The 119,056-nt window shown below is 40.0% G+C and overlaps 4 protein-coding genes and 1 long non-coding RNA gene across 5 annotated transcripts; 3 read left to right on the top strand and 2 right to left on the bottom strand.

Moving 5' to 3' along the window:
* The first annotated feature begins 16 nt into the window (after positions 1-16).
* LOC139729850 (serine/arginine-rich splicing factor 1B-like) lies at positions 17-8,463 on the top strand. Its single transcript, XM_071640774.1, has 5 exons — positions 17-35; positions 4,551-4,775; positions 5,179-5,330; positions 5,711-5,883; positions 6,476-8,463. The coding sequence occupies exons 2-5, from the start codon at positions 4,564-4,566 to the stop codon at positions 6,713-6,715; spliced, it is 777 nt and encodes a 258-aa protein (XP_071496875.1). The 5' UTR covers positions 17-35; positions 4,551-4,563; the 3' UTR covers positions 6,716-8,463.
* A 17,884-nt stretch (positions 8,464-26,347) lies between these two features.
* Positions 26,348-63,209, bottom strand: LOC139729863 (uncharacterized). Its single transcript, XM_071640786.1, has 21 exons — positions 62,183-63,209; positions 51,761-51,886; positions 51,083-51,243; positions 45,224-45,821; positions 42,993-43,535; positions 42,294-42,495; positions 41,294-41,465; positions 39,041-39,331; positions 38,125-38,343; positions 37,234-37,424; positions 36,051-36,192; positions 34,767-35,717; positions 33,620-33,757; positions 32,704-32,797; positions 32,039-32,253; positions 31,113-31,256; positions 30,632-30,766; positions 29,636-29,752; positions 28,925-29,050; positions 27,936-28,129; positions 26,348-26,604 (listed from the first exon to the last, which is right to left on the bottom strand). Exons 1-21 carry the CDS (start codon positions 63,207-63,209, stop codon positions 26,487-26,489), a joined length of 5,904 nt encoding a protein of 1,967 aa, XP_071496887.1. The 3' UTR covers positions 26,348-26,486.
* A 6,275-nt stretch (positions 63,210-69,484) lies between these two features.
* Positions 69,485-71,216, bottom strand: LOC139729831 (uncharacterized). The gene is made up of 3 exons (XR_011710889.1): positions 71,003-71,216; positions 70,433-70,586; positions 69,485-69,842 (listed from the first exon to the last, which is right to left on the bottom strand). It is a non-coding gene; the product is annotated as an uncharacterized lncRNA (long non-coding RNA).
* Positions 71,217-74,221: 3,005 nt separating this feature from the next.
* LOC139729832 (synaptic plasticity regulator PANTS-like) lies at positions 74,222-81,327 on the top strand. Its single transcript, XM_071640757.1, has 4 exons — positions 74,222-74,305; positions 79,156-79,207; positions 79,850-79,968; positions 81,054-81,327. The coding sequence occupies exons 2-4, from the start codon at positions 79,159-79,161 to the stop codon at positions 81,225-81,227; spliced, it is 342 nt and encodes a 113-aa protein (XP_071496858.1). The 5' UTR covers positions 74,222-74,305; positions 79,156-79,158; the 3' UTR covers positions 81,228-81,327.
* An 8,200-nt stretch (positions 81,328-89,527) lies between these two features.
* Positions 89,528-112,518, top strand: LOC139729864 (uncharacterized). Its single transcript, XM_071640787.1, has 21 exons — positions 89,528-89,732; positions 93,018-93,143; positions 94,714-94,787; positions 95,618-95,736; positions 96,687-97,145; positions 97,651-97,785; positions 98,318-98,466; positions 99,938-100,112; positions 101,282-101,530; positions 102,002-102,321; positions 102,751-102,940; positions 102,992-103,115; positions 103,998-104,262; positions 105,977-106,199; positions 106,922-107,240; positions 107,902-108,199; positions 108,891-109,053; positions 109,290-109,990; positions 110,513-110,641; positions 110,948-111,182; positions 111,849-112,518. Exons 2-21 carry the CDS (start codon positions 93,027-93,029, stop codon positions 112,301-112,303), a joined length of 4,899 nt encoding a protein of 1,632 aa, XP_071496888.1. The 5' UTR covers positions 89,528-89,732; positions 93,018-93,026; the 3' UTR covers positions 112,304-112,518.
* Positions 112,519-119,056: the final 6,538 nt, after the last annotated feature.

The following is a 119,056-nucleotide window of genomic DNA, read 5'->3' on the forward strand; positions in this document are numbered from 1 at the left end:
CGTGTGCTCAGTTGACCCGATCCTGAGAGTGATAGGTAAGCTTTCTACATGAACAGTGGAATGTTTCATTGAAATATGTCCGTTAGGTGCTTATTTCACCACTGAGAATTATATTAGTGTGTATTTTGGTTAGAGGGTTATGGTGAGGTCGTAAAGTTGCTTCATAAACCATAATTTAATCCATAAATATTCAAGCAAAAATGCATGCAACAACTTGGATGTGTGTGTGTGTGCTGTGTGTGTGTATTCAGTGTCCAGTGCAGCATGCGGACGGACGCAGTGCTAGTGTTCCATATCCAGTGGTTATGATGTATATATCAGGGGGTGCTTCATAAAGCTGTTCGTAACTTGGTCTTTTAATACGAACAGCTTTATGAAACGGGGCCCAGTTCGAGTCATACATCATCATTTAAGCCTAGGCTACAGGGTCAGTGCAGTGTATGTTCCTTAATTCTATTGGTATTAACGTTAGTCTTATTGCATTGTTTTCTCGTCTAGCTAGGCCTACTTGAAGTTGAATAGTCTGTACGACTGTACTGTAGATCTATCTATATAGTATATTGTTACATCAGTCCGGGAAACCCGCTCATGAGGACCGCCCCCGCGTACGAGGATGGTCCCTCCTCATGAGGACCTTCCCCCTCCTCATGAGGCCCCCCGGGGAACGCCTCATGAGGCCCCCCCTTCACTTCTTATTCATCTCACATCTGACGTATAAATTGTCGCAACTTTGCACGGTGATTTTTTGTTACACACACATGTCCACTATCCATGATGAAAAGAAGAAAAAATCCTGTCTGTTTTTTTTTTTTTAAATCGAGTTTTCATCACCCGATGCAGAGCGCCCATCAAAACACAGGCGCCAACGCGTTCGCACAATGCAAGACTGCCGCACCTAGCGGCCTGATCCGACTAAATATTTTCGATGCTTTTTTCTGCGGCTCTCACCTCTCCGCGCACGAATCAGCCTCGTGAAGCTGAAGTCTGACATCTTTTTACACAAATTCGTAACGAGAAAAATTAAATCAGTACTAACCTGATCTTGTCCATATATTCCAAATTACTATTCCACACTGATAGAGTAGGTGGGTAGATGACATACTCCAGTTTGTTAGCAAAATAATCACTTTGTAGGTATGACGAGTTCACTTTCTTCGTCAATTCCGCCCACGATTCCGCCGTTTGGGCGCTTTTTCTGGAATCATCCCGCGACGCGACGTACGTCGCATACATCACGCATCCAGCACATACTAAGTACCAGACTGGTATGTGCTGGATGCGTGATGTGATGCGACGTACGTCGCGTCGCGGGATGATTCCAGAGAAAGCGCCCAAACGGTAAGCGGGCGGCGGAATCGTGGGCGGAATTGACGAAGAAAGTGAACTCGTCATACCTACAAAGTGATTATTTTGCTAACAAACTGGAGTATGTCATCTACCCACCTACTCTATCAGTGTGGAATAGTAATTTGGAATATATGGACAAGATCAGGTTAGTACTGATTTAATTTTTCTCGTTACGAATTTGTGTAAAAAGATGTCAGACTTCAGCTTCACGAGGCTGATTCGTGCGCGGAGAGGTGAGAGCCGCAGAAAAAAGCATCGAAAATATTTAGTCGGATCAGGCCGCTAGGTGCGGCAGTCTTGCATTGTGCGAACGCGTTGGCGCCCGTGTTTTGATGGGCGCTCTGCATCGGGTGATTAAAACTCGATTTAAAAAAAAAAAAACAGACAGGATTTTTTCTTCTTTTCATCATGGATAGTGGACATGTGTGTGTAACAAAAAATCACCGTGCAAAGTTGCGACAATTTATACGTCAGATGTGAGATGAATAAGAAGTGAAGGGGGGGCCTCATGAGGCGTTCCCCGGGGGGCCTCATGAGGAGGGGGGAGGTCCTCATGAGGAGGGACCATCCTCGTACGCGGGGGCGGTCCTCATGAGCGGGTTTCCCGGACTGACATTGACTCATTGGGGACATTGTATGGTAGGTGTCCAACCTACCGACCGGGTCCATAACGACCGGCCGCGCATTATAATGGCATTGCGCGTACAGAAAGAAAATGTACGCATGGGACTACGCGCAACGGTGTTCGATTCTTCACTGGGCTACGCTACCGAGTAAAATGTGGCGAAAACAACTAAGTATTCCCTCTAAATTACCGAAATTTAGCAAAATCGAGTAAGGTTTATCGTGTAACTACATTGTACATATAACTAGGCCTACCCTTTGCTGACTCGTTGTTGATGTAGAGTATCCTTCCGTAATAAATTTGACGATTTTGACCGCAAAATTGTCACCGCCGCTTGTACGATCGTGCACACACGTTACACATATAGACTACAGTCTACATGGCTAATGGCGTACATGACATAAACATTTTGTCGCCCGCTACGACCGTACGAGTTGATGCAGAAACGAGAAATGAATGTGAAACAACAAACCGACTCATCTAATTTATTTCAATTACGATGAAAAGTTTCCTAATGAAAATCAAGTCAAATTCATCAAACAGTCCTTCAAAAGTAATATCGAAGGATTCAAAATATATTCAAATATTATTGGGGAAAAAATGACGGCTAGAAAAAAAACAGCGGCCTGTCGAAAAAACGCATTTAAGTGCCCTTTATACGCATTGTCAGGGTGGTCGGTTGAAATGAGCAGGGCAACTGAGTGCGGAAAAAATGACACCCCACGCGTTTCGAAGCCGCCATCTAAGAGCGCGTACCTCAGATCGCATTTTCAGTGCGCGCTTGTGAATCCGGAGTATTTTCTCCACACGTGAGTAAAATTTCAGTCAAATTGTGAGATTTTTCACGTTTCTATTGATAGAAAAACGTTAGGTGTCCGGTATTATGAACACCCAACCATACTAGGCCTATTAAGTTACAGGTAGCATGTTAGTTCCTATGCTACGGATATGGTAATTACCAGACAGCATGGTAATTCCGGACACGCACATTTTTGCGTACTGATGACATTCAGTACGCGCAAGACCTCGTAGATTAGCCTCACCCTTACACTAAGTCATACAAAGCAGAACGTTGTGTGGACCGAAATCGCAAAAAACGTGACATAAAAATGTAAAAACATGAAGAAATTCACATTTTACCTCAAATTTGTAGTTGAGTGACCTGCACCTCGTCATAGTTAACATTTATTTATGCATGTTTAAATCACATGTCGTAACTGAAATTCTATGAAATCCCTCTCACATACAGGAAAAATGCTGAAGACTCTTATAGAACCACAAGTTCACTGATAGATACTGGAAATTTGCAGCTACAGCTGTATCGTCCTCAAACGCGAACGATGCGGAAAGTTGTGCGCTAAGGAAGGGGCCCGCAAGGCCCGCAACTCGTTACCTGCGCTTCCATAGACAAAGCACATAAAATTCGATTGTCAATTTTTCATACGGTTTTATTGCGTGAACTGTTCGAAATGTTCAAGATAGAAATTTTACTGTAAAATACAAAATTTGAGCTTCTTTTGCCGATTTTTCTTTGTCATCCGCTTGGTGAGAATGTGTACTGTGATTTGTGGGATGAATTGTGATTCTGGTACAAGGACTAGGTGCGAAAGACATCGATTATTTCATTGCGAAAATCGTGTTCGGAATTACAATGCGATTTTGCACTGCGCAAAAGGACAACTTTTTTTAGAGGGGTATGTTTGAAGCATATTTTCTAAGAACTGGAGCGAACAATTGACATGAGTTGGCTGAATTCGTAATTTCCAGGAGTCTGTGAATAAGTGGTGTTATTTTTAGCCAAAATTTCATCCTCTGAGTACGGAATTCAAAGCCACGGAAAAAAAAGCGTCCGATGATACGATCTACTCTCCTACTGTAGCTGGCAGTATTCAATGTCTGCATTCATCTTGAACTTGAACATTGATTGCTGTTTTTAAGATGTGACAAATTTTAAAAAGTGTTAAGTCTAATGTCAATTACCATTAATGTGTTAAGTCGCCACTACCTAAAATTGCCAGACATTCATATCACATGTAACGTGCGCCGCGATCGGAGATCAGCTGGTATATGGGGTGACGGATTTTCATCGCTCTCAAAATACATTCTTAATTCACCTTTTATCCTCCATAAAAACACAAGTAGATTCTAATTATAATCCAAATGTATTTTACCATATATGTAACAGGTGACAAAACCATTTTTGATGCGAGGATGTTTTTTATTTTGAATGGATTTCAGGTGGCAAATTAACAAAGGTTTTCAAACGCGATGATGCACAATGTATCCTACATTGAAGTGTGTGTATAAGAAATTCGCTAATTAATACATGGCGTGCTATGGGCGGCAAACTAATACAGTGCCTATTGATAGTTTGCCAACCCGGAAGCGCATAGGAAATACACGCAAGTGGCGACTAAGCGATAATTGACATTAAAGGTTCTATAGGTCTACTATTGACCTCTTAAATGTTGTTATGTTATCTTTGCCCAAAAATATGTTTTTCAAGAAATGCAAAGTGACAGTTTTGAAAAACCACAGTTTTCTACAATTTCATTGTTTTGTATGGTACTTTTCCTAGCGTTGTGATCATCATGGCATCGTCATCTATTGTTCGAGGCCCCGCTGGAAACAATGAGTGCAGGATTTACGTTGGCAACCTTCCACCCGACATCCGGGAGAGGGACATCGATGACATGTTCTACAAGTTTGGTCACATCGCAGACATCGACCTGAAGAACAAGAGGCAAGGAACTTCGGGCGGATTTGGAGCACCGTTTGCTTTCGTCGAATTCTATGATAAGAGGTGAACCAATGCCAACAGCTTAACTTTTTCCCTCTATCTCTCTTTATTTCAGAGCACCAAATTGAAATGTTTGAAAGCTTTTGTGAAAGCATGTTCATCACTGTTGGTGGTGCACGACATGTTTACCTGTTTCAAATTTGTGTCACCCAGTGATTGAGACATTATGGTAGTGTTTTAGAAACATAAGGTTGGATCTGGTAGAGTATTGTGGCTTGTCCTGTTGTGTAACAAGACTTTTAAGGTAGTGATTATTCTCACTCTATGTGGGGTCATTAAGGTAGCATTTTGTTGTTTTGTTGAAGAAACATTACCAACCAAGCAACATTCTGCTGTATGTTTATTTTACTGTAATTTCATTTTCACATTTTCGCATTAAATCTGTTGAATCCTTCCCTATGAACAGAGATGCTGATGACGCAGTGCTGGCCAGAGACGGCTACAACTATGATGGCTACCGGATACGGGTTGAATTCCCCCGGGGGACCAAGGGATTCAAGGGCACCCGTCCCAGGGGACCGCCACCCAGGAGATCCCACTACCGCTGCATCGTGTCAGGTTTGTTGGCCATGGTTTGCTGACTTGCTCATTTGTGTAGCACCAGATGTTGCCTATCACCTGGGACCAGAAGGAGGATATTAAATTCTACACGATGAGTTCTTTAAACATCCCCGAAAGAATTTTGTCATGGAGTTGTGCAAGCTGGTGACTGAAGATTCTGTAGTATGAGCATGCAAGAATATGGTATAATACCTTGATATCTTGGAAGTAATGATAAGAATTGCTAGCCTGCTGCCCAAAAAGCCCATTGGAAATGGCTGAAAGTGATGGGTAAACCAGGCAGAGTCTTTGAAAACCAGTGAAAATGAATGCTTTCGATAGTCTACTGGGCTGGGGGGATGTATAAGATGTTTCACAGAACCCTCTCTGCTCAACAGGTCTACCCTCGACTGGGAGTTGGCAGGACTTGAAGGATCACATGCGAGAGGCCGGCGATGTGTGCTACGCCGACGTTTACAGAGACGGAACTGGTGTGGTTGAATTCCTGCGTGCTGAAGACATGAAATACGCCTCCAAACAGCTTGACGACACCAAGTTCAGGTCACATGAGGTACCATTGTTTCTTTTTAAGATTTTCTGTACTTACGGGGTCGGAGCTAATTGAATGAAAACTAAAAAAAGAAATAAAGGGAGATACAGTTTTGTAGAGGAAATTATACCAAACTGCTGTTATGTGAGTTTGAAATTGTTGCTGTTTATTGCTGTTGTGTAGTTAAAGAGGATGCAAGGAAGAATGTTATATCTTTACTCATGTTCACAAAGAATATTAAAAGATTGTGACTGCATGGTTAAGCTTAAGATCAGTGACAGGACACACAACTATTAACAGGCAGCTCTTGAGTGAAACATCTCAAATTTTCTTTTTTTCCTGTTTGTTAGTGTGTTTTTTGTTTTATCCAGAATGGATGGAAGTTGAAGAAGGTACGCGATAAAAAGCAGTATTTTACAGTTTTCTTCCAGACCATACATTTAGATTAACAAAACATTATTTGGCTTTAAGTTTTAAACAAAGCATTACGGAAATGGCTATTGCTGGAAAAGAATCTTTTGAATGTTCCAGGATGGTTTTGCTGATGTTCAGTTTTCACTGAAGATTGAAATTAATGCCCTTCTGTTACTTATCAACATCCTATGACTTTCAGGGAGAGACCTCTTACATCCACGTGAAGATCGACCCCAGCAGCACTGGATATCGTTCCAGGAGTCGCTCGATGAGCCCACGTCGCGGTGGGGGCTACCGTTCCAGGAGTCGATCCCGCAGCCCCCGCTGGGGAGGCGGCGGCGGGGGCCGTCACCGCCGATCGCGGTCCAGGTCCTTCTCACGCTCCCGCTCGCGGAGCTCTCGATCGAGGTCCAGATCGAGGTCGAGGTCACGATCGTAGGCTCACCTGTGACAGGTTGCGTCCAGCAGAGTTGACACTTCCCACTTCTTGTAGCAGCGTCGCAGATGGTATTTTGAGGATGCTGGAAAATGTTGTGTATGTGATTCTCTATGTAAATAGTCCCTTTTTTTTTTCCTTACTCACTCTTTCTGTAGTTACTGCTGGCTCATCTCTGTAGGATGTTCCTCCTTTCAATATTTGCTCTGCACCAAGCACCAGAATCTGAGCTGTACATACATATAATACTTTCTCTGGGAGCATTTACCCAAACCACTGATTATACTTTAGGACGGTCAAATCATCTGCTTGTATTTCCCTTTCTTCATTGTATTACGATTGCCATGCTAACCATATGCTCCCTTCACTTTTGTTTAGCGAGAGAGAAGTAAGGGTGGAAATTTAACTTTATATCTTCTCATTTGCATGTATTTCTGGAGAATATATTAACCTGATCACAAGGCACCTATGGGTAATTAAAACATGAACCTTAATGCATGCCATCTCCCATGTGTTCTTCTTTTGTTCTTTTTCTTCTTCTTTTTATACATCACCTGACAATGGAAAATGTGACTGTCAGCAACCTTAGGTGGAATTTATCAACTTATGTCCTTCTTCAGGCCTGTCAGATATAATCAAAAGGCTGTTTATCATGGTGTCACAATATATAGGGATTTAAGTGCTTTCCCTCATGCAAAGTCTTTCCTGCGGTACGGGAGTCTGAAGTCTGGCTATTTTGTACATTACAATTATTGCAGCTGCCCATGGCTCAACGGTGGCACTGCTTTGCCGTTGTTCGGTCGTTGCAGTGATGCTGTTGTGGGAGGTGCAGTTGTTGGAAGTTGCTGTCGTTACAAAAGTGCTTTATGAAAGTGAGGGGCTCAGGAGAAATTTTTGGATTTGATATTCTAATGTTTAAAGGAGTGATACTCGGAAAACATCCCAATAAATTGGCCAGGGTTCAATAGTGTATCATATTTTGAGTTTGTACTTCAGGTCGTCTAATCATTAAGCAGTGTAGTTTCAGAATGAGTAGATGCAATTCATTTGTGACAAAATGTTTTGAAGTTAATGACAGATGGCAGAATATGTTTTAGAAATCATCATATCATATGTAGCATATTTTGTCAGTATTATGTTCAGAGTTTTGTTTTCTCTACTCAGATTGTCATGGTTTTATTTCATCTTACTTTTTTGCTACTTTCATAAGTTTTCATTTTGAGAAAGGTATTTCATTCACAATCACATTGGCATAAACAAATGTGTCATAAGTGCCCACATTGGTGATTTCTTTTGGGAAAGTGCAGGTTTAACCTGTCTGTTGGGTTTACTCACATGGGGCTGGTGAACAATTGATCAAGTTTGTACACAAATTCATATTTTTCCATCCTTATAGTCATACTGTATCACAGTTTGCACATCACCCTCATTGCATAAAATCCTCATTAAGTGACTGGAAAACTTCTTGTAATGAGTCTATGTGACAAATACGACATGTTATGTTGCCGATAGGAGTATTTAGTATTTGATGCTTTAATGTGTACAAATTGAACTGGGAAGCATGTTTTGGTCCATCCAGTGCAAATTAGATATCATGTGTAATGAAGCAGCACATCGCCCGTTATACTCTTTCGGTTCATGTTCCTGAAAAAAAAAAAGTGTGGAAAGGTTGCATGAAAGGATAATTGTGTCGGCACATGTAAATATAGAACACATTCAATGATTTAATTTTCGGTGTAAATATTGGAAATTGGTGTTGGTGTGGAAAACATATTGTGTCTAAATTGATTTTTTTTTTCTAGGAGAAAGGTCTGTGATATATTAATTTGGGACACTTTAAATAATGAGTTGTGGTACAGATTTATGTTGAACATGCATGTACTTAGCAGTTTGGGGTTCTCATAAAAGCAAGTAGCCTCGAACAATATGGGAATCACAATGCAGTTGACATAATGACAACTTTGTCTTTATGAATCTACACTGTGAATATGACTTTGTCATTTGAGGATGTCTAGTGTAATTGTAATTAGGAAGTGTACTTGCACGCCAAATTCAAATAGCTTGTTTGTACGAAAAAGAAGCTGTTTATTCTTGGATTACAGTTTTGTTAGTGAATGTGCATATTGGCTCTTACACAGAAAGTGGTAGATTGCCACCTTTCATTCAATCGTGAAAAAGTTTTTGAAAGTTAGTCAAAAGCCCCGTATAAGTTTTTGACTGTCACAACACTGCAGGTTGACAATCAACAAATTGGAAATGTGCATTCATATTGTATACTGATCTTCTCTCGGATTACTGAGCCATGTTGGTGGAAGAAACACTGATTCGCTGCGTGCGGAAAATAACAAACTCTTTGATTCCTCTATAGAGAGTCTTAAGCATGCAGGATGTGGATGCCTTAATGTACCCAAAACACATCCTGTTCACCACTTTAATATCAAATCGATCTTTAACACATCACATGGTCACGTTGTCATACTCGACATGCCGATTCTGTTCCACATCCGAGATTTGAGAGGACCCATTCACTATCAAATTTGTGGTGAAGCAGTCGTTAGCTGTGGTCAGAAATACATCCCTGGAAACAGATCCACATTATCTGATGCCTTGCCCTTTTTTACTCTGTTTTTCTTTGCTTGCTAGGCTGGTGTAGCTTGTGGTACCATTAACAAGTTTTGCAAGATTTTGCACACTTTTTGTGTTTCCTTGTTCATGTTACACCTCAGTTGCTGAGATACTGTGTGAGGATTTTCTAATCGATTTTCATGACTCTTTATATGTCTCAGATTGGCTCCTTCAGAGACAAAGAGGAGGGAGGATCATAAGATGAGGATGTAGAGAGGTGGAGGATATTCTGGATCAGGAAAGCATTGTCAGGATCCAGGAATATGGGATGCAAAAGATGCAAAAAGAAAGGGATCCAGGAATGTATTCAGGATTTGGACTCAGTATTCGGGAACCAAATCAGGATCCAGGGATCACAGATCTGGCATCCGTGGATCAAAGCGGGATCACACGCGGATCACACGGATCATGCTTTTTCCAGATGCTGGATCAGTTACATGGATCAGAAAAAGAGAAAAGAAAAAGGAGGATATGCAAATCAGTCAAATCAGAGAGCTTTCACAGATAATCGGGATCGCAGGATCACAAAGAAAAAAGTGGTAGGGTAACCAAAAGCATAGTCCAGATTCAGAATCAGTGGGATTTCATGGAGACAGATTAGGGAAAGGGGTTCAGCATGTTTTTAGCTTGGATCCCATGAACATCCACGATAAGAAAAATTACCCATTCAGACCTGGACCTTTTGTAGGGTTTCAGCAATTGATTCGGATGGTAGGTGGGGATTCAGTGACGACGTGTGGCATTTTGTACGCAATGGATTGCTGCAGAATAGTCAGACCAGAATTGCTGGATCTCTCAAAGGTCTCCGAATCAAAAGCCTTCGTCGGGATCCGTGAGGGCTAATTTGGATTTCAAAAGGATAACATGGAAAGAGACCATTTTGACGGTATGATTTTTATCTCAGTTCTCGTCATATCATCAGCAGCTTAAGGAACCAGTAAATCACATGCATTGACCAAAACCAAGAGATTCGTCTGTTCCTGTAAGCAGTTGATGATATGTACGAGTGTGTATGCATAGCATTGTCACAATGTTTTTTTCCCCCTTCTTTTTTTTTTTTGAAATTGCTATTGTGTCTTTGTGAATATTGATTGTTATTTTGCTTCCACATTGTTCAGTGTTTGACATTTTTAAGGTAATTGAAATAAACAAGATTTGGAACTACATGTAGCGGTCTCTGAAACCTCATTCTTCTATTTTGTAGCATTCTTCGTTCTTGTGTCTGAAATTATTCATTAATGTCCGGCTGAAAAAAAGAAAAAAATGTTGCTGCATCGAGTGATGCCACTAGCGACCTTCTTGGGATAGCCCCTTGAAGGTATGCATAAAAAAAATGAATTAAGCCTTGATTAATGTGTTTGTACATACTCGTACCTTGACGTGTTGTAATCACATCTTTTTGATTTGTTTTGAAGGAGTTGGATCAGCTCAGGAATTTAGATCAGATGAGGAAGTTCTGTTTTAAAGGATGCAGTCAGGCAGGATCAGTGTGCATCAGTCTGGAACAAATTGGAGGATCAAAAAAAAAAAAAGCTTCCACCCAAATTTTCATCTGGATTTACAAGGATAACACCTGCGGAGGCAGATGAAATGGTAAATGAAAATGGAACAAATTTTAAGAAAGATGTGATATCAAAAGGGGGGGGGGGCTTTTACCTTTAATAGTACAGTAAATGCAGAGCAAGTCCGGCATGTAAAATTTAGTTCGGGGATGTGAAATTAGCAAAGTGTTTTTTGCAGCCTTGTGCACTTCACAAGAAGTATAAAAGTCTGCACAGAGCTTTTGATGCTTCACACACACGCCCTTTGTGTGGGAATACACCAAACAGATAATTCCAAAGTTGAAAAAGCATATTCAGTTATTGATGGAGTCCTCAGAGGAAAATGGAATTATGGAAGGGTGATGCAATCCATACTATCCTTACCTTTTTTTTTTCTTTTGTGTGGGTGTGTGTGTGTGTGTGAGTATATGTGACCGTGCACCTCAAAACGAACATAAAGTCGCACATACTGATTTTGCGTGAGGACTGAAAATAAATGAAATGGGTCAACCTAGCCGAACTTGACTTTTTCATATTTTCTGAAAGAGCGGGTCTTCTTTTACATTATGCTAAAATTTGGTATCATAAAACGGGCAGGAAAGTGTGTTTTTTTAGGAGTTTATCTCGAACATTTTTGGTAGAATAGTGTGATTATGTGTGTCTTTAGAATCCCTTTTTCATTTCTGAAAAATCTTGTCCACACTCTTCACTTTCAACTCTAATAACTTTTGAAAAGATAGTGCTACTGCTTTGAAAGTTGGCATTGATTATGGACAGAATGTGTTAATGAGGTGTGTTTAATTTTAGTTTAATCTGATAATCCCTTCATTGTCGTTACTCTGGTGGTTTACTTCCTGTTTTTTGTCCCATTCATCGCACAGCCAGCACGGTTTGGTAAAGATTAAGCGCTTGAATAGACACTGTACTTCAGAGCCTCTTTTCTCAGTTCACACTTTTCTTGAGTTTGTGCTTTCTTTCCAATATTTAGATAGGTTAGGAGAGTCTATTTGATTTGAGTTATACACCATTTTAAAGCTTAAAGTCTGCTCTTTCAGAATATGGTCTTAACCAAAAATTCATGTCTGGCGACTTTGTGTTTGTTTTGAGGTGCACAGTCACATATGTGTGTGATTTTTGGTGTTGTTTTGTTTGTTCATTTGTATGCTTGTTTTTTCTTGTACCTTGTGTCTTTTCTTTTTAATGTCCATTGTATTGACTTTCCTTCTTGATTTCCATCTTCTTTCTCTACTTCGGTGTCCTTGTCATCTCGGTTGTAATTTTGTGGTCCTATGTGTTTTTCCCGCCTTGCCTCAAGACCACATCTGGGCTACTGAAATGGAGTCTGCAATATGCATGTGTACATGTATACAGTTCGACCTCGATTATCCGGCCATTTCGGGACCGGCGCTCATCCGGATAAGCGAATTGACCGGATATGGGAGACACAATGTTAATGTATATAGCTGCCATCCAAGCTGCCGTCCCAGTGCACTGGCAGCTAGGCAGGTAGCGTACCCCGCAACGGTAGTCTAATCTATGCTAGCCTGTGCAAAATTGTAGTCCCTTCTTCACAAAAATAAAGTATATCTTTATGTAAAAATCATACATGTTTTACCTCATTAGATATTGAGAAACCTATCATGCACATCTTATGAAATTAGTGAAATAGATCCATGAAAAGATGTTAAAGTCACTGTTTTTTCTCAATTTTTGGATGAAAAAAAAAGTCCTTCACTGCGTGAACGTGTCTGGATAATAGAGATTTCCGGATAAAAGGAGGCCGGATAATCGAGGTCGAACTGTATATGATTCACTTCTCTGCATTTATTTATCATTTTTGTTCTTGAGCAGCTCTATCAATGTCATCACCATTCAATCATATGGAGTGCAATATCACTGAAGCATCCTCCCCCCCTCCCATTATTCAAATTCAAAATTCAAAAATGATTTTATTTCCATATAAAGTAATACAAAGTAATATAACGCTTACATGAGTACATAATAGTTTAAGGAACTTTGAATCACATAAGTTTCAACAAAACATGAATACAATATTACAATGATATCAACTTTGCTTTGGATAAATAAATAAGTAAGCAATACAATCTTAATTTGTAACTCTACATGGAAAAGAGGAATTCACAAGAAAAGCATAGCTTATAAAATTTGTGAATTACTCTGGAAAGTGAGGGCATCTCAAGATCTGTCAAGGACTCCATGTATGAACATTTTGATAATGCATGGGCCAACCTTATTAACACTTTGTTTGTGGCCCACCTGGGCCCACTTGGGCCATGGTGGGGGTGGGGGGGGGGGGGGCGTAGTGGACAAGACTCTCGACTACCGATATGAGGACCCAAGTTTGAATCCTGCCCAGTGCTTGCGTCCTTGGACAAGATGTGTTTACCCACCATGTCCCTCTCAAACCAGGTGTATAAATGGGTACCTTGCAACGCTAGGGTAATAATAATGGCAGGACCCTCTAATAGAGCAGTGGCAACACCGAAGAGGCTACCCTGGGTAAGTAAGACAGTAGTAGTAGTAGCAGTAGTAGTAGTAGTAGTAGTAGTAGTACATGTAGTAGTCATGGCCGGCGGAACCGTGGGGGTCATGGGGGCTCGGGGCCCCCACACTTTTTTTAACCCGGAAGTACACAAGTGGCACTAAACAGAAATAGATAGAGATCTTGAAGTGTGAGTGCAGCAAGGTTATGTTTTTCCACTGAAGACCTTTTTTTTTTTTTTTTTTTGCTTGTTAGCTCATGAAACCCGGAAGTGGGCCCCCATGCTTTTGAAAACGTTGCGCTGGCCCTGGTAGTAGTAGTAATAGTAGTAACAGTAGTAGTAGTAGTAACAGTAGTAGTAGTAGTAACAGTAGTAGTAGTAGTAGTAGTAGTGGCAATAGTAGCAGCAGCATAACAATCCACTTTGAATCTAAGTTACCTGATCGGGCTACGTAAACTACACATTGCCATGAGAGAAATCTCAAGTGAATATTTCACCACTTATCCTCGGAAAGAAATGCAGTCCCAGATGTTTTTAAACTCTTACAGTACATGCCAGAAGAAGAAAAAAAAAAGCAGAGTATGGAGTGTATGAACTGAAAGAAACGCTAGGAAATTGAGTACAATTGTACTTGCAGTTTGCAAACATAGCATCAAGTGAACCACAGTACTCTGCTACATTATATTTACACAGTTTTCATCAGGAGAACCTTACTGGGACTGGTAAAATCACTTTAGTTCTATCGAATTACACCAAGAAGCTTTGTACTTTGACGCAAAGGGACCACAGGAATGAGCCTACGGTTAAAGAAAGTGTATTCTCTCTCTCTCTCTCTCTCTCTTTGTTTGCCTTTGCGAGAGATAAAAATAATTTTGCGTTCAGGTTGCTTGATTTTGAGTGGCTGTGTCTGTCATGCTTTTCTGCTGAGCCGTAAAGGAAACCAAAGGACAAATATTAGTGGATTGAGTGAAAGCAGAAATACATTGTATGTATGACTAAAAAACATTGTGAAAGTTTGAGAAAAATCAGAGTGTCTATTCAAAAGTCAGGAATTTGTTATGTTTCAGTGTAGCTATTGCTGGATGAAAACGCTACTCCAGTTTGTGATGTCACTTGCATAGAATGATAATAAGAAAATAGAAGAAAATTCAACATATCATACGTGTATTTTTCACTTTCTCGCAAAATCAAAGAGCGCTTGACTTGCCTCTTTCAGAAGGCAGGGGGAATAACTTATCACCCGGTTAACATATGCCAGCATTAAACAAGTTAATTGTTCTACACATGTGACATCACAGACAGTAGGGCCTACATATTGTAGTAGTCTTCTTGTTTACTAATGGTGGCACTGAAACTTCAAAAATTCATAACTTTGTAAGGGAGTGTCCAATTTTCCTCTGACTTTCACCGATGTGTTCTAGCTAGAATTGCTGCATTCATGCAATCCACACTTACATTAAGGTAACTTGTCCTTCAATTGCCCATAAAGGAGTGAGAGAAAGAGGAAGAGAGAGAGGGAGAGAGAGAAGAATCTTTCAGGTCATAGGTGGACTTCAGTTCAGCATTTCAATAAAACATAGGAAAACCCTGAAAGAATTTCATTTCGACTCATTCTTCATCTTGTGGGTACTGCATCATTCAGTGTGGCGTTAATGTGAGTCTGTTAGGGTGCATGTGTAAGTGAACTGACTGGGCATGTGCTTGTGTGTGCAAGTACATGTATGTGAACTGTTTTGACACCATTCAATCGTATTAAACTGTAATCATACACTCTGAAAAGAATGCACAAATGCACACACACACACACAAACCACACATACACACACAAACCACGCATGTAGGCATCTAGTTCTCTCAAAGTTAATTTTGCCAAAAGTAAAGAAGAGAAGGTGGGTGGATTTTATTCCAAATGGCTGACTACACCAAAGAAATCCACCCAAAAATAAATAAACTTTAAAAGAAAGAGAAAACTATTCCCTACAGAATGATACAAATATGATAAAGATTGGATGAGAAATAAGGAAGATATGACATTTTGAAATTTTTTTCCCCGAAAACATTTCTTGACCAGTCCTTATGAATATTCAAATGAGCAATTTGATGATGTCATACCCTCACAATTTTTCATGTATGTTATAAAATTCAGAAAAATTGGTTATTTTTAGCTATTAAATGCAAGTAAAAGCATGTTCCCATACCTAGATATATCAGAGTTGAACATTTGTTCTTTTTAATTTTTTTTACAGTATTTCTTTCTTATTTTGGGTGGTTTTAAGACAAGTTTTGTACATTGTATTTATACAGCTTAATTATGAGATTTTCATAATTTCTGTATATGAAATGTATAAGAAATTGTGAGAGCGTGACATCGTCAACTTGCTGGTTTGAATATTCATAAGGACTGGTCAAGAAATGTTTTCCAAAAAAATGTGAAATTTCAAAATGTCATGCATGTACCATCCTTATTTCTTATCCGATTTTAGTCATTTTTATATCGTTGAGTAGGAAGTATTTTTGTCTTTCTTTTGAAGTTTATTTTTTGGGCTGGATTTCCTCTTTAATACAGTGTTGATAAAGGTGATTGAGCAATATCAATGTAATATTGACTGAAACTCACTGGAGACCATGCATACCAAAGAGATGTTGCCGCGAGGGACTAAACTCGGAAACTTGAAATATTTTCAGAAGATTACAGACTCGCAGCACGAACTTATAGTTAAACTGAGAGACAAAATGCCCTACGTCGATGTAAATGGAAAATGAATGTTATCTTATTAAATAACTAGAAATGTCGCTAAGGCGACTGCTATGCCTCCGCCATAATGCATGATTCTCCTGATAGGTCTATAGTATATGTGGACAATGTATAATTACATTTTCACAATATTGGCAAAATATTGAAATTACATGTTTGTCACAAATGTGTTGAATGTTCACCTTCCTTTACCTAGGTTTAATTAGATGAATAGGAGAGCATGTATTTGGGGATTCAAGGACTTTAACTTGACTTTGACCCATTCATAAGTGTATGAATACTGTAATTTCAAGGTATGGAGAAAAAGTGTAATTTCTGTATTGAAAAGTACACTTTTACCATTTTCTTTTGGCCTTTGACCCTAAAATTCATAGGATAATCACTGTCAGGCAGAACATGCATAAATATGTAGTAAGTTTCAAGATAACTTGAGCAACTTCTGAGATATGGAGGAAAAAGTTAGTTCAGCACTTTCCCTTGATCTTTGACCTTTTGACCTTTGAGGCAAACCCCCACCCCCCCCAAAAAAAAAAAAAGGGAAAAAGAAAATTTCCAGATAATCTAGGTTATACATGCATACACCAATTGCTGGCATTACATAAATACATGTATGAGGGAAATAGTAAAAATTTGAAGTGTTACACTTGACCTTTGACCCCTGACCTTTGACCCTATGAACCCTAGATTCTCTAGATAATAACTGCCAGTCAGTACGTGTATATTATACTATGTTCCATGAAGATACCTTGAACAATTTCCAAGGTACGGAGAAAAAAGTGAAGTTTTAATATTTTAACTTAACCTTTTGACCTTTGACCTTTGACCTCATGACCCAAAACTTTCACCAGAGAATCTTAATTGGGTAATACATGTTTACACAAAGTTTCAAGAAAATATCTTCAGGCATTGCATAGATACGGAGGAAATAGTGAAATTTAACGTATGTGACCTTGACCTTTTGACCTTTGACCATGTGCACCCAAAAGTTGATAGGCACAACTTCACCCCCTAATACACATACATGCCAAGTTTCATTAGGATACCTTAAAAGGTTTTGATAGTTACCCTGTCCACAAAATTTATTACGGACGGACGGAAGGACGGACGGACGGACGGACGGACGGACAACCCAAAAACATAATGCCTCCGGCACCACTTCGTGGCGGAGGCATAAAAACTTATGAGATATCTTATCATCATTACTTTTTTTCCCTTTTTTTGGGGGGGGGGGGAGGTTACATATCTCACAGAATGTACTTCAAAAGATCTTGCTTTAAAAACAAGAAATTGCGACTAGCAAAATGTATTTGACAGTTCAAAAAAAAACAAAAAAAAACCTACACACATACAATCATAACCATTTCAGTTCATACCAGTACAGCCTCGGACCAAAGACAGGGCAGATACATTATACAAGTGGCTTTACATTTATCGTTTTTTATTAAAATACTCGTAATTCCAGTTTAACATTTCTACCAGACTGACATCAGCACGGAATAGCTGTTCATGCTCAGTGGCATCATTACACAAACTCTCACTCGATCCATTTCAGAATACAAGTATTCATACTTCTAATGAGGCACGTGCATTATTCAGGCCTTGTTGCATGGTGGTCATAGGAAATGGGTGTATTGAATGATATGGGTATACAAAAGTACAACTGCAGCTATTACACTGAAATCGGGGAGAGTGCTTGAATTGCATGTACTTGTATCAAGGCATTCAGCAGTCTCCGTGCAAGTTTAATTTTCATTTATTTATTTTGATTTTCTTTTAATGCTCGGGTAACAAATCTATTGAAAGACCACATATTCCCATTTGCAGGGACAGCAATATCTACTTATTTGTGTGTGTGTGTGTGTGTGTGTGTGTGTGTGTTTGTAGATTTATTCAAGTTCTCCGAATATACACATTAGACTGACATTTAATTTAGGGGAAGAATTTTTAAAAGGGGTGAAAGAGGTTGCTAGGTGGATCAATCAGCTTTCCCCTTGTAAAAAGGTGCCATATGGAATTTCTTTGATCGGGATTACTATGTTACCCAGGATGTGCTTTGTCATTCGCAGCATCAAAGTACAGGTGAAACAGTAATTCTGAACCATTCCCATGCTTACTAAATGTAGTTCAAACTGTCGCCTGTAAAATGAACAAAGTCAATCAAGAGACACACTGATACTTTGATTGACAGTGGTTGCTGTGAAAGAAAATATGGGGGGGGGGGGGGGGGGATGGGTATTTTCCTAAGAACCGGTATCCACGAAAATGTGGATATCTTTGTTTTAGCTCTCCTAATACAAAAGTGGCATTCAGCCTCACATATACATACACTTTCCTGAGGTGACTCTAACACGGTATTACATAAAGACAAAGAGCAGATGTGAAGTTCAAGTAAGAAAAAGTAGAAATAGAATATTTCAAAAGTAGTGCTAGCTTGCAGGAACATGTATTAATTTCAAAGTCTTCTCCAACTCCTGTTCAATCCTGTGGTATACAGACTCCCATTGTTAACCTCTGACGTTACTAACTTTTAGTCAGCAAAATAGACTTGCTGGTCCCAAACATACCTATTTTTTTCCACTGCAGCTATAACCAGTGGTTTCATCAAATTATTGACAGAAACAAAACGTTCTACTAAATGACTGGCCTGAAGATTCCATTGTAATGATGGCATGCAGAAGAGAATGCTGGAATCGACACAGATAATATGGCTGCCATAAATGACTCAAATGAACCAAAGCACTGTTGTGTGTCAAGAGTTTTAGTTGGTCCTTGGCTTTTGGCCTCTCTAGTTGCATGCTGCAAATACTCCCACTTCTGACAGGGGAAAAAACAAGTAAAAAAGAATTCTCAAAAACCTTTTACCCAAATCACAACCAATTTTCATAACAGCTTTTAGAAACCACATGGACATTGGTTTTAAACCTTCATTACGGGTACATGTATATGCATCTTAAAAGAGCCGGTTCTCCCAGGAAATTTGTTGCATTACTTGCGTAGTTTGTGTATCAACTAATCGGACTGCATACCACAGCTGACTGGTGCTGGAATAAGTTAACGGAGCAATATTTTCATATCCACTTGTTATTACTATTTGCATGGACTGATTTGAAAGATTGAGTGTTCTCCTGCATATTTCTGTAAACATATCTGATAAAAAATGTTATGGGAGCAAAACTTGATTGTTGGTTCTTTGGTTTTTGGTTTTCTTTTTTTCTCATAAAAATTTCTGCAGCATCAAGGGGTAATAGAGAGAGGGATTTTCTAAAATTGATATCCTTGTCCCGACATAGTAACTACTGTATTAGTAAGACAGACCATGGTGTCTTAATAGATAGCAAGTGCTAAAATTGACACATAATGCATACACTCTAAGCTCTATAAGTTCTTTTCATTCTGCAAACAAAATATTCTCAGTGTACTCGACTTCCAATGAAAGCACACCTGCTGGTATTAGGCAATGGGTAAAAGTGACTGGCCTCCTTACAATGAATCCACGAACATGCAAACATCAGCTTATAAATAGTTCAGCCAGCATAAAAGCCAAATGATCCTACTTGTGGATAACAAGGGGGATGATAATTCCACACATTATGAACAAAGTACAGGCAGCGAGAATACAATTCTTTTTTTCCCTCTCTTATGCAGAACAGGTTTCATTTTACAGCCCGAGAAAAACATTGAGAAAAGAGAAAACATAACTCATACTGAATATATCAAGTAACATGTTTGCAGCTAGCACTGGAAAAAGAAAATTGCTTCAGCAAAAAAAAAAAAGGAAAGAAACACTGACCAATTTCTCGCCATTGGAATATCAGTATAACAATCCCCAAATCTCTGCTACAATGTATCAATTCATGTACAAGGTCTTCATTACTCAATTCATTGTTCTGCATTTCTACTTTGTAAGTTGATTTGATGAATGATAAAATGGGAATGTGTCATCCATTCATCGATTGAAATTTTAGCCAGTGGTCTTCAAAAATGATAGTAACAAAAAAAAAATAGAAAAAGGGGCTTTGATAAAGAAAAATAATTTCACTGGCTTTGATAAAAAAGAAATATTCTTCCTCAGCTTGTCCCAAATTTCTTTGCAAATGATGGATACTACTATTAAATACTTTTAAACAAAATATTACAGTGTCATAGAAGCTTACAAGCCTAACTGAATTTTGAAGATTGATATATAAAAGTACTCAAAATATCAACAGGGAATACATAAATACAAAGATGAATACAGGCTGATATTTCTATCTTCACATCCATTACATGTAGTTAAACTTTCAATGGCTTCATTATTTTTGAAATATGAAAAACTAATTGAAAGCAATTTTTTGTTAAATTCCTGTGTAATTTCATTTTAAGTCTCTACACTGCCATTAAAAAAAGGAGAGATTTTTGGGTTAGTGAATCAATGTCAGGGTACTCATGATAAAGTTTATTGAGATAACAACCAAAGAGATTTTGTATCAATTCTATCAAAAAAGCAAGAACTCCTTTCATTATTATTATTATTATTATTATTATTATTATTATTATTATTATTATTATTATTATTTCATACAAATATATATTTTTTTATATAACTGATTTGTTGGTAACTGGCAAACTGAAACAAAATCAAATACAAAGTGTAGCTTTAAAATAATGTTCTTATGCCTATATATGCAAGAAAAAAAGGTGATAAAGATTTGTATCTTTCACAAGACATGAGGGCTGTTTCTATGGACTGGCTTTACTGGGTGTCAAAACACAATATTACAAACCAGGATTGTCTATGAGGATCACATAAAAGAAAGAAGAACAACATATTGTTTCATTAGCAATCAGCTAAGAAGTAAAACATAAACTGAAAACACAAACAAATGACATAAAGTTGCATTAGCAGGATGAATTCACAATGTCACTTATAGCTGTTGATGTGTGATGAACTGCTTCAGATATGCATGTGCCATTTTACTCGTATAGCTGAGATGTATTTTTTTTTCTCCTAAATTATATATAAACAAAATATAATGATAGTTGTACAAAAAGATGTAGATAATGCAAAGATTATAAATACTTTAAAAATCACATAAAAAGTTTGAAAATTGAATAACAGTGTATGTTGACAATAGTGTTAAAGGGATTATACAGCAGTAGATTCATGTCCTCTTAACAGTTTACAATGCCTGTTGATATCATTCTTGTGTACCATGCACTGTTATTCTGACGTCAGTTACTCTATGCTTTCATTTCTTGAAATAAAGTCAGAAATATGTTTGATCCATTACAGAAGATGATAATTTTTGACATATCAAATGTCTTTGCCACTTGAATTTTTTTGAATTGTTCTTCTTACCTACAAGCATTAACTCTGATTTCATTTTGAACTAAAGCTTTTAATATAAAGTGCCCTCTTATCTACAGCTGTACTATCCCTTTAAGGAAGCAAGTAATAACAGTTTCATGTCTACCATTTCAGAAATATGGGACAGACATAAATTATATATAGATCAATTACAATATACGTTCCTGTTCATTTAACCACACAATATATGCCCTCTCATAAATGTACATCAGCATAAACACTTTTGAATAAGACAATATTCACTCTGCTATCAAAGTTGAAGGCCATTAAAATTTGCTTTTAGAAATACAAGATTTTTGTCATAGTCATTCACTTTGTACAAAAACTAAATATCTATCTCAATCCCAGTATGCACATTTAAAACAAATATTCTTAAAATAAGCTTGGTGCAGCCATAAAAATCATACTACAATGGAATAGCACTTCATATTTAAGCCATTGACTAAAAAAAACACCATAAGTGTGAACACCATATTTTCATGAGTTAAGATGAAATGGGGATAAACATACATAAACAACATACAGAAAATATGTGCATTATGAAGATAAAACTTGAAAAGAAAAACGATAGAAAGAGAGCGAGAGAGAGAGATACAGAAAAAAAATTCTATGTAATGCTCATCATATACAGTCATGTAGCAATATATTTAAATATATTCTATTGCAGTAAATATTGTATGCATATGTCATTTAAAACACAGAGGAAAAAAAAAAAACAAGTACTAAAATCTTTTTCTTCTTTTTTTTTTTTGGCAATGCTGCAACTTCCATATTCTCTTGAAAAAGAAAGAATACATTCAAATGCTGTGACATTATGATATGACTGATAAAAAGAAAAGAAAATGAAACACAACCTGAACACTGAAGATTCATATACGCCTTTGCATCATGTGCATTGTGACCTCGTCACTGCTGTGACAATTTCAAATTGATGAAATTGACACACTGGCATTTCAGTTTTATTCCATTTCACAATCTTGCCTCTTCCCCGCGGCACAACCTGTTCACAAAGTTTGGCCACTAAATCACCAATGAAGTTTGCTGAATATTATCATCACTTTTATTCTTTGTTATCTGGTACTAAAAATATCTTCTCTCATTACAATGTACAACGCCATTTACTCTCAAAGCTGCTATCCTAACACATTGACTTGTAATGTACACAAATGCAGTGGAACAGATGCTAGTTGGTCATTTTCAAAAATCCTCTTCAGTGAATAATGAGAAAGAAAATCCACCTAAAATATACACAATTTCCATTCACTCCAACAAAATAGATACTGTAAAACGAGAAATTTTCGCGTGCATTTTAATTCCGCGAATTTCGCGAGCGCCAAAATTCGCGAAATTAAAATGCACGCGAAAGTTTTTGTCTACACTACATGCATTGAACACCAGTGACAATTCGTGAAAATTTCATGCCACGAAAAGGGCTGTCCGCTCCAATTCGCGAAAATTTCATGCCGCGAATATATCATGTTTTACAGTATTTGTTGTGACTTTGGCTTATGAGCTCTCTTACGTCATAACCACAAACATCCTTCGATTGGACCGACACAAAATACATCTTCTTGCTCTGGCAATAATGAGCAAATTCATGTAAAACACTCCATTTCATTCCTCTTGATTACTGAATGAAATAATGTGGTATCTTATGATCCCTGCTCATTCTATATTTCACGAGCAAATGTCACAAAGACATTCCAAAAATCTGTCTTCTCCTGTCATTATCAAATTTAATGCTACAAACTTTGGAAACCAGGCATCAGAATTTGAAAAGTAAAAAAGAAAATAAAAAGAAATAGTGTTAAAATATCATTGATAAAATCCTGTCTCTGGATGTCGGTAACTAATTAACATGAGTCCCTTAATCTTGCCATTAGTCTTGGAGTGAGTCAAACATCTTTTCAATCAATGTCCTCTGCATTTTTTATCAAGTAATAATGCACATATGCTGCTTTTGAAATAGCAAAAAACAAAAACAAAAAACCTTGAAGCAAGACTATTATTCATATCAGACTATGATCCCATGCAATAACGACCAAAAATTCACAAAATCCAAAAGCACCTTCAGCACAAATCATTCCATTCCTGTCATTCAAAACATTTTCATGCATGAACATTGAACAAATTTTTACTACATATGTCTGCATAGTATGCACTCTTACTGATGACATAATATTCCAGAAAGTCATGTTATAAGAAACAAATTTTGAAGAAGTATATGTCCTACATTTGGATGCAGCTTGTTAGAATCATCAAAATAATTGCAATGTGGATTTTTATTGCATTTAAAATGAGTTACCTTGAGAAGTAAATGAAGTGCATCAGGGATCTAAGAGAACCAGGAACACTGCAATTGAGACTTGCAAGGTTTGTATCAGATTCCTATTTAGCTTGATTGTATGGTATTTGATTGACACCATTTACTGTAACTCTGCATCAATCAAATTCCAAAGCCATGAATTTTAATGAGCTTTCATTCAAATGAGCAAAGTCTACACTTGCTAATTCGTTGACATCAATGAAAGAAGCTCACTGCTAATTATACAAAGATCTTCATCTACTATCACCATTTTTTTTGTGCTTCTTTCTCATTTGCGCAGGACACCTAATGCAAACACCAGCTAAAACTCACGTTAGGCTCATGGCAATGTCAAAAATTCATCTCATCCCTGCAGATCACAACAGGAGAAATCTCCATAGTTTCTGTGGCTAAGTCGTTCAAGCAAAGTAAATTAAATTGCATGCAAACACACCAGGCAAGGCATCAAACATGTGTTCAATCTCAAAACAAACAAACAAAAATAAATAAACTCATAAACAGATATTAGCAATCCTTGGCAATTTGGTACATTCTGAATTTATGAGACTTCCAACAACTTACATACTCAAATGCACAATGAAAAAAACAAAAAAAAAAGAAGAAGAAATCACCTCAGCCTACCAGAACATTCATCGTTCTTGCGTTGACTAAACTCAGAGCTGTGTCACACAATGTGAGTATTCAAGCGTTTAAAATATGCATGGATCATATCTGAATGTTATCCTTGAAACAACATCCTATTAATCAAATGTTTCATCAGTAAACTCTCTTGCAGCACTAAACCACATTCTTTCTCTAGTATTTCACCTTAGGTAATGATGAGTTTGTTGGTGTGGATCTTCTCTCTTTCACAACACAGCTTTCCTTGTCGTTTTCATTACAATATCTTTTAAAAAGCATGAAAGAACTTGTTAAGACTGATATCTTTCCAGCCTGGAAATAAAAAAAACCAAACAAACACAGTTCCATTACATTGCGCAAGACAGCAACATCAGTGAATATTAATGACTGTCCAGGTATAAAAATTATTTGTTATTTCCTTAGATAAAAACTAGACGATGACATCGAAACCAAGCTGTTAAATATCGGTTGTCTGGACTTTTCATTTGCACAGCAGCAATGCCGACCATTCACAGCTGTGTGCAGCCATGGGTGAAGACAGCAAACCAAAATTAAGCTGTATGAAGCAGGCTGTAGCTTCCAAGAAGTTAGTCGTCAGCGGGTTGAATGCGCAATCTGCCGGCAGGAGACACTTGAAAGGGCGCCCTCTCTAGAGGTCGTACACCTGGGGCTGCCTCATTGCTGCTTTGGAAGACCTTGGGGGCTGTCCGCTGGCCACGCCCCGGCCAGTGGCCGGACCGGATCCGTTGGGGAGGGCACTGGTTGGCGATGGGGTGGTCGCAGGGGCAATGGGATCGGCGCTTGCCCTCCGCAGATCCCGTACACGGTTGCTGACTTCCCTACATTCCACAGAACAGAGAATCACATTACTGGAGAACCCCTTCATCATAAAGACAATTCAGGGTAAAACATAGTTCTGCTAGTATACCTGCAGAAAAGTATACCTGCAGAAACTAAAATGGACACATGTGCTCAAGAAATGTGTGAAACAGCGGCTGTGATAACACGCTTTCTGTTGGGTAATGACCAAAATGGGAAATATCAGTCAAAAAGGTACACCAGTAGTATTGGAATCTCGGATCATATCCCAGGATGGTTGCTATGTTCAGTTTTTTGATGAATTACAAATCGAGCCATAGCAGTATCCATCTATCTTCAATGCGAGAGTGAATGGCATGCGATAATTGTTGGGAGATACTACTGCTAGGGCATGACCAATCATCATGTAACTTTCTACACAGCCACTACTGAATGGGCAGGGGTCCAGATCATTCACTCTGAGATAAAAGTTGTGTACTACAATCAAACTATTTCACACTTTAGATCTCCGGATCTCAAAAATACTCCACAACAACTCATTATCCTGAAAATTTGTGTCAGCAAGATGGGTTTCTTGGTATACCCTTTTGATGTATTGTAAGCAAATTCCAAATGGCAGAAGATAAATTTTGAGCCCTTAATTAACAGAAATATATTTTACCATTAAAACGGGGAATAAAGAAGGTCTGCAAATTGTGTTCCTGATTTTCAAATCTATAAAGACTCCTGTATATACTCATGTGGCTTTAACATGGTTTAAATGAAGTAGCTCAACCTACCTGAACCCAATTTTGTTGTCTTGAAATCACACTTTTAAGTACAAGGCGAGCATTTTACATTCATGCAATACAATCCAACTACAATGGCTCACCCCTTCAACAGATGTATTCACTAAAAAATCAAAACAAACAAACAAGCAAACAAACAAAGATGGGAGAAGGGGATGAAATGAAGCATCCCGTTTCATCACAACCTTTCATGTGACATCTATATCAATTCATACATAACAAAATAGCAAGAAAATGACCAGTGACTATAATAAACATGAAGAATGATTAGAAAGTGACAGCAACATTCTGATATCGAATTAAGTTCCAATGTCAAAGTGTCAACAAACACTCTTGCTCTTTTTCCCCTCGCTCTCTACTTTGTTTGTGTCGCTGTGTGTGAGAAACGTCTAATTGTCACTATAGGCCAAAGTGGACGACAGACTAGTCTCCCTTCCAGACCCCATACTTACTTCCATGCCTCTGAGGATGTGTTGACGGCCGCCGTGTGTTCCTTCATCTGGTCATCCAGTGCCCCCATCTGGTCCTTGATCGACTGGAGGCAGGACTGGATGGCATACAGCGGTCTGCATGGGAGGAGAGCAAAAGATGATTAAATACTGTTCATTTTCATCACTTCAAGTGAAAACATAGTTCTTGTAAAGGTTTGAGAACCCGTTTTGCACCATTTCATATTTGCTTTCAGTATATCAAAAGAGTCTACCAAGAAACTTACTTGGCTGACGTGATTTGCCGGGATGATGAGTTGTTTTGGAGTATTTTGAGATCAGTATACTGACTTTTATTCCAGAAAGATCCAGGCTAACTCGGTCTTGGGGACAACTCAGCCCTATTTCAGACAATTAACACGCAATTGATCGCCACATTTTATACATAGGCGCATGCTCATTTTGTATGTGCACCCAAAGAGGTTCTTTGGGCGCGCATACATGTTGTGTACAACACTGTATAATCCAGAGGGACAAATCGGCCCCGCCGTCAAAGCTAGGCCAAGTTGTCCCTGAGTACGGGTTAGCCTGACCCCGTTCTGAGATTGAGACTCTGGCAAACCTTTTTGGTTAATATTTTGCATTTTCATCGTTACCCAACGAATATCTTGTTATTACAGCGTTATTCCACACATTTCTTAGGCATATGTGTACATTTTGGAGCAAAATTTGACAATTCTGCAGGCATACCAGAACTATATTTTACCTTTCAGGTTTCATGACAACGTATAATTACCACAAGGTTCCACAATTATTTCATAGTCTTCTCTCAGTTTACTTTGTTTTGCTCATGAAACCTTATTCTCTGTCACCAAAGAAAGTGAAATGTCTAACGCTCTTTAAAAACAAAAAACAACAACAATAACAACAAAAAAAACCCTGAATTGAATTGAAAAGAAAGGCTAAAACTACTTAGATGACCAGACTAGTACTCTTGGGTGTACATACATCCAATGTTTAAAAAACAGATCTGAGTTTGGCCGAAAGAAGTTTGTTACTGCTAGAATGTCTTCTCCATATTGGGCCGCCCACATGAGCCTGATGTGCAAGCATTTTCTAAAGTGTTGCAGGTATTCCAAAATGTATCCCAAGTCAGTCAAATTTTGCACACAGTCAACATAAACTCATTAATTATAAAGAAACTGGCACTGCATGTCTTGTGGAACATGCCATATATACAGCATTATTTAAAAACACCAAATTATTTCAGAAACCTGACATGAAGCTGAGGACTTGCTCACATATAATCAATAGCACTGAATTTGCATTCATAGACAAAGTATGAATAGCGACGATGTAATCATTTCATCCAAAACTAATCCATGCAGGACAAGAAACAAAAATGGAAACAGATATAAAGAATCACTACAACAGACTAAATCTCACTGAAATAAGTGCAAAGATTCTACCTGCTGTGACTGGCCGACACTCCTTCCACTTCATCGCTGTTGAGAAGCGATTCAACGTCGTACGCGATCTCAGGGACCACAATATCCTCTGCCAGACCCTTCCCTTCCCCTTGGGTGGGTCCCCCCGCCCCAGGGGATTGCTTCCCCAGGGTGGAGGCCACCCTATTCTTGGACTTCAGCTTAGCCTTCAAGAGCTGGCACAAGAAAGAGAGAAAAAAAAAATCATTAAAACACGTAAATGTGAAGATGTTGGTCGTAAGATTGTATACTTGCTATGCAAACAGACACATTTAGAGTGCCTGTTTATGACTAATTAGTCAAAAATCAGGTAAAAAATATAATATTACACAACTATGAAGATGAAATACTGACAATGAATACATCACTATGCTAACAGCCATCTATCCATCTTATAGTATTTGAGTTGAATTGAACTGAATAATATTTTGTTTCTTTTTTTTTTCACAGCTACTAAGGATGTAAGGAATGCTTTTAAATACTCATGAAATAGTGCAATCCACATGGCAATCCAAATTTTACAACTGAGCAAATCTTTTCCCACCAAAATGCCTACTTCTGGCAGTGTGACAGTGCTATACTTCACACACATGTGCACTTATCTTTTCCATCCAAATGCCTTATTTTGGCATTGTGATTAGTGCTATAATTCACACACTTAAATGCACAAATTCATGGCAGTCACATGGCAACCAAACGCATTCATGCAGCGCCAAATTATCACAATGACTCCCAGTGGACTGACTATACGTCATTGCCATAATTATGGCAGTGTTGCAAAGACCAGATTAACTCATTGATAACCAACAGGAACCATATTGTGTTATTACCACAGTGTAACAGCAACACTGCCTATTTAACCCTTTATGTAGCAATGAGTCAAATGTGTACAAATTTGATCATGAACCTATGGACAAGAAATAAATGTGGCATGCACAGGGTTAAAGGTTTCATGGAAGGGTTAAACTGACCTTGTTCTGTTGAAGGGTCGCCTGCAGGGCAGACTTAAGCTGGCTCAGTTTGGCCTGGTAGGCAAATTTCTCCTTCCTTGTCGACGCCAGCTCTCGCTTTAGTCCTTCCAACTCTTGGTTTGTCATCTGACAATACAACAATTCACTTATATAAGGGACTCATTTTTCGGTGGTTGTCTTTACTATCTATACAGATACACAAGAGGCCAGTTTCTAGCAGCATAATATTTTGTCATCTGACGAAACCAAAGTGCAGTTGAAAAAAGGGACCATTTCTTTATTCTTTTTCCTTTCTTAGACACAAAAATGAACAATCTCTGGCAAAATAATCTTAAAGATGTAACATGTATCTATATGTATGCACAGTACATACCCCAATCTTATCATGCAAGTCATTTGTTTTGTTTTAATTTGTTAACTGATCTCACACGGAATGAAAATGACTTGCACTACACACACAAACATGATAATTATGACAATTGTGAATGCAAGTGGTCTTAACCCATTGAGGATGAACAGATTTTGTTATAACACACGTTTCCCGTAAAACACCTGCCAGAGTATACTTGGTACTAGTCTTCAACACGTTAACTTGCAGGAATCTGTAAAAATTACCATGCTTATGGCATTGTGAAGTGTTGAGAATGCAAGGGTTAAATCCCAGAGTGGAGATGTATAGCCTTGTATGCATGCTAGTACACTTGTACTCACCTGCAGGCTGGACTTAACTCCTTCCAGTTCTATCTGCTGTCTCTTCTCGGCCAGGTCCAGCTGTTCTCGCAGTGACTCTGCCTCCCTTGCCTTCTGCTCACTCTGCCAGGCCAGCGTCTGCAAATATTTGACCAAGAGAAAATGGTGTCATTTAACAATACCCTCGCACACAAACCGTGTTCTGCTGTTACAGACTAAAAGTCACATCTATCTGGAACTCAGCCCTCCCTTCATCTAGACCTCACCCAAACTTATCTAGACCTCTACTCTACCTTCATCCAAACTTCCACCCTACCTTCCTCTCGACTTCAACCCTGCCTTCAGCTGGACTCTAACCTCATCTTCATATAGACCTCAACTCTACCTTCATCTGAAGCTCAACCATATTTCATCTAGACCTCTATCCTCTATCCTAACTTCATCCTGACCTCCACCCTACCTTCATCAATGTCTCTACACCATCTTAATCCACACCTAAACTCTACCATCATTTGGACCTTTATCACACCTTCATCTGGACCGCTAGCCTACCTTCATCTGGGCCTTAAGACTACCTTTATCTAGACCTCAATCCTACTTCCATCCAAACTTCAACCCTACCTTCATACAGACCTCAACAATATTTTCACCTGGACCTCAACCCTACAGTGTACTTCATCTAGACCTCTACCCTAACTCCATCCAGAACTTATTCTGCATTCATCCAGATCTTAACGGTACCATCATTTGGATCTCTACCGTACCTTCATCTGATCTTCAACCCTACTTCATCTAGACCTCTTTCCTAACTTTTAATCCAGAACTCTACTCTGTCTTCATCCAGATCTCAACTCTACTATCATTTGGACCTTTATTGTACCTTCATTGGGACCTGAAGCCTACCTTCACCTAGGCCTTTATGGTACCTTCATCCAGACCTCAACCCTACCTTTATCTGGACCTATCCCATCTTCATCCCAGACCTCTATTGTACCTTCATTGGGACCTGAAGCCTACCTTCATCTGGTCCTCCAGGACTGGACTTTGGGCATCTTTGTCCTGCAGGTGCCTCTTGAGTCTTTCCATGTGGGCCTTGCTGGCCTCCAGCTCTCGCTTCATTGCCTCAAGTGCTTCCTTCTGGTCCACCTCATTCTACACAGTACATAAAATATATATACATGACTACATAATTTTGTGCAACCACTCTGAATAATGTCTCTTGCCCCTATCACACAACCATCATTAACTTTGAGAATTTTTGTAGTCAAAAGTAACTTTCCAATTAATTACAGCCCTTCCCCGAGACAGAAAACTGACGTGCCATAAAACCCTCATACATCACATCTTTAAAATATATTACAAAGCAAGTGCGTGTGTTGTGCGATTCTAATAAACAATTTGCCAACTTGTGATGACTTTATCATTACAGTTGGTCCGGATTTCTTACACCCGACAAAAAAGACACTTTCACTCCACTGCACAAAATATGATTTAATACCTGTTGTAATCTCCCCAGTTCTGCGCTGAGTGTCTGAACTTGGCTGTCTTTCCTCTGCATGCCACCTTTGACCTCGTCCACCTCCATCCCAGCGGACTGCAGCTCCTGACGCAACCTGCTCGTCTCTCCTTTCTCATTGGCCAGCTGCAGAAGGTGAACATCGGATATAGATATATTATATACAACAGCACATACATGTATATCATATCACTACAATTACCCTCTGGCTAATTGCTGGTTAGTGATAAGGTTAGAGTACAGACTAGGGTTAGGGTCAGGGGAAGGGTCTGGGGTAATTGCCCAGGGGGTAATTACCCTAGACCCATGTATGTAACAGCATCTTGCACAAGCAGGATTCTATATCAGGGTACAAACTTCACATCACATATTACAGATGCTTTGGTTCTTTTTTAATGTGTCATTGTGTGTATCTTCAGCTTCTTCTTTTTTTTTAGATAAGAAAAATGATGCACTGTTGGTACTAATGAATGAAAGATTTTTGGAACAGTAGAATCAACTCCAATTATGTCAAACAAAATGATAAAGGGACACACTTTGTCAATACACATTTGTGAATCATTGCAATTGTAGTAACCTCGAAACATTTCAGATTTTGTTTAAAATGCAAGATCACCTGGAGAACACACATAGCAACGCTATGCCATGGCCATAAAGCCAGCTGTATTACAACAAAATAGCAATTTGTGCACACTACACGCACATAAAGCAGAGTTATAATCTCACAGAGATGTTCTATAAGAATTAGAGACTTGATGTTTATCAGACATACAGAATTACATCAATGGAAACAAAACTACCAATACTGATTTGAATCCACACAAATGTGAAGGAAAGAAAGAACAAGACAAGTCCAAATTTCCAGGACCAGCACGTGACTTGGCCAACCAAAACAGTCAGTCCCTCACCTGCGTTTTGACGTCGGCGGACGCCTGCCTCTCCTTCTCCAGGGCAGCCCCCAACTCGTGGACGAGCCTCTGGAGGCGGTGGTTCTCGTCCGCTCTGTCCTGGGCACTGCTGGTCAGCTGGCTGGAGAGCTCGGCCACCGCCGACTCCCGCTGAGCGAGGGCGCTTTCAAGCATGCCCGTGTGTTGTTTGAGAGCCGTGTGACTCTGATGCACACCTGATAAAAGGAAATATTCACCAGTTTCTTTACTCAAAGATGTGTGCAGTTGTGCAGCTTTACCACGAGTCCATTCACTGGGACTCTGCCATACAGCTGTTCACTGTCATACATTTTATAGAGGCTAATGTGACTTCTCGTGGTTTCTGGAGGTTTAAATAAGGAAAAGAGCTAGAAAGGCAATCCTCCTGGTATCCTATGTCTGTACTAGAAACAACTGAATTCAACAAGAGTTACATTCATACCAAGGTTTTAAGGTATCTAAGCTGTGATTCAATTTAAGCCATGATAGAAAAGTGTCCAAATCTAGATCATCATCTACATCAGTAGTGAAAGTTGTAACTAGTAGTAATCAGTATCTGGCAGTACAAGTTGTAACTGTCCTTGGGTTAGCTGGCCTGAAATTTTTACTTTTTTTTAAAGAAGAAGACCAAAAAAAAAATCACCCACCTGCCAGCCTGCCTCTTTCCCTCTCAAGGTCCAGGGCCAAGGTTCGGTTGCGCTGCTCTTTCCTCTTCTGCTGCTCCAATATCTTTTTTAGGTCCTTTGAAAGGTGTCAAAATGTTTTGCTCATGAGGTAAAGGAGTAACAGTACCGTTGGCTCAAGAAACAGAAAAGCTGAAGTGATTTTTGGACCACAATGAGAGAATTTGTCAATTACAGCTACTACAACCACTACACATGCACACATACGAAACAAAACAAAACAGACAAAGTGGCCCATCAAACATTTTTTTTTTAATGAAAAAATTCTCCTTTTCTTCTCCATCCCCTATAAAAAACAACAACAAGCAAACAAGCAAACAAGCAGACAGACAGACAGACAGACAGACAAAGGTGAGCTGCCTAACTAAATTATACAAATAAGAAAACAAAATGACTGTGAGGGCATACTTCATATCTGTTCATAACAAAAGGAACAGATTTCGCCCTTTCTGAGCTCTAAATATGAACCTCTCAAATATTATACCTGAAAACTCTCACCCCTAAGACTGGCAATATCAGTATAATGAGTAAAGGACATCTCTTCACTACTCTATATTTCCACATACACACATATACGACAAACCTTGCCAATAACATGTCAACAATACTGCTTCCAGTCAACTTGATGGACAAACGAAAATGGCTGAAGCTACAACATAGATATCAGATAGATTATGGAAGGAATAATAACAATAATAGCAATAACTGTCATCATCTTTATCATAATAACAACAGCACCACCACCTTCATTTGTGATATAATTAAACCGACTTATACAATGAAGTCTTTGAATGTCACATCTCTGAGAGCTACCCAATTAGAATCTCTCCACGGTCTTATCAGGACACAAACCCCATAAGCATCGAGTTGTGACACATACCTGTAATTCTGCCTCCAGTTCCCCAATCCTCCTCCTGTAGGCCTCGGTGTCCTCCTCCATGTTCCTCCTCAGATGCTGGACGTCGTTCTCCAGTCGGCCCTTCACGGATCGCAGGGAGTTGGCCTCTTGCTTCACAGCCTTCAGTGGGGACACAAACAGAGCGGCTTGATGAGAGGCTAGTATTACATAGCTCTCTTGGCATTTGTTCTTGTTTTTTTTCTTCAACATTCTCAAAGGAAACCAAAGCCCAAATATAAATCTGGATTGAGTGATTATCAATATAAAGAAAATTCAACATATTTTCACTTTTCTATCATAATGACAGAGCACTGGCTTACGTCCGTCAAAAAGTGGGGAAAAACTATTACCCTTAACCTGTTAAAGATGAGTACCAAATATTCTCGGACAAGTGTCTATGGGAAATGCGTGTTGTAGCAAAATCAGCCTATCCTCAACGGGTTATCAGTAACAAGCAGATGGAATGAGTACTTTTCATTAAAAATGAAATTTTGCGGAATTCTCCTTACATTTTCTCTATATTGTCCAAAGTGACATCATGAACTTCAGTGTAGTCTTTTTATCCAAGCACGACGACATCAAAACTGTAACGATTCATAACTTTTGCATTGATTGTCCGATTTCCCTCAAATTTTCACTGATGTGTTCTACTAATATTGCTACTTTCACTCAATCCACACCTATATTTGGGCTTTGTTTTCATTTAAGAGACAACTGTTTTAAAATGTATTTAACATATTTCACCCTGCTGCCCGATTTTAGTTAAAGTTCAACTAAAAGAGGGCATTGCAATTTTCTTGCAACACCTCTGGAAACCGTCTCAAATTTCTACTTGACCTGTCCATATCATGGTAAAATAGATTGCATATTTATGAAAACTACCATAAACCAAGTAGAACATCACTCATTACAGTACAAATATGAACAATGTATATTTTCTAGATGGATTTACTAAATATTGGCAGCAATGTTGCATTCAACTTCAAAAAGTTGCTGGCAATGGTGATTACAGTTGTGCCTGCCACAAATCTTTTACAATTTCATTACAAAACTAATGATGTCTGTCCACAAATAAAGTTTGAGTGATTTTTTTTTATTGGGATGCTGCTTCTTAGCTAAGAAAACACACCTGCAATTCCCCAAACAGCCTTTCCTGTTCATCTTTGCTCATTTGGGCTGCAGCAGCCGTCTTTTCTATGAGTTCTTTTTCCACATGGTTCTTGGCAACTGAAGCGTCCTCGAGTTGTCTGGTCAGGGCTGCTATGTTGGCCTCGTACTGCCGTTCCTTTTCCTTCAGCTCTTTTTGGGTGCTGCTGAGGTCTGAGCCGAGCCTCAGGACGTTGGCCCTCTGCTCCGCGAGCTCCCTGTGCATGGAGCTCTGTGAGTCGGCTACCCTCTGGCGCAGCGCTGCGTTCTCGTCCATCAGGCCCGTCAGCTGCTTCTGGTCCTCGGACAGCGACTCTAGCTGACCGTGGAGGTTGGCGTTCTCGGCCAGGGCGCCCTGGAGCTGCTGTTCCAGCATCTGGAAGCCCTCCCTGGCCTTGGCGAGTTCCGTCTGGAGCCCTGTGTTGGCCTGCTGGGCGCTGTCCTGTGAGCTGCGAGCCGTCTGTGCGTCCCTCTTCAGGGCATTGATCTCTGCCTCCAGCTGCTCCTTGTAGCTGACGAGCTCCTCAATGAGGCCGTCCTTGTTGCCGATGGCGGCGATGGAGGCCTCAAGGTTTCGTTGCTGCGCGTCCACCTGCTTCTTCGCTGTCTTTAGTTGTTCCTTCAGCTGCTGCCCCTCCATCTGCGTCTCCTCAAGCTGCGCCGTCTTCGCGCCCAGCTCATGCCGCATCTGCTTGAAGCCCGCCTCCACCCTACCGAGGTCGCCACGCAGCTTCTGCAGGGACTCGTCGAACGTGCGCTTCTCCTCGTTGGCGCTGGCCAGGGCAGCCTCCAGGGCGGCCCTGTCCGACCGGAGCTGGCGCACTTCCTCATCCTGGCCGGTCGATTTGCCCTGCTCCTCACGTAGCTTCTCCTCCACATTATTGCACTTGACCTGCAAGGCTTCCATTTCAGTATCTCTGGCCTTCAGAGCTTCCTGTAACAAAAACACATAATAATAATTTGATACCCTTATAGCCCCATCTTTGCCCTTTCACATGAATAAATACTGGTTGCATGTTGTTCTCCATGGACATATCTACATTCTTTACCTTTCTTCTTGTGTGCAAGAATTGTGTGCAATACGTAATTCTACCAGAATGTGGAAGTTTATTATCTATATGCATTAATTATCTACCCATCTACCTCCTCTATTAGAGCTGCAATATCAATGCAACACCTTGTCATTCTCACAATAAATCTTCAAGTCAAACATATCATACACAAGACTTCTCTGCAGCTTTGATTTTTTTTAGAATGACCATCTCACCTCTGCGAGGGCGAGTCCTTTGACAAGTTCTCTCTTCTCCTTCTCCAGGCCAACGAGGGCAGCATGCTTGGCTTCAAGCTCCTGCCGCGCCACCTCCAGCTGCCTCTCCAGCTCAGAGGCAGACGCCACCAGACCAGCAAGTCTGGATGGATAAAGAGAGAAACCCCCTTTGATTACACTGAATTCACCCCAAACATGCATGTGTTGTTACGACTCTGGCATAAGATTCCTCAATTTAATTTAATAATTGCATTGTGTGAACTAGGAAAACACTGAAACAGAGGCACTCAAAGAACTGTTATTCCATCCACAGTTTTCCTAGCTATACTGGGACAGCAAAATATACACAATCTGGCCAGATTGTAAAGCTTTGTTTGTGAGATATTTTGGCAAAGTCATATGTCCAATGTAATGCGACTACCTGGTACTGTTTTCTAACAAGCCTGCCATTTTTTCTTTCTGATCTTCTTAGACACAATCATGGCAGAATACTGCCACGGTGAAAGTTAGACAGGCAGTATCATCCCTTCATTTGCATGTTTTTAGCATCACTAAATTTTCAGAGAAGCAACACCCTTAGTCTTAGGTGACATATGCTTTGAGGAAGCCATAGTTTGGGGGGATATTAGAAAATGTCACCCTCCCTGGAAACATACTTTTGATTCATGCAATGTTTACAGCTCAGGCAATATATCATTAGTAAAAGAGGGCAATAATTCATAAACTTGCCTAACTGATGTTCTGCTTTCTCAGTGGACTATACACTGTATAAGAAGGATATTTTGAGAGTATCATATTTTAACAAATGTAAGCAGAAGGAAACTGACCAGAAATGAATATAATCTATAAGTGGAAAAATGAGCACAGATTCAATTTCTTTGCTCATTTTTCCAGTACACGTATAATATTTTGTGAACTGGGATTTGCAAGACAATTTCATGAGGATTGAATGTGACATCAAGAACCATAGTGATGGAATGAAAATTAGTATCATCTCTTTTCAGGAGAAATCTTGGTGATTTCCCAGCTTGGATTCTGAAATTCAGTACATTTTAGTTACAGCTGGCAATACTTTCACATGTTGTTAATTTGTAGATTAACCCCCAAAATGAACCATGTTAATAGTGAGCACATACGCATTTCAAGGCTGGTCAATATTTTATCATATTTGACTTTACCACACCTGTACTTTTCCTCCTCTATCTGGTCCATCTGCTCGAAGACGGCCTGTTGGACGGCCGTCTTCTCCCGCTGCATGGCCGAGAAGGTGGCCTCCCGCGTCACGATGTCGGCCTCGATGGTCTCCAGGTGCTTGGCGATCTGCTCCTTCTCCTGCAGGGCCTGCTGCCGGGAATCCGTCAGCTGCTGCTTGATCTGTCGGCCAGAGGAAAAGAAGGGAGGGTGAGAGATAGGAGGGATGTTAGATACATCTTGCTATTGATGAAAACTGGAAAGGGAGCGGAACGGCGTTCAGCAATAGCTGCAAACAGCTAGACAATTTACAGCTGCAAGAAGTACAAATAAGAGCTTGTTGTCAATTGCTGCTTAATAAACATAGTACAGGTGGAACAAGACAAGGAAGGGGAGAGCCTAGGAGAGTGGGGAAAGGGGATATATTGGACTCATCATCCATTTTATCAATTGAGCCAAGTGCATGTTGCATGACATTGTCACTACCTGAGTGTGTGCCAAATGAAATCTCAACTAACATGATGTTTAAACTGTGCATTACTCGTTTTAAAAAAATGGGTCCATGACTATTTTTCATTTACCTTTACTCGTGAATGCCCGTCAGTTACATGTAGAACTTGCTCAAGAGCTAAATACACTGAACAAGAACTTAAAAATTGTTTACACTACCAAACTGATTGAGTGAGTGCTGCTGATATACATTATGACGTCAGTGAGAGAGCATTATGATTTGCCGTTGTGCACTTTTTGCATTACCGTGCATCAGCGTAATGATAAAGTGTGCACAAGTGACTCATTCCAATACTTCTGATTGGCTACATGCTTGAACCCACTTTAAAATAACTCAAACAAGCCAGTACTTGGTCACATGATCAAAACTCACCTTTGTATTTTCAGTCTTCAGGGTTTCAATGGAGGACGCCTGGGAAGCAGCCTTCGTCTGAGAGGCCAGCAGCTCTGACTGCAGTTGGTTCCTCACGTCCTGGGCGAAGCCGAGCTGTTCCTGGAACCAGTCCCTGGCCTTGGTGAGGGACTCCACATCCGTCTGGAGCGAGGACAGGGCCGAAGCAGACAGGGTCTGGTCCGTCTTGGCTTCTTGCACCTGACAATTACATTTTTTAGAAAAAAACAAACAGTCAAATTGGCATTAAAAATCACATAGCTCACATTGCGATGCATCTTTTTTGTGTCCACTTGTGGAAATGTACAATTTCAAAGGAACTCATCTTTAATTGCAGTTTTGACAAGTCTAAAAAAAGTATCTTTAAGTCTGGATAAACAATGGGTGTAGTTAATCCATACAGGTTTGCTGAAATACCCAAGATTACTTTCTAATAGGTTCATCAAAATGCAGTACAATCTGTACATGAAAGGCAGAACGGAGCATCGAAGAGACAATGTCACAGTCTTTTGTTATAGCTTGGGATTGAACCAGGTGCTAGCATGGTTAGCAACAATGGTGTTCATGGGTTCACAGACATTCAGGCCAGGTAAGGTTGTGAAACCCAGTTTCCATGGTGATGTATGGCTATGATATCACATTTCAGTACTCTATGGACCAGGGCCTCATTTCATAAAAAAGGTTGATACGATAGCAATTCTGGCTGGAATAGCAATTGTCATGGAAACAAGAATCCAGCTTCCTAAATGGCTGTTAGATTGGAAGATTCCAGCAAGAGCTGCTATCCTAACATCTTTTATGAAACGGTGTCCTGATTTGGCAGTAATCTATCTGCCATAGCAAGCTAGAAGGTATGGGCAAGCATGAAGATTCGACCATATGATGTTAATCTCTTCACCTGTTCCTGCATGGCACTCATCTTCTCCTCCAGGAGGGAGATGGTGGTCTCCTTGCCGACGATCTCCCCCCGCACCTCCTCCAGCCTGGCCTGCAGCCGCTGGTTGGCCAGCTCTGAGGAGTGCAGCTCCCGGTGCAGGGCGTCCAGCTCCGCCTCCTTGGCCTCCAGCCCCCCTTGCAGCTTGGCCAGGGCCTCCTCCAGCTGGGTACGGTGCCGCTTCAGGGAGGCGATGTCCGCCTCCAGGGCCGACCGGTTCTGGGCGGAGCCCCCGTCCCCGCCCGAGCCCTGGGCCTGGATGGATTGAGAGTAACAACATTTATTCTTCATTATACAACACCTTAGAATGATGTCGAATTGTGATTGGCCAAGAACATGTCACATGACATTCAATAGAAAATACCTATCAAACTCATTGAGAGTGACAGCCATGCAATACGCCCCTGGCATGGGCCTATTGCACGGCCCGAAGGTACTATAGCACGGCTTCGCAGGGGGCTACTAATGCAAGGCTGGCCGCTCACACTAGCAAAGCACCATAAAATGCGCCAGCAAACTACCTGCTGGCCGGCTGCGCTGCCAATAAGTCTCACAGACCAGGCGCGGCGGAGTACTGCAACGTTAACGTTAACGTGTACGCGCAGCTACTTTACCTAGCTAGTTGCATGTATTGCGGCCTTACCTACGGCTGTGTTTTACTTTTGACTCTGATCTGCTACGTGGACTACAGTGATCCCAAAATCAAGACTTCATTTCAAGTTGAGAAACCGTAATTTGATTACTTTTCTGTGTTTTTATACAAAATCATTTTCGGAAATAGACAAAGTCTAGACCTACTAGCGTTACTAGATCTACCGACATCTCAGATCGGCCTAACAGTCAGGCCTAACTCGATCTAACGTTAGTGTAGAATGGGTATAGACCCTGCAGAGTTTGTGATTCCTGTGACTGTGAGGTCGAATCATGACGAGTGTTTGAAAGCAGTACATTGGGTGGTTTACATTTCTCGGCCTAATTGTTACATTTATTTTTGGGCCTTCCTGAGTTGGCGGTCACTAATTTAGTACTGTGATTGTGGACAAGGTGTTGTATGAAACTAATAATTTATGATTTTGTTTGTGCATTGGGGCACGTAATATCGCACTCGGCGCGAGATTCGCCACTGGTCTATTCAATGCGGCGCTACTCACCTTGTTGAATAGACCAGTGGCTTATCTCGCGCCTCATGCGATATTCGTGCCCTAATGCACTCACAACTCATAAATTATTTGTATATTACACTCTGCTCAGATGTCACATCATACCACTAAAGCTGCCATGTTGTAGCTCACTACCTTTCCATGAAAGACACTTTTAGGACATCCCTAAAACATTTGAACTATCCTTTTTGAAGCAAAATGAGAATGTAAGGTTTCAACAACTAGCAGTGCTGTTTAATATCTTACAATAAAATGATATAATCATAACCCATTTTAGAATTCAATTGGGTAATACTGATCCACTGAATTGAGGAAAACTGAGATTTTCATGGAGTTTTCTGTGACACAGAATAATCACCAATATCACTATATACAACTGGAAGGTTTATGTCCATTTCTTACGCACACATGTATATGTCTGAATGGTTAATCCATAATGGTTAATCCGTAATATACCACCCATTGTAAGGTGCAACTACATGTAGATACAAAACCTGCACTATCATTCCACATTATAGTGTACAGAAACATCATTATTAATATCATTCTTGCCATTACCCCACGACACATCAATATCACCTACACATCAACAGTTTACCACATAAAAACTACATCATCTCATCTCTCTTTTTTTCTTTTATCATCATCATCCCAATCATCACTGGAACAATATCAAGCACTAGTCATCACTTCATTGTCATCACCACATATCCACCTTTTTCATTCTCTCTTCCACATATCCTCAAAAGAATCAAGATTAGCAGCAATTGTAATCATCTATACTCACTTTACGTTTTATAAATATCAAATAGTCATATTCACATAAACCAATGTCAGTGCTACTGTGCCACAAAAAGTCTTGCATCGGGGGGGGGGGGGGGGGGGGGATTTCATCAAGTGTTTTGTCAGTGATTTTCACAGACAAATTTGCTCTCAGCTGATCAGATACAAAAGGATTTCAGTCACTTAGAACAGTCATCAGTGACTGACAAGTTTCATGAAACGCTGCCCTGATGAGCTGAGTGTCTCATCCTCCATTACCACGGCAACCACTGACCTTGAGCTTGGCCTGGAGGATGGCCACCTGGCTCTGGAGCTGGGTGCGGGCCTGCAGGGCGGTCTCCGTCTCCGCCATCAGCATCTCCAGCTGCCCCTCCAGCTTGGCCTTCTCCCGCAGCACCGTCTGGAGGTCCTCCCCCTCCTCATCCTCATCCTCGGCAAACTGGTATCTGAAAGTGGGGGGGGGGGGGGAGTTGGAGTTTACACATTGGGATATGACTGGGGATACACTGCTGTGCTACTCATCTCAATTAAAATCTTGGTGGACAGTGGGAGAACTTGTATTGAGGGCAACTATTATACTACTACTACCACTAATAATAATAACAATGATGATGATGATAATAATAATGATAATAATGATGATGGTAATAATAATAATAATAATAATAGTGGCCTCTTATAAAGCACTGAAGTTCATCAAAAGTGACGCTCATGGCACTGTAACATAACTAGCTATGTTTTTTACCCGTTGAGGATGAGCTAATTTTGCTACTACACTCGTTCCCCATAGACACCTGCCCGAGTATGCTCGAAATTAAGTCTTCATCGGGATGAGGATCAAGACTAAATATCAGCATGAAATTACTCTTGGATGATCAATGTCAACAACGTGACACTGTAAAACCAGAAACATTTGCAGCACAAAACTTTTCTGAATTGGAACCTACGGTCTTCTTCGTGGCATGAAACTTCTGCGAATTGCTACTGGCATTCAATGCATTGAGTAGACAAACACTTTTGCACACATATTACTTTCATGAATCTTGGCTCCTCATGAATCCGCAAAAGTTTCATGCCTCCCCAAATTTTTGGTTTTACAGTATTAATGAAATTACTTGTTTCAGATGTTATATCATGCATAAAACATAATTCTGTTCAATGAAATGTCATGTTAACTTCATAAACAAAAATTTAAGTGTCCTTTTTTGTTGTTGTTGTTGTTTCACTGCATTCTTCTTCCTCCTTTTCTTTTTCCTCCATAATTTCTCGCTTACCTGGACTGATACGATGGCCTTGGCAGCTGTGTGGTTCTCAGCCGCCCCAGATCCACAGGCTTGGTGCTACTGCTTCTGCTCCCTAAGGCTGGACTGTAGCTAGCTGGAGCCGCAGACTGCTGGTGGACGCTCTCTGCAGCTGAAGCTGGGGCACTGAATTGTTGGGTGTCTCGCTGCGGGACAACTTCATCTACTCTCCCTGCTAAAAATAAAGAGAAAAGCAGCATCGGAATCACACTTAATGCTAAAGGTTTGCATCATGGGTGAAACCTCCTGAAGAGGTTAAGAGTTTTAGAGTAAGAATTTGTGTTGACGAAATGAGGAAGTCAAGAAGACTGTTACACTATAATCTGAGCCTGTTTATTGTTTTGTTTTGAGTTTCCCCTGTCCCAACCATTCTGTGCCTATAGATTGTCAACTTCATGACTAGTTGCATGATAAGAATTCTTCAATCTATCACTAACATCTTTTCAGTGATATTCAATGCCGCATTGTGCTTGAAAAACTTTCAGTGTGATCCGCCTCTACTCTAATGAAGATATTACCTACTAAGGAAAGTGAGTTCATTTACATCAGATCTGACGAGGCAAATTAATTTCCCCATAAGTAAAGGCTGCCAAATCCCAGATTATAAAGAGTATCGGGTAATCTGTTTCTTTACATGCAAAAGAGCAGAGACTAGCACATGGGCAAACATACCGACTGTGTTAACATGGTTGGGTGTTGAGGACAGGAGGGGCTCTGGTCTGGTCGCACGATTTGTTGGCGTGCCCATCTCACCGCTGGCACCGGGCACGAAATCCACTCCTGAATCCACGCTGTCGCTATGGAGATCTGCTTCCTGTGTGGCCCCGCCCTTGTGGGCTTCCTCTTGCTGATTGGCTGCCGGAGGGCTGGGGGAGGGCTTGTCGGCCGCTCTCCTCCCCCACGGAAACAGGGAGCCCAGGAAAGACCCAGATGAGGGCTCTGCTGGTGGTTGGTTTGGCAGAGTTGTGGGCCCATTGGAGGAGGAGGAAGAGGAGGAGGAGGAGGATGGGGTGGTTACGGGTGCAGATGAGGTCTGTGATTCTGGATTTGATGGTGGGTTTGGTTCTGGTGAGGGTCCTTGGTGTCCGTTTGATTGCGCAGACGTCTCTTCCGAGGGTAAGTTTGAGACGCTGTTCCCGCTGGGTGGGGTAGCATGCTGGAAATCCTGATCACTCCTGGCAACCTGATCAGCATCCGCCTTGTCACTCATCGACTCTGTGCAACACAGATAGAAAGCAGACAAAATATGCTGACATCACAATGGAATCTAAGAACTTGATACCGTACTGGGTATTAGTGATCTATCCTTCACAGAGTGACATGGGTCAGGACATTCCAAAACATATACCTCATACTTCCATGAATGGAAATTCAGGCAAGGGCACAGGGTTTAACAGCAAAGTGTCCAGTCAAGTAACTTGCCCGACGGTGAGTTTCAATTTCTTGCGGCTAGTGGGCAAGTGGGTCTATAGCCCCATGTGAGTTTCCATTTTGTCATTCCCTGTGCCCTAAAGGTGTCAATCAATTACAATCAATTACAATCAAAGAAGAATTCATTCATTGCAGATACCTATACAGTGGCGAATCCAGAGGGGGGCACACTGGGCGTGTCCCCCCTCTTTATTTTTGGTTAAAACAAAAGAAATAAGACCAAAAAAATGGGGGGGGGTGCTCACGCCCCTTCCCCCTTTAATTTTGCGAAGGTGCCTCCCCATTACGGAATTCCTAGATCGGCCCCTGCTATATTTTCCCCTCTCCTCTACTAAACACAGATTGCTTGTGAAATGCATAAATTTGCTGTATGTAACACACGTTCACTGTTAATCGGTTCAGAAGTCAGAGAAGTATTATTCTGAGGAAGAAAGCAAAATCCACCCTGTGACTGTCTCGTCATCAAGAAAGAAAAAAGCAATTTAAATGGCAGAGACTCCAACCCAAAGCACCTTCTGATCTGGAGATTCTCCCGCTAGAAACCCCTAGCAAACGGGAGACTCTGACAACTTGATGTGTGCGAAGCGCGAAGTTCCTAGGGTTCTAGATGCTCTCTTGTGCTATCTAAGCCCTAAGCCTGGCTAAGGCTTATTTTTTCAACACACGATAGAAATACCTGGTAAGTAAGGAATCCTTTCCAACGGGAGACAAAGAGCCAGGGTGGGAGAAATTAAATCTCAAACGGGAGAACGGGAGATTTTGCAAAAATGGGTTTTCGGCGGGAGATCTCCCGTCGAAGACGGGAGAGTTGGAGTCTCTGAAATGGATGTTGGAAACAGTGCAAAATGGTGAAAGGTAACTGGAGTAGGGGATTGGGAAGCACACATATTTCGTGCCTGTTATGTTACCATGTGTAAAACTCAACGAACCAGGTGTTGAGAATGTTATAAATGGGGTGAATGCACAGAAGCTGTACTGTACAAGTTGAAATTTTTGCCAACAGAAAGTCTCGTAAATTGCTACTTGTTAGACATTTTCATGTGTAGTTAATTTCACTGCTGTGAGGGTCTATAAATCATTACTTCACCTTCCAGAAAATAAATACAGAGTAACAAGCAACAATACTAGTACTGCATATTTCAACTTGGTGATTTCCCAAACATAAACTCATAGTGTGCTCTGCATTTGAAGTACCGTGTACTAGCATGTTGTACCCAAGAAATTGCTACGTAATGGGCCACACAGCAATCTAACTCAAAAGTAGTTACTAGTTGCGCACAGTCCAGCTTTGGCATGGCTTGATTTTGTAAAAATTACATATTTTCATGTATTGTTGTTTTCATGTGTTTTTCTTTTATTCACGCGTTGTTATTTTCCCTGTGCAAAGGAGACGTGTGAAATTCATGGAAACAAAACCATCACGAAAATTTCAGCTCTTACAATAGGCTCTACCTAGAGGAAGAGTAACCAACCTTCAGACTGCCTGGTAGTTGCTAAGGGTGGTACCCTATTGTTACTTTCTCCCACATGTCTCCTGTTGGCAGCCAGCTCCGTATCACTGGGCGGCTCTGTGTCGGTATCCGACATCAGCCTGGTTGTCATTGCACTTTTCCTCGCACTCTTCTTCCCCTTCTTCTTCTTTGGTTTTTGCTTTGTTTCAAGTCCCTCCATCTCCGCAATCCTGCCCCCCTTGGAAGAGGTAATGGCCTGGACCGGGCTCCGGAACAACGTGGGCTCCTTGTTGGGTTGGAGCACTTCATCTGGAGGGGGGACTTTGTATTTGTGGGCGATTGCGCTGCTAATGGCCAGCGTTGTGTTCTGTGCCAGTAACGATGTTGGCCTCTTTGTGACGGTCACCACTTTTCTGCCTTGCTGCTGTCCCTCTGGCTGGCTTGACGCTGTGCCTCCTGTCTCTGGAGTGCTGTGTTCCTCCTTCACTGCCTCTGCTGATGAAACAGCCTGTGGTAGATGGTCTCCTCCATTCACTGATGGAGGGGTGACCTGAGGTTCAATGTAGTCAGCTGGTATTTTGGAAGGAGTCTCATCAAGAGATGACATGGAGTGGTATTGCTGTGGAAAGAACCAAAATAAATTGAGAGTGCATTTATCACACAATCTATATACAGTATTTTACCTTCATGTGGTACTTGGACTTGATCTGAATGAGCAGGCAGGCCCTATCAAAAATATACCATTGTGAGAAACTGAGAACCTTTATGATGCTGTTATATGAGTGCAAATGCTTGTATCCTCCTGGCATATCAAACTAGGTTGTTTTGGATGGAAGAGTTGTTTACGCACAGAACATTCTACAAGCCAGCATCCTTCCTCCATCACAAGGCCTTCATGAAAATCAAGCTTCTGCTTTAACGATTCTTCATTATAAGATGGCGGTCTCCTGCATTTTGTTTCTAATAATTTGAATGAATAATCAACCATTTCCAATAGTTATGTAGGACTGCAATCTACGTATATATAATATAACACTTTATGATTGGTATATAATTATTTTCATTTTTTGTCTAATGTCTGGTTAATATTGAAAATTCATCATGTTGTATTTACTTTGTGAAAAATTCAGAAATCAAATCAAATCAAATAAAAAAATACTTGCATTAGCTTCTGGCTTTGCTCAACATGATAATGAGGACAACTTTTAAATGCTGATTATGATTGTAAACTGTAGCATGTGCAACTGACAGTCATCATTAAATTCTAACACAGTCATAACAATGACTTGATAAGTCACAACATTATGTGAGGTTCTCTCCAGCTCTCAATCTCATACAGCAACATTAACAACTCAATGCCACAGATTTAGCATCCATCTAGCTCCCAGACTCTGACGTGTAGAAAAGAGGAGTGTGAATATTATCTGTTGTATCACAAAAGCTAAGAGCTCTGACCATCATGCAGAACCCATTTCTGAACCCTTCCTTCTCAAGAGGACACATGGAACTAACACTTGATTATTTGCCTTCACAAGAGCTCTGTGTTTGATCTTAATTTGCACAAACCAACACTGCCGGTGCATTGAAGTGTTTGAACTTTGAGGAATTTGCACATGTGCATGTGCTTGGATCTTGGCTATGTGTCAAAAGATAATAAAAGACCATGTAACATGCAAAAACTTCTCTTTCACTATTAAAGGCAGCCGATCACCATCCCTAATGGTACGTAAACTCCGAACGACCGAAGTTTGATGCCAGACTCGGTGCTATATCCATAAACGTGTGGGACAATGCTGCCACTGAGACATGTGTGTGTGTGTGTGCATGTGTGTGTACGCATCATACACAAACATTGTCACCGCGAGCTGCGGTGATTGGAGTAGAGAGGCCAGAAGACGCGTGGCTCTTTTGGCCTCTCTTCATGCGCATGCGCACTGAGTGTGTGCGTCCATTCGGAAGCTCACGTGGCTCGCTCGGACAGCCATTTTGGGTTAGGAGATAAGCACAGAGAGCGCTCTTGTAGCCTACGCGTTTTGTTCGATGACCCATTGAGCCAGCGCTATTCTCATTCGGGGTCACTACATTTGATACAGAATGGGGGAGGCAGCGTGTTGCGTTCGTCTCCGTGCCGCACAAACCACTCGCCACGACTGAGTGCCTTTAAAAGCTTTATTTTCAGCAATTGACTGCAACAGCATTGTCTCCCATACAGGCATGCAAATACTTTGTGGTTATGATGACATCAATGCACTGTAGAATAACGCACCTTACACATCATATGTGCAATTTGTGACATTCTGCAATCACTTTATGATAATGCTGAACAGTAAGTTGCTTTTTTTAAAGGTCTTGTTTACCTTTGGGAACAGTGATTTAAAAAATGTTCAGGATATCACTTTTAATACATACGGATATGTCAGTTGTATCACAAAACATCCTACCATATCAAATTTTTGCAATAAAGCCTAAAATATAACGAGATATCGTTGTTTTTCTCATGAAACCATAACTGTAGACGGTTTAGTCTGGAAACACTTTTAATATGATTATTGTTTACATTTTGTATATTTAACAACACTAAACATCAATTATACTGGTTCAAATTTTTTACAATGATTGTTTCCATCCATAACTCACATTTCAGAACTATTTTAAAGCATGAATGCTGAGTTTTTGTTTCATCTGCAAATGGTAAATTATACCTTTAATATACATTATGTGACTTCATTTGGCCTGCGGAGTCAAATTCACCGCCTTATCTCTCAATATTAAAGGGAAGATAAACCCTAAGAGCAATGTGGATTGAGTGAAAGCAGCAACATTAGTAGAACGCATTACTGAAAGTTTGAAGAAAATCGGACAATCGATGCAGAAGTTATGAATTTTTAAAGTTTTGGCGTTGGAACTGCTGGATGAGGAGACTACTAGAAGTTATGACGTATGAGTGGACAACTATACAAAGAAAATATAAAGAAAATTCTACAAAAATCCATTTTTCATGAAAATTACAAATGCCATCAACTTGATACTGACATATGTTAAGGGTAGCAATTCTTCCCCCTGCTTTCTGAAAGCGGTCGGTCAAGTGCTCTTTCATAATGCTTGAAAAATGAATTTTTGTTGAATTTCCTTTATATTTCCTTTGACATGTGGTCCTCTCATACGTCATAGCCTCTAGTAGTCTCCTCATCCAGCGGTTCCAACACCAAAACTTAAAAAATTCATAACTTTTGTACCGATTGTCCGATTTTCCTCAAACTTTCACTGATGTGTTCTACTAATGTTGTTGCTACCACTCAATCCTTATTGCTCTTAGGCTTTATCTTCCCTTTAATACAGTACTCTCTGCATAATCGGGTAGGCTCAGGCAAAGCGTTTCTTACCCGATTAAGCGGAGTACCCGATTAACAGAAGAACACGTCTCATTCACATTTGACACACACAATGTGTATGTACATTCATTGTACACTGCACCGAACACCTACACTGTATGCTTAACACGCGTGCTTGCAAGGCACATCGTACATACCTTACACTTGCCCAGTCAGGAGCAATAATTTACACTCTTGTTATGGACAAATATGTCTTCATAAAACTTTGTGGTTCGACTATAGACTCCTCGCTAACGTGGAAAATTTGACATTCATGATTTCTTAAAGTGTTATATCTGTGATAAAATGTGGGTAGAAAGTAGATTAGAAGAAAATTATTTACCCATTTATGCGGAGAGGCAACCCGATTATCAGGTAAATCTAATGTGCATTGGATTTGACTTTGACATTTCTACCCAATTAAACGGAGTACCCGTTTAAGCTATACCCGATTACGTGGAGAGTACTGTACTGTCCTGTCCTTTATGACCAAATCAACTGGCCAACTGCGAAGTCATGATTCAATATATTCTAGTCTTTGTTGGAATGAATATCTTTGCTTACTTTTCTGCTCATCCATTGTATAACCAGACCACCATAACATTTGCGCTAATCTGCCTCAGAGCAAGTGCCTCTTTCAACATGTCTGTACCTTTTCCAGATCATGCATTCAGTTTACCTTCCACAGAGAGCAAAGCAAATTCTGATTTGACGCACAGACTATCACCTATCTAACACCCCATACACTATTAGGCCTTATGTCTTGGCAGCATTTTCTTCAACTGATTGTGATTCTTCAAATTCTGATTTGATACACAGACTATCACCTCTTTAACACCTCATACACTTTTAGGGCCTCATGTCCTGGTGGCAATTTCTTCTACTGATCAAGTGATTCTTCAAAGGAGTGGACTCTTTATACAGGCCTATACCTGAAAGAGATCTAAAATAGTAAGAGCTGGTCTATAAGACATACACTGTATAATGCCATCACAGTGAATGGGATTACATGGGATTATGCCAAGCCATTCACACCATGCCCACCTCCACACCCTTTGATAAATGTGCCAAGTACTCTGACAATAGGGTGCACTGTGCTTTAGAGCTCCTTCCAATCAAGGAGGCCAGTGTCCTTTGTGATCTATTGGCCCATGGTAAAGTCCTTAAATTTGAGTGTAGTATGCATTTGCGCACAAATACATAGCCAGATATATATACATGTAGATAGATAGATAGACAGATAGATAGATAGATAGATGTAGATAGATACATGTTTATAGATAGATAGTGCCAGTCCACTTCTATATGGCATGCTAATAATAACTCATGGTACTTGTATGTAAAAAAGTAATTTAAACAAATTTCTTACTCAACACATGGTCAACCACAACACAAATGGATCAAGGTAATCTTACTTGAGGAGTAACAACAACAACAACACAAAGCATCCATGGGTTTATAAATAATTGACGTATTTCTCCACACAAATGCTTCTTTCATTAATAACAAGGTCTCTGTTCAGGACTTTCTTGGTGCAGACATGGATATGTCTCAATGGGCCCAACTGAATGTAAATCTAAGTGATATACTAGTAATGGTTCCATGACATTTGCTCAGCTGTGACAACTGCTCCAATGAAATATCTGCATACTAAGCCAAACATAAATTCTACCCACAAACACAACCCTAACCCTAATCGTAATCCCAACATCAAACTAAGCCTAAAATCCCATCACAACCCTGACCCTAACCCCTAAGTCCTTGGTGAAAATAAGGCTGGAGCAATTGTCGCACGAGCAAATGTTGTATCACCATTATAATAGCTCACAGTGATGGAAGGAATCAATCACATTATCATCTGGCTTTTTTTGGAATTCTTGGTGTCACAACTGAAGTTGAAATACAGGAATGTATGTGACAGAAATTGATGTTACAGAGAATTTTCCCTGAAATTTTAATTTTCAATAAAACAGGGAATGTTGCAAAAGAGGAGACCATGGCCATTTTGGTACACTTTAAACTGTTATGGAGAAAGCCATGATAAGAAATAAGTGGAAGCAACAATTTGCTGCTGTACACATCAGAATTTGTGCTGCGTCAAGGAAGAAAAATGCGCTTAAAGCCAACTTCGACAATATAACCTTTCCAATATTTAACTTTTGATTATTTCTACAAATATTTTCCTTATATTGTAGTAGGGCAAATCATCAATTTCTAGAGCTTAGGATCTGACAGGTTCATATCTAAAAAAAAAAACACCCAAACAAACAAAAACAAAACCTAATTCTGATTCTGACATTATATGTCTTTCATGATAACACATCTCATATGAATCTAAATCTGATCTTCTTATTAAATCTACAATTACTAAAGTGCTGCCACACTAGCACAGCCAACACAGCCTACACAGCCAACACTGCCAATGCCCAACACAGGTGCTATCTTTGACTATTGAGAGAGAGAGAGAGCGAGGGGGGGGGGGGGGGGGGGGGGTGGGGGAGATTGGTACCTTTTCTTGTGGTGTGTCCTCTGCAGTGAGGCTTCCATTGACGGACTTGAGAGTGGAGTCCAGGCTGCTCAGGGACTGGTCTCGTTGGTACTGGCCCTGCTGGACCGAGGCCAGGAGGGCCGCTATCTCGGCCATGCTGGCTGGCTTGGCTGAAGAGTTGCCTGGCACACAACATAATATGAAATGATATATCATACGTTTTATTGTGGAACTTGTCTTTCTTTGTGCTCATGCAACATATACACAATGCAGTTCAAATTACAACTGATTGTTGTAAACTGCAGTAGTTGTAGTCTATCACTGGATGATACAATAATATAATGTTATATATTCTCATTTGTTTCTTTTGTGTGTGTTTTTAATGCATTATTTTGATACATTATGTCCAAGAAACTTGAATTGGGATTCGCATCATAAAATGGCACTGCGCTTTTGACACCTATGTAACGTAAATGTACATGTAGCGCTACACAAATACTCAGCATTGTTGTCACTCACATGTACATAATTGTATTCCATTACTCTCATACTTTTTTCTCTGATATACTGCAAGTAGGTATTTATCTGTTCTATTCAAACTATTTCAATAGTTTTTTTTTCTTTTAATTGGAGTCAAATTGAGCATAAAGAGGTGTATCCCTTTAACAATCTAAAGATAGTCTCAAAGTCAGAACTCACCAACCAAGGACTTCTGAAGAGCCAGTGCATCTGATGTGCTGGCCAGGCTATTGAAGGTATCCAGAGACATGCCGGTACTCTGCGTGGGACTGGCTGCCTTGTGGTAGGAGTTCATGAAATCATCGCCTGCATCAAACATTGACAGAGAGAGTGTGACGGCAAAGAGGAAGAGTGAGATCGAGATGGAGAGAGAGAAACAAACAGACAGACATATGGAAGAGACGGACAGAAATGGGGGAGGGCGGGAGAGACAGATCGAGACAGACAAAACAAAGACGTAGGAGAGGAAGAGAACATACACGTATAAGTACAAATGGATATAAAATCAAGAGTACAAATTCATTACACAGATAACACAGGGCAGTCCAGGCATGGTTTTGGATAGCCTCAAATGTTGCTTCATATCATCTGGTGTATGACAACTCATAATCCAAATCCAATTAGCATATATTGTTGTATCATTTCTATGGACATGATATAATGAAAACTCATCCAATTAAGATAGGGTATTGTATAATTTTTTACGGACATAATGTAATGAAAACTCATCCAATCAACATAAGAATGCATTCATGGACAGGATGTACAAAATGTAATTCTGCTAAGTTAATTGTCATCTTTCAACTAGACAAAATATGATTGATGACTGTCGTGCCCACTAAAAACAAGACTGTGAGACTGCAGTTAAATGCTGGCATATAGTACAAAGCAATGCGATATAGCAGATATTGATGTAGTAACATACTTTAAAATGCTCATGAATTTCTCTAATTGACACATAACAGTAAAATACGGCAATTACTCTGTTCTGGTCTTCAGTCATTTGACAAACTGTTTACAAAATGTATACCTAGTACAGATGAACATTGTTACACGTACAAAACTTACCCATCATTAATATAATCGCCATAAAAAATAATATGCTCTTTCAGGGTCAAAAGGAAAATACCTCACATGACAAGAAACTGGTTGGTACATATGTGTTTGTACTTTTCCTTCATCACTCAATCTGTATTACATGCATTCTGTCCCCACTTACCACAGTACAATGCATCCGCCTGTCAGAAACTATTGAAAGCATGCAGAAGCTACATGTATTACACCAGCAATAAGAAAAGAATACGGAGTATCACACTACTTGGGCATATGATTATCAAATGAGAAATATCCACACTGTACAAAAGGTATCAATTATTAAAAGACACAATGAAAATGACATACCACTCAGACTCTCCTCCCATAATATACATAGAGTAGGATCTACTGTACAATGTGATAGCCCTACATACCAATTTGTCCCTTTCTGTCCCAGTCTACTGACACACATCACTGACTTTGCCAGGGCCATGCAAAGAGAAAATGCAGGGAGGCATGCTCTGTACATACACAGATGGCTGGTGCTTGGTAAACAAGCATATATAGCCAACACCCACTCCACTGCTCACCACTTTTTTTTTCTTCCTCTATTAGATCTACAATTGTACAGTTACCCCTTTCTATTTCTTCCTGACTAGAACATAATCTCCTACTTCATTTGATCCATTTCCATTTCTTTTAAGCCACAATCAAAATGCATGTGGCATGATCATCGAATTTGATTTACATTGCATTACGTCCAGTATGTAGTTTGGATTGTATAGTACTCTTCAAAGTCTGATTTACCCAAAACCACAGCCACGTGGGCAACGCCTCCTTCAGTTCACACCTTTGACCATAAGGAAAAACAAAGATCAATAAAGTCTGCTGTTATGTGGCACACTCCTGTAGGTTCTTAAATGAATCATTCATGACTTCAATAAACATCTAAAAAGAAACTCACGTTTGAGGGCTGCTAGCACAGAACGTATACATGGAGAAGTTCAATGTAACACAAATCCTCGCTGGTATACATAAGCCCTTTTTACACTTGTGTTTCTTAACCCCGTACTTTCTCTGACCCAGGACTATCGTTAATCCTGTATCAATTTTTTCAGCTTTTTACACTCGCCAATAGATCCCGTACTAGCTTTTGTCCGGGGCTAAAGAGAAAACTGACCTTTTTTCACTCGTATTTCTTAGTCCCGTACCTTCAAAAACAAATGAATATTCATGATTACGCTGTACACTGTACAAGTACATGCAAGCACCGGCAGCATTTGATTACCTCGTTTCTGATTGGTCAGTGGGGTTCGGACTTCGTCTCCATCGCTTAGCCCCGGATTATTTCTTCGTTCTGTTTACACTCACTTGCTTGGATCCGCAATTGTGGGGTTAAGGAAAGTCCGGTACACATGTACCAAACTGTGGGCTAAGGCCCCCCCAGCCCCACTGTTGGTACAGGACTAAGCAAAAATTTGCAAGCGTAAAAAGACATTTAATACCAGTATGTTGTTAGCTAATCCCACAACATACTGTCAGTTGCACTGAAATACCATACAGTGTACAGGATGTATGTTTAATATCCAATGACCTTGTGCCAGTTGTTATGAATAAAATTTCACCCTGCTTTATTTCTAATATTTACATTTACTTTTGATTACTTTCAGGAACTGTTAAATATCAATTTCTGTACAAATGGTAATGAATTAATGGGTCTCTAAAATCTCATAACACTCATGGATCATGCACTCATACATTCAGATAGTCCTTGAGGTACAAGTAGATAAAAAATAAACTTTCTCCAATGTTCCCTACATAACGTGCAGTGTAGAGACAACAAACAAACATATTGCTATGGTATTATTTATCACAGTGTACATACAGCATGGGATACAGTAACTGGGGAAATGAGTAAACATGTATCAACTATACAAGTTACAATCATTGGATACATAGTTGAAACAAACTTGTAACTCATTTCCTCAGTTACTGTATCCCATGCTGTGAATGCCCGAGCAGAGGTCACGCGATATGATTTCCTTTTTATCAAAACTTCCTATGGTTGTTACTAAATTACACACCAAGCATACAACTGTAATTGACATGTAATTGACATAAATTGCCATTGAAATGCATGCCAAATGAAAATTCATGTTAAGTTATTTAAAGGAACTGTTGAAAACTTTTCAAAGGTTACCCTTTTCTATCACACAGAGGTTCCAAACAGACTTTATGTACACTGACATAGGAAATAATCTTAGTGTGTTTTGATTGCTTGTAGGAAATGCAAAATACAATGTATATTTACTGCACATGTACAGGTACATGTATACAGGTACAGATGTACATTGTACGCACAATGTATGTATGTACACTGTATGTCAAACTTCTGTTCTTCGGTGCTCTACGACACATGATATACAAGTGTACATTTGTACACATGTATAAACTTAGAAATTGCTGAAATTGGATGATTAATTTATGCAAGCATTTTCTTCTCATGGGCCCTGAGAGATCAAATGAGATCTACATTGTATGTACGATGTACAGTGTACTGTAGAACTACAATGCACTGTATACGCCAAGTACAAAATGTATTTCGTGAGGTTTTTATTTTCATGAATTTAACAAGTCAGGTGCTATTCACTAATTAAAAAATGTGCGAAAAATATTGACTCTGATCCCAACATAAATGTGATGTGCACACCGTATCCATTTCTCTGTTTAGTAACTTACCCCACGATCACGAATTTAACCACTTGCAAAATCATCAGGAAGTCCTGATTCAAAAAACAAAAAAAAAGCTAAATATATTTACAGCACATGGTATGAGTGTAAAAGCATAAAATGTGCTCAGTTGATTCATCATGTACAAATATTACACAGCCTGCAATCAAGACTACATTGTGCATTGTATACATAGTATGGATTTCCCTATCATTAGCCTCAGCCAACATGGAAATGAATGAAGGTAAATAGGATGGAACCTAATTATTCCCTCCTTTGACTGAACCATCTGTTGATTTCACAGTGTTCTAATTTTTGCGGATCATTTACTTCGTTTTCTCTCCTAAATGGTTCTGTCACTATGTGATGCTCGACGGTATGGGCAGATATAGACAGTGTACATTGTACAATGCACTCAGAGTATAATGTACAGTGTATACATGTACATCGTACCAGCTGTGGTACAACTTGAGTACCCGTAGATCATGTTTCATGACACACACACACACACAAACACACTATAGATGCACCTGCCATTGAAAAAAAAAAAATCTTTAAGTGATAAATAGAGAAACCAGTGTTATTTTGTTGATGGTATGGTTTTAAGCACTTGTCTCAGAATATATCCAAGCCAATTCATTTTGTTAATGTACAGTAACTCCTTATTAATTATTGAGCCTGAACTTAAATTGTTTTCCATTTCATATACAATGTATCCTCAGTTCGAGTTTGGTGGGAGAGGGAGTTGCTGACTTCAATACAACCTTGATTGCCAAGCAATATTCATTACCAGACACCTGACACTGGCAACAAAGTACCGATACATACACATACTGTAGCAAATGTCGATTTTTGTTGTCAGGAATTTACAAGCTACAAACGTACTTGTTGTATGCTCTGACCTCAAGGTTTGAAATTTACATCAATTGCATTGTTTCATGCCAAAGTACAACAAGTATATGTACTAGTTATTGTATACATGTAGAAATGTAGAACTGTGTACAATGTATAGTATACTGTACCATGTAGGCCTACAGAGTCTACACACAGCCCTGCAGTACAATGTACAATGTAGTACCTGAAAGATATTACTAAATTTCATTATTTTTTTCTTATGATCAACGCACGGCTTGTAAATATTTGCCCTTTCAGCTGCCTGCACAGTAAACATACAGTATGTGAAGTACATGTTATGACACAAGAGATCTGAACACACAGGGTTGCTAACAAATGGAAACTGGTGATCAACATATTGATGCATACTACAGTGAAAAACATATTTTGAAGGTATACACATGAATACATACAAAAAAAAGAAGACAAAAAAAGAAACACACACAGAACAGAGAAGTATTCTACTCACTATGCCTGATTGAATTATTGAACAACACAAAATCACCAACAATGTATATTTTTTAGAAAGAAAAACAAACATACTGTTTGGCAGATTCTATTCCCAAAATGATATTTGTCAAGTTCACTACTTCAACCCGTTAAGGACGAGTCCCGAGTATACTCAAGCAAGGGTCAAGATGGGAAATGCGTGTTGTAGCAAAATCAGCCCGTCCTCAATGGGTTAAAAAATTCTGCAGAATATAGCCAAAAGGGGAAGAAATCTTCATACCGGTACGTGATCATACCCTGGCTGGTGACAGTTATACAGTTTTCTGGGTTTTTTTTTCGTTAAAAAACTACTATTATTTTCCTCCCCTTCTTACATTGTATGTGTTCAGCCATTCATTTATTTATTTATTTTTTATTTTTTATTTTTTTTGGGGTCTTTGTACATCATACACGTGTACAATAATCAGTATGATATTCCCTGAACTTACACACAGACGCCAACATTGTACAGAGCTGTATGCAGACACAATCACCATCTCTGTGAATATTTTTCTCCCCTCGCCTTTGTCTGCCCAACAGTTTACATGGACACATATTTGATCTAGAGGATTCGAAAGTCATCAAAACAGTAATGATGTCACAATAGAGCTTCAGATGAAGATACATTGTATATAGTTATAAGGATTCACAGATCCTACAAGAGGATTAAATCAAGATATTTGGTTAATGGCAGGACTCAATTTTTCACAACCAAGGGTAGAGCCTTTTGATAAAATTATTATAAATTAACGAAGCATAGATTATTGTGCAAGAATATACAAAGGAAACAGGGTGAATGGCTACAGGTGCAAATGTACAGTACAAAACTTTGCATTATAAGGGCCATTCTCCGAAAAGGGGCACCAAAGGGCATTTTTGTGTCTCCAACCTTCTCTAGGCCATAAAACACGATTTTTTCATCAGGAAACCATTTTTTTTACTTTTATTTATACTAGAGAATATAATGAGTAAAATCAAAATCAACTGAGGTCACAGCACCTCATGAAAAAATTATATACGACAACATGAAATATATATTTGTTGATTTTACCCATGTCTCCAGCCTACTCTGTGATTATATTTCACGCTCTCGCTCTTTACCGTAATATCAGAAATCTATGTTTTGTTCACTAATTTATAGTGCCTTCGGTGCCTAAATAAAAAAGCATAATGCTTAGCGAAAAAAGGTTTGTATATTTTTTTCTGCGATCTTAGCGATGGTGTCTCCAAATCTCCATAAGATACGTTACTTTTTGTATGACGCCCTAAAAAATATGAAGACAATAAAGCAGTGATCTGTATGTCGGTCTAGTGAATGAAGTCCATTTCAACATTATATAAATACAAATAGTGTATTCTGAAACTCTATAATGATAAATATATTCAGATACAAAGTTTGCAATTGTGTATGTTACGATAAGCTGAAATAAGATACGTTACTGAAACTTTGCTCTATTACAGAAAAAGTAATTTGTTGATAGAGTTATAATGCATTTTTCTTTAAAGCACTTTACATTGCTTGTATTCATACATGGGAGTTACGAAAGAAAAAGTTGTTATTTTGTGAAAACACAATGTTGAACATTAAGGCCGTCAAATACGTTACCGTCAAATACGTTACCGCATAAAGTGCATAAAATAGGCGCATCGCACTTTGCGCTAATTCTCTAATTTTGCATAACCTAATGGTTCTCTGCTCTTCAAAGCATGGCGGCCACTTTGAGCGTGATGTTGCATTGCGTTTAGTACCGAGAGTTTGAGGGAGATGTAAGGCTTCTCGCCGTTTGTTATTCGTCCCAGCTACGTGGTTGGTAAGAATTTCATTTTTGAATATCGGCAGAGTATAGTTCATTTATTTATATGACTAGTATGACACATTTGAGAGTTATTTAATGTTGATGGAACAGTTATACGGCTTAAAGACATCTTGTGTACGCATGATATTGTTTCGTGTGTGTGATAGCTTGCATCATGTACGTTAGAATATTACCCTGCATTGGCACGGTAACGTATCTTACCCGACTGGTAAGGAATCTTATTGGATGATAATATCCTGTTCTTACGTACACGACGACTATATATATTATATTTATGTGTTATTTTTTATTAAATAATATGCATATAAAACTCCCATGCTGATATTTCCCCTCTCTGTTTGTCTCTCGTGTATTTTAGAAAGAAATAAACATGGGTAAAATGCTTGCTGAGATACAAAAGGCCTATGGATGCAGAGAGAGAAAGAAAAAGAGTGACCCCACGTTTCTAGCGAAGGAGCGGAAAAGACAAATCCATTATCGCGTTCCTGTTTCTGATCAAGACATGTCGACTCTTGAAAAAGGAAAATAATGACGTGTTTATATTTTTTTTTTCGGAAAACATTTCTTTTTTTGAAATGGGCAAATTAATGATGTAATCCCCTCACAATTTTCTACACATTTTATTTTCAGACATCCTCAAAATTTAATATATCATATATGATTTAGTATAAAGCTTTCCCTCTATTAATCCAGAATGAATGACAGATAAAAATTTGTTCTGACATATCTTAATATCAGGGTATGTTTTTTGCCTGTACAGGTATTCTGCAAAAAAAAGAATTTCAAAAATGTCATGTATAACATAATGACAAATTATGAGCGGATGACATCAACGACTTGCTCATTAGAATCTTCATAAAGACTGGTCAAGAAATGTTTTCTGAAGATGTGAAATTTAGAAATGTATTATCTTCCTTACTTGGTATACTCGGATTGTATTTTTTGCTTCTCTTCCTTCTTAATTTTATTAATTTTGACCCGGATTTTCCCTTTAAAACTTGCCACATTATGTACAGGGGCAACGTAATGTTTATTGTCAACTGATACGTGGAAGGAGAATATTTATTATTCCTTAATCTATTTTTTTTTTTTTTTTGTCTTGGCTCTCTATGAATGTAAAAAAAAAAAAAAAATATGAAGATGTGGAATACGTCAATATAGTGTAAGTTTTAAGATACCGAAATGTTTGAGTGGATGATGAATCAGATGTGTACTGTTAATGCAAAGAAGTTTTAGTTACTTGAGGGTTGTGTCGGTTACGTTATTTCCACCATTATCTAACGTATTACTCCGTGGCTTTTTTAAAACAAATTTCATGACAGGACATGTGGAAATATATTGATACATTATACAAAGCTTCTGACACCTATATGCAACGTGACTACTTGCTGGGAATGAAATCTTTTATACTATTTTAGAAGGTTCTTTTGGGTCTTTTTGTTAGGAGCAGAGCCGAAACACATGTAGCCCAAGTGAACATTGTCTTTATAAGATTAAACTGTCAGCAGTCAAATACGTTACCTTTATACGTTGGAAGTGAAATATTTGTCTGTTCACTCGGAGCTATTCAACTTCATCATGTTGTTCCAAACTGAATATAATGTTGCATATATCTATATGCGTTAACAGAGGGATAGAACTACATAATAGGCTGTACATTGTCCATTAGATATCAAAAGTTTCAGTCATTATATTTGAAACAGAATTATAGTTACGTCTCGGGTTAACTTTTTTGTGTATGTTATCGATTAATAATTTTACTAACTGAAATATGTCAAATCGATTATCCGAGGTTATGATATGTTCTAGGTGGCTATAACATTTTGATGTAGACAATATGCAAGGGCGAGTCTATCGTCATGTTACTTTATAATTCACAGTAACAACATTTTGTAGTATAGATGTCTGTCAGATACGTTACCGTATCGACATGACCGTATATCTTCCTTGCACTCGTATATAGGTAATATAGATTTGATTTTTATTGTTGATATTGTTCCACCTTAGTAATGCCAGATATCTAATCAATAAGATAACAGAAGAAAATGGACTATATTGTACATTTTAAATCAAGTTTCAGTCATGCATTTCAAACAGAACATAATTATGTTATTGCGTAAATTTTGTTAATGCATGCACATAATGATATCATGATGAATGTATTACTTTGTATTACTGAGCAGTGTCAAGGCGATTAACTAGGGCTATAAATATGAATGTTTATGGTTGGTAATTCATTTGGATGTAAGATATAAAGCAAGATTGAGTTTATCGTCATCTTGAGATACAAATCTAGGTAACGAAATTTTGTGAAAGAAGTATGTCAGATACGTTACCGTTTTTTTCTTTCCTTGTAACTCGAAATGTATGAAATCTGTTGTAAAGTGCGCTTGCAATTAGCTTTCTTTGATAATTTCAGTACTTATGTATGACTTTTATTACTATGTCAAAGCAATATAAGATCAAAGTGTATTAGAGATAATAATTGCAATATAGGGTTGTGTATCTTATACGAAAATATATAATTTTGGCGCTGATTTTAACTTACAGGCTTCAAACGTCAAACCTTTTTTTTTACATCTGGACCGATCAAAGTTCAAGAATTACTATTTAGTCATGTGCGCATATAGTTACGTTTACATTGAAATAGATATTTACATTAATGGTCCACAAATGATACATCCACTGCCATTTTCTTGTCTAAAGCCTAATGGTAACGTATCTGACAGGTGGTAAAAACTATGAAAAAACGTGTTCAAGTTCAATGCTATTTCTTGAAAAATGTGTTTGTGTCAAAAATCACCCGTTGGTTGTTATGTGTTCTCAAAGTATTAAAGTTTCTGAATTCAAATGAGTTTCGTGACTTTTTTAATGTCGAAATTTTATAGTTTGTCCAACCCTGTTGGTGCCCTTTTGTGGAGAATGGCCCATAAGTGATGGATGAAATGCACTTTAACTGAATGCGAAATCTCGTGAATCTAATTGCACGCAATGTAACGGTTGAGCAGTTACTTTTGCCAGGGTTTAATTATGAATTTTGCGAAAGTGGCAGAGTGAATGGACAGGCGTTTGTGCACTTACGGAAACCTTGGTGTCACATCGCAAAGTTAACATCTCGTGAAAATGTCTATGTTAAATGAAAATAACTGCTTTTCCTGTAAACAGAGATGATCTACCTCTAGCTTCTCAGAGTCAAGGATGCTGTCCAGGCTAAGACCTGAATTTAATATTAAACTGTATCTTTGAAGGGAAGAGTTTATCTGAATTGGAGTAAGATTCATTTATAATAATAACATGACTGATAACATGACTATTCACTATACAAAACAGCTTGAAAATATTGGCATAGACACTGTATGCAAATCAGAAGAAGTCTAAATCATCCACATCATCTTTATGGTACAGTATGTTTCCTCAAGACAGTATGTTTTATGTCAACTCACTTACACTGTACACCACATTGAACATTTAAGCGAAAGTACTTTTGTAGTGTACACTGCAGATATGAATCACTGTGAGACCTGCAAAACAAATGATTTGAGTTTTTTTCCCCTTCATCGTATTTCACAAAATGCAAGATCATTGAGATATAGGATACTGCAATAAACAGAACGAAAGAGGAAAAATAAACACTTACCACCCCCAAAGGCTTTCTCTAGGTCAGATCTGGCCTGGCTAACTTGATCTTCCATGTTGCGAGCTGATCCTGGCACAGGGGCAAAGTCGGGCTCGTTTTCCGAGTAGATTTCCAGAACAAGGCGTTTGAGTTCTGCCTCTAAATCATAGATTTCTGCCTTGATCTCCTGTGATGGCTTTCCAGTGGTGCGCTGAAGTTGCTGGGTGGGGGGATAATATGAGGTAAGGTCCAGTTGGTCCGCGGCACTGGCACTGGTACTAGTCACATCCCGGTCCTGCCCAAGGACGGAAGTCTCTGCCTCAGAATCGGCGGTGTCCAGGCACAGCTGGGCCTGCTTGAAGTGGCTGGGCGAGTCTGTGGGACTTTCTAGCAGAAGCCGCTCTGCTGCAGTTGTGTTCAGGGACTCAAAGAGGTTGAGAGATGTCTCAGAGGCCGACTGGTCGATGCCGTCGGCCGAATCACGCTGGGGGATGAGAATTCGTAAGTACCGGGCTGTGCTGGGGTCCGACGTCACCGACGAACTGTGAGTGCTCTTGGTGTCGAGCAGGTACCGTGGATCTTTCGGGCTTTGCCGGTTGGGATTTGGGGATGGTTCAAACGGAACTATTTCTGGATGAAAGACATGGTCCTTGGGGTTCGACTCCCCCATATGAAGGCTGCGCCTAACCTTGCCAGCACTCTTCTGGACAGTCCTAGACCTGTCAGACTGGACTGGACCTAACCCTGGAATCAGCTCCCTCTTTCCTAACACTCCATGCTTTTCAAAGCTCTTCTCAACTCTTTTTGGTCTACCAAAGATCTTCGTCTCCAAATCGAGGTCGGTAGACGGGAGTGAAATATCAAGATCAGACAGTGTGTGGGGTCCAGAGGAGTGATACTGCAGGATCTGATTGGAGGTGACCTTCGAACTTGACCCAGGAAAGTACGAGTCGTAGGCTACTGCGTGGCAGGCGTCGGGGTATTCTTCAAAGAGAGACTGGTTGTCCTTTTCTGCACTTTCCCTCGTTACCCGCAGGCCCTGTTCCATGGCCACATGATGGCACTTGAAGAGGAACTAATACACTTCACTAATAGCAGCGTATGTGTTCATCTGCAGGAATAATCAAGAAAAATCAGTAGTTAATACAGTGTACAGATAACATTTATTAGCAACATAACAAACAGAACTAGAAAGAAATTCCTCATGTCCACCTCCCCCACTAATTTTGCCATACCACTCTACCCTACACTACCCTACCCTTGTTAGCTCAAGGGGCTTTCACTTCAGGCTTACATAAGGTTGCATAATGTTGTGCACTGACTAGGCTATTTCAAGCTGGCCTACAAAACAATATACCCAGTGACACAAAGTGATATGCAGGGTATGCCAAAAAAAGAAAAAAAAAGAAAAAGAAATTAAACATGTTTAATCATTTTCACATACTTTTGGCATAGATGATAGAGCACAGGGCTCAAACATACAGTTTATATGCAAGTCTACACAACACTATGATACCAGGTACTATACGCCATGTGTACGCAACAGTACACAACATTATGTGCTTTTACACCTGCAATGGTGAACAATGTACTCTACCCCAGTGCAAGGAAAAGTCCTTTGAGGCTCAATCCAAGGGTTTATCCAAACACTTCTTTTTCTCATTCTTGCAGTCACTTGCTTCCATCAAGATGCTTTCATGAGTACGCAGCCAATATCGATGTTGTAGGGGCATGCAACACTATAGATGCAATTCTCTTTATCGTTTATCCATTGTACCTAGGTGCCGCGTGCAAAGCAGCATTTTAGATGCACTATGGGATAGCTCATGGGACAAACTTGCCCTGGTTTTGGCTATTGGTGTAAATACATGTATGCACTTAGGTCACATTCTGTCTTTATCCAGAGGTTTTTGTTTTTGTTTTTATTTTTTGGTAAAGATTTCTTCACTTTCCATCATGTGACCAGCACATTAAAGCCTTGCAGTAGTGAACCATGACTCTAATGACCTCAAATCAGTAAAATTTAGAAACTTTCAACTCTTTCAAAGCTGAATTATAGCCAAGAAAAAAGGAGTAACAATGGAGAAGCAGACATATAACTCCATTGAATCATATGGGAACTGCAATGCGTGCGAAACAACTGGAGGCAGTAGTGGCATCGAGGAATCCCACAGTGCGTCTGTGACAGGGCTCTTCAGCATGTGCAGAAGTTTTCGGCGCATAAATATAACATGTATAGGCCCGATTGGTGATACCGAGTTCTAATTCTACACAGGTCTTGTGTGAAAGCCCTTCACACACAGATGCACGCACACATGCACATTTGGCAAGTGTTGGGGTGGACTCTAATTGGTATGATCCATACAATTTTATGTTCACAAGCTAACATTACTAGTACAGTAGTGTAGAGAGAGTGGCAAGGCAAAATTAGTGGGGGGAGGGGGACATTCTAATGCAAAATGCAAGGAACTCTGAACTGTTAGCAGTTCTAACGTTTAATAGTGAGTAGCGCACAATTTCACTTGATACAGAACTAATAGAAGTTAAATAGGCCTAGATTTAATTCGAAAGAGTAAAACTCTGAATACAACATTGTCAATAGATGTACTACTCTCTACTGTGAATGAAATTTACTGATATTTACATTCACACTTTTTTTTCATACCGGGTACTAGAGTCTATTGAATACTTACGTTATATTTTCTCTTGGGGTAGACAAACTAGAGCCCAGAGGCAGCTTATTCTTAAATCATGTCAAGGATGTAAAATTTTTTTACAATACAATTTACAAGTTGAACACTAAATAGACAGAAAAATCCGCCTGTCCGGAGGAGTTTTTTAAAATCATTTTTTTGACTTTTTTTACGGGTCTCCTCCAAAGAGAGGATTCCGTGAAGCCAGACGTAGTTTCCGTGGAACATATCCTCGATGACAAGATATGGGCCGATTGATCTTTCGGTCAAAACAATGAACTGAATGAAAGGCACTCACAAACACAACTTCCAAACACAAAAAAGTCTAGCTAGACAGTACACTTGACCTCTCTAGACCTCGTTAGACTTCTTGACTCATACAACTATTGCGAGTAAACAATCAACATCACCATCACTATTCCTAAGACTATGATTGGGGGTACCACCTATCGTCACCCTACTAAGGATCTGCAGCTTATTTATTCCAAGAGTATAGAACAAATTCAGTTAAGTTTTACCTCAAATATGCCATAAATACTGCAGTTTCGAATATCGTGACCGTCCTGCTGATTCTGAATCTCTGTAGTGAAATAATGCCATTTGAGTGCGTGCCATGCATTTTGTTAGCGCGGCTTAAAAGGGTACCTGAAAATCGGCACCCCCTCCCTCATCAATGACAATAGGTACACTGTAATTACTAATAAATTACACGTATGTGAATTTCACAATCATGCGTCGTGTTCGCAATTGTCTAAGCGGATGTGTAACTGAACCGTGTTTAGTTTTGATAGTTTGTTAGTTTTTTTTATGAGTTTGTTTTTGCGTCTTCTTTACTATCTTCATAGCTTGAAATGGCGCTTAATCCCACGCGTACTTTTATTGTTCTATACGCTAACACAACAGACGCAGGATGGCGATGTTTAAGGTACCCTGCCGATATGTGGTAAGTGGTACCCCATACTGGCATATAAGACAGACACAGGACAGTGGCCGATCCAGGCGGGGGTGCACCAGGCGTGCGCCCCCCCCCCCCCCCCCTTTAATTTTGTAAAGCTAAAGGCGCCCCCTCTTTACGGAATTCCTGGATTCGCCCCTTAGACAGTTAAATAGTAAGACTAAGATAAGAATAAGATCAATAAAAGCTATTAAACGTTAGACTTTTTCTACATACAACATAGATTCTACGTTACTTACGTACATGTACGTTTTTTACAGACCATGGCAGGATCTATACCAAACTGTTTGGTTTACCTACGTAGAACCGTATGCATGCAGCTGAGATGGGACTGAGAGAAGCACAGCAGTGAATTCCCGTTACCACTGTGGTAAACTTGCTATTATGCTGGAAACGATCCAGACGCAGTCACAGCGCCGAAATATGAAAGAAGACTTGATCTGTAGACCGTGTGTTTCTGGTGTTGGTTGGGCAACATTCACCGTGACATGACTCAGGCAGCAAGCTACCGCTTTCCGGCGTTTCTACTTCACAAACTGGCGCTGGCGTTGGCGATTGCATGCACAGCTGCTGCCACGCAGGAGAACTTCCGGAACCACGAATCGGATCACATTCATTCAGGGCGGACTCACACTGTGCGATTTTTACTGCGATGCGCTGCGCTGCGACAATGTGCGATATCGCAGCCTGTTGCACTCTGTCGCAGGTGCTGCGATGTACACCGCACACTGTGCGATTTGTGGCCTACGATTTACACCGTGCGCATGCGTACATCGTACATTACGGCACCTGTTCATCACAAAGAATGTTTACCATGAATGAAGTCACTCGTGACTTTTTTTTTTTTTTTTTTGGCGATGTTGGTTTGAAAAGTACATGTATGTTCAAGCTTGCTTTTTTTATCATTCCAAAGTAACTACAGAAATTACTAGATATGAATCGAATAACAGTGTATATTCTAAGAAATAAAGTTAATAATGATAGAAAAATGAAATGCCATATTTTGGTATTAATTTGGATCACTGCCTGGATCAAATCCCCCCCCCCGTTTTTTTTTTTTTTTTTTGAGGAGGGGGGGGGGGTTACGTGGTTGTAGGATTCTTGATCATTGGAAATAGTCACTTACAGCATATTACGCATATTGATGTAATTATTACAATGGGTAGAAATCAGAGTAAGGGTGAAAGAGTACTGCTTGGTGGAGGTCTGTATTCTCTGAGTGCTTTTCTAAGGCTTTGATAGTGGAATTCTAGCATTGTGGTTTCTCAAACACATAAAATATTGTGCTGACATATTTTTCTGGTTGGCCCTTGAAAAATTCACTCTTGTTTTGTGTACGGTATGTAATTACCATCCAGATGTAAGGGAATCACACTTATTTACAATATATATTGATTCACAAATAAAAACGTGACAAGAATAAAGATAATGATATATTCAAGTCATTAAATTAAATCTAAAATATAGACACATTGATCACAATTAAAGTCAATTCAATAGTTTATTTATTTCCATCATCAAAAAAGAAAAAGATAAGATGGTACAAAGCAGTTCAAGTTGTCGATTTGTCTTTCTATATCATGAGTATAGCTGTATGCTTCAATTAGTTCAATACAATTGTACACTGTACTGTCAAAAAAATGCCAAAAAAAATGCAAAACTAGTAGGAAAAGCAATATCATAATTGTGCTGTACAATTCATATATACTGCAGTATGGATGTCATAGTTCTTAAAAGTATCACACAAAGTGACAAAAAACATCAACTTCCATTTCTTTTCCACATAAACAATGAATAAATTCAGTCAACTTGAACATCTACAATAAGTTCAGCTCAACGAGTTACCATTACAATTTGCATGAGACAACTACCTATGCCACTACAATTTCCCAAATAATGTTGCAAAAACAAACAAACAAACCTCAGAGAGGAAATTGCTGCAATCTAACATACTCTACAAGCAATGTTTACAGTTAGAGTTTGTGTACAAAGGTACATAAACACTTACTGTAAACATATAGTGTATTTTGAAAAATGCCAAATTGAAATGATCATACCAGCATCCGAAGGGGTGCTTTGAGATGCACTAAATGTGCTACTGGTCCTAATCCAGATTAATCAGACACTGCATACACTGCAAAATACTGTGGCAAAGCCGTCATTTGAATTGAAATTCCAACTGTGTGTGAACCTTGTCAATTGTATACCTTAAAAATGTAATATCATTACAGGAGATCTCATCTTCGACATTGCCCATTTTCTGTCCATCCCAGATTATGTTGGTGCCTACCTTAGGCATTCTTTGCAAGAAGAAGATGTGCTGGTTAAAATGTGCGGAAGGAAAAAAAAAGGTTCAAGGCTAGAGTACATGTAATTTTGGTTACACATATTACTTTCCAGAATTGACTTATAAGCAAGAAATATACAATTGTGTTACCAATAAATCAGGAAGATACAAATGAATGAACATTGAATTGCTTTGACTGATAAGGGTAAGTGGCAAATTGTAGCCTACAATGTAGCAAATACAACTATAACAATTTTCTGACTCAAACTCTCAGATGTTGAGTCCAGTAATAAATGTTATCCATTGATACAGATAGAGGTACACATGTATGATAAAAAACAAGCAAACAAACAAACATAATTTTGTGCAGAGGGGGGAGATCAGCAGTTAAAATATGTATGATTAAAATACCATGCAGCACTTATACGGTAGCATATATACGACTGCATAGGAAAAAAAATAGCTATCTCAGAACGCTGACTGCTGCATTCACATTGCTCTAAATTCAGAATTGCACAGTAACATGATTTCTTGTTTGCAGCTATAGTACAACTTATTGCAATGATACGTGTGCCATTCTCCATTTTTCTAGCTCAAACATTTCTGACAATACATGTATCATTGTCAGACTCACATTTCAATACGCTTAGACAAGGGCGATGAAAACACACTGTGCAATTCCATCATTGTGCAATGATTATTAAAAGCCTTGTTGATGTAGACTGGCATTATTTGGGTGATTAATAAGTTTACAAAACTAAGTTGTTCAATGGTCAAGTTAAACTAATATTAGACAACTTGCAATAAGCTCTCACTTCCACAAAGGCCTAAGGTGTTTTTACTCTGTGCAGTCCTGTGAGTGACGAAGAAATATGATGTCATGTCACTACCACTTTTGCAACAGTGCAAGTCATATACAACAACTTCAAGGTAAAACATCTCTTGAACTTCTGAAGTTTTCCATCGATTCAAAAGAAGTTTTGCTTACATGTTCAGCTCACTGCAAAGTGTGTTTCCGTGGTAACAGCACTAATTGCCCTCAAAGTTATGTAACGGCTTTAAGAACAGCTTTCTTCCCCAGTTTTCGAGCCATTAAAACAATGTTTGGCCCACATGTTGAGTTTAATGTAAAGTTGCACAAAACATACATTTCTAAACAGTAGTGGAAAGAGTGTTGCTATTGTCTCTGAACATTGTAATGGCCCTCACAAATCAAACAAAAGCTTGTGGAATTTTTCCCTCTCCAGTTTTCCAGTGATACAAACAAAACATGGTACATTTGTTGTACATGATCTAAAGTTGCAGGATACATTTTAAAGAGAAAGGGAAAGTGCATTGTCGGAGTAACAGCGCATAATCGCCTTAAAATCATGACAAAACCTTGCACATTGAAACTCTTCAGCTGTTTGATGGTATTTCAGAAAAAAAAAATGACTCACGGTGATTGCACGTAAATTTGAGTTTTTCGAGAGTAGCTGTGTTTGTAGTTGGTGGGAAAACAGAAATCAAATCATTGTAAGTTAACATCAAATGCATGTAAAGTTCATGGAAACTTGCACTGGTCCAACATAAATGAAAGAAACAAGTCAATATGTCAGTTTCTTCAAGTTCCACCTTCACGACTGCCTGCTGTAGTAGCTTTGTAGTAGCTTTTGTTTCCAGTAAGTCCCAGAGAGACAGCAATGTCATCCCACACCGATCTTGCAGTTACAGGTGTAAGTGTTGAGGTGAACTACATGACAAGGGCTAAACAAACAAAAAAAAAAGAGAGCAAAAGGGAGAAAATAGGGGAAATATTAATTGTTACAAAAATGCATAAGGTTCCCTGTGAAGCAAATGTTTGTAGTTTAGGATGCCTCCAACTTTCCGCCCATTTGCTTACAGTGTTTACAGCACTTGAACTACACACATTAGCAACTGACAACCACAGTTGAGTTATCGAGTTGAGTTTTTATGAAGTTCCTCGACCATGGAATTGACTGTGGAATTTTATTTTCTTGAAAAAGTAAAAGAACAATGTGGCATGTTTTTGTTTTATACTTAGAGAACTTACGCCTGAATAATCCTTTCGACAGTGATCATAGATCTGAACGCCCTGACAAAAAGAAGTATCCCTGGATGATAATTCTTTGAATAAAGTCTACTCAACAATGTTCTTTGAAGTATGTAAATCAAATTTGGGATTTTCGGGTACACCCCAAATACATAAATATGTTGCACTTGTCTGTAGAGAGAGCGGAAAAAAAACAACAACAAGCATGTTTTTGTTTTTCTTTCTCTCTCTATTTTAGAGGTAAAGCAAACATTTTCCATTAGTGCATCAGCAGGGTACCTACTGCTGATAAAATTTTGGTTTCCTTTGCTTCTTGACTCCTCCTTATCTTCTTAGGTTTTGCTTTGACAGGTCCTGCTTCTCCTTCTCCTGCTCCTTATGTGTAGCATTTCAGCCTTTGACGCCTTGCTGGTAGAGTCTTTATCATCTTGTAATTCCTAGTAAATAGGAGAAAAAGAAAAAAAAAACCCACACAAACATGATTACATATTGTATTGAATTAGAATGATGAAGAGGGATGCATTCCCCCTATGTCTTACAATGGATTCATTCTTTCAAAGAAATGATGTTTTCATTTATTTCTAGAAATTGCTTACAATGACTGTATTTGAAGTTCTATGAATAAACTATTCATCACTTTTAGGGTAGCATTTTCTTCAAAATACTGTAAAAGACCAATTAAATTACACTTTTTGAAATAATATCTTTCTTGCTCTCAACTTAATGTTTTTTTTTTAATTGTCAAGCCACCATAAAAAGAAAAAGAAACTGATGTATTCACACATGCAGTCACATAAACATTTTGGAAAGTATGAAAAAGTGTTTATTTTATCTTCTAACATATATACTGTACCTCAGTCTCCAAAATTGGTTAGGTATCCTCTTGGCATGTTTGTCCTCAGAAAGTGCAGGTAAGAGAGGGATTCATGTACTTCTGCAGGACAACCAGTTGCCAGCTGCTCCTTTTCTGCTCTTCCTTTTCAACATTGAGACAAGCCTCCAGTATGAATTCCTTAGAGATTTCATTTTTATTCAGACCTGTTTAGGGTGACACAAAGGGACAACTATTTTCAGGCATTATGATAATTACAGTAGACTCAAAATTTACCGGTACCATTTGGGTAAAAAGGACAACATTTGGGAATGAATCTAGAGTTAACAAACACATATAGTGATAAACAAATTTATTCAACTATTCACCATTGTTGATCATTGGACAGGTTTGTACATAAGTGCTTCATAAATTCATATATCATAATCATAATTATTTCAGTCATTTACTAAGGTCTAAGGGCTCGAAAGCTTAACTAAATTACACTATGCATTACATATAGTGTACGTTTAGTACAAGTATGTCAATATACATACATGTGTAACACATGACGCATACAGCATTGTTTCCTACAATCTGCAATTTTGGATAATTCATGATTGCCCTTGAATGATGTTTTACATTCTGCAATCAAACTGCAAGTACAGTTTGTACACCCTACAGATTGGGGTAGGGTCTTTGATGATTTCAGACTGAGAGTTCATTTTGATATACTTTGTTATGAAATTAAAGGGCAATTAAAGTTCACAGAGAGTATGACATGTACACCGGTACTGTACTGTACTGTATACTATATAGCCTTACCAAGTGCTGTGCACAGCACGTTTGTGACTTGCTGAGGCAGCAACGACAAGGCTGTGTTTATCGCCACAGATTAACAAATGACGCACTGCCGGATAATCAAATACTTTGTAGCACTAGTCTGCAGACCTGAGCATGAACATGTTACAGCCTCATACAGTAACAACTTTCAGTTTGGAGTGCATGATCGATCATCACATAAAAACTCGGACAAACATGGATAAAATGTTAATCACCTAGTAACCTACATGTAGAGAGGGTCACTTCAATGCATTGCATTTGTTTTGTGTGTGTGTGTGTTTCTAGACTACAATTTCTGTACAAATCTCCAAGAACAACTGATCAATCTAAGTTACCTCAGTTCCACTTAGGCCTTATTGTTAAAAATCTAGAGTGCTATACTCCTGGCTTAGTTAGGTAATTTCCATGAGACTAGACACTACGTCTACTCTAAAAAAAAGTTTGGGAACAGTTTGTTTATTTTTTGTCTAGGATCTGGATTCATACTGCTTGTAACTATAGCAATGGATCTCAATTACAGTGTAGGTCTAACTCCAACGGTTAGAGTTCTAATTCCTCTAACGTTTGATACAAAATAGGTCTAAGCCTACGGTTCTAGGGTTAGACCACAGCCAAGGACAGGAAAGGCTAGCACAGCTACTGACAATCTAGATCCAGTAGGTGCCTAGGCCTAAGTAATAATCGACACTGTATTTCTGTAGCCATCACTAGCTTAACCAGAGTAGGCCAACCGTATGATTTGGAAATCCATGAGCACATTTTGGAAAAAAAAAATGTAGACCATCTAACGTTAGTACCCTTACGTTAGATCACCATCAGGGACTAACATTACTATCGTTTAATGTTGTAGAACGGGTCTAAAACTAAGAAGAAGCCTGCTGACTGCGAGTAGTGCTAACGTTAGTGCATGCTACGACTGCTAGTGCTAGACTAATTAACTGTTAGATCTAGTGCTTAGGGTCTAAACATACTAGTTTAGGTAATCTATATAAGACTTTAATAAGAAAATGTAGATTTCTAGAGATCTTATCACTAATAATATCAGTTACATCTTGATGGGCTAGACTTTCAATTATCAATATCCTTTCCTATCAACGTGTAAAAAATATCTGGATCTGTTTCTGTTTCTGTTCCGGTTCCGTCGGTATAGAGGTCTACTCAGAATTAACTGTACTCCACCAACGTTTTGTAACTGTGTGTTAGTATGGTCGTGTGTGCAGGGCAGGAAGAATGTTTCACATTTGAAGCCTCTAGACTAGACTAGATCTCTAACTGTTGTACTCTTTTTCAACGTTATGTCGTTAGACAGAAACCACGTCTAACGTTAGGCCCTAACGTTATGTGTTTATTGTTACTGTTAGTGTTCACGTCCACGTCAGTCGATCCAGTAGTAGCAGTGCAATAGTACTAAGCCATTATGGTCTAGACTTACAAGAGCCTGTCCAGACCAGGGGCCTAGCCCTAGTAGTTTATACAACGTGTACTATAGACTATGTCGATTTAATTTATAAAATTCGACTGGAACACGTATGTAGATCTAGGGCAGACTAGGCCTAGAACCACTTCTAGGCCCACACACGTATTTAGGCCTACAAGTAGCTAGATATGGGTGTAGTTTATAGCATACTCAGTAGGGCCTAGGCTTAGTACAAATTCTTATTAGTATAATCTAAACATTAGATCTAACACTTAAAAAGTTAGTCCAAGGCTATGCATATGATACAGTACCGGTCCGGCGGTACGCAAACAGAATTTTAACCAACCCACAGACTGTGTAATCTGCCCTCGTTCAAACTCTATACATGGGACTACGTATGGACAAAACGGCTGCAATGGACGCGAGAAGCCCATATTCATGGTAGAATTACTCACGATTGCACTCTAAGTCGTTAAATTGTAAAACTCCCTCCCCATCTCATCTTCGTCATCATGTTGAGATAGATCAGTAAGCAATTGTGGAATAAAGGAAGCATATCCAGCCAAATATTGATTAGTACTTCTTCTACCACCTTGCTTCACTGAAAGTTTTCGATCATCGTCGCAAGCGATTGTCGCAGAATTTTGAACATGTTCAAAGTTCTGCGATGGGGCTGCGATCCCTGCGATATCCCCAAATCGCCGGTTGTCGTATCGCAGACATCCTCACACTGTGCGATTTCTCGTCGTGCGACATCGCAAAGGGTAAATCGCAGTAAAAATCGCACAGTGTGAGTCCGCCCTTCAGCGTGCACAGTTCATTATTGCACAGAAGATATCGCAGGATCGCAATGGCGAGTTGTGCACTGCTAGCAAGCTGCGCGCTGTCATTCTCGCATAATCTCGCACCGTGAAATCCGTTCGCATGGCACTTCACATCGTATACTAGTAGTTGGAGTCTCGTCGTGTACGAGAAAAATACGTGTAGAAAATGGCAGCGTCCTACTGTTGCTGGACTGACTTCTGCTGGTGGTTGAGAAAACGGCAACGACGGCAAGAATACGAGAGCTACCGACTTACTTAGAGGTACTGAAAACGAGAATTTTCTATATTTTCAAGTGGCTCTTTTGTCAATGCCACAATCAATTCGAAAGTATTGAGAGACCGCAGTTTCATAACACTCTAACCGGCCTAACCACTCCGCCGGCCGGGGCGCTCCTCCTTCACACAGTTACACTGTGGGAGCGGTCGGGCCGGTCGCAGGGTAACCGGCCCGGCCCGGCGCGGGCAGTGCAGGGGCATGCCAGGCCAGGCTGGGGCGGGCACTGGCTGCAGCTCGCCGATGGCTGCGGCCGGGGGCTAACAACAGTCAGTACAGCCCATTCCTTCACTTTTTTTTTTTCGCCTGAAACAAAAAGTCGGGGAAAAGAATCGGAATATAGCATTCCAAAAATCACAACACCCATTTAATTTAGATTTCTACATGTCCGGCGCCACGTTTTCAAAAGGGGGGGGGGGGTGGGCACTTCAGACTTCTCTGCTAGAAAAACGTACTTTGGCGGTGGTTTTATTTTCGCGCTTTGAGGTTGAACCGCGAATTTAACATTACGCGAAAATGTTTTGAACTCATCGGTTGTTACAACGCTATCATTACCGACTGCGAATTTAAACACACGTCAAAAAGTCGGCACCGATGGAAACCGCGAAAGTTTCTGTACGCGAAAGAAACCACTTTTACAGTAATCAATAGAATCTAGCGTCAATTACCATATGGTCGCCACTTGTGTGTAATTCTTGTGCACGTCCTAGCTGGCGAACTAATATCGGCACTGAATTAGTTCGCCGCCCAAATGCCTGCCACATATTATTAGCGTGTGTGTTATACATACGCTTCAATAAAGGAGGCATTGTCGGTCACCGCGTTTGAAAATCTCCCTTAATCTGCCACCTGAAATCCATTCTAAATCAAAAACATCCTCGCATTAAAAGTGGTTTTATCACCTGTTACATATGGTAAAATATATTTTGATTACAATTATTTGTGTTTTTACGGAGGAAAAAGGTGAATTACGAATGTATTTTGAGAGTGATGAAAATCCGTCGCCCAACCTGATCTCCGATTGCGGCGCGCGTTACATGCGATGTGAATGTCTGGCGACCTTACCGCAGTGGCGACCATACCGTAATTGACGTATATATTATAAAATGGGTTCAAGAATGTAGCCAATAGGAAGCGCTGAAATGAGTCATTTGGGCTTTGATTACTTTAGTACCATTGCACTGCAGTACCAGTGCGCACTCAATCAGTTGTTACAAGTGCGTCGCGCGCTACTATACGCGCTGTCAATCCTGTAAACAACTTCTAGTTCGGGCTGCCAGCCGGCCTTTCTTGTGTGCATATTACTTAACACAGGGCTGCCAACCTTGAGTGAGAGTTTGGCGTGAGACACTACGAGGGAGCGGAGCGACCTCGCTGGCTAGCACCTGGCGGCCTGCTGTGCGGCCGTACGTACGTACGTACTACGTACACAGTCAGTGTATGTAAAGCGATGTAAAGCACACGTCATAGCCATACAATATGTACTGTAATTTGCCAAAAGTACACGCTACGCTCACGTGGTATAGGTAGAAGCCAATCGTAATCCAATAGCTCGTCTTTGCGCGCGAACCGAAAACGATCATTATTGGTTAAGCTTTACACCCGCGCTGGAAAATCTCGACATTTTGGGCTTGGGCATATCGATATTCGGAATATCAGAGAATTTAGAGATACAGTGTATATTTATTTTTATAGTCATGTACAGTCCATTTAGGGGGTTTAGCGTGAGATTTCGTTTATCAGAGTGAGACAGTCAAAATTGGTTGAATTGCGTGAGTCTCACGCTCAATGCGTGAGAGTTGGCAGCCCTGTTAACATACTATGTGGCGTGCGTACAGTACCGGTACTCTTATACGTATAGTACTTACATGTGCGGGATTTCCGAATGCGACGTGCTTGACTCGACTCGCTCGCTCGAGCGAGTGCTACATGTAGCTGACTGGTATTGACCCACAAAGGTTAAAGTGAAAATGCTGTTAGTTTTCGACCCATTTTATAAAACAAATGATTCACAGGATTATTTCGTGGCATTAGTGGAGATGCAGCTCACTCTCCGGTATTTACAATGTAGTGCAACATGCACTCGGCTTCGCCTCGTGCATGTTTCACAATTGTAAATACCCTCGAGTGCGCTACGCCTGCACTATAAACGCACTCTATCCTGTGCATCATTTGTATTTTATAAAATGGGTTCAAGAATGTAGCCAATAGGAAGCGCTGAAATGAGACACACCTCCTTCCTTTACTTCAGTACAATTGCACTGCCTGTAATCCTATGGTAGATTGCCGATCGTCTGTGCGCGCGGCGGCTCCTTTGATGAATTGCATGCATATGCGCTGTCAATCCTATAAACAACTTCTAGTTCGGGCTGCCGGCTGGCCGGCCTGTCTTCCCTTGTGCATAACATGTGTGGCGTACGTACGTATACTCTACTATACGTACACTTTGTACAGTACAGTAGACCAAGCGTTATGGGACCGGACGCGTACATGGAGTCACTTTGAAGAGCAAATCCAACGATTTAGCAGGTTAATTCTCACGCCGTTTTCAGAGTATGTTGTCTAGTAGGCCTATGGGTGCATATTCTATGTAAAATAAGTACGTTTTCATGCGGGAACTTAAGTGTCCGGAAACCCAACCCCCCATTATACTTATACTGTATGTGCGGGACTTCCGCGAGTGCGACGTGCGTAAATGTTTGGGACGAACATCTTCGGACGTCTTGACCCACAAAGGTACGTGAAAAACGCTGAAAAATGATGTTAGTTTTCGAATTTTCGACCCATTTTATAAAACAAATGATGCACAGGATTATTTCGTGGCATTAGTGGAGGCGTAGCTCACTCTCGGGTATTTACAATGTAGTGCAACATGCACTCGGCTTCGCCTCGTGCATGTTTCACAATTGTAAATACCCTCGAGTGCACCACGCCTACACTAACACACTCTATCCTGTGCATCATTTGTATATTACTAACAGTACTGAATAGTGCTAACTCTGCCAGTCTCTGGTGGCAGCACTGGTGCCACTCTAGCTATGCCACTTTACACTAAGCTGGGCAAGGGCACCATCTATCTCTTCTTCTTCTCCCAGTCTGGTACACTCCGCCTCTGGCGTATTATCGTACCTTGTACTTGTCAAAGTGCTGGGTGTACAGTGTACAGGTAAAAATCCTCTACAATTTTCTATGTGCAGCTACAAACAATTATCATTATTATTACAATCTATGTCTATTCTACTTCATTCTAGGCCACTTCTGGGTTTCATCTGCTAACATTAACAAGCAAAAAAAAGAAAAAAAATGTCTTCAACTTCAGTGCAACTTCTGTAGTTTATGTAAATTTAGGTCATCACTTCCTGGTTTCTTCAGCTGACAAGCAAAAAAAAAAAAAAATGAATAAATAAAAAAGTCTTCACTTCACTTCCGCGCAACAAACAAAGCCTTACCGCGCTCACACTTCAGGTTTCTATCTATTTCTTTCTAGTGAGACTACGCACTTCCGGGGTAAAACTAAAAAAAAAGGGGCCCAAAGTGGTGACACCTATGTAGATCTATTCCTTTTCTATTGCAAAGTGAGGGGTCCCGAGCCCACGGCCGCCCTCCCCCCTGTAGAAGTCTATAGTTCTAATACGAGGGATGATCTATCAATCCCCTCCGGCCAGCCCGCAGCCCCATCTTACAAGTCCCTAGCTAAAAAACAAACAAAACAAAAACAACTACAAAAAAAACAAAACAAAACAAAACAAAACAAAACAAAACAAACTGCTTGAAGCTCCTGCTATAATAGCATTCAGTGCTGCATTGTGACCACAACACCAGAGCTTTGGGTAGCGGCCTGAACGATACAATCTTCCACCCAAGTAAAACACTAAGAATGTCAGGAGCTTTGCCCAGAGCACATGATTACTTAACTGTATCACCACCATGATGAAGTTTATATGAAAGGGAATTCATTCTTATTGTGGCCCACCTATCACTCATTCACACTCATACATGTGATGGAGAGAGAGAGAGATGGCAGACTTCTACTGTGGTGAAACTTAAAGCAAGTCTTGACTGTTGAATGCTTTCACCTTGCAGAGCTTGTTGTTGTTGTTTTGGGCTTAATGGCAATTGGTCATAATTTTGACTATTTTTGCCAGACTATAACATTTTTATTTTGCCTATGATTTAATGATCAATATTTATTAACAATTTCAATTTTTTTAAATGATATGTATGTATTTTTCTTTCAAACATACAAATCGTATAATCACACGAATTTATTGTTATCCTCACTCAGTCAAGACGGCCACATTGCCACCCACAAGTCTATCTTACCAACCCGGCGAGGTACGTTTCGCAGGCGTGCGCCCTAGGTGAACTCAAGAAAAGTCGGGTGGCGACCGTATGCCTGAGCGTGTGGAGAACAATGTGTTTTCCCGTATAAGTCTGAATAGAAATATCTTCATTCTATTATTATCATTCTTTTATTATTTTTAAAGCGACATTTGTGGGCAAAATCAAGAGTGCAAATGATGGAAGTAGGTGCACTGTTAATATACCTTCAAAAAATTCTAATACATATAAACATCTACTAATATCTTCTAATTATATGTATACAATATAATACGTAACATACGTATCCAGAGCATGCAGAGGAGATCTATAACAACCCCAAAGAAAGCGATTGACTCCTCCATTTGAAGATGGAGGGTGTCAGGGTCAATCTCTAGAGGGGTTATCTCTTGCTTATATTTTTTAGCATTGTGTGTGCTTGCCCACAATTATGATTGGCCAGATGTTGTCATCTGTTACTCTTTGTTTGTGTATGTATTTTTTTCAATCATTTTAGGACATGGAGGAAGTGTGCAAGAAATATCTGGACAGATGGAAGGACTGCAAATGTAAGTATATTTTGTTGCGATGTGCAATGTGAGATATTAAACATGCATGCAATAGAACAGTCACTCTCATCACATCATGTGATTAATGGTCAAACAAATTTTGAGAGTATTCCATGTATGAATGGATCAAGTTTTGCATTATGGAATAAAGTACACATAATGTGGTGCGTCATCATGTTACCCATATAAATTCGGAGATCATGAAAGTAGGAAAAATGTGCTTAAAGGACGAGCTCACCTTAATAATACATGTTGATTGAGTGAATGCAGCAATATCAGTAGAACACATCATTGAAGGTGTATTGAGAAAATTAATTGGACAATGTGTTCAAAAGTTATGAATTTTTGAAGTTTCTATGCAGTCATTGCTGGATGAAAAGACTACTACAGTTTGTGATGTCCCGTAAATATGTAGAATAATAATAATAATAAAAAAAGATGAAGAGAATTCCATAAAATTTATGTTTCATTATTTTAAAATGGCATTCTCTCGACTTGTTAGTGATGTATATTAAGGGTAATATAATTCCCGCTGCCATCTGAAAAGGCAATTCAAGTGCTCTTCTATTAGGCGAGAAAATTGAAAACATGTTAAGTTAGTTCATGCTCTGTGTTGTCTCTCTCTCTCTCTCTGTACACCAGCCCTGAGCAGTCAGTTCCATAGTCTTTATGTGTACGGTGAGAGACAGAACTGTGAGCTGCTGAAGGAAGACTTTGACAATTGTGTCAGGTGGACACAGGACCAGACGGAGCTTTCAAGAGTGGGTTCCAACTTCCTTCCATTTGTTTTGAGTCATTTTTAAACAGTGCTTGTGTACAATATCAGTACACGTGTACACATATATTTTAGAACAAGTTTGAGTGTATTGATCAGTACATATATGGACACGTGAACAGTGCATTCAGATGTTTCAAGACCTTTTATTCTTGTTTTGAATAATTTTCAGTCATTCAGACAGTAATTATACAACATTGGTATATACAGCTCAAGTATGAACTCATTGGAAAGTAGAGACGGATCCAACATCAATCTGGTATCTTTATATAGTGGACTCCCGTTATAACGAACACGGTTATAATGAAATTCCGGTTACAGCGAAATAAAAATTTAGGCCGCAACATTATCCTACCTATGTTATTTCGTTGTTTACTTATTCGGTTGTTACGAAATTTCGATACACCAAAAGAAAACTGCCGGTCCCGAGCACTTCGTTATAACGGGAGTCCACTGTAGTGGTATCAACAAATTTTCTCTGCTAGATTGAGTTACTTCTGTGAAATTGCAGACATAACTTCGTTATGTCCTCCCCCCCCCCCCCCCCCCCGGACATATTTTGCCATAGCACTCCACACTCTCCTACCCTTGTTAGCTTATGCATGGATGCACGCGGTTGCCACCACTTGCCAAATGTGCATGCGTGTTTGTACGTAAGCTAACAAGGGTAGGGTAGTGTAGAGTGATCTGGCAAAATTAGTGGGGAGAGGGTTGGGGGACATTAGAAAGTCTGTCCTTTTTACAATGAACTTTGACACAGAAATTAGAATATTAATGCTTGATTTCATCCCACTGAATATCAGGTACATTCTAACCTCCATGAAGACCAAAGAAAATGGCCTGACAATGTTAGATTGATTAGTTTTGGCACCTTCCATAAATTTTGATATAACTTGTTTGGATTTATAATGCAGTATTGTGAAATATTGCTTCATTCCCAGAAGGATGCATATGATAGCATGAGTATTTCATATGGACACTACACTACAGTGGGCAGTACATGATTTTGTTTTGTTTTTGTTTGTGTTTTCTACATGTAAAATGTATGTTATTTTTTGTTGCCCATTTCAGAAGGCCCTGCTGCAGTTGGAGGCCAAGGTGGACAGCGATCTGAAGAATGAGTGTTTCTGGGAACTGAGAACTGTCCCCCCTCCTGATTGGCCAAAGGCATCCTCCCAACCGGGAAAGAAAACTTCAGGAAATTTCCGAATTACAAGTGCAGAGGATGAATCTAGTCGAAGTTAAGTCAGAGTCTGTTCGATGATATAAATTCTCATCAGGGTGAGGGGCATCTTCACTTTTATGGCTTATTATATTTGTCAGTACAGGGAACTCTCATTACAACAAGCAGGGTTATTACAACATTTAGTTACAGCAAAGTAAAATTTCAGTTATTTAAATTTTTATTTTTGTATGTCTTCCATACTTGTTTGTTCAGTTGTAACAAAATGTCAGTATAACAAAAGAAAACTGCTGGTCCTGTGGACTTTGCAATGAAAGTCGCCTATTTATCTTTCCTGGGGTTGGGTGCTAGCCCATTGGTGACGGAGATCACTAGCTGGAGCACATTGCATGTGGACAGAACTCGTGAAATACAATGGTTTTCTTCAAAGACCTCTAGTGAGTACTGGAATAAGGGCTTGTAAATCTACAAGTTCCAAAAAATCTGTAGCGTCATGCACAAAGGGAAATAACCATTCTGCTTCAAGAGGCGGCTAGAGTTTAACTGTACACAAACTATTTGTAGTTGAATGCTTTGCAGTATAGAAGTCCCAGTGCCTTAGAGTATTTTCCGTCTCCTTCTTGCCAACCTTAATGTTAGACTGGCACACTTTTGTTGTAGTTTGTTATAAAGTTATACAACAAGGCACAAAAAATATCTTTGCACCATAATGTATGGCAGATATATAAATGTCTTGTACAATGTATAAGCTATGTTTATTGTTCAGTAAAGAAATGGGATGTATATACTTCACTATGCTTGCAACAATGATCATTGCTTTCAAAACGTGCCACCATAAAACTCTTATCCTTTGCTATTTAACTTGAAGTATTCTCTAGACATACTGTATGTGCCATAGAATAATTGTAATAACAGTACAGATCTTATCATACCCTTTCTTTTTCCCCCCTTTTTACCCGTCATTTTTGTGATACTTTCATCATGGTTGGTGTATAAAGTAATTTGTCTTTGAATTGTATTCCTGATGGCTTGGGGTGGGAGGAAGTTGTGGTGGAAATCTTTTGTGAATCATTACTATTTGTAGAGTTCTGCTCAGTATTTAGTAAATGTATGGGTATAAGATAATTCTAAACAGTTCTAAGTAATTTTCAGACACAAGCAATATTTGCTTTAATACTTCCAATGACGTTCCATGATTATGACAAAGAGTCTGTAAGTGAATGCAAGGGACTTCTTTCTTGGGGAATAATGTGGGGCTTTAGGCAATTAGGAACAGTGTGATTCCACTTGTCCACGCTCAGCTCTCATTCCTGTGTAAGGATCCACTGCTGTTGTCTGTTTGTGTGTATGTGTTTGTGTTTGTGTGTGTGTGTATGTGTGACTTTGTGTGTGTGGTGTCCATGCATTCATCCATCTAGCTCTGGATCTCAAAAAAAAAAAAAATATATATATATATTTTATATATATATGTATATAATCCTTCGTATATTTACTTCTAGGTTTGAGTGCTCAAGACACTATGTTCAAAGTGCAAAGATGAATGACTTTACTTGTACATGTACAGCCAAACCTGTCTATAGCGACCACCTGCCTTATACAACCACTAAAATAATTCCCTCGGAGAGAAAAAGCATGTTAAAGAGATTGTATAGTTTTGGTTGAGACCTAATTTCAGGTTTCTAACATTTTTTTGGTGAGATAATGAGCAACCTTTTATGAAATATGAAAGACAGAGCTGGCAACTAGTACTGATTTTCAGTAATTTCTACTGAAATTGGACAAGAATACTGAAGGTTACAAGCAAATGACTGATTTTAGAAATCATTGTCTGTGATAAATTCTATAACACTGTTAAGGATTACTGATTTTCACTCAAAAAAGGTGCAAATTACTGATTTTCAGCCATCATAGTACTGAAAGGCTTTTACAAAATTTGGCAGCTCTGGAAAGAGCATGTAATTCTATGAGGAATTCAACACTTATTTGATGAAAATTGGTTTTGAAATGGCTGAGATATCCAAAAAAGAGCAATTCTAATAAAGTGTGGGACCGACACTTTATTACGATCGCTTTGTTTTACTTTGTTTTTGAATGTTTCAGTCATTCCAAACCTGATTTTCATCATATAAACTTTAAATTCCTCTTAAAATGGTATGTTCTGCACAATATCATAAGTGTTTTCTTGGTATCTTGCAAAAAGTTAAAAGCCCAATTCTCATCTCCACCAATACTGTACCATCCCTTTAATTAAAAAACCTGTCTATAGCAGTCACCTGTCTTTAACGGCCATTTTTTTTTGTCTCCCTTGGGTGGCCGCTATAATAGACAGGTTTGACTGTACTTGCGCGAAATGCCCGTACTGTCACTGGCATATTGCATGGATAGGATTTACTGAGGATTACTTCATTCATTTCTGTGTACAATGGGAGATGCAAAAGTAACATGCAATCTGTCTAAATTTGCTCAACTGTGTGCAATATCCAAAATTAGGTTTAAGCATTATGAATTGTCTATATGCTAAGGTGTGTGGTTGATTTTTTCTGTTCATTTTAATCGTGTGTCATATTACTGTATATCATTAACATTGGAAAGTTACAACATCTGCAAATATGCAAAGGTGGGGTGTGAGTGAGTGTTCTTACATGTAGGTTACAAAACACAAACATGGCATGCAATAGCTGGCAAAAAGCAATGAGTAGCTACCTTATTCCCAATTTACCAACCAGAATTAGCATTTTCCTTTGGGAGCAGTGATTTAACAAATGTTCGAGATATCACATTTGATGCAGTAGATTGGTCTGATTTGTGATAAATTGGCAAGTTTTGTGTCATAAGAACTGCAGAAGAACATTACCATAGCTTCTTGCCGATTTTAGCTTTGATATTTCTTACAGTGTGCATGTATTTGAAATGTCAAATATGCAGCTTTTTCTTTGTTTCTTTGTTTTTTATACTTAACATAGTCTTGCTGTTATTCTGCATGATCAGATGTTCTTCTTTCTTTTTTTTTCCTTCAAGACTCTTATCCATTATGCTGCATTTGTGTTGTCTGTATGGCCTCTTTGTTTGTGTTGGTTTTTTCCAACTCAAAGAATTTTATAGGTAATACATGTACATGTATGTGATAAAAGATAATTTAGGCAGGTCCCACTTTCGTTATTTCTGCAGAGAGACAGCAAAAGCCAGAAAAAGAATAAGAAAATGGAGTCAATTCATTGTAAATGTCGTGCACATACAATGTTTTGTTTTCTTATTATGTATGTATGCATACACGTATTAGATTAGGGAATACGGCAGGTGTCAGTTTTACATATTAAAGTCAGACACAAAGTGATACATGTAGCTTCCGTTAATAACAACCATCATACACAGTGGCGAATCCAGGGGGGGGGGGGGCGCACCAGGTGCACGCCCCCTCTTTATTTATTGTTAAAACAAAAGAAACAAAAAGAAAAAATGGGGGTGCACCCCTTTTAATTTTGTTAAGGCGTCTCCCCTTTTAGGAATTCCTGGATCTGCCTCTGATACATACATAGCAGAATTCAAGTATGACTGAAGCTATGGAGACTGGAATGTCAACTACATGTACAGTGTTTATGAATTATTCATATATTTTTTTTCCTGCAAAATGACTAGTTTAGAAGTGTACAGTAATCAGTTTTATGAATATTCCTTCCTTGCGATGTGCAATTCAATGCACCTGTCCCACACAGTTGCATTTTCACACTTGGAATTTCAGTTTGTGTGCATTGGTTTATTTGCTATGATAGGCAACCGCAAGCCATGAACAAACTTCTATCTTGGTGTTGTGAAATGTCTTTTATACTAGTACATGCAAATACATTATATGTAGAGTAGGGTGTCTGTGTGGTTATGACATATAACAATTAAAGAAAGCATGCTGTCTGTTCTTGAAAGAAATTTGAAAATAATTACAGTGTATGTTTATGTAGAAATATCAAAGCATGGATAATTGTTGCCAAAGCTATAATCATTTAAACTTCATGCCATAATTCTTGAACTCATTAAGTTACAGATTGATATACCACTATGTTGATGGTACACTGCACAATGTCAAGATGCAATTAAATGTTACTGTTGTTGAATTATGATATTGTACCTTGAAATGTTGTCTCGTGGATTGGGAGAGTTTAAGTATTATTTGTACTATTTCATCTTTGGTGTATGTTTTCTTTCATGTACATACATTAAAACATGGTATAATTATGGAATATGGAAAGACAGTTTTCAGTGGTTTTTTTGTGTGTGTGTTTTGAATTTGCAAATCATATATTTGTGTGTGTGTGTTGGCGTGCATGTAATAAATTGCTGTAAAAAAACAAAACAAAACAAACAAACAAAAAACAAAAAAACCCTTTCTGGCTTGAAAGTGGTCTCCAGTGGTCATGTTAAAAATACACTATAGAATCAACAGGGAAGTCCTTTGATCATCACCTGTCTCATGTAAGTCATCATGGTTGTGTGTTTGGGTTTGAGTTTAGGACATGACATGGGACTTTGTATGTATTTGTTCCTTCAACCAAGGAGTTGTAACTCCTTGCTTCAACAAAGTTATTGTATAAAATGAGGGAATTTCATGGATGGGGGGGGGGGGAGGGGGAGGGGAGAAGGGGGCTGTGGGACCAGGTTGCGTTCACGGTCAATATGTTTAAGTAATTGTAGTATACAAAATGTACCCTAATTCCTCTCCCCCCCCCCCAAAAAAAAAAAAAAAAAATGAGTGAAGATGAGCAAGTTGTTTGACCATTAAAGAAATGGTACAATGTAGCATGCATTCATCTTACATGGCCTTGTTCGAGGACCTTGATCAAACCAGTCGATCACCATTGTGCATCTTTTTTTTTAAAAATCTTTTGCTAGCTAGCATTATGAAATAATTACCGTTTGTTGGGTGCAAGAGATTACCCTCTTACCTTAATTAAGTCATGTTGAGAAGTTATGCTTCGGGGGTCTATTTTTCTTACACTGTTAAAAAAAAAAAAGAATAAGTGCAACCTCGCACCTTTTAAGGTGACACGTAATTATAGTCGCTGAGGTGAAACATTTTTCGTCGAGTGTAAATGATTACATAATTACATCACGCAGAGTATACTTACCTATCATAAAATTGTCGTCTTCAGTGACGTTAAAACACACACACACACACACACACACACACACCTAATTAAATGGTTTTGGACGATGCTATTTTTTTACCCCCACTCTATAGTCATCGACAAAAATCAGCTCTCTGCTCTAATATCTTTTCCTTTTACTCCCGCGATGATAGCTCTATATGTCCCTAGTTCTTATTATCTCTCTTTCTTTTTTCGCAAACAAAATCCAAGTCAAAATAAAATGTGTAAGGTTCTGCATACACTTTTCAAGTTATTGTAAAAGTGGACATTTGCGCCCGAGTATTACATGTATTTTTTTATTTTAACGCTCGGGCTGGTTATGTTCTAAGGTAACAATTTCTCTTGTTTTTTAATCGCGCAGAATCAAAGCATGACGTAGGTCCTAGTATACTTCACTTATAAAGAGCAAAAGAAAAAATATTGATGTTTTTATTTTCCCGCTGTATCAATATAGTTTCATGTCGCGGGAAGAGCACGAAAGTTCCCATTTTTAAGAAAGCCTATTTATAAATATTGTAAAATTTGACAGAAGAATAATACGATTGCACTTTACTTATGAATCGAAAGATGTAGTCGACTATTTGCGGCGACACGCGACGTTTACCGAGTTATCCTTATTTATGTATGATACACGCCATCACCCCCACACAACTGCCATGGATGGCCATATCCAGACCCAATTAACCCCCGCTATCATCAAGTGTCATCAAATTCTGTACCGCATGCGCGTTCCCGACTTATCGGGAAAAGGGGTAGCTATATTTTAGGGGCTCGATCAATAGGGGGTAAACCCTGAAAATCGTTGAAATAGGGGGTCTTTTAATGTTTTTCCTAAAATAGTTTTGATGAAGGGTAGTTTTAAATCCCGAATTCGGATCCCGAATCGTATATGTTTACTAGTTTTAACCCCCCCCCCCCCCCGAAAAATTAGGAAAGTATAGGGGTATAGGCCTACAGTGCGGCTTAATTGGTATTTGCCCAATTTGCGCGCCCGATAATATTCTCCCAAAATGTGCTTACTCGCTATTGTGCAGTTATGTTTTGCTGCAAAAATGCCGGGCTAGCCTCCTTGTGCCAGACATTAATTTTTGCCACATGCCCTGCGCGAACGTCACGCTGCTGTGTAGCTTCCCTTAAAAAACAAAACAAAACCAACAACAACACTTCTGACCAACAAGAAAACAAAGAAACAAATAAAAAAAAAAAGAAACTGTTGAAGGGGGGAATTTTGCTGTCGTCCCTTTCAAAAGCCAGGAGGTCAAAATCCTAACCCATTTCCATCCTTTTAGGGGATTTCTCTAAGAATCTGGAAGAAGCGTAATGGTTGACCGCTTACAATGAATACTTGTATAGACCTAATGGTCCTAGTGTGCGTGTGTGTGTGGTGGGGGGGGGGGGGTATCCAGAATGTGATCCCTTGGGCTATAAAATAATGATATAGGATATATCACATGTATGATGTATTGTAGATTGATTGTCCGCTGTTATTTGCCGGCCGCGTAGCCGGGGGAGGGGACTGCAACCCGCGGGCTGCACCCCTCAAGTTGCTTTCTGTCTGTAGGAAAAAAAAATAAAACTAAAATCACGACATGCATATTTTCCGAAGGATTCCTAGATTCTTCCCATCTAAACAAGGGGGGGGGGGGGGGAGGAGGGGGAGGGACCATTGACCCGAAAAACCCATCCCCACACATACACACGTTTATGTCTGTTTGGCCCTTATCCCCATTGCCCCCTCCAAATAAAAACAGCAGCAACAACAAACTTGACATAATATACTCGTCTAATTTCCACACTCGAGGATTGCATCGGTCGGAGATGTCCAAACTGGATTTTTATGATCAAATCACTAAGATGGATTCCAGAAGGGCTCGAAGCAACAGGGCCCCTTTGTAAATCAGTTTTTGTTTTGTTTTGTTTTTTAACTGAAAGGGCTACCTTGTGAAAGTAATACGGAATGAATAAACAAATAAATAAATAACAAATAAATACTTCAACATTATCTGAATAACAAACAAATTAAGTTTGACCTCCTTTGTAAACCAGGGGTGAGTCTCTGGTGAGACCTCCCTGACATTTAGGTCAGACACAACAAATAACTGCAATGAACAATTGAAAATCGCATGGTTCTCCATCGTGACACATGAACCTAAAAAGAACACATCGCACACATAAAAAACAACAACTCAGTGAGAAGCGTGATTCAGAAAGGGTGGTAACGGTAGTGAGAGGGCGATATTTCTCCCTCTCTGATATGATATTCCCTTCTCATCCAGTCCTCCGCTTAGAACCTCCCCCCCCCCCCCAAAAAAAAAAAAAAAAAAAAAACACGCACAAAAAACCCCCCAAAAACCAAAAACCAAAACCAAAAACAAAGCACAGCAAAACAAAGCGCACAAAACAAAGCGCACGTACGCACACACACACACACACACACACACACACACACACACACACACACCACGGACAGACAAGCAAGCAAGCAAACACACAAACAAACAAACAATAGTCATCAGCAGCAAGAGGGAGATTCTTCCCGGGGGAACATGACGTGCTAACTGTAATTGATATCACGGCCTGCGCCACGTTTTCAAAAGTGTGTGTGTGTGTGTGTGGGGGGGGGGGGGGCACTTCCGGGTTTCATGAGCTAAAAAGCAAAAAAGAAAACCCCCCCAAACAGGTCCTCAGCGCAAAAACAACGGCCTTACCGCCCTCAAAGGTTTCATCCTATTCTTTTGTACTGCCACTTCGGTGTTAAAAAAAAGTGTGGGGGGGGGGGGCAAAGTGGTGACACCCTATGTACTCGTATTCCTATTAGGGTAAAGGTGCAAAAAAAAAAAAAAAAGGTGGGGGTGGGCCGAGCCCCCCCCCCCCCCCCCCCGTTCCTCTGGCCCTGCTTAATTAATGTAAGTTCATTCAGTATACATGGAATTTCTATTACTATTGTTTCTATATATTCAGGTAGACGTATGGCATTTTTCTATAAGTTGTGGAAATTAAAATAGGTTCTACCGCACCGCCCCCCCCCCCCCCTCTCCCCTCCGAACTTGATTGTGATGTGTGCGCTGGCTGACTCGCAATGCAGAAACATGCATACATACACTACACTGCTGTCAAATGGTTTTCCAGCGACAGTTGTTTACATCCGGGCTCTTTTTTAAATGTATCCGACCCGTTGTCGCGGATTGTTTGTGTGGACGAAGTCTTTCTGTTAGATTTTCATAGTTGACCTTTTGAATATGCCCCTTTGTTTCGTCTTACAGTGCATGTAGCAACCCATTTAAGAAAGTTACAACTTGAAAAGCATTTCTTCAACTTCTTCCGAGTTTTTGGTGGTTGTGCTGTGTGGAAAGCTGCCTGAGGTTTCAAAGTAGGCAGCCGCGCAGGTCTGCCGTAGCGCAGATAGCGCTGCGCCTGTAGTGAGTGAAGGTAAGACGTGTCGCCAGCTTTGTATACAATCATGTAGTAGAAGTACAGTGTACGTGCATGCAAACGGAGTGAGGAAGGAAGCCTGCACAAGCAAGCTGCAGTGTGAATGCATTGTCATGCATAACTCATGCGCTTTGCATACGGGAGACGACGGTGCATTTCATGCGTGTTACAACGTGTCTGAGAAGATAATGTTCCACATGTTCTTGTCGGATTTTGAAAATGTGGCAGATTACGAGGGTTTCATGAGTAATTCGGAATCGTTTTACTGTACGTTCAGTAGACTTTGCTCATCAAGAATAAAAATGTAGAGTATCTGAAACTCAAATATAACATGGGATTTTAACAGTCCAAAATTATCACAATGAATAGGATTTATGGTAGGATATTTCATGGATCTTAATTGAACCTTTCCTGTTTTTTCTTTGCCAAGGGTAAATGACAGATGTCTTCTAACATTGTTAGGCATTTGATGTAGTTCAGTATGTTTGCAAAACAGCTGGATAATTGCTTAATATTTGCCAGTGTGATGCCCGCGTTCGGCGTTAATTAAATTGGTGAATCGAGTGATCGAGTGAATGCCTATAAAATGACAAGAGTTTAAACAATTTTCGGAAAAATCCAAGGGATTTCATTTATTTGTCATTACAGGCCTGCAGTACCAATAGTTGCATGGCCATGGCATTAAAGTTTTAAACAAGTTCTATTTAATAACAGATAAAATGCCTCGCTCAAGTACGTGAGTACAGGTACTGAATCACCAAATTTGCATACCGGGTACATTGTGCATAAATTGAAAATGTGGAGGCCTAAGTTGATGCATGCCGGTAACATTGCAGCGCTCCATCATTTGTAAGCGCTGTCACATTCATAATGTTTTAACATACGAAGTACCTGTATGACATTATTAATTACTGTAAAACATGATATATTCGCGGCACGAAATTTTCGCGAATTGGAGCCGACGGCCTTTTTTGTGGCATGAAATTTTCGCGAATTACCATTGGCGTTCAATGCATATAGTGTACACAAGAAATTTTGCGTGCATTTTAATTTCGTGAATCTTGGCGCTCGCGAAATTCGCGACATTATAATGCACGCGAACATTCCTTGTTTTACAGTAAATATGTTATTGTGACTTCATGTAATTTTTCATAATAAAACCAGACGGTAACTTTTTGACAGTGTACAATGTAGTCCTCACAGTTGACTGAAAGATTGCTCTTTATCTAGTCGTTGGGGATACAGTATGTTCTACGGAGACTATGTCTGGCTTCACGGAATCCTCTCCACGGAGGAGGACCGTATGAGAGTCAAAAAATGATAAAAAACTCCTCTGGACAGACAGGTTTTTTTTTTTTTCTTTCTTTTTGTACTTGAGGTCCATATATCTCTGATTTTCACTTTCTTTTCAGCTCCCTGAAGTCTTTAAAGGGGATGGCTAGTAATTGATCAGTGGGAATGCTGGAGGATGATTGTTCCAATCCTTGTGGGATTCATTTAAGAGTACATTATATAATATCTATTATTGTGAGAAAATTATTTGCTTCAGAATGGTCTCATATTCAAGTAATGTGCAGTTTAATGTTTCCAAGTTAGCGTGCCTGGTCAGTGACGGGGCATTAATCTGCACATTACTTGAATATGAGACCGTTCTGAAGCAAATAATTTTCACACAACAGTAGATTGTACTCTTAAATGAATCCCACAAGGATTGGAACAATCATCCCTCAGCATTCCCACTGATTCCCACTGGTCGGGTTACTAACCATCCCCTTTAAAACCACAGTTTAATGAAGGTGATGAAGTTTTGAGGGAACTGGCTAGGTAGCCTAAGTGATTATTCTAATTGAAGATTGTATAAATTCTTTCCAAGATAGGACTAGAAAGTCATTTCCCACGATCTAAGATAGTGTTTGCAGTGAAGTATAGATACAGATATTAATTTGTCATACCATTGAAATTTAATCTTCATATATGGTCAAAAGTGATTTAAAAAAAAAAAAATCTCTGCAGGGACACGTCTGCCATGTCTTCATATGCAAGTACGTACAGGCATGACATGAAATCCACCAATGGATTTGCATAAAATGTGTGTGTTTTCCCCCTGATGATTTTTGAAAACTGGCATTTTATCCCCAAAATTGGAGACTTCCTTATAAATGTACTGGTATGAGTGCATGTCACATTCATGTTTAGATCAGAATTATTATTTTTGTGTGCTTTTAAAGTCGTGAATAGCAACCGACTTGCAAAATTTGCAAAAATTAAAGCCTCACAAAATATTTGGCGTATTCAGTAAGAAAGTCTTTTCCTCAAAATTGTTGCCTGGGCCCCGTTTCATAAAGCTGTTCGTTAAAGGACAAGTTCACCTTTATAAACATAAGGATTGAGAGAATGTAGCAATATTAGTAGAACACATCATTGAAAGTTTGAGGAAAATCAGACAATCCGTTCAAAAGTTATGAATTTTTAAAATTTTTGTGCAGCAACCGCTGGATGAGAAGACTACTGCAGTGTATGAATAACTTGCGTACAACAATATAAGGAAAATATAAAGAGAATTTCACAAAATTCCATCTTTTGAAAAAAGTACACATTCCCCTGACTCGTTACCGACAAATGTTATGGGCAATATTATTCCCCCTGCCTTTAGAAAGAGGCAAGTCAAGAGCTCTTTTATTATGCGAAAAAAGTGAAAATATGTTGAATTTTCTTTTACATTTTCTTTATACTGTTGTACGCATATGACTCACAAGCTGTAGTAGTCTCCTCATCCAGCGGTTCCAACACAAAAATTTTAAAAATTCATAACTTTTGCATCGATTGTCCAATTTTCCTCAAACTTTCACTGATGTGTTCTACTAATATTGTTGCATTCTCTCAATCCTTATGTTTATGAAGGTGAACTTGTCCTTTAAGTTACGCACGACTTTACGAACGACTGTAATATGACAAGCCAAGTGGTTTCCTAATCATTGTTAATTTTAATAGCTATGGTTGAAATTTGCAGATAATAATGAATGATTATTCTTACACTTTAAACACATGTTTTTTAGTTAAAAGTGTGTTTTTGCCACATCTATGAAATATTAACATACAGTCATACTTAGTTAAAAATGAAGGGGAAAAAAATGGGCACCCATATTGGCACTTTATATTCCAGTTGATTGTAAAGTCATTCGTAACTTTGCGAACAGCTTTATGACACAGGGCCCTGTAACGACTTTCTTCTATCAGGGATGGCAACCCTGTTGTAATATCAATTTATTTGTAACATATCAGGAGGCAGAGATGACGAGCGAGAAGGATGATGGAGGAGGGAAAGAGGAGGAGCCTGGTGGTACCACCAAGGAGGATACCACCAAACCCCAGGAAGTGACCAAGAGGGTCAAATGGCATTACTCTGGGGTGAGATTCTTGGAACACTGAGTCGAGAAATGAAAATTTTGTGTGTGCCTAACAGATAATGGTATTCAAATTATGAGGATGTGTAAATATTGCTTACAAGACAGGTGTATGCATTTTGTTTGTTTTTGTTTCTGAATGCATCAAAATAATGAGCATGCAGGAGGGGATTGTATTCTTAGATAGAACTTGATGTATTTACATTTGTGTAAAGAACATATGGATAAAAACTGATGTTTGGTACCGGTAACTATATAAAGAAGTGGATGGTGCTGTTTTTTTGTTTTTGTTTTTTTCTAAGGCTGTATGTATAAATGAAATACAATGTAGAACTTTACAAAGTGACACCACCAGATCTCGCGACGATCCAAAAATTGAGGGAAAAATACAACTGAAATTTACATGTGCATATACTTGTACTTCTCAATGAAATGTTAATGATGTAGATTGGATGTTTCATACTGCAAGCTGAAAATATTAAACCCAAATGATGTTGCACTTGTAGATAAGCTCTTCGCCAGGAGCAATATTCAGCATTATTGAATCTTAAAGCCAAAACATAGTTCTGGTACGCCTGCAAAAGTTGTCAAATTTCGCTCCCAAATGTGAATGTATGCCGAAGGAAATGTGCGGAATAACGCTGTAATAACAAGATATTCAATGGGTAACGACGAAAATGCGAAATATTACCCAAAAAGGTTCAGTCTCAGTACTTACCTGAACGGGGTCAGGCTAAACTCGGACTCGGGGATAACTCTGCCTCGCTTTGACGGCGGGCTGAGTTGTATTGGTTGTCCTGGATTAAATTGTACTGTGTTGTACTATGGGAGCGGCCTGTATAAACTAGCACTTCGCGTTCTGGCTACTCGCAGTAATGGTCCAAGTTGTTACAATGCGTGCATCAAAAAACCTCTTTGGCGCGCATGCAAAATTAGTGTGCGCCTATCAAGCACCTCTAAAAACAATGAAAGACGCTTTAAACAACAACAACAACTTCAAAGACAGCGCGTCTCAGCAACTGCAGTGATGTGTGTATAGGCTTGAGGACCGCGCGCTGTCCATTTATTTTGTACAGGATCAGCACGCACTTTCCTGTCTGTTCAGTTAGGCCTCGTTTGGTATTATACAGTGGAATATGGCAATCACGAACTGCGTGTAAATTGTCTGAAATAGGGTCAAGTTTTCCCTGAGACCGAGTTAGTCTGGATCCTTCTGGAATAAAAGTCGGTTTTCCGACTTTTATTATTTTTCTCAAAATACTCCAAAACGACTCATCATCCTGGCAAATCGCGTCAGCCAGGTAAGTTTCTTTGTAGACTCTTTCGATATATTGCAAGCAAATATGAAATGGTGCCAGACGGGTTTTCAAACCCTTACCAAAACTATGTTTTCACTTTAAACTCGTGACGTGATAGTGCCAAACAGATGCCATGTTTGCATTGAATTACCAGATAAAGTACCTGACCTGACTGAGAAGATTAAATACAAATGTGCACTGTAGTCAAGAATACAAATTTCATGTGGTACAACAAGCTAAAACATACAATTTGCCGTATCTTTACCTCTTCATTAGGATGAACTGTGGGATTTGCGGAATAGCCCAGCGTCAAAGAAGAAGCCAGAATGTCTGCTGAATGAATTCTGCGAGTAAGTCACTTTTCTTAATGTCAAACTTTCAAAGTTGCTCTTTCAGATTGTTGTTTTAGGCCACGTCATGCACCCTTACGGTGGTGTGACAGTGTTAATAGTGCTCGTGCCTTTTGTACATTGTGATGTACAGTTGTAGTGTCAAGCATTGCAGACAGGATATATTTCATAGCTGATGAAAGCAAGTGGTGCAAATGTGCTGTTACTGTTCTGAGAATAAATAAAGAAGATGCTTTCAGTGTAAACCTTTGCAATGATCTTTAGATGTGATTAGCATAAAGTTGCATGATCTATAAATGATTCTACTGAACATTCTCTGTATGTTAAAAGAAGTTATTAGCCCTTAGCTTGTCAATGTGACAAATCGGACAACTTTTTTTTTTTTTAAAGGAGGTACTTTGATGGAAATGTATTATAGCCACCCTACCCCCATCAAGAATGTAGGGTAGCATGTACGTGTAACTACTCCATTAGTGTAATGAGAAGACAGTGAGTCCAATAGTAGTAAACTAATCTACACTATGCCTGAAGAACTTGAGAGAAAGACTTGATGAAAAGACAAAAAACATGCACACACGAATGAGGAAAGTGAGCTTCTTTTGTCTGCTTCAGCATGGATGACAGTTTTGTTTAACCGCATAAAGGACTATAATGATACTGATCAGTATGATGGGACATTAATACAAAGTATAAATAGTAGAGAAAGCTGCAAATGAAAGCAACTTCATTTGTGTGCATCCTTTATGGTGGATGACGTTGTTAAGTTATTTCAAGATGCTTGATACTGGCAACTTTCGGTGCTTGGACTTTGCTCCCCCTTCCTCATTCAGTGAAAGGGGCGTTTGGGAGCCGGAGCTGTGGCATGCCTCGTTCTCAGGAAGGAAGTCGAGGGGACCTTCTCCCCTGACCTTGTTTGAAGGGAAGGAGCCCGTACGCAAGAAATATTCTGGTGAGTTACTGTAGCTTTATTTTTTGTTTCACTTTTTAAAATTTCATATAGCTGTATTCTCCTCAATCGTACCAGCACAGGAAATTTGATAGAGTAGTTAATTTATGTATCTTGCAGTTTTTTGTCACTCATCTCTGGAAGACTGGAAAATGCTTTTTGAGGATGGAACTGATTCATTAAGCTTGCTGGTACTGTAAACATGGAATTCTTGACAATGTGGAAATTTTTAGTAAAAATTTTGCTTGACTGAACTGGTATGAATACAATATGACTGAAAATGATTTTTATTATTTTACTATTTTTTTAAAAACAAATTTCATGTGTAGAAATACTCACAACCACTGTAAGATTTAAGTGAGTGAGTGAAGTTCACCGACCTTAGCACAACACCAAATATTGATCATAGGAATGTTTCCTATTACACATTACTTGGGGTATCCCCTCAGAAGCTAGACTGGCCTTTGTATCACAATTAATTGCACAATCACACCAAATGGACTGCAAGGTGTATACCAATGTTTATAGACCATCCAGGCATGGCAAATTGCCAACATGAAGTTGCAATTTATGCAATTCATGTAGGATGCCAGGAAAAGATTAATTTTTCCTGTCCATTGTTGGAACCACGTAATGGACATTTGATGGCAGAGTAAGGGCAGTGTTCCAGGAAGCTGAGTACCTCCAAGATAATTTGGATGCAATCCTAGTGTATTGTAAGTGTAAGTGTGGTGTAATTATGTAGATAAGCGAAAGAATGAATATTAATCCTGATCTGGCATCTATATGCCCTGCATGATATTCTATATATTGCTTAGTTATGCTGTGATATTCTAAGAGACACTAGGGGAACTACAGCTGTATATGATTGAATTATAATAAGGTGACTCTGCTTGTTCCCTCTTTTTCTGTTTCTACTTGTCAATGTCTGTTTTCTCTTTGGTGCACCAAAGATGCCAAAGAGAGAATCCTTGAGGAAAAAGATGGCATCGTCCTCAGTCCCCAGCGGCGCAGCTTTGGCCACGGCTGTCAGATGGCGTTCCAGTCCTCTGGTGGAGGATCAGATCGAAATCACAACCACAGCCCGACGGAGGGCAAGGACCATGACCTCCCCCTGCGCACCATTCCGGGGCGCCGTGTCGGGAGCGGCCGCATCATCTCGCGGAGTCGCCTGGCGACCGACAACAACGAGCGGGAGATATTCCGTGACAGGGATCGGGACCGAGACCGCGACCGTGACCGTGACAGAGATAGGGATGGCGAGAGAGATTGGAGCCGGAACCGGGATCGCGACTTTGACAGAGATCGGGACCGGGATAGAGATTTCAGGGACGGGGATCGAGGTGGTGGTCGCCAGGGATATAACCGGAATGACCGCTACTACAAGCGTAGTGGTTACAACAGAGACAGTGGTAAGCTTTTTCTCGACTTTTTTAAACACCTTTTTTCTCTCTCTGTAATCTAGTGCAGCATTGCAGAGAGCAGAAGTGTATAATTCTGATGTTGCAAAGTTTAGCATGATAATCGAGCATTAACTTGTCTCAATATCAGTGGAGGCTTTTGTGTGCCACTTTTGAATGGGCAGTTGGGTTGAGAACTTGAATATACATTGTACCAGTACTGATATTGTAGTAATTCAATCGCACAGTCATTCCATTGGAGTCTGCAAACAGTTTGAAATACATTTCTTTTAGTTTGTGATAGTTAATAGAAGACGTTTTATGCAGACAATTTTGTCATAGCTATCTCAATCAAGTGTATAAACAGAAAAGTAGGCCTATCTGATGTCAGCACAAAACGTGCTCAGTTGTCTCTTGTAATGTACTGTATGTATAATCTGTCTAATGCATAATCTGGTTGTAAGAGGTGAATATTACATAACATTGGCTTCCTTTCACCCGTGTATTCCATTACCAGGGTACCAGCGGCGCCATGAGGATCCCCCGGAGTGGTTCACTGGTGGTCCCACTAGCCAGAGCGATACCATCATCCTCCACGGCTTCAACGACCACGAGGAAGACAGCGGGAGTGAGCCAGAGGTCAAGGCCAGGCGTAAGTTGATTGCCGATGGTCAGTGTGGCCAGCGCAATGCCTTTGACAAAGATTTGGGAAAAAGATGCAGGGTTGTGACAGCCTCATCTTGAATGTTTCAATCAACTTATAAATGATGTGTTTGTAGGAGTAATTGAAAGTCACGTAGGCAAGAGTTTGGCATAAACTCTCATTTGTGACCCACTTGAATGACGTAATTCTTTATGACACTGTCCTACTTTTCAAAGGATCATGTCGTATCTCTGTCTGTCATGATTGATTATTTGTTTGTTTTTAATCTGTCATTGATAGCTTAGTTCTGCTGTATGTGTTCTTATCCAAAGCCATTTTAGAAGCATCCATTAAAGGGAAGGGAAGTTTTGGTCTGTAGTGTGGAAGTTGTGAGCACATGTTTTGATGCAGTGAAGGTTAGTTTTATTGTCTCGCCTAGTGTAATAGTTGTAAACAAAACTAGAGAAAAAATAAAAGATTGATGAAGATGTAAGTTAAGAGATGATATGACAAACTAATTTTGATTGCGTTCATGTGACAGGCCCATCTGTAGCTGACCGAAACGGCAGCATGGAAACTGCCAGCTCGAGCTCGCCGGAAGTCTCTCAGGAGAGTGGTAATAACACCAGCGGTGCTACGTCAGGCAAGGACTTTGACTTCAATGAGTTCTTCAAGATGGACAACATGCTGGTGAGTGAAGGTCCAGTCTCCTTGACAAGTGTCATACCAGAAGTTTCAGAAGACAGTACAAAGAGTATTTATAAGTAGAAAGTACTGTAGATACACTAGATACAGGTGAAGAACACGCTTTTGTCTGTGGATGGAATAACATTTTTGAAATGGATATACTCGTGTCACATAAATGTTTCCGACAATGCATTGTCTAGCCTCATCTGTGTGTTATCACTACTCCGCGTAAGGTCCTGCCATTTCATTTCTGAAAAAAGACATAATGGGTAAAACACTTTGTCCAGGTAAGAACACACTAGGTGGGATCAAATTTAGGATGCCTTTACTGGGAAAGGAGATGAGAGCGGCTTGTACTAAGACACAGTGTCCCCGCGACAGAGAAAGTACTTGTTGAATTGACATCTCTAACATTTCGTTTTTCTTGCTATCATACTGTATACTGCTATTTTGTGTGAATAATTTTTTGTGATTCAGGACTTCCCCGACAATTTTGCGAGTGGTGAATTTGTGATCATGTAGTACAGTAATGGACGGAGAAATGTACATATGCATGTTGCATTTATGTTGGGTTCAGAGTTGATACTTCTGCATGTTGTAAAATTTGAGAATAGCATCCGACTTGCAAAATTTGCAAAAATAAAAACTTCACAAAATACATAGCGTACACAGGTAATGTGATGATGCATGGAGGATAACTGTAAAAGGATATTTTCGCGCTGCTAATTTTTCGCGCTTGGCCAGGTAAGAAGAATTTCGCGTGTTTTTAATACCGTGAATCAAGACATCAGCTATTGGAACATATGGCAAGCAAAAATATTTGTGTCCTGTTACTTTCGTGCTAGTTTCTGGTTGCGCGAAATGTGCGAAAACTTCAACACTGCGAAAATTTCCACTTGTACAGTATAGGGAGTCATTGTGAAGATGCTACCAATTTGCCTTACCTTTGACCCAACTTTGTTCATATATATTTGGAAGTCTAATTTTTCGGGTTTGCCCCTTTATAGTGATTACAACACCAACGTGGGGGTTGGGGAAGGAGGGAGGGGAGGGCTGTAAGTGCCAACGTAACAAAACTTAAAGGCGTAATTTACCATTTGCAGATGAAACAAAAACCCAGCATTAGTGCTTTAAAATAGTTCTAAAATGTGAGTTAGGGATAGAAGCAACCACTGTGAAAATTTGAATCAGTAAAATTGATGCTAAGTATTGTTAAATATACAAAATGTGAACAATAGTTATAATAAAAATGTTTCCCGACTAAATCGTCTACAGTTATGGTTTATTAAGAAAAATAATGATATCTCCTTAAATTTTAGGCTTTATTGCGAAAATTTTATATTGTAGGATGTTTTGTGATACAAGTGACCTACACATGTGCATCAAATGTGATATCTTGAACATGTTTTTTAAATCACTGCTCCCAAAGGTAAACCGGACCTTTAACGACTGTATTCCTATTCCCTGTTACCAGCCCCAGATAACCAATCCTGATGAGGGAGACACAGTGACAGGGAAGAGTCGATTCAGTCACCTCTTCTCCAGCGCGCCCCGTAACCGCACCGACAGCGGAGGCACCAGTCACAGCAACAGCCACCGCTCCTCGCCCCACGACCCGGAACTGGAGTACTACGCGGCGGGCCTGGAAGGTGAGAGAAAGATTCGGTAGATGTTGGGTCGAGTGTAATGTGTGCCTATTTCAAGCGTTTTGAAATGTATCTTCTCGAAAGTGCCCAGATGTGTAAATGCATGCATTCACAAGCACAGTTGTGAGAATACAATAAGTGGATGAAACTTCAGCTACTGTATAAGTGGTTTCTTTCGCGGTGGTTTTATTTTCGCGCTTTTCGCGCTTTGAGGTTGAACCGCGAATTTAACATCACGCGAAAATGTTTTGAACTCGTGGCTTGTTACAACGCTATCATTACCGACCGCGAATTTAAACACACGTGAAAAAGTCGGCACCGATGGAAACCGCGAAAGTTTCTGTACGCGAAAGAAACCACTTTTACAGTAGCCTTTGCAGTTGCAGTAACAGATTTCTGTAGCTTTGAAAAGTTGGATGTGTGCTTTGAAAATCAAGCCTAAGCCAGGGCTTGACACTAACTTTTTTCTCTGGGCTACTAAAAGCTAATATGAAATTTTTGTGGCCGGAAAAAGATATGTGGTGGTCTGAAACAAAAGCAAATGTAACAATCCATTTTGAATCAGGTCCTGTTTACCTTTGGGAGCAGTGATTTAAAAAATGTTCAAGATATCACTTTTGATATATGTATAGGTCAGTTGTATCACAGAACATCTTACTGTATTAAATTTTTGCAAAAAACCTAAAATATAAGGAGATATCACTATTTTTCTCATTAAACCATAACTGTAGACGGTTTAGTCTGGAAGCATTTTTATTATAACTATTGTTCACATTTTGTATATTTAACAATACTTAACATCTATTATACTGTTTCAAATTTTTACATTGGTTGTTTCTCTCCCTAACTCACATTTTAGAACTATTTTGAAGCACTAATTCTGGGTTTTTGCTTCATCTGCAAATGGTAAATTATGCCTTTAATTGCCTGATCGAGTCACGAAAAGATAACCTTCATGGTTATTTGGTGGCCCAACATGAAATTTTAGTGGCCCTTGGCCACTTGGCCACCACTTATATAGAGCCCCGCCTGAGCATCTTATCTGTCTTTCTGATTGACTGGTGCAGAATTTTGAAAGCATCTGGTTTTCTTGTGTGCCTTGAGTATTGATGCAAAGTTGTAGCCCTGAGATTCCTAACAGTCTCTGTTTCTGTCGTTTCTGTCATCTGTAGAGCTGATGAATAGACCGAGCCCAACGGTGACCATGGGTGACCGCGTCTTTACCCCCATCAAGCCGGCCGAGGGGGCGCCCATGACAAATCCCGCAGAACTTGCCATCCTGGGCATGATCAAGAAGAACAAGGAGCAGCAGCAGCAGCAGTCCCCCATGGGGCCCACCAATCCCCCCGGCCTCCTCCCCCAACCCCGGGCCCAAGAAAATGGCGATGAGGACTACCGCAAGACAGTGGTCAGACAAAAATGTGAGTGTGGTAGAAGACTAAAAGCCAGAGCAGAATTCTCAGTATGAATTCCTTCAAGGGGAAAAAAACAAAACAAGGAAAACCTAGCACTTCTAAAAAAATGTCAAAAAATAATTACACTGCATTGCAATGGTGATAAAAATAATGATTATGTTTCGCATGTGATGAAGGATAATTCTGGAATATGACTGTTTAGATTACAATCACATAACTCATAAACAATGTAAAGCCAAGTCCAACACTTGCAAATTCTTGAATATGCTTGTAATGCCTAGTGGGGACTTAAATTTATGTGTATGTGGAATCCTGATGGATTCAGTTTCCTTCAAGCAAACTAAAATGTAGCATATATATCAATTATATTTGTAGGGTAGATTTCAATTCTGTAAATGAATGATTAACTAAAATTCCCAATGCAAAGATCACTTGACTTACATAAATCTCATGGAGTGTGCTCTGAAATCTTTACAGTAATGGCAGGCCAAGCCAAGAGCTTAGCAGAGATTGAGGCCGACCTCAAGAACACCACCTTGAATGACAACAGCAAGGCGGGCGGCAGCCCCGCCCACTCCAGGAGCGGATCCAACCCGCTGGCCCCATCCGCAGGAGGAGTTGGGGGTGGTGGTGCTGGCGGCGGTGGTGGTGGTGGTGGTGTGGGAGGCCTTCCCCAGCAGCTCATGATGTATGCCTCTGGCCAGGGCAGACCCACCTCACCACAGAAGGCAGACCAGTCGGCCTTCAACAGTTTCATCGCCAGCATGAAGGCTGGGGGAGGGCTTGGAAGGCCAGTGGTGAGCTCCATTGTATACCGCTGTTATCTTCAATTTTTTCGTGCCATGGCCTGGTTTATGGTAGATTGCACTGTCATTTAAGTTTCAGATTTTTAGATTGTGTGTAGCACAAGACAGTGTAAATAATCAATGAGCACTCGACATATGATGATTTCAGGAGACTAAGCTTGAAGAACATGGAAGATGAAGGAAAAAACGAAACAGACAAAATAAAAAAGAACAACACCTCTTTTTCTTTACAAACTAGAAAACATTGTTTGTTGCATAATGAAGAAAGAAATGATAATCTAATGAGTTTGATTTTATATATTTACATTAAATCTTAATTTTTGGCAAGTGCGAGATGGCCTGCCATCATTTAGTTGTGGCCTTGTATAAAGAGATGTGCTGAAGCTGAGTTTACTAAACTGTCTCTGTCTGTTCTCACAGCCTGCAGAGGAGAGGTCATCATCTCCCAAGCCCGTGCATCCCAACCTCCGGCTCAACTCCCCCTCCCCGCCCACCCTCGCCCAGGGTATGCCCCCTCCCAGCGCAGTGGACAAGGCAGCCATGATGATGAGGCTCAAAGCGGCAGAGCAGCAGGCGTCTGCCCAGCAGCAGCAGCAGCAGCAGCAGCAGCGCCTCTCCCAACCGCAGACTCAGCAGCAGCAGCACCTACCTGGAGGAGGAGGAGGAGGGGGAGGAGGGAGGGGCGTGTCCCCCTTGCCTCCGGGACTGGTTCATGCAGCGAGACAGACCCACCCTCACAGTGCCCCTACAAGGGAGGGACCCATCCTGAACCTTCCAGATAACAGGTCAGTGAGATGATCTTCAATAAGCCAGTTCGTAATTAGCTCATGTACACATTGGTACAAATGACCTTTCTTTTTTGTCAGTTGGTTAGGCACTTCACTCGTTTTCAATGCGGCATAATGCATAAGCTTGCCCGACGTAACAATTTGTGGAATTCATGTTCAAACCAAGAATGAACGTGCGTTTAGATCAGGTGATCAGAATACTCTAGTTGACAGTTTAACAGGTATCCATTTCATTGTTTTGTATTGAATGCAATAACAGCCTATTTCCTGTTACCAGGTATATTGCGAAATACCAGTCTTGCTGTTAGGTGGATGTGCTGGCAAGCACCATTAAGATAAGGATCACATGAATAATCATCGCATCACAGATGCTTATCTCAGTGAATTTACAAACCAGAATGCCTGTTGGTACAAATGACCTTCTGCTGCTCATGCGCAAAGTGGAATTACAAACTGGTCTATTACTGTGTGTAACAACTGGTTTTTTCTGCATACAGACATTTTTGCGAGATGTATTCATGATTTGACACCGAGGCTATTGTAAGTGCACTAATGCCTCTCCTTTCACTAGAGTTTCGCATGTTATGAGATTTGCGAAAATAAACCCTTGTGAAAATAACAGCTTTTACAGTAACCTACATTAAAATAAATGGGATATCTAATGCATAAGACTGATGATCATAAGCTTCACTTCGGGAGATAACAGCCCTTAACATACTCAAGCTATGATGGAGCTGTTGTGTAAGACCTCATTATTGTACAATAGTTTAATTTGACTTGTGTCGACTGTTGTACTGTCAAAGCAAAGAATTACAATTGTATTACCAACTTCCAGCGCAATGCCTTGAATATAAATTGCTGCTGCTTTCCATTTTGCAGAGGTCCATCACCAGTCAACCAAGAAGTAATGGCAGCCCTCTTCAAGACCCATGCCCCGCCCACCCCTACCTCCAGCACCGCCGCCCACCATCCCATGGTGGTCCCCCACGTCAACCAGGGCCCCAGGTCCGCCCCTCCACCGGCGACCGCCCAGCCGGCTAGTCTGGAGCAGGCCCAGGCCCTCCTGCACCAGAACCCAGAGCTGATGGCCGGCCTGATCAGACAGTATCAGCTTCTCCAGCAGCAACAGCAGCAGCAGCTTGCTGTAAGTATTGGGAATCACAGTCACCTTGATGTTGTCATTTCTTTTTTTCTCCCACGAGAAGTTCATTGAGCAATCCCTGTACCAGGTGGTTGATTTACAATTCAAGTAATTTGAAATTTGAGATTCTTTCTGTTAGCACTTTACTGTGTTGACAGTGTAAGATGAACTTAATTGCATAGAACATTTGCAAAGCCAGACTAACCGTTACTTCCTTCTTTTTTATGCCTCCGCCACGAAGTGGTGCCGGAGGCATTATGTTTTCGGGTTGTCCGTCCGTCCGTACGTCCGTCCGTACGTCCGTACGTCCGTCCGTCCGTCCGCTTTCGTTTACGCGATAACTTGAGTAATATTTACTGGAATTTTACCAAACTTGGTCCAAGTATGAAGTATGATGGGGCAATGATTTGATTAGATTTTGGGTGAAATTGGCTAAAGGTCAAAGGTCAAAGGTCAAGGTCAAATCATGAAATTGCATCCGTTTACGCGATAACTCAAGACTGGATGGAGCAAATTTCACCAAACTTTGGTGGAGGATGGTGTATGATAAGACCATTACTTGATTAGTTTTTCAGTGAAATCGGACAGAGGTCAAAGGTCAAAGATCAAGGTCAAATCCTAAAATTTATCTTTTTACGTGATAACTCAAAACTGGATGAAGCAGCTTTCACCAAACTTGGTCCAAGGATGATGTACGTATGATGGGACAATTAGTTGAGTAGATTGTAGTGACATTGGCAAGAGGTCAAAGGTCAAAAGGTCAAGGTCAAATGCTAAAAATGTTGCTATTTCCCCATATCTGTGCAATGCCCGCAGTTATTTTCTTGAAACTTAGTGTAGACATGTACTACTGCATTAAGATTCGCCAGAGAGAGTTTCATGTCATAAGGTCAAAGGTCAAAAGGTCACAGGTTAGTTGAAAATGTTGCAATATCACTTTTCTCGCAAGTGGTTCAATGTATCTTCATGGAACTTGGTACATATGCATGTACTGACTGGCAGGGATTATCTAGGGAGTTTAGGGATCATGGGTCAAAAGTCAGGGGGTCAAAGGTCAAGGTCAACTCCTCAAAATGTTACTATTTCCCTCATATACTAGATTATGCAATGATTGCATTATTAGTTTTAAAATTCAATATATGTACATGTATTACTCAATGGAGATTCTCTTGGAAATTTCCAGCCAGAAGGTCAAAGGTCAAAGGTTAAGGGTCAAAGGTCAGGTTTAAATTAAAAAAAAATATTTTGTACTGTAATTACACTCTTTCTTCATACCTTTGAAATTATACTCAATGCATAAACTTATAATAAGGTCGGTCAGAAGTCAAGTAAAAATGTTCAATTCCCCAAATATGTGTACCTGCACTCTTTAATAGACAATTATAGCAAACCCAGATCATGGAAAGTGAACATTAAAGATACTTTGACAAACCTGTCATTTCGATATTTTGCCAGTTATGTGAAACTGTCATCACACATTGTGAAGACATTGTACTATACACCTATTGGGAGAATCATGCATTATGGCGGAGGCATCAGTCGCCATAGCGACATTTCTAGTTTTTTTTTTTTTTTTGGGGGGGGGACATATTTCTTTGATTCTTCATTGCATTGCAATATTGCAAAGAATTGAAGGATAAGAAAAAAATCCACACTTTCATGTAGTTACCCTTTCCCTATACAGTAAGAGTGTGCCACAAACTTGTACCTTTTGCAGAGGCAGCGGGCAAGCCCAGTCCCGCCCAACCAGGAGGCCGTACTGACCATCCTCAGGCTGGCCAAGGCCAACCCAGGCTTTGCCGCCGCCCTCATGGCCCAGGCCAACAAGGAGGCCCAGCTGACTCCCTCTGCCGCCGGACAGATCAACCGAGCCGCCTCCCCGCGTGAGATCCTGGCCCAGGCACTGATTACATCCATGCCCCGCATGCAGTCGCCCGTCGGTGAGTTCCGTTGCTCATTCCCCTTGTACTCTAAACCCGCATTGTAATCACTACCTCGTCATCTCTTTATTCACTTTGGTCAGTGCTTCAATCTTGCTGTAGAACATGCCTGCTCTTCTTGCTGCCATTGAGTATTTCTCTTTCTAAGATGTTATTTTTGTCTGTTGTCGTAATTGCTATCATTCGTATAGAATATATTTCTTGGATGGCAGTTTCTGTATGAATGTGCCACATATTTGTACCTCCACAGTTCTCAATTCAGACTAAATTCTTGATTGTAGCTGTTATACCACGTAATTCCTTATTCTTTTAATGTGATTCTTCCCTGGCATCCAATAAAATTTTTGATGTATTTCCCAAAGTAAAAGACTGATTGCCAATGGTATCATAACTCATAAAAAATATGTACTTAGTCTACACACAAGTTTGTGAAATGAAAATAGTGAAATTAGGGATTATCTTTCAGTCTGTCCACGTTGGAATGTGCGAGTTGTAGTAAGGTTTCCATTCTGAAGTTGCCTTTGAGATTCCTAGAAAAGTTACAGGTTACAGTCATATACGTAGACCCTGGCTGAAGGAAAATAAAGCATACAGCTGAATATATTCGGTGCTGATGAAAACCAGTAAGGTACAAAGACTTGAAATGATGGCTCTAGTATTCAGCTTGACCATTTGTATGATTCCAAATTGGCATTTTTCATTATGTCTGGGTTCCTTTGCAGCGCTCACCGGCCACCAGTCACCACTGCCCACCTCTCCAGCGGCCCTCCACTCCCAGTCCCACAGCCCGCTGCCTGGTACCATGGCCCCGCCCAGCCTGGTGACCGCCGGTCTGGCCTCCTCCCCTCTCCTCGGAGGGGGCGGCGGGAGCGGCAACACCCTGGCCCCGCCTGGCCCCTCCCAGACCAACCCGCTGCTGCCCCAGCGCATCCCCTCACCTCAGGAGCTGGCCAAGCACACCCAGAACATCCTGCAGCAGGCTCTGATCAGGAAGCAGCTGGAGGTGCAGAAGGAGAAGTTCAAGGCCAAGGAGGCAGCTAGGTAAGCCGGTCCATCTCAAGCTGTCCCCAGTGGGGAAGGGGTGGGGATTTTAGCACCTGTTGAGTTGATTTAACTTCATGATGTTGCTAAGAATGCTCTTTAGCAGGAGGTGCAGGAGGATAAGTATAAAGCCAAGGAGGCAGCTAGGTGAGACAATCCATCTCAAGATGTCCTCAGTGGGGAAGGGGTGGGAATTTTCGCCCCTGTTGAGTTGATTTAATATCATGATGTTGTTAAAGAATGCTCCTTAGAAGGACGTGCGGAAGGAGAAGTTAAGGCCAAGGAGGCAGCTAGGTGAGACGATCTATCTCAAGATGTGAAGATGATATTACCAAGAATGCTCCTTCACAATCACAATATCATGGCATTACACTGTGAAGTCACACACAGTGTAACCCTAGAAGTTTGACAGCTTGGAAAAGTTTGATTTTTAATCCTTTTGTGTAAAGTTAAACTTTTCCCAGTTTGATGTTCTTGAGCTTGTATAATGAAGCAGACAGCAGCATTTTGATTTTAGTTTGTTGCTATTTTATGTAGGGTTTAGATTGTTGTTAGTGCAAATTATGATAAGCAAGTGCGGAACAGAGATTCAATCAGTTACTCCAGTTAATGTTGATGATATAAGTGTCATCTATTGCTCATCCAAACTACCACTTCTCAGGGCCAAGTCACCAGCTGTCTCTGTCGCCGGCCAACCAAGCCAGCCACAGTCGCAGCTGAAGCAGACACCGCAGCCCGGTGCAAAACAACCACAGTCATACCAGCAGCAGCAGCAACAGCCACAGCATGTTGCCACCTCTCAGCAGCAGCAGCAACAGCAGCAACAGCAACAGCAGCAACAGGGGGCAACTCAGCAGACGCAGCCTCAGACACTGGCCAACCAGCAGCCAGGACGTGCTGGACAGCAGCAGAAGAGCGGCAGTGTGTCCAGCACACCCCCAGGCACTCCTGGCCACAAGGTTTGCACTATTACCAGTACTTCTTTGAAGGGTGTTGCAAAGGAATGCATTTTGTAAATGTTGTATTCTTTCATGTACACCTCAGAGTTTTTAAAAATAGAAAAAAAAAAAAAAACCAACAATCTAACCCCATGTCACTTGAGAATATGCTCTCCTTTTGTACCAAAATAACAGAATCTGTGTTTCGAATAAATTCACTGGAAATTTATAGTATTGTTTCATTCTCCATCAGAAAGAAGTTTTCAGATTTGCTATTCTAAGGGAAGGTCTGAATTACCTACCTCTACAATATACCAGTTTACGAAAGAAATCTAATCATATCAGGGTTTCAAAAGGGACACACAAATTTTATTCACAAAAACATAATCTTTATAGTGTGATAGTGACCAATATTATCAATATATGTGTGATGTGCATCCATTTCTTTCTTATTTCTGCCATGCATCTGTCATTCAGTTGTCACAATGTCTATATGCCATAACTACTCTGTTGTAGTGATTTTACCGAGTGTCACAAACCAGTGCAATCTGTGTAGGTCTTAGAATTCAAATCCATTTCTGGCCCTCTGAAAAATGTGCATTGGGTAAGCAACAACCAGTACGTGTGTGTGTGTGTGTGTGTGTGTGATGTTGAGTGTCTGCATTGATGTAAAATCTGCTCACTGTGTGCAATGTTATGGCGCCCTCTACAGGCTTCAACCAAGTTGGCCACCGCCTTCATGCCGACCTCGGTGATCCGCAAGATGCACGAGAGCAAGGCGGAGGCCAAGGCAGCCAGCCAGGGGGCCAGCAAGCCGGGGGAGAGAGGCAAGGGGGAGCCCCAGATGGTCCAGGAGGGTGGTGCTATAAATTCAGGTTGGTGTAGGCGAAGTCTGCTCCGATGCAGTAATATACCAAACGTTTTACTTGTTGCACTTTCTGTTCACTTTAAAACTTTGTCTTCCGTAATCACAGTCTCTTTGGAGAGTGTCTGTCATGTTGGAGTTTCATGTGCAGTGAATGCTCCCATTGGAGGCATTCAATGAGTCATGGTTTTGCTTTGATGACTAATTTGACTCTGATGTAGGGTCCTTCTGCTTGTATTACCCCAGCAGCTGACCACCAGCCCAATGCAGGTGGAGAGAATGTGGAGGAAACCAAAGGTAATTCCCCCAAGCATCCTCAGATGGACAAGCCCCAAGCGGTGCCCCAGGCCACTCCTCAACCTCACCGGTCCCAGAATCAGGCAGCAGGTGCGCCACAGATGCACCAGCAGCAGCATCAGCAGCAGCAGCAGGGTGCCGATCGAAGAGACCCGTACGCCCATCCACCAGCCCACGCCCACAGATCTCAACCCCCTCCGCACCTCCTGCAGGAGAACCAGAGCACTCCTGATCAGCCGGAAGTACCGAAGGCTCAACAGCACCAGCAGCACCACCCCGGTGGCGGTCCGATGAAGGCCTTCCGACCTGAGAGCCATGCTCACGCCCACGCCCCACCCAACCAACACATCCAGCAGCAGCAACAGCAGCAGAACTTCCACCAGCAGCATGGTGGGGTGAAGCAGAACCACCATCCTCCGGGGCTGGTTGGACAAGGGCCGCCGCCACAGCAGCAGCAACAGCAACAGCAGCAGTATCATCAGGGGCAGCAGAGGCCAGAGGCCAACAGGATGGGAGAGAGGGTTGCCAAGCCACCGACACCACCCAACGTACCACACCAACAGCAGCAACAGCAGCAGCAGCATGCCTTCCCCATGACCCGTGGCATGGGTATGCCTCAGCAACAAGTGATGCAGGCACAGCAACAGCAGGTTAGCACTTCCTCACATGTACTGTTCTCACAGTGACACTCGAGCATTCATTAACGATGATTAACGTCTGTTCTTGTTGTGATTCTTCATATCGATGTGGCTGGTGAGAGTAGCGACTTCTCTAAAAGGGAATACAAGATGTGAGGAGGGTGGGATGGTAAGAAGCATCAGATTATTTTCCAGTAACAAAATGAAGGAAATACACCATCATTCTATTCGATCCATACAATAATGGACATGCATTGAACATCTCACGTTCAGATATTATCATCATCACTGACCTAAACATATGGGTTACATAGAGCAGAACAAGTGAAGTAAAAGCAGTGCGAGCCTCACTTCGATATCTAGAAAAGACTTGATTCCAGTTTGCATCTGACAGAAAAAGAAAAAGAAATGAAAAACAATAGCAGTACTGATCTTTTAGTGCACCAAGCCACACCAATGATAACACTCGTGTACTTGATGAAGTAGACCTCAGTAGTGCACGCTCTTTCTCTCTCCCCCTCAATTGTTGTACAGGTGCGGATGCCGGTTATGTTACCGTCAGCCATGCAGGCCAACCTCATGAGGGGCATGATGATGCCTGGTATGGTACCGCCTGGGATGAGAGGCGTACCGCCCCCACAGCTCTCACAGGTCCCTCTACAGGTTTGTGGCTCTCAACCTTGTGTCTGTTGGTGAATTGCATATTATGAGGATATTTTGTAAAGATCACATGATGGCCAAGGCTCGGCTTGTCATCTTTGCCAGCATAACTTAAAAAGTGTAGGCCATGTCATTGTTTGTTTGTTTGTTTGATTTTATGCCAAAGTATGAATGTAGTTTTCATTTATGTGCATGACTGTGGCATGTATAAAATGATGTGTTTCCTTTGTGTTTTTCTTCCTTTTTTTTTCTAGGAGAGAGCTTAGGATTACAAAGAGTTACCCTCATTTTCTTTTGTCCTTGACCCAGAACATGAATCGAGGGATACCCCCCAACCTGCAGCAGATGATGTTGAATTCCCAGCAGCAGCAGCAGCAACAGCAGCAGCACCAGGGTACCTTCCCTGGGGTGGGCAAGGGCCAGGGCAACCCAGGCAGTGCCAACCTGGCCAACCTGGCTCGGGGAGCACAGCAGGGTGGAGGACCCCCGCCCCCTCAGCAGCCCCACCACCAGAACCCCATGGACTTCCTCCATCAGCAGAACGGTAAGCAGATCCTCTATGGAAAGTTTGTTATCCACTTGTGCCGTTGATGACAATGACAAGACAACGAAATCTTGATAGGGGACACTGTATCAAACATTGGAATTTTTAGCATATATTTCTTCTTTTATCAAGATTTTTGTAGCTCTGGAGGGCATTTCATGAAGCATTTTGTCTGACAAAGTTGTCGGACAAATGTGCTCTCAGCCAATCAGATGCAAGGATTTCAATAGCTTGTAACAGTTTGTCAGAAAAATATCCAACCAAAACACTTCATGAAACGCCCCCCTGTATTGTCTTCAAGATTGACAAAAGTGGTATGGTGAGTCAAACATTTAAAGACCTGTTAGCATGGGGATTTATGGAGTGGGTAGGTGGGCGTGGTTCGGATATATTCCATAATTCCCATAGCCGGTTGTGTACAGCTTTATTGCTGATCTCTGTGTAAGTACACACACAGCTAAAGAATCTTGACTGGAGTTGACTGTTACCGATGAGTGTATGCTTTGATGCACCTATTCACCGACTTGTTCTTTGCATGATTTTCGAATGTACTGTGGTCAGCAATGAATGAATTGGACCACCCATGAATCTCTCCATACTTTGATTAAGGCAGGCAGAGTCAAATCACTTTTGTTTTGCCATTTCCCTTTTTTTAAATACTTCTAGATCTGTTTCAGCAGCGGCACCAGGGACCGCATGGACCCCAGCATCACCACCACCAGCAAGGCCCGCCTCCACAGCAGGGCAGCAAGCACCAACCCAACATGCCGCCCCCTGGTCACCCACAGCAGCAGCATCCTCTTCACAACCATCCCCACTCCCACCACCAGCACCACCCACAGCACCACGCCGCCCCTCCGCCTCACATGCAGCAGCAGCAGCAGCAGCATCACCACCACCCTCACCCCGCCCATCCCCACCACTCCGGGGGCATGCAGCAGGCGGGCGGGGTCAACCCATCAGACCACCGGCGCTCCCCCATCAACCAGCTGGCCAAGTGGTTTGGGCCTGAGCTGCTCAAGCAGCCCATGGGCAAGATGCCACCTAGCATCCCCAGCGGCCAGAAGATCATGAGTGTGGAGGAGCTGGAACGCCAGCAGCAACAGCAGGTTGTTGGGTAACCATGGAGATGAGAATGAGAGTGGGAAGATGAAACAGAGATGCTGTTCCCAGTAAGTCATTTTTCATAGTGCATTCAAATGTATTGATGTTTCTCTCTGGATGATGCAGTCTAAGTAGCTGTGGGGATGAGACAAAAAGGGAAAAAGGTGAATCTTTTTCTTGTCGACACCACCACCAAAGTTCATGGATATTTCACTCTAGACTTGCATTGTTGGGGCAGGGGCAAGGGAATGGGGGGAATGGGACAGAACTGAGCTGCATAGGAAATTGTTCTGTCCCTTACTGACCCAGGAGGGCAGGTTCAACATGCATTTGTGCGATTCGATCTTTCGATTCAAGCTTCATACTCCGATCGGGGCTTAGGTTGGCAAGGAGATGAGAAGAATCTATCTCTCTTCTGGTACAGCCAGTGAACCGTTTTTGAAATGCCTACATATTCACAGAAGTTTCCCCCTGGCGGGCAAGACATCGAGCAGTGTGATGTACCTATAATAATCATAACACATTTTTTAGATAGTGTGCTCAGCGGCTTGGCCTTGTCAGTCCGTATTATGTCATAGCAAGTCTTTGGGCAATCCTTCAGACTAACTTTGAAAAATCTTCACACACACTGCAAGTCCTACAAGATTGAAATGGACATTCATTTCAATGCATGATAAAAAAAAAGACGAAAAAAGAAACAGCAACAGAGAAATGTTAAAAAATGGTGGACTGAGGTGAAGAGGAGGATGAGGTATGAATGTAGTGAGTCTCTTTCCGTTTTTGACATATCTCTTGCAGTGGCAAGAGTGTGTGATGGCAGTAGAGACATTTTGCTTTCTTTTCGAGTTCAAACACATCATTATCAATATGTATTATTATTATCACTGTTTAATTTCAGGGGAAACGATTCTTTGAAGAAATTAAACCAAGGACACCACACAGTAGTTCTGTCCTGGTTATATACGTATTGCTTTTGTTGCAGCCATATCTGCTTATGTTCACGGAGAGAATTAGTTTTGAGTCGTTGATCATGCCTACTATACTGGTAGTCTATAATCACTGTACTTATTTGTGTGTATATATATATATATATTCCAAGATGTGTATCGGAATTTGACGATGTGGCTGATTAGGGAGTTTGGTATGATTTCTGCCACCGTCACTCGTGACTTCAAACACCCGTTGAATGAGACAATCTTGGCGCGTAAAAACGGTGGAAGAAAGACAAGATGTGGGTCATGCCACAAACTTGTGGAGCTCTCACTTGCCTATGTTTTCAATTGTCAAAAATAGTTTTGTAATCTGTTGTGTGATGTTATGTTGTACAGCAACCATGTATAGCATTGGTACACCAGAGAAGAAAGCTTTGCATGTTTGGGTACAGGAGCCCTTGTTTGCAAATTCAGTGTTAGATTTTATTTCTTTTTTTTTATGTGTGCCAAAGAAATGAGGGGCATCTATGTGTGAGATAAAGAGTGAAAGTGGATGCATGTAAAAATGAATTCTGTTTTATTTTTGTACGTCTATCTGTCAATTCTCGCAAAAGGGTCTAAATGGAGCTCAAAGGTTTGAGTTTCCTAAAGAATCACTTGGGCTTAGGAGCACACCCCCTCTGACCTTTAAAAGGTCTTTTGTTTTTCATGTGTGTATGTGTGTTTATAGTGTTTGTGCGTGATAAACTTAAATTCTTACATGCACTATTGAAGAATTCCCCCTCTGACTTCATAATAAAGCCTGTGTGTTTGTTCTCATAGTGTATTTGAGAGAGATCAAAATTCATCCTGATTTATTTGGGAAATAGAACTCCTGATAACCCAGTGTGATAATAATGTGGAGGAATATGCACTTTTCATGTGATGTTGATAGTTAATTGCGCCTTCCTCTGCCACAGATTAGACTTAAATAGATTTCCTCACACAACCTTCCCAAGCCCGCAGGAGCACTGCTGACTTAACAGCCTCCTACTCAATGCTGTGTTTGTAAGCAGTGGCATGAACGTGCAAGTTGGTCCAGCGATATCTCGGTTTTCTTGGCTGGGACGATTTATGAGGATGAGCTGCTGTTTCTTAAATGTCTCTCCTCCTCAGACCTTTGTATGGCAGAAACATTTGTGTATGTGTGTGTGTGTGTGTGTGTGTGTGTGTTTGTTTGTAAGTGTGTTAATGTGTGTTCAGTGCTGCTAGTGTATATATTTTGAAGAAAAAAAAAGATTGGGGAGATTGACAAAAGAATGAAATTAAAATAGATAATGAGATTCATTTCATTTTTTTATTTTTTTTTGCATGCAGAGGTGTGCTGCACCTCTTAGCCCAGATATATCTTCATTTCTGTCGTCATATTCTCATTTTCAACGAATTTCATAAGAAAAAAGAATGTGCTTTTGTAACCTTGATGTTTGTCAGACTGTATGATAAAATGTGTGTGTCTAACTCAAATGTTATCGTGACATGTTTTTGTATGTGTATGCTTTCAGATGGAAGATTGCTTAGTGCCTGCTTGTATATACAGTTGTAGATATTGTATTTATTTTTGTTGCAGTCATTGAAAAAGAGGAGGGAAATTGACCAGTGTGTACTTATTTTGTTGTATGTTGTTCTCAAGCAAAATTGTGGACTCTGTGTGCATACACTGGAGTTTGATTGTTCCTGTAGTCATAAAAATGAGTAATACCGATGAGATTGTGAGAGACTGCTGGTTATACATTACATGTTGATGCATTCCATACAATATTTGTATTCTTGTTTTAGAAACTGGTAATTATCTAGTTAGTGCCAAGAGGTATATGACTAAAGTTGTATTTCCTACTAGTGAATGTTCATCTTAGTTGGTTTCATTGTGTAGAAATCTCAAGAATTTACACGAAACTTGTGGGTCTAAAAACAAACGGATAAACGATTATTTCTGATTTGTCATGTGAAAGTTGAGTCTTGATCTTGAGGAAGAAATTGTATTTTTTGTCAGTTTTCTTTCTGTATTCTGTTCTCTATAGATAGTTTAGTGTTGTATAATAAAGTTCATGATTATTTCTGATGACAAAAATGTAGTTGGAACATGTGATTAAAAGGTTTATTTGAAGCTTTTGATAACGTGACTGCTTTTTGTGTAATAAAGCCAAGTTTGAGAGAACACTGAATATTATCAGTATCAGTATTTGTACATACCACAGGGAGAAAAAAAATACTGTTATAACAGCAGATGGTTTATCTCGAAGTAAACACTTGTAAATACATACTTTTCTGTTCTGTAGTTAGATATTATTGCTTTGTTAGAGTGTGACTTGAAAAGTGAATGTGTGCATTGAAATGTTCACTGTTAAATGTGTAAATATTTGAAGTATCCATCATATGCTATTTCTGTTGTGAGTGGATGAGGGGGGGGGGGGGGGGCACTGTTGTATCTCTGTGTGTCTGGTAGCAGATTTCATCAACTATTGTAAAGAAAAATTTGCGTTGTTGAAAGACGGTGCACATGCTGTTGTCAAGAGTAGTAGGCAGGTCATATGAATATGTATGGCTGCTCTATTGACATGTCCCAGGGTTCAGAATGTTGTATTCAAGGGAGTGTAAATGGCCTATATTATAATTTCCACGCGTGAGGGCAACACATAATGAGCATTAGTTTCTCTGCAGAATGCATTTCTGTGCAGTGCTTTTACGATATGCCGTGGAAAATATAGGCATTTCACATTGGCTCATTTGTGTACCAAATACTGCTTCTACAATAACATGTTTTGTTGGTTGTGCTATAGCCAATGGAGGTGCGTGCATGTTTTAGTGCATATATGATTTCTCCCCTTGTCTTAAGGAACAAAGTCTAGAAAACATTGTTGTCGTTGTTGTTTATTGTATGCATCTTTGTTCAGTGGAGGTATTTCTGTTTAAATTGTTTCGTTTATTTGGCAAGAAAGGGGTCCATTTGTCACATAATTTTCTTTCTCTTGCAATGCTAAATATCAAACTATAAGGAAGTACATGTACATGTACTTGTACTGTGTTTGTTTGTTTGTTTGTTTGTTTGTTTGTTTTTTTGCCCTCCATTATTCCAGTAGTAACTGAACTAAAAACTTGGATAAACTAGGGAGTTTGACTCCCCTGCTTTTTGCAATGCATGATTTCATATTTTCCTATTGGAAGTAATACATTTTCAGATTTTTTTCCCCTATCCAGGGTAGGGACCATAAAGTTTACTTCCTTAAGATGTGAAATTTCAGTAAGTTGATGCTCCATAATTGATGTATTTGATATCACGGAGGAATATTCAAATTGTTGACTTTGATGCTCATTCAAACTTTGGTGAGCTCCTAGCAGGTATGTGATGTCACCCATGTCATACTGACTCACATTCTGCTTTGAAAATACCCAAAACAAAATAAAACGAAACAAAACAAACAAGCAAACAAACCATTAAACAGACAGACAAAACAGAACGCAACCACTCAACTGTGAGTTTGCAGTGCTGACGACATGCTGAGAATCACCTCACCATGTGGGTGCAGGGCATTTAAGTCATCTTTGGGTTTTGTTTTGTTTTTTCAAGTACCCAACTCCCCAACCCCAACAATGTGTATGTCAGTAGTGATGCCTTGTACTACACATTCTTTCTCATCCCTATCTTTACCACTGTCCAGTGGTAGAGTTGTTGCAAGCGTCCAATACACTACATTCAACAAGCTTCTGGCAACATGTGTGGTTACTTCTGTGGTCGTTGCAATTGTTATCATTTGAAGCACTTGTATGTCTTTTACCAGACCTGGCCCGGACTGACAGTCTCTAGTCCAGCGCCTATCAATTAGAATTTATAAGAGGAAATTAGATGCTGCTGATAAAAGTATGTTGATACCAGTGCAAATTAGTGTGTGGAAGTAAACACCACATACATAGAAGACCGTCATGTGAAAAATAACTGGAAATCCCAGATCAGTAAAATGGGTGAATATAATGTTAAAGTAAATGTTTCAGTGTTTGCTTCTTTATTTGTGTGTTTTTCCCATGTGGAGAACCTTGTGGCAATTATGACATTTAAAGATCTTGAAATTTTCGCATCTCTCTTGTCTTTGCGTACCTAAATATGAAAGTTTTGTACCAGATAATTTAATATGCAGCTTGCTTACTCGATATCTTCTGTGTTTCAGGTGAAATACTGAAAATACTTGTTGAGTGGAGATCCCCTTTGTACTCCCCCTTTCACATGAATGTCATATTTCATCTGTTCATGCTTAGTATAATCTCAAATAAGAAACTTTGAAAAACGACAAAAAGAAAAACAATATGCCAGTGGCCATAATATGCATTTTTTTTTTCTGCCTCGTATTGTAAGCATCAATGCCCAAGTTTTTCTTTGATTGTAAGTACATGTATTTTTGCCAATTTCGATGTTCTTGAAAGAGTCAAAAGTGTAATAAGTGTTTTGTGTGATTGAGAAACTGAAGACAAATAATTTCATCATATATTTCTGACATTTGATGAGCATTATGTAATGTGTTGTGCAGTCCAACTTGTAAGGGTTGTGTCGAGTTCCATTATGTAAATTGTGTATGATACTAAAATTACGAGAGAGTGAGCGGTTTTGAGAAAAATGCAGAATAGAAAAAAAAAGAAAAAGAAAAGAGAATTATATTGACATTTGTTTCATTTTTGTTTTTTGTAAAACTGTTCTATATGTATGTTTTTGAAGAGGACTTTGTCCGTGTGATGAAATCTTGTGATGTTTTCTTTTGTCAGTGGTTAAATGAGTAAAATACAGTCTTGAAATGCAAGCTAAATTCAAACTAGATGTAGCCTGTTTCTTTGGCCTCTGTCAGAAGTTGTGTTGGTGTCTTGTTTTTTTCTTTTTGTAAATGTCGACATTGTGGTAACATGTTAAAGGGGCATTCCAGACGATTTTCATAATTTCACATCACGTAGTATATAGGTCGACAGCAGCTCCATGTATAAATTTGTGGAATTTATTACGTTCCTGGAGCAGAGAAACCAATACTCTAAAAATGTTAAACAAATTCCACTGAACAGTGGTGATGACATAGGAGGCTTACATATTTTAGAACAAGTTCACCTGACAGTGTATAATCTATGCATGCTGCCTTCTTTTGTTCTGCTTCCTTGAGCCCCAACTTATGCATTATGGTGAGGCTGCTATGTCATCATCCTTGTTCATTGCAATTTGTTATAAATTTTTAAAACTTTCTTATTCCTCATCCCGATCACTATAAATTCTGAAACTCTGTACTCGCTATAACTAATTTGTAGTTGTTCAAATATAAAAGTCTGAAACTCATGCGGAGGTCTCCTTTCATGTACCCCTATTCTAGAAAGCACTATGAAATGACAGTACATGTACAAGTTTTGCATGTGTACAAGTTTTACATTTGCATCTGATATCATAAACATAAACATGGACATAATTATCATGTCTGAACTTTGCAACATAATTGCAACATTGGTGCAAGTTTATCAGGAATTGAAATTTGGAAGTACAGTCAGCCTTGCTTACGTTGACTTCACGTAAGTCAAATAATCACCTAAATCGAAGGTCTTTTCCAGTCCCCTTCTCTTTATATTCTGTTGATTGTAATCCCTCATAAGTCGAATTTTCTCCAAGTCGAAGCTATTTCTTCAGTCCAAATAGATTAGTTTTTAGGCGAGGTCGACTGTAGTTTCCTTTATTTGTAAAGTACTGGGCAATGGGGGGGGGGGGGGGGGGGGGCATGGGGGACTAGCCCAGGAAGGAAAATGGTCATTGACTTTTACTTGTTTAAATATTACCTTTATGTC

The sequence above is a fragment of the Diadema antillarum genome, unplaced genomic scaffold, assembly GCF_040938485.1.
Source record: "Diadema antillarum isolate AM-2024a unplaced genomic scaffold, OU_Dant_1.0 seq00000266_RagTag, whole genome shotgun sequence".
In the NCBI taxonomy this organism is placed as follows: Eukaryota; Metazoa; Echinodermata; class Echinoidea; order Diadematoida; family Diadematidae; genus Diadema; species Diadema antillarum.

Bases quoted from the DNA above. Each gene is read 5' to 3' on its own strand.
- LOC139729850 (XM_071640774.1), top strand. From the start codon at position 4,564: ATGGCATCGTCATCTATTGTTCGAGGCCCCGCTGGAAACAATGAGTGC. The intron at 4,776-5,178 runs GTGAACCAATGC...CCCTATGAACAG, and splicing joins GTCGAATTCTATGATAAGAG to AGATGCTGATGACGCAGTGC. The intron at 5,884-6,475 runs GTACCATTGTTT...TATGACTTTCAG, and splicing joins CCAAGTTCAGGTCACATGAG to GGAGAGACCTCTTACATCCA.
- LOC139729863 (XM_071640786.1), bottom strand. From the start codon at position 63,209: ATGGAACAGGGCCTGCGGGTAACGAGGGAAAGTGCAGAAAAGGACAAC. The intron at 37,425-38,124 runs GTGAGTTTTGAT...TCTGGCCGACAG, and splicing joins TGAAGACTGAAAATACAAAG to ATCAAGCAGCAGCTGACGGA. The intron at 31,257-32,038 runs GTGAGGGACTGA...CACCTTCTGCAG, and splicing joins CCGCCGACGTCAAAACGCAG to CTGGCCAATGAGAAAGGAGA.
- LOC139729832 (XM_071640757.1), top strand. From the start codon at position 79,159: ATGGAGGAAGTGTGCAAGAAATATCTGGACAGATGGAAGGACTGCAAA. The intron at 79,208-79,849 runs GTAAGTATATTT...TCTGTACACCAG, and splicing joins CAGATGGAAGGACTGCAAAT to CCCTGAGCAGTCAGTTCCAT. The intron at 79,969-81,053 runs GTGGGTTCCAAC...TGCCCATTTCAG, and splicing joins ACCAGACGGAGCTTTCAAGA to AAGGCCCTGCTGCAGTTGGA.
- LOC139729864 (XM_071640787.1), top strand. From the start codon at position 93,027: ATGACGAGCGAGAAGGATGATGGAGGAGGGAAAGAGGAGGAGCCTGGT. The intron at 94,788-95,617 runs GTAAGTCACTTT...TTCCTCATTCAG, and splicing joins CTGCTGAATGAATTCTGCGA to TGAAAGGGGCGTTTGGGAGC. The intron at 102,941-102,991 runs GCCTCTCCCAAC...CTGGAGGAGGAG, and splicing joins GCAGCAGCAGCAGCAGCAGC to GAGGAGGGGGAGGAGGGAGG.